Source organism: Anser brachyrhynchus (assembly GCF_964034855.1).
Source record: "Anser brachyrhynchus genome assembly, chromosome: 4".
Classification (NCBI taxonomy): Eukaryota; Metazoa; Chordata; class Aves; order Anseriformes; family Anatidae; genus Anser; species Anser brachyrhynchus.
Genome location: NC_137698.1, coordinates 76,677,939 through 76,808,708, shown reverse-complemented (window position 1 = coordinate 76,808,708; position 130,770 = coordinate 76,677,939). Strand labels below are relative to the sequence as shown.

General features: G+C 44.0%; 2 protein-coding genes across 5 annotated transcripts; one reads left to right on the top strand and one right to left on the bottom strand.

Moving 5' to 3' along the window:
• Positions 1 to 24,903: 24,903 nt before the first annotated feature.
• DNAAF9 (dynein axonemal assembly factor 9) lies at positions 24,904 to 99,851 on the top strand. 4 transcript variants are annotated; one of them, XM_080592235.1, is made up of 38 exons: positions 24,904 to 25,384; positions 34,477 to 34,573; positions 35,212 to 35,291; positions 41,373 to 41,492; positions 42,280 to 42,404; positions 46,738 to 46,834; positions 48,133 to 48,239; positions 50,611 to 50,688; positions 52,716 to 52,814; positions 53,435 to 53,490; positions 54,672 to 54,807; positions 56,459 to 56,540; positions 57,467 to 57,503; positions 59,005 to 59,092; positions 59,531 to 59,607; positions 59,877 to 59,921; positions 60,369 to 60,414; positions 60,753 to 60,864; positions 61,971 to 62,041; positions 62,806 to 62,856; positions 63,683 to 63,770; positions 67,539 to 67,642; positions 70,984 to 71,130; positions 74,690 to 74,778; positions 74,993 to 75,091; positions 75,364 to 75,481; positions 77,293 to 77,381; positions 78,681 to 78,839; positions 81,364 to 81,489; positions 83,368 to 83,405; positions 88,724 to 88,859; positions 89,217 to 89,303; positions 90,441 to 90,547; positions 91,244 to 91,318; positions 91,478 to 91,680; positions 93,312 to 93,377; positions 94,009 to 94,102; positions 95,591 to 99,851. In XM_080592235.1, the coding sequence occupies exons 1-38, from the start codon at positions 24,919 to 24,921 to the stop codon at positions 95,701 to 95,703; spliced, it is 4,008 nt and encodes a 1,335-aa protein (XP_080448361.1). In that variant the 5' UTR covers positions 24,904 to 24,918; the 3' UTR covers positions 95,704 to 99,851. The 4 variants fall into 4 exon arrangements, 3 of the variants coding, with proteins under 3 accessions (XP_080448361.1, XP_080448362.1, XP_080448363.1); XM_080592236.1 differs by lacking the exon at positions 34,477 to 34,573 and having other exon boundaries at positions 25,201 to 25,384; XM_080592237.1 differs by lacking the exons at positions 24,904 to 25,384; positions 34,477 to 34,573 and adding an exon at positions 27,595 to 27,809.
• Positions 99,852 to 113,072: 13,221 nt separating this feature from the next.
• Positions 113,073 to 130,541, bottom strand: LOC308193787 (kyphoscoliosis peptidase-like). The gene is made up of 7 exons (XM_080588821.1): positions 130,499 to 130,541; positions 127,264 to 127,940; positions 125,107 to 125,224; positions 124,292 to 124,409; positions 123,657 to 123,848; positions 122,018 to 122,208; positions 113,073 to 117,574 (listed from the first exon to the last, which is right to left on the bottom strand). The coding sequence occupies exons 2-7, from the start codon at positions 127,900 to 127,902 to the stop codon at positions 116,250 to 116,252; spliced, it is 2,583 nt and encodes an 860-aa protein (XP_080444947.1). The 5' UTR covers positions 127,903 to 127,940; positions 130,499 to 130,541; the 3' UTR covers positions 113,073 to 116,249.
• Between the last annotated feature and the right edge of the window lie 229 nt (positions 130,542 to 130,770).

Here is a 130,770-nt window from a genome sequence, read left to right as displayed (position 1 = left end):
TCAGTTCACAACCCGCTTGTTTTGGCCTTTTTGTGGAGCCCCGCGTGTTGGAAAGGTCTTGCCCCTGGTGGCCAGGGGACACAAAGCTGAGGCACAAGTGATGACGGTGCCTGCTCACATCTCTCCGTATTTTCTTCTTGAGGAGCATCTCTGCAAGTATGGGCTGTAATTCTTTGTATCAAGGATGCCACCAAGATTGTCTTTCATCCAAAGGCCCTTTGCCATCCCTGTTTTCTTCCCCACTGCTGCTTTCTCTGCTTCTTTTCCTTCCCGCTCACAACCACATGGATTGCCATCCACATTCCCATCTGCTTCTTTTCCCCACGAACTTTGTACACTTTTATATTCACTGATCAAATGTTTGGGGAAGGAGGGAAAGGGGTTTTGTGGGTTGATTTATTTCTTATTAACAGGGATTCTCTCCCATGCTTTTGCTACGCTGACTCAGGCACGTTGGTCCCTGTTCCCCTCCCTTCCCACCGGCGGTGACTCAGGCCGTCTGTGTGGCAGGGTCCTTTTCCGTCCTGATGCTGCCTCTGTGTGTGTGCGAGCATCCACACAACTAATTTGCAGAACTGCAATGCAGGTAGGATTGAAATTGTTCAAAAAAAAAAAAAAATCGAGACTGTAGAATTGTTTTTTCTTTCCAGCTATTTCTAATTGGAAAGAAATAAAGAGGGGCTGCTACAACAACAGTCCTAGGAGTATGCCCATGGGGAGAAGCCTTGCTGGTTGCTCATTAACCCATTTTGGGACACCAGATTTTTTGCACTGTCACGGATGACAGTGAGGACACGGATGTCTGCTGAGCCCATACAGGGCCATCTCTTCAGCAACATGTTAGGGACATGGTGGGATGCATCGCTTCTGGATGAAGCTGAGGACTCCACAGCTTGACGGCACTGAGAGGTCCCTGCATCATTTCCAAAGGCTGGAGATAAGAAACCCAATTTTCCAGCCCCCTTCCCAGCCCGCTGTTACATCTCAGATGAAATGCTGGGTATTGTTCCTCCTCAGCAAGATGCCCGTGGTGTTTCGCTCCAGCCCGATGTGTAAATTGGCTGTAATCACCAGTGGGTTACGGGGGGGGGACACGATTCCCACACGAAGAGATGCCACACTTCCAAATCAGGTTCTTCCTCTGAATCAGAGAAAACATTGCAACCTCTCCTGGAGAGCATCACTGAAAATCCCCCGAACCTTCTGGTCAATCAAAATGTTCCTCTTCTATTTTGACTCTTTTTTCTTTTTTCAATCCATAAGACGCCAAAATAAAAAGCCCTTCTGAAATGAAAAATGAAAAGGCTTCACACTTGAATGTTAAAACGTTCTGGTTTGATACCTTTAAAACAATTGTGTGGGTTTTTTATACTTTTTTTAAGCTGGGATTTAATTAAATATTCAGTCTCGGGAAGCTTACCTCTTTGATTTGCCTCTGCAAGTTTTTCAACCTGCTCTGTTAAGAACTGCTAACTGCAGAAAATATGGATCTGAAGGATTTTCTTTGCGTTATGCACATATAGGCTGCGTTTTTATTCCTCAAAATTGAGGGCAAATCCACTGCAGGCAGAGTGGCTCTGCACAGCCCCTCACACAGCCCCATCCTTCCTCCAAAGCCAGCAGGATCGCAGCGAGCTAGGGGAGGTTCAGGTGGGAAATGAGGAGACATTTCTTCTCAGAAAGAGCGGTCAGGTGTAGGGATGGGGTGACAGGGAGGTGTTGGCGTCACCGTCCTGGGGGTGTTCGAGGAAAGGTTGGACGTGGTGCTTGGGGACGTGGTTCAGTGGGTGACAGCGGTGGTAGGGGGGTGGTTGGGCCAGATGAGCTCGGAGGCCTAATGACTCTGTGATTCTGTGCTGCGAGGAGAGGCCGAGAGAGCCAGGGCTGCTCGGCCTGGGGACGAGGAGGGCAGGGGGATCCCGTCCGTGTCCGCCAGGCCCCGCAGGGAGGTGCGGAGAGGCCGGAGCCAGGTTCTGCTCAGCGGTGCCCAGGGCCAGGCCCGGAGCCCGCGGGCCCAGCGCGGAGCCCCGGCGGCTCCCCCTGCCCCTCAGGCAGCACTGCTGGGCCGGGCGGGTGCCGGAGCCCTGGCACAGGCTGCCCAGAGCTTGGGGGGCTCCTCCTGGGGGAGCTTCAGCAGCCGCCGGGACGTGGGGCTGGGCACCCTGCTGGGGGGCCCACATCCTGGGCTGTTTGGTGCTTGTAGGAGATGGAGGAGTCGTGAAATCCGGGCTGCAGCTGCTGCTCGGGCCGAGCATTTCTCTGTGCACGCCCGGCAGGTGACTCATTTCAAATTGCCCAATTTGCCCTTTCAGAGTGAAACATCTCCTGGCTGATTTAAATATAAGGCACAGTTCGGAGACTCAGAAACAGCCTTTGGGGCAGGGGAGGGTTTGGTACCATGCTTATAGATGCTAAAGGTCACTTTCTGGTAATATTTACAGAGGGAACGAAGCAATTAAAATAACCAATCTGCGGCCATTATCTCTCACCAGAGACTGTCCCAGCAGCAAAACCCACTTATTCCATGGGAAGAGCCCCTTGGAAGAGGCTGTCTCCTTGGGCCTCTGAGGCACTGCCTCACTGGAGCCTCTGGTTGCCCTCATGGAGCAGTGGGAACAAAATGCTCTTTTGAACCCTGGCTCTCCAGGGTTGATCTGTTGCCCGTGCATGCTCAGAGGGTGTGGGCATCCCCACGCAGTGCTAGAGGCAAGGAGCTGCCTGGAGCCTTCGCAGAATCACAGAACAAACGAGGTTGGAAGGGACCTCTGGAGGCCATCTGCTCCAAAACCACCACTCAGGCAGGGCCACCTAGAGCAGGGTGCCCAGAACCGTGTCCAGCCTTCATTTCTTCTCAGATGGGGAAGCGATGGAAAAGCTCTCCCTGTACTGAGCTGTTCCTAACCCTCATTCTCATTACTGACACGTGGTGGTCTACGAGTCAGGCAAATTGCGTGACCGGCGGCCTACCGTAGGCACCAGTACCCAGGCTGAAGTGTTGAAAGGGGGAAAATGAGATTGCAAAGGTGCTCCCAGCCTGCTCACATGGGCAGTGAGACACCAGGTGATGCTTGGATGGCTTGGAAACCAAAGGTGAGACCCCAGTGATGGCAGGGTGGTTACATCCCACTTCTTGGAGGAGCTGAGAAGTAGCACAGAGAGAGCTCTGGTTAGCTGCATCAGAAATCCGCAGGAAGAAAACAGATTGGAAGTTGGCTGTCACAGTGAATTTGCCTTATGTTGCACTTATCACGCTGTTGACACTATATAAATAATAACATTTTATGATTTATTTATGAACATGCCTGGAGGTGACCTCCAGCTGTAGACTTGGGAAGCCATAATAATCAGACAGCCGTTTAGATATTGATCTCTCAGAGAAAAAAGAAATCCGTGGAGCTGGCACCAGAGGAAATTAAAAAGACAGGCGGATTTTCTTGGAGACATTACTGCATGGAGAAGAAGGCCAGGGATCTTCCATCACGACAGTCATGGGAAAATCAATTTTGGGGAGGCATCTCGGAAACGGGGTTGGGGAGGTGGTCAGGGGTCTCTGGGTGTTACAGATTAAAGGAAGGAATTGAAGATGTTGCTCTGCATGGACAAAATACATGCAGTAAGTGATAAATTACTTTAGGGACAATATCATAAAGACTGGAAATTTCCAGCCAAGTGGTGCCTAAGAACCGAGACCTACGGGCCTGGGAGAAGTGCTCACAACTTGTGTGCGCCTTTCTGCCTCCCTCCCATGGAGGAACGCGGAGGTCCCAGCTGAGGGCTCACCACCAAACTCTTCTGGGACCAGTCCTTCCATCGCTTTCCTCTGGCACCCTCAGAGAAGAAGGAAAACACAGTAAGTCTCCACCATAAAAAATAAATAAATAAATAAATAAATAAATAAATAAATAAATGAAGATTCAGATCTGGGAACCTGAAGAAAAATCCACCTCGTTTTGCTTGGAATTACGTGAAGATCCCAAACACCTACACGGAAATCTAGAGGCTCCCGATTTCTTTCAGTTTCCCTGTGGCTCTCTGTCAACGTGGTTGCAAATCATGCTAAGCTGGGAAGCTGCCAATGTTTGTTTTCCGACAGAGTCCTGTAGAGTCACCAGACCGTCCTCGTGGGAAACCCTGGGACTTACTGGAGATAAGAGAGGAGCCGCGAGGGCTGTAGGCCTCACCCCTGTCCTTACTGCCCGTGCCCTCCTCACCCAAATCCACCTTGCAAACCAGTCTGCCCTTGGACAACGGCCAGGGATGGCATCTGCTGGGCCACCAGCCAGTGCCTCCTCCAGGCAGACCAGTCTCCCCAGTTCCTCGCGTTGATGAATGCTGACAGCGCAGATCTCCTCTCTGCTGCTCCCGCGGAGGTGGGGAAGCAAGGCTTCCTGCAGATTATTTATAGGGCACGTCGTTATTTATGTGCCACTTATCTTGCTGCTGTCAGCGGCCGCACGGCATTTCGGCATCACCAGTTAATGGCGGTGGCTCCGTGATGGATCTTCCCTTGCATGTTCCTAGCCAGACGGCAGCTTTGTTCGGCCCGTGTGTGAGGGTAAAACAAAATAAAATGGAAAAAAAAAAAAAGAAAAAAAAGATTGAGTTTCATTTCAGAGTTCCTTCACTGGCTTCCTGCATTGTTTTCTTTTTATAATCACAACTAGTGTTTATTCCAGAGCGTGAAATCTCCAGCTCCCCTGATCTCAGTGAGTTATTCTCCACCTAACTGATCTGTCCACGAGAAAATCTCAGCATATATAAATCAAGCCAGATTTCACTCTGGCATCAGTCCCTCCGTACCCAGCAGGTACTGGGGTTTTATTTTCCTTTATGTTTTATGCCCTGTTATTAATGGGAGAATTAAAAAAAAAAAAATGCACTTCAGCTTTTGCAGATGCCAGCTAGTGAAGAGGCATAAAAATAGAAAATGAAAGATTAAGCATGCTTATTTATGTAACATTTTTTCTGTCTGGGGGTTATTTACCAAAACAATAACTCTCTAAAACTATCACCCTAAAAGATACACAGAAGTTTATTTAATCACTAACTTAAACTTCCAGATGTTCTGCTGATGCATGCTTAAAATCTCCACGAGTAACCCGTGTTTTATTTTACTTCTAACCAGAGAGGACAGGATTTCTAGTCCTTAGTGGTATCAGCAGGGCTATTATTTAGGACAATTTATTATTTAATGCTGCTTTAAAATTGCTCTTGTTCCTGCAAAATACACAGAATGACACGTTCCAAAATGCAACATAAAAGGCCACAAATTACCCTGACCGGAGGGTGGATTTGTCTGCATTTTGTGAGAGCGAGGGGAATGACAAATAGCTGGTCCTCAGTAAATCTGCCCAGAACTGCACTCCCACTGCTTGGCCGCAGTGAACGAGAGGCCCCAAATCCAGCAAAGCTGCAGGGAGAGCTTCCAGGGATGGGAAGGAGCAAAGGGAAGAAGAGGTGCCAGGGGAAAAGTTTTCCTTTAAGTTGATAAGAAATAGGAGAGGGGGTGTTGTATGCAAGACCTTGTGAGCCTGAAAAAGCCAATTTTTCCTCTCTGGTTCCCTCCCTCATCCTCTGTTTGGGTTTATTTTTTGCACTGAAGTGCAAAAGGTCCTGGCTGCGCCGCTGCTGTCCCAGTTTACCAGGGCTTGTGGCTTCGTGGGAACTACAAAACAGGTCTCCAAAGCCACCGGAGCACCTCGCAGAGCCGCAGGCGAGGTGAGGTGCGTGGTTCGGGGCGGTGGGCTCCGTCCCCAGAGGGTCCAGGGCTGAGTCCCACCAACTAATCCATCTTTTTCCCTCTCTCCAAGCAACACGCTCTAAAAACTTTTCCAGCCTTCTAGGGAAATTCGATTCATTTCATTTCTTCTCTGGTCCTGCAGGACTTTCGGTAAAGAGGCAGCTCCTCCAAAACTCCCTCGCTGTCTGTTCTCCATCCCCTCTTAGATCAGAGCGCTCAGAGCATCAGTGACTGCCCCTAGCAAGCACTGGAAGGGGAAAAACTCCATCTGGGGCCCCTGTGGATCTTCCTTCCTCCAAAATTATTAGCCCCTGTAGAGCAAACATGTAGAATACCCTGTGTTTTTCACAGGTGACATTACGTAGCCCTTCCCAAAGAGGACTTGTGTGTATGGCTGTGTGTACGTGCACATATTTTCACGACCAAGTGATCTCATTATCTCCCTAGCTAATTAAGAGGCTGTTTGTGGCAGCTTGCATCCAGCCACTGCGCGTTCAGCACTACTTTTATGGATCGATTCTTCCCTCTTTGCTTATGGGGTTGGTGAGCACAGCACAGCTTCAAGCGGGTCAAACTCATGCTCCACATCCCCAGAGAGGCTAATGAAATTCGACTACGGGATATAGGCTGCCCAACATCAGGTACCGGGCACTGCAGCTCCTCCTGGTACAGTGCTGAACAAACAAGGAGGGAAAAGGCTTAGAAAGAAAGGAAAGCCCCTACCCGGGCAGCACATTTCAGGTTCCCGTTGCACACAGCCGGTGAATTCAGCCTGGTCTGCAGCTGGGTGTCACAGCAACCCAAAACCGTCCATGTGAGGATAAGGATCAAGCAGAGTTTTGCAAGCGAGATGCATACACGGCACCAAACTGCAGCCACGTGCTCAGTCCTGGTGTGTTTTGCAGTGGCATTTTAAGGGCCTGAAGTGAGCCAGGTGCTTTCTGCTCACATCAGAGGAGGTCGGGAGCTTTGCTGTAAAGAAACCAAAGCACACCGCCACCTATCATCAAGAATTTGGCACGAGACACTGACATAGATGCTGTTATCTACCTATTTCTAGAAAAAACAGACACCAACGACAGCATTAGTTCCCTGAAGTGGGGGCGACGAGGAGAGCTGCAGAGATGTGCCTGCAGAAGGAACTTCATCTCTTTGCAGCAGGGAGCGATGAAGTTGCCTTAACCTTACAACTTCCCTATTTCCTTCGATTCAAACGGACCGAGGAAAGCCTGTCTGACAGAGGGGGGGGGCACGTGGCCGTGATTTGCTGCCTGTCAAGCATGCTGAGACTCTGGGGTGGCTGATACTAGCGTGGCAGCTATTATAGTTGATGGCTCTGTGCAGTTATTGGACCCCAGAAATGTGGATAAACTACTTCTCATCCGCATGGCTGGCCCCCTTCACCTGCACTCCCATCTCTCCCGGGACTGCTTCTCAAATTGCAAAGCTCTCAGCAGCTTCCAAGTGAGCCATTGTAAGGTATTAAATCTGGCAATGCAACTCTTTTTTCTTCCTCCTCTAGAGACAGGCATCTAGTTCAGGTGAGAGCAGAATCCCTAAAAGACCAGGATTTATTTTGTTGAGTGCTGGGCTCCTGAGAGCCAAGGACTTTGCAGTCATTTGCAATTAGCTGCGGAGGGAAACATTGTCTTTCTTCCCATGGGAGCACAGCAATCCTAGCAGGACCGGGCATCACTTTGTGTAGCACATGCGGCCTCTGACCCTATTTGGGATCGTGATTTATAGGATCATGCACGTCTCCTGATTTACCGAGCAGCTGTCTGGGAGCTCCTTACAGACCCTGCAGTTCAGGGCTGGCTTTTTCCTCCCCTCGCCTTTGCACAGGATTTACTAGGCTGGAGGGAGTTGCCTCTAACAGACAGGGAGACAGAGCCTTAAAATCATATTCAGACATAATTTATACCTGGGTGGGTGGGTGGATGGATGGATGGATGGACGGACGGACAGATGGATGGATCAAGAGCATTAAACACGTGCATGTGAAATAAAGAAGTGTAATTATAACTTGCTGGAGAGAAGTGTACAATTCACTCACTGCCTCCCCTGGATTTTGTGGTTATCCCAAACTCCTGCCTTTAATATAAACGCTCATAAAATGTCAAATGGTGTCTGCATGTGGATATAATTAAAATCCAAGCATGAAAACACAATTATTTGAAACTTGTTTCTTCCAGCTTCCTAGCCTTCTGAGGCCAGGCTGCAGAAAGCCTAGTGAGATCTGATTTAAAATGCTTATTCACTGTATCATGAGCTCTTGGCAGGTTATTATTAATTATAATGACTTTTGTTTTCCTAGAGGAAGCCTGCCTTGGTTTTGGCAGCTATGAGCTCTGCTTACAGCAGCCTGGATGTAGTTGGGGTAGAGATCCCGGCAGCAGAGGACAAGGGAAATGCACGGACAGGTTACAAAGGCCGAGTAGAAAATCTGTCTGAGCCTGCAGGAGGAAAAGGTCATGGGGAATTCCTTCTCTGCCTGTCCAGCAGAGACCAGACCTTTCTTCAGGGTCCAGGTGTTTCCAGCAGATGACACAAGACAAGGCCGGGGTTTCTGCGCAAGCCTCCTGCCAAATTTCAAAGGGTGTGAGGGGTTTGTGGTGCGACAGAATCACAGAATTGTAGGGGTTGGAAGGGACCTCAAGAGATCATCGGGTCCAATCCCCCTGCCAAAGCAGTTCCCTACAGCAGGCTGCCCAGGGAGGCGTCCAGACGGGCCTTGAATATCTCCAGAGAAGGAGACCCCACAGCCTCCCTGGGCAGCCTGTCCCAGTGCTCCGTCACCCTCACCGGGAAGAAGTTCTTTCGCATGTTGGTGCGGAACTTCCTGGGCTCCATTTTGTGGCCATTGCCCCTTGTCCTGTCCCCACAAACCACTGAGAAGAGGTTGGCCAAATCCCTCTGTCTCCCACACCTCAGGTATTCACACACATTGATGAGATCCCCTCTCAGTCTTCTCTTCTCCAGGCTGAACAGACCCAGGTCTCTCAGCCTTTCCTCACTGGAGAGTTGCTCCAGGCCCTGTGTCATCTTTGTGGCCCTCTGCTGGACTCCTTCCAGGAGAAAAAGGCAGGAATCAGAGGTGCCCCAGGACTACATGAGAGGCAAGGTAGCCCAGAAGTGTGTCTCCGTTAGCCACCAGGACAAGGCCAGAAACGCTCACAGGACGGGGTGGGGACGCGGCTCGCAGCAGGGCGAGGTGGGATTGCCCGGCCTCGTGTTGTGCTGAGGCCGGTTTAGGTTTCTACCTGCTCTCACGTGGGATTTAGCTTTCAGATGGCAGCTGTGGGCTAGGACCTTACCCCGAATTCAAGCTGAGGACCCCAGCCGAGATCCCTGTGCAGGTGCTGTGCTCCCTGACAGAGCTGCGGGTAGAGCAGTTAGCACAGACCGGAGGAGATGATCTAGGTGTTCCTGCTCCGGCAGGGGGATTGGGCTGGGTGATCTTTCAAGGTCCCTTCCAATCCCTAATATTCTGCGATTGTGTGAGGTCTGAACCTCAGAAGATCAAGGCAGAGGGTTCCACTTTCACCACACTACCTTAGTGCAAGAGCAAAAATGGGTCGGCACCATGTAGTTGGGCAATGTGGACTTTGGGGGAAGTGGTGAACATCGTGGTTTTTTGTTATGTTTTCATTCCAAACCAGAAACTGCTTGTCCTCTCCTCCGCCTTGGAAATCCAGGAACCTGAAAGCTCAGCAGCTGCTCCTACAGCTGAAAACCCATCCCTCGACAGTGAAACCCGTGTCTGCTCTTACAGCGCGGGTTATCCTGGAGCAAAATGCATCCCCGCCTCCTCCGCGTCCTGCAAGAGCAGCCGTGCTTGAGACTCAAGGACGGGGAAAAGCTTCTTTAATCCTGAGGAAATCATGGGGGATCAATGCCAACAGCGAGTTTCTGAGTCTTTTTCGGCATGCAGTGCTCCGTGGCCTGTCAGACACGTACCTGATTACATTACCTTGTGGATTTATTTCTCCTGTCACGCCAATAGAGATGATGAAGGTGTGTTGTTCTTGTTTTTCCTTTCTTTTTTTCTTTCTTTTTTTTTTTTAGCTTGAATTTTGCAAGCATTAAAGGCTTCACAGTGGTTGAATAACTTGAAATTGGATTTTCATCCCCACAAAGCCCCTGCAGAGGTACAGCTCCGGCGCAGGTGATTTCAGCCTCCAATTAGCCTGGCAGTGAAAGCTCAGCTCCCACCCAGCCACAGCTGGTCACTTGGGGCTAACCCCTTAAAGCATTGGAGTACAAAATTTCCAAGGGAAGCCGTGCATTGACAATTAAATGAATCTGGTATTTATTTCTAACACCTCTGAGCCAGCTCGGTAAGGTGGGGATACGAGCATCTCTACCACGGCTGTGCTTCTGCCTCTTGTAATGATTTATTACTTTGGTAAAAGGTCTGAAATACTTAAAAAATAATTTAAAAAAATATGTAATAGGCCTGGCAACTTAGTTGCGTATTAACTTTTTCTCCTAGGTGCAATACCCAGCATCAGCACCAAGGCAGCCCCCTCCAAGCAGTGGGTTGCTGGGTCTCTGCTCTCCTCCAGCCTGGCTGCACCGCGGCTGTCACCCAGCGCGCTGAAATGAGTAAGGTATAGGTGTCTTTATTCAGCACAGCATCCGTTTAGTCTGCAGATGATCTAAGACATTCATCAAGTTAGCGAAACTCGTGTTCTCCTGTGCTGACAGGCTGAATTACACAGCGGGAGAATTCGGGCAGAATCCTAAAGAGTTTGCGTGTTTCTGGCCCACTTCACTCTGGCTGCGGATTCAGCCACCCTGATGGGATCCCCAGAGCCCTGTCCAGCTCCTGGCTGGACGATGATAATTTTCACGGGGAGGAGAGAGGATATAAATTAGGAAGAAAAAAAAAATGGGATTGGGTTCTCAGGGTTTTTGCAGGGGAGCGAGCGAGCGTTATTCCGATCCTCCTGTTTGCAGCTGGCATCGCTCAAGGGCCACAGTGAGACCCAACGGTAAGTAGAGGAATAACCAACGTATTGTGGCACTGCTGTTCAGTTCATTTTGTGCTTTACCGAGTCGTTAGCTGTTAGGGTTCCTCCCTGCAGAGAGAGATGGGAAGGAGCTTGATCTGCAGAGCAAACCTCGCAGTGCTGCTGGCACCGAGGCAACCGAACTGCAGGACGAAAAGTAACCTCCCGGCTGATGTCTTTGGGATCGCAAATGATTTATTGAGACCTGCCGTGGTGCTGAGCACTGTTTGAAGGAGCAGTCCCACAGACCATGATGAGCAACCCGTTCTCCTCACCAGAAACCCCGCTTGTGGCTTCTCCTCCAGGTCTGTGGCTCTCTGCCTCAGCTGGCAGTGCTCCTGGCTTCTCTGGTGCCTTCAGCCCTTCCTCAAGGGAGAACCCCCTTACATATGCACCTCAGAATAAATGTAGGAGCCAAACTCAGCGTAGTGACCTCCTTTTGAACATCCTAGGCTTCACTGAGGGTTCAGCCCAATCGTGAAAATCAAGCTGAGCTCACAGCGATGCATCTGCCGGCATGTAGGGAGTTCAGCCACTTGGCTCTCCCTTATTTCTTTCCCTCACTGATGACAAACTGCTTCCTACTCAGCAATGCAGCAAGCACCAATTCGTGTCCATCCAGCACCTCTTTTCCAGACACCTGGCTGAAATGCACATCTCTGTTCCTCTCAAGGGTCTGCTCGCTGCTTAGCAGGTCACCTCGACCGTTTCTCAAGAGGATGAGCACCGCGCTGCCACGCTGAATTTTGCTCTGCAAGTTGTTTTCCTGTTGCATCTCTTGGCTTAGTTGCAGCTCTTGGTTCCCATACCCAATTTTAGGACTTGGTCTGTGTGCCATAGGAGCGCACTTGAGAATCTGCCTCTACTTTTTCAGCCCCAAGGTCTGCAAAAGAGGGCATGCTACAACACGGGGACACAGGGGAAGCAATAAAACCTTAGATAAGCTGGCGTTATCACGTGGGGAATATCCCCTCCTACCCCTCAGCAACACGTGCAGATAGCGAATCTTCTTCCCTGATGAAAAGATATAATAAAAGTCTTATTTATTTCCCAGATAGATATTGCTTCATTAACTTCTCGCTACTGGCTGTCGGTTTTATCTCTCTCTGTGCTGTAAAATCAAAAATCAGCTGTGTAGGTAATTCCTACATCCGACACGCTGCCGCATTTCTGCAGGGGCTACGTTGGCTGTGTCAAAACTTTGGAAGTGAGGAATTTTTGAAGCAAATTATCTGGTGGTGCAGGTGGGTTTGTGCTGCTGTCGGTGGGCGTGCCCCATCCACGGCACTCTCTCTCGAGCCCCGTTGTGCCATCCTGGGTTAGATGAGCCCTTTGGGCTTTGTGCTGTGGCTGCATAAATGTTTGGCACGGGGAGCAAGCAGGAAAAATGCTTTCCACCTGTAGCAAGGGGAACTGATCGCTGAGGAGCCCAGGTTCAGCATCCCCTAGAAATGACACCGCTGTGACTCCTTTGCACAGAGTCCTTCTCCTCCGATGTTGTTTGAGAGCTTCTCATCTGTGATTGCTCCCACGACTACGTTTGAGGATGGCATCGCTATTTTTCTTTCCAGCTGGTTCCCAAGCACCTGCTGGTGGGAGGTTTTGGGGCCAGGGCACTCTGTGTGTGCCCGCTGCAGAGACGGGCACTGCCTAAAGGGATCTCCCCCCTCCACTGCAGCCGCTCTTGCACTCCTAGGAATAAATAGCCGACCACAAATTAAAACAGATTACTGACTTTTAAGACACCAAATGACAAAACAGCCACTGTTGTAGGGAAGCCCGAGAAGTGAGCATCGTGTCCGTGCAGAAGCCAGGAGGGTGCTTGTTGCAGTTTCCAGCTCCTGCCTCATGCTATAGGGCTCCCTTTGGGATCCCACGCGCTGCCGCGAGCCAGAATAACTTTAGGGGTCCAGAAGAAAGAAGCTGCTGCCGTCAAACACAGGGCACGTTTTGAGGATATAAAGAGGAAAGACATCCCCAGCTCTGCAGTAGCCGTAGGAGGCGAAGCACCAGGCTATGTTTCGTAGTCAGCTTTGCACCTTTATTGTGCATATGCTGCCTCCTGGTGCCTGCGGAGCGAGGCGCTGAGCAGCTTTCCTCCTGCGCAGGCAGGAGGCACGAAGCCACCGGAGAGCCAAAAATGCCAGCTCCCACCTGGCATGCATCCAGCCCCAGAGGCTTTGTGCTGCTGTTCGGTAGCGAATTCGGGCCAGGCTCCGCTGTCGCTGCTTGCAGCAGGCAGGACCAAACCCACCGATGCACGAACAGAGAGGTTTTTGGAAAGCCAGCTCCCGGGAGGCAAAACCTTCCCCGCGCAAGTCCCATTTTCCTATATGAACAAAGTTTTCTCAGATGCGTGAACGTTTTGGAGGTGTTATTTAAGCTAATAATAAGATATATTTAAGTTAACCAAAATGTGATATGTTTAAGTTAATAACCATGAAGCCTTTTGTAGCCCAAGCTCCCCCCAGAAGCATCTGGGGTGAAAACCCAGCACCAGGAGGGGTTTTGCATGGGCAGCTGGCACTCGGGGCTCTTCCTCGTGAATCATTGCCCGCCCTTCCTCTTGCTTTGCCTAAATCTTCTTCAGCTCAAGAAATGACCAGTCACTCACGTCAAAACTCCCGATATTCACAGGCCACATCCTCCAGCTGTGTGATTTTGTGCCTGATGCCGGTGGCTGCGTGGCAGCTGAGCGGCTCCTGCCTCTGTGGACAGGCACGGACTCGTCAGGTTGTGTTGTAGAGAAATTAACAGAGCTGAAGGGAAACTTCATGCAGAATAGGAAATGTAAATTCACAGAAAGAGAAATGGTGCCTCCTATTAAATGGAGAAACAGCCAGCCCAGGGCAATCTGCTCCTGCAAAGCATCTGCTGGGGCTGCTCCCACGTGCCCCATCGTGCCACCAGGTTGTCCTCACCTCTAGGCAGCCCCCATGGCCAGGAGATGGTTCTCGGTATTTTCTCTTGGGACTTCCTAAGAGAAGGTTTGTTTCTTCCTAAGAAAAAGCTGTTTGTGGCTGATTGCAGGACGATTTACAATGCAATCACGATGCTAGCAATGTGCCCTTGGATTGCTCTAAATCATCTGCGTCAAGAGCTTTACAAAGGCTGCCACGCCATCCTTGCGCTGTATGAAGATAAGCGAGGGGTGGTGATTTCATGGTTTTTGCCTTAAAATAAGATGTTAGCAGTGAAATCCCAGCTCCTCAGCCCTGCTCTGCCGCCTGAGCTTGGCCCTGTCGTGGTGAAAGCAATGAGATCCTCCAAGGTGAAACCATGCGTGTTACAGTCCTGACTCATCTCCTAAACCCATGACAGCAAAGTTAGCTTGATCACCGACTGCAAAGGCTGATAGAGCAAAGGCAGAGCTCCAGGCCTGAAAACTCAAAGGGTTTTAAAAGTCAGCGTGTGCTTTTACAAGTCAGCGTGTGCTTTTATCCCAAGCAAACTCACTTGCTGTAGCCAACTCATCCTAAAGCTCCTGTGGAGCTACAGACACCATGCCTGCTCCCTCATGACATTGCAATGACATGGTGGAAGTAAATCCTGCTTGGCCCTGTTTGTCACATTTGGGATGACATTAGAGCCCACGGAGATGACACGGAGCTAAGTGTAAGGGATGTTTTAAAAATGAAAGGAGTTTCAGAGTGAACGTCCTCTTCCCCAAACTAAAGGTACGCTTTGTGGGTTTCCTGCTTCATAGCCAGCTTGGAGCTGTGGGGATTTCATGGAAATCAAACCCAGATCACCAAGGCACCGTCATCATTTTCATGGAAGCGGAAATAATTTGCACCGAATATGAACACAAATTCTTCATGGAGACCAGGCAGAGACAGGTCTTCTGCACGGAGTGTAAGTGATGTGAACGTTCCCCTTCCTCACCCGTCCGGCTGTGCCCAGCCCTCTGGCTGCTTTGCCAACAAAGACGACTATCCCAAATGAGCCTGGTTGTAAAAACACCCCCTGCGACAAAAAAATACGTTTTTTGGCCTTTGGAAGGTTTCTGTGGCTTGCCTTTCAGCGCAGCCCAGGGCTGTGCCTTGCAAGCGCCTGTGCTGATGGAACTAGCGGCACGTTGGGGTTTAATGAGCTGCCCCGAAAGCACTTGGCTTGAAATTAGTGTTGCCAGGAGGCCGTCAGGCAAACCCCGAGCTCCTTTGTTTCGGGGGTAGGCGACAGCTATAAATTGCCATTTCACTCAACAGCTTGCTTCCCATTGCTCCCCTTTAAAGACTGAGCAAGGTGATGAGCGGGATGAAAAGCTCCGGGTGAAGACAGACGAGGGGAATGTCAAGGTCAAAGACGGGCGATTCCTCACGCCCTTCTTCTGCCAATGGAAGAAGACATCCCCCATTGGCAGGACATCGCTTTAATATCCACATTTTAGCTTCCTTTAGGCAATAAATAGTGAGGAGTATCAGTGCGCTGGCTAAGTAGCAGTTGTATTCACACAAACCCACGTGCATTTTGCATTTTTTCTTTGTGGACATTGCGGGTGCTCTCACCGGGGGGCTTCACCCCTCTTTTTTTACCTCTTTTCCTGCTTTTATGCAGCCCCCCTTCTGCATAAAGGGCCCCTCCACTCCTTATCTCCCCCAGCTGGTGGGGGACAGTTCCCACTTGCTGTCCCCGCTCGCATTTTAAGTGTCCTGTTTTGGGCGGGAAGACATCGGGTTTCCTTAATTTTTTCTTCTGTTTAGGAAAAAAAAAAAAAAGCTCTTCCTTTGTCTCCCGGAGAACAAAGAAACGTGAACACGCTGTTTGAACAGGGAGGGCTGAGCCCATCCCCAGGGTAAAGGCACTGCCTTAATAGGGTTACATGCAGCAGAAATTTGGCTCCGGGTGTGTAATCACCGCCTGAATTAATGAAAAAAGGGTTTCTTTGGATCAGGCTGAATAGCGCAGCTGCAGCAATTATCTCGTCACTCATCAGAATGATGAGAAAATTAGTTCCAGATATAAAACCGGACAATGGAGGCGAGACACCTATGGTTTATTTATTTTCCCTGCTAATGACACTGGAGGTTGCCTTTCTGTCCCCATATGGTTCTTGCAGCCCCTGCCGCATGCTTGCAGCTCGCAGCAAAGCCCTCAGGGTTCACGCCAGGCAAGGCGGGGACCTGGGCATTTTTTTTGTGTAAATTCACTCCTTTTTGGGAAATCTGCCATGGCTCTGCCTGGGCTCACCCGGACAGTCCCCCAGCTGGGGACACGGGGGGCAGCACTGTCACCCGGACTGCAGTGTGCATGGATATTTATCCCCCTCTGGGGACCCACAGCAATGTTGTGACTTCCAGCGTAATTACCAGCTTCGCGGTGCTGGTAATAACCAAGATGGGCAACTATATTTTGGAGGGAAGCTCAACACAAAGGGCTCTTGTGAGTGAAGAAGAAGAAAAAAAAATGTACTGTGCAATAAGACCAAGAAATTTTGTTGCCTATTTCACAGGATTACAGACAACCCCCCCCTCCTGCACTGCCCGATGAGGGCTATGGGTGAGAAGCTTTATTTCCAGGCAAATTGGCAGCAAAACTGCCCCACGAGATAGAAAAAAAAAAGATTTTGGTTCAGGAAAGAGAACCATAGAGGACCAAGAGTGAAATGCAGCGCATCGGTTGCTCTTAGACCTCAAATCAGCCCCTCTGAGAATCCGGAGCTTTTTGCACAAGAGCACCAAGACCCTCAGATCCCTGCTGGGCTCTCATTGTACTGTGATGATGGGTTTTGATTCCTGACGCACCTGATGGAGTATCTGTGATGCTGCAAACTGGCGTCGTCCTGCTTGCCAACATCCCTTGATGTACACGCATCATCTTGGCCAGGTTCTGCCCCACGCTCGGCGCAGGGTGACCCCAACAAGCTCTTTGACACCCCAAATATCCTCTACGTGTTTCGCAGGGGCAGCCCCAAACCTCGGACGGCTGGTTAAGGCTTTATTCTGGGTTTTGGGGGGCTTTAGGAGGTGGCCACATGCTGGCATTCTGCAGCTCGGATGCAGGTGCATCATATGGTGGGGAAAAGTTGCTAGGTGAATTTAGTGCTTTCATTTAAATTACCTGCAGGAATGGGAGCTTCTACAGGAGGAAAGATTGCAATAACTGCTGCTGGTTCACCGTACTCTCCCTTTGAAGAAAGCTTGTAGGAAGCTGCATGGAAAAGTATGTGATTTGTTATAAGAGTTTTTTTTTATTTATTATAATTCAGAGGCACACAGAGACGTTGCTTAAATGAAATTTAAATTCCAGTTTTTCTTGTGTGCCCTGCTTCCTTCTGCGAGCAGCTCCCGGGGACCCATTTTGTGCATTGTATTGCCAGCTGACAAGCAGAGCCACATAAATAACCCAGCTGCTGCTAGCGGGTGTCACGCATGACTGCCAGGAAAGGGCTGACAATGCCCCTTTCCCCGAGGAAAGCTGGCGAGGGTGAGCCGAAACGGTGGGAAAACCCTCGGGAAGAGGCTGCCCGGCCGGCTCCGCGCTGCGTTTCTCGGGGAACGGGCAAAGCAGCCGCCAGTCAAAGCCGGTGACCTTGGGTGACAGCAAAAAGCGCATTTGCCCCGTGGGATTTAGCCGCCCCGCCTGCGTCGCTGCTGGGCGATGAGACGGCTGCTGTTTGGGGTGAAATAGGAGAAAACATTGTCTTGCGTGCAAAGAACCAGTGGCACCACAGCCCAGCGATGTGGTATTATTGCTATTGGAGACAACAAATAAATGAATGCCTATGGGATTCCCACCGGGATATTGCGCTGCTGCAGCCAGCGCTTTGCAGGCACCCGCTGAGAAATTCGGTTCCTGCTCCCATTGCTGTCACCCTGGCTGGGCCAGCCCTCGGGTAGATGGCAGGCAGTAAATCACAGTCCTTTAGAGGAGCCTGGTGACGGTTTAGCGCAATGTATTTGCACTCAGCAATCCTTTTGGTGGACGTAAGTGAAGCCTGAGACAAAGAGCCCACATAGGAGAGTTGAAGCCCAGTCCTCAAGCCCTGCACGCTGGATCTCAGCGCTCCTCCCCAGCTCAGCAGTCTGCAGACCCCCAGTTTCTCACTCTTTTCTCCCCGTAGCCTTCCTCCTGAACCCTTTCTGCAAAGATGCTGGTGGCCGGCAGCCTCTCCCCGAGCCCCAGCTGCTCTCAGAGCCACACAAACCCCGGGAGCAGCACGGAGCAGCTGCTCTCCCCGGGGTCATTTGGGAAGGAAGCGGATGCGAGCTGCTGGAAGAGGCTGGGGGTGATGCAAGACCTGGAGCAGCTTGAGTCATGAAGTCAGCTCCAGCCCAACCCCTCCAACGCTCGGTGCTCAGTACACACGGTCCTGCAGCACAGAGCAGCCAAAAAGAAGATTTGGGGGCCAAACGGCAGATTTCAGGCCATTATTACCTAAGACCCACAGCACATCCGACAGGGAGTCCCAGCAGCTGGCTGTGTGCAGCACCGATGCCTTGTCTTCCCCGCAGGCTCGTCACGGCTGGGTCTTCCTTCCAGACGCTTTCCCCTGAGACTGTTTAGCTCATGAAACGCAATAAAGGTTGCTCACCGGGGTTCAAGCTGAGCTTCTCTGAAGCTTGCCTGCCAGCTCTGATTTCTGGTGATTTCCCAGCTTTTAAGCAGCAGACTGGAGGGTTTCACTTTCCAGCTGTAACTGTCCTAGAGGTAGGGAGAGAGGAGTTTATTAGTAAACCAAGATTTATGGCTGGTTGAGCCCGTGTGCTGCGTATTTCGCAAGAATAACTGGGAACAGGGAAGCTTTCCTTCCCAAGGCTGGATTTTAGGCTCTGCTTGATGTTTCACTAATGAGTGGTTTCATTCTTCTTGCTCCCAGACACAAAAACGCCCTGCGCCGAAGGGCAGCGCATTGACCAAATTACTCCCTGCGCATCCCCTTCCAAACCTCCGTAATCACAAGTTTGATTTGCAAAGGCTCCTTTTCCTGGCCGTTTCGCAGCTGACCCGGTTAAAGCGAGCCGTAAAACGAGCCGTGTTCCCCCGATTTGTCTTGGTGGCAGCGGGACGCGGCGGCTCGCGAGCCCCGAATGCCGACATGCAGGGACGCTCGCCCCGTAGATCACCGGGATCCGTGGGGGACATCAAACCGATGAATACGTGGTGTGGAGGGGACAATGAGCTCGGCCCCATACATCACGGAACAAAAACCCAGGCGCTGAGCCCGGCGCGGGGCCTCGGCTGCCGGCTTTGTCCCACCCACGGGACCCCCGCCGGTTCCCATGGCCCCACCATGAAGGGGGGCTACGAGCTCAGCCCTCCGCCCTGCGGACCGAGGCAGGATGGAAGAGGAAGACAGACTGCTGCTGGCCTTCGTCATCACCTGTGTTTTCACGGATGATGTCCCACGAGAATGAGTTTCATTTATCAAACAGGGTGAAGGCGATCACCGCTCGGCGTTTGTCCATCAGACCCCTGGCTTCCCGCGGAGCAAGCCGAATGGGAAAAAATAGCTTTCCAAACGATGTCGGTGCTGTTTCCTTCCCCTCGTCCTGGCTCCTGGCTAGCAGAGAGCTCGGGGCTGCTTCACTGAAAGCTGGGAAACTGCAGGGGGACGTGGTCAGGAGCTGCATCTTGCCATACAAGAGGTCTGGAAGGAGGTGGCAAGGCAGTGGTGACTCTGCGGGATGGAAGTTAGCAGCAGCAGGGTTTGCAGGTATAAAATCCTTCTTTGGGGAAGGTGAGGAAATGGTTAAGAGGAGTCAGATCCACTTTCCCACTGTCTGTGGTCCGCTCCTCCCCTGTAGGAGAGGGTCAGCGCCGGACCGAGCGTGGTGGTGGGCAGGAAGCCGCGGGAGATGTTGGCCTCAGCAGCACGAATACATCACTTAGATGAAATGTTGGCAAAAGGAGAAGAAAAGCTTAGGTGGATTTTCCCTTCCTGACATCCCCGGCCCTGTCAGCTCGCAGCCTCTCTGAGCCAGAAAGCGTTACAAGAAACAGAGTCCGAGAGGGGGAAATTCCAGATAAAGAGATCTGGCTGTCTTCTGGGGAAAGTGCAGGGCAAGGGAGGGAGGGCGATGGACCCAGAGAGAGGGAAACAGCTCTGGGAGTGTGTTTAGTAGAGATGTGCGCCAACACAGCACAGCTCTCTCGGATCTTTGCAGAGCCCCTAGCAAATTTCCAGTGTGATGCAACGGGGTTCGAGGGAATATAAGCATGCTGGCACATCGGCTTTCTTTAGGCACCTTTTGTGGGCTTTGCAGGAGCCCAGAGCCCTCCAGGACCACCGGCTGAGGAGCTCTGCTGTGCACGGGGAGGCTCAGAGATGCTCCACGCCTACGCATCCAGCCTTTGAAGACGCTGCATTGCCTGAAGTCGCAGCCTCTCCGGGCCTGATGGTTGAGACAGGTAGAGACTTGAGAGCAAGCTGGAGAGCTGTATAACCTGGTGCTGCCGCCTTAAATCATGTTTTAAGAAGCGTATCTCCAGGCAGGGTTCAGAGGAGACTCCTGGAAGGGCGAAGCAGAGGGAGGGGAGGGATTTGAGCCCTGGAGGGAGCGAGGTGGGAGAGGTGGGAGGCTGGTCCTGGAGATAACAAGATGCAGGGGAGGCCACACAGCAGGCGCAGCAGGTCCTGGCTTCCTCGGTGCATCTGAGGCTGAAATGAGTATGTCAAAGGGGGGGGAAAAAGAGATGGACATAGGGCTGGTTGCCTCCAGGAGCTGGTGGCCACCCAGCAGGAGGACGGCTGTAGTGCTGAGGGTGGATAAGCAGAGGCTGGTGTCAAGCACTTGGAAAGGAGCAGGTCCAGGGAAACGTTTGAGGTTTGGGGTTGTAGGACCCAGGGAGGTTGTACTGTCTCCGTCCTTGGGGGTTTTCAAGATGACATTCAACAAAACCCTGAGCAGCCTCATGGCTGACCCTGCTTGGAGCAGGAGGTTGGAGCAGAGACCTCCTGAGGTTCCTTCCAACCTGAATTTCCTTACAATCCTATGATCCTAAGACATACCCCGACGGTTCTGCACTTGCAGAGCCTTTCCAGAGCATCCAGGAGTTACAGAGGAGAAGCCAGCACATCATTCCAGACAATCATTTCCTGGTTTTTATCAGACAAATTGCACACTGGTAAATCTGACATTCCCAAGCAGCTTTAGAAAATGCTACCTTTAACCTCCAGGGTCACGCTGTGAGCGAACAGGTGAGAACTGAATTTGATTTCACAGAGCCAGACAGAATAACACCAGGGAACAGAAGCTGGGTGGATTTAAAAAAATCACATTTCTTTTCCATCAAGAAGTGTCACAGTGTAACACCTGGAGATGTCTCAGACCACGCTGGGATTAAGGAGCCGTGACGCTGAACTATTCTCAGGGACTATTCTCAGGGACTGTGGTTCCCCCATCCGGCAGCAAATGCCTCCCTGCTCCTACCACCGCTGAAGAAGTCAATGACAATTTCAGCAGTTACCACCAACAGCCCCAAATTCTGATTTCCATACCTGCATGGGGTAAGCTACAGCAAACTGCATCTCATAAATCTCTCCATAGTCACCCTCACACCTCTCTTTGCTGAACTCTTCACTTAGAAAGAGCAGGGCTATAAGAAGAAGAAACATCTGGTGGCAGTGCTGGTTTTGTGATACATTTCCTGTGCTCGCGGGATCTCGGTGTGTCATGTCTCCATCATCTCCTGTGCTCAGCTTGCTGAGAATGAACTTGCCTTTTTATTTTCCTTGACTCGGGGGTTGCCTTTTGCAATGAGAATAAAACAATAACTTAAGGGTAGAGGAAATCTTAGTATCTGCCTCCCCCAAATAACACCTGAGAAGAACTAAGATCTTTTAGCCTGGAGAACTTGGATAAATGGAGTAGGAAGTATTTATCGCCATCATCGGTTATTATTCATTTTTCCCTCCCAAGGTAAAAAGTGGGAAACTTTTGTTACAGTCTTGCTTTATCCCCAGCTGGTGCTATTCATAAATGTTTCATCAGGAGCTCTGTAGGCAGCACGTCTGTTCTTGGTACGAACACATCCGCTGCTCTGAGGACCCTGCCTGGAGGGTGGACTCTGCCGAAACATTTATGGGATCCCATAAACTCTACAGGATCCCATAAATCTGAACGGAAGGGAGGAAAAACAATTCTTACAAAACACAGTGGGCGACTACCTTGTTTGTTTACCACAGGAGTATGGCACGCTTCTTTTTTTTCTCTCTAAGAAGTCTGAATTATTTCCTTAAAAATGCTGTCACAGTGGGAGAGCGGCTCATTGTATTCCTGATGCTACACATGGATAAAAAATAAAATAAAATTGAAAGCCCTGAGAGATGTACCCTTGGCTCATAGAAAGCTGGAAGCTGACTGTGAGGTCTGTGTAAGCCATAAAGCTTTTCTGTTTGCTATTCGTAACAGTTGTGCTGCCCGTGCCACCGTTACCAGCAGCATCTCAGCTGTGCCTGGCACCACAGCAAGAACCAGAGCCAGAGCTGTGACCTCCAGTTTTATTTCTGTAGCTGCCTCTGCCCGGTCAAACACAAGGGGTGGAGAGACATCTCCTAATCAGTAAGTTGAGGACATCTCCTAATCAGTAAGTTGAGGACATCTCCTAATCAGTAAGTTCCAGCATCCTGGAAAGTCCTCCAGGATGGCCCATGGCTGGCATGGACAAGGACATCAAAGCCTTCCAACAGCCACCAGCCTCCAAACCAACAAAATGAGCAGCCAACGCTTTTTGGTGGGAGTTGTTTGGCACGGGACATCTCAGTAGCACGGGATGTATGCGCTTATTTTTGAATCAGATGCAGTCATCGGCCTGGGGGTGAAAAGTTTTGGTGTTCCCTACACGGAGGTTCTCCAGGTGCACGTCTCGGGGCTAACAACAGTTATTTTCAGCCTCTGTGTTTCCAGCATTGTTTTCCCCATCGGTGCTGCAGGGATCTACTAAAAATAAAAAGGTATTCATGGGAGAGGGTGCAAAGGCAGCTGTTTCCATAGGCAGGTGCCAATGTTGAACTAGCCAAGCTGAAAGCACAGTGAGAGAGAGCACTATCAGGTCAAGCAGAGCCTTTACCCAGGTTTTGTTGTTTAATATTGGACAAGATTTAGGCCAGGAGAACCCACTAAGGAACACCACCAGCAGGTTCCCCCTTTTCCATAGCACTCCGCTTTCCTCTTCCTTTCTTTGGCAATTGTGATGGATTTCATTCAGTGTTTGCAGCCTTCAAAACATGCAACAATAGTGGGACAGTGAGGCTCAGGAAGCGGGGGAGCAGGAGTAGCTGACGTAGTGTCCGCTCCAGCCATGCTGCCAGGCACCCCTTCCCCTTCCACTTCACTCCTCCAGGAAGCCTGACCTCTTTTGGGTGTTTTCCAGGCTGTTAATCTGCTTTAGCATCACAGGGGAAGGCAAGGCTGTGGATAGCAACCCAGGGCAATGCACCAGTGGTTTAAAATGCCTTCCCTTGTTGGCTTGAAGAAGGGACTTCAAGGCAAAACTGCAGCAAGCCCTGTCCCAGGAGGATGCCCTTCACCTCTCCTCTCCTCTCTCTCCATGGCCTTGTGTATTTGGGGCTGAGGAGCTCTGCATGGTCCTGGGCAGGTGGGTGAACACCCCCATGAGGCAGGACTATGGCCATCAGGGTCTTGCTTACGTGGCAAGGAGAAGATGGAGCCAACACAACACCCATGTACTGGATGAGGATGGGGCTTTCTGCAGGGAAAGGACATCAGGGACATGCTGCTAGGAGTCGTTCCCTTCCCTGCACGAGTGCTGGATGAGGAGGGAGCCTGGCTCTGGGTTTAAGGCTAGTGGTTGTAGCCTTGTAACAGAATCACAGAATCACAGAATAATTAAGGCTGGAAAAGCCCTTCAAGATCATCTGGTCCAACCATCCCCTTACCACCACTGTCACCCACTGAACCATGTCCCCGAGCACCACGTCCAACCTCTCCTTGAACACCCCCAGGACGGTGACTCCACCGCCTCCCTGTCACCCCGTCCCTACACCTGACAACTCTTTCTGAGAAGAAATGTCTCCTCATTTCCCACCTGAACCTCCCCTGGCACAACCTGAGGCCATTCCCTCTCGTCCTATCACTAGTTTCCTATGAGAAGAGGCCGACCCCCAGCTCCCCACACCTTCCCTTCAGGCAGTTGCAGAGAGCAATGAGGTCTCCCCTGAGCCTCCTCCATACCAAACACCCCCAGTTCCCTCAGCCGCTCCTCACAGGACTTGTGTCCCAGGCCCTTCACCAGCTTCGTAGCCCTTCTCTGGACATGCTTCAGGGCTTTGGTGAGCAGCTGGTGCTGCTCGTAGCACACCAGCAAGCTCATCTTGAAGTACATCCACAGGCTAAAAAATCAAGAAGAGCTCAGGATGGACACGGGATGTACACCGTCATTGTACGAGATGGGGCAGGGCGGCATGACACCTGGCTGTGGGACATTTGTATGTGGTGATATCGGGTCACGGCCCGGTGTATTTATCTGATCTCTGCCCCGTGGCAGAGGGTAAAGTCTGATTTCGGTTTCAAGGGCAGCACAGCCCTGGAACAAGCTCCAACCTGAAGAGAGAGGTTGGTGAAGTCCACAGCCCCGGCAAAATATATAGCCGCATTGAAATACAATGTAGAGAGAGGGTGTGGGACGAAGGGCTGGGTGGTGGAGGAAGAGGAGGATGCACTCTCTGTGTTTTTTAAATTTTTTTTAAACAAAAATCATGCCCAAGGGACTAGTGGAACAACTCAGTGATCCTTGTGGGTCCCGTCCACCTCAGAATGTTCTATAAGCCTGGGACTGCACGATCCTCATGGCATCAAGTTGTGTCAGGGGAGGTTTAGGTGGGAAATGAGGAGACATTTCTGTCAGAAAGGGCGGTCAGGTGTAGGGACGGGGTGACAGGGAGGTGGTGGAGTCACCGTCCTGGGGGTGCTCAAGGGAGGGTTGGACGTGGTGCTCGGGGACGTGGTTCAGTGGGTGACAGCGGTGGTAGGGGGGTGGTTGGACCAGATGAGCTCGGAGGCTTTTCCAACCTTAATGATTTTGTGATTCTATGATTCTGGGGTTCTTTTATTTTATGATTCTGTGACCCCACAGCTCAAAATGGGGCACGTTTGGGGTGGGGGGGGACCCAACCCCACAGCCCTCAGGGGGCTCGGGCGAGCCCATACCACAGCGGTCGGCGGGGGGCGAGAGGGGCTGTGCCGGGGGCTGGACGCGCCCATGACAGGAGGCGGGGGGTGGGCTGGGCGCTGCGCCGGGGGACAGGCGTTGGACGAGCCTATTCTCGTTGTGCGGGGGGGACAACAAACCACATCCCTCACTCTCTTTACACCCATCTATTGCCGGAGGGAGGAAACCTTTAGAACCTTCTCAAAAATACTTAAACTGAACGTCGGGCTGCGTTCTGTCCGCCGCCGAGGCGAGGAGCTCGGGCGGCGGTGCGGCCCATCCTCCGTTCCCCCCCCCCCCGTCCCTTCAGAGGTGGCGCGGGCGGGGCGGGGCGGGGCGGGGCTGCGGGCCGCGGTTGCTGGGGGCGCCGAGGTGCCGCGGCTCCCCTCAGCGGCTCCCCTCAGCAGCCCCCCGCCGTCGCCATGGCGCTGTGCGGCCGCTCCGCGCTGCTCCGGCCGGGCCCGGCCCCTCGCCCCTCGCCTCGCCGCGCCCCCGCCGCCGCCGAAGCCTTCGTCAGGTAACGGGAGAGGGGGGTGGGAAGGGGCCGAGGTGGGTGTTGGGGGGTTGAGGGGGCTGGGGGGGGGGGGCGTTGGGGGGGGCTGTGGGGGCTGTGAGGGGGCTTGGGGCTCTGAGGGGACGCTGTGGGGGCGATATGGGGGCTCTAAGGGGTTCGGGGGGGGTCTATGGAGGCTCTTAGGGGACGCTGTGGAGGCGATATGGGGGTTCTGAGGGGTGAGCGGGCTCCACTGGGGCTCTGAGGGGACGTTATGGGGGCCCTGAGGGGACTGGGGGTGATATGGGGGCTCTGAGGGAGCGCTAAGGGGGGCCTGAGGGGGCAGGGGGGGCGTTTGGGAGCTCTGAGGGGGCCAGGGGCGATATAGGGGCGTTTTGAGGGCTCTGAGGGGGAGCTGTGGGGGCTCTGGAATGGCTGGGGGCTCTGAGGGAGCGCTGAGGGGGCCAGGGGTATTGCAGGAGTGCTGAGGGTGCCCCTGGGGAGGGTTTTGTGGGGTAAGGGTGTGGGGGCGTCGAGGGGTTCCCTTGGGGAAGGGATGGGGTGTTTCGGGAGCTGCGGGCACTGAAGGTGGTGATTGAGTAGAAAAAGGAGGTGTAAGGGACTTGGGGGGGGTCTCGGGGCAGGGTGTGGGGCTCAGGGGGTTTGGAGGCACCGAGGGAGGCTGCAGGAGGGGTGGCAGGGGTGTCCAGGAGCGGTTTGGGAGAGGCAGGGAGGCCAAATTAGGGGTACCTGGGGCAGAGATGAGGGAGAATCAGTCCTGGAATCGTTAAGGTTGGAAAAGCCCTCCAAGATCATCTGGTCCAACTGTCCCCGTACCACCACTGTCACCCACCGAACCACGTCCCCAAGCACCACGTCCAACCTCTCCTTGAACACCCCCAGGGATGGTGACGCCACCACCTCCCTGGGCACCCCGTCCCTACACCTGATCGCTCTTTCTGAGAAGAAATGTCTCCTCATTTCCAGCCTGAAATTAGGTTGTATTTATGGAAACAAAGGAGATCAGCGCGGTTTGTTTGTGTGGGCAGCTGCTGGGGGGCTCGTGCAGAGCTGCCTGGGGGCACAAAGGCGCTGAGTTTCAGGAACAGGGAGGGCAGGGCTGGAAGGAGATGGGACATGGGGCCGTGTTAGGGGATAATGGTGGCTCCCCGGGAGCTCAGGTGTCAGCTCAGGTATCTTTAGGTTGCTAGCTCTGGTCTCTTTTTCAAGGCTTAAGGTGTGTGCATTGAGCTACGGTCTGTTATCTGAAGTGTTTTGAGTATCCCAGAGAACAACCCATGGAAATAACGACTGCAAGCAGCAAGCATTTTGTAGTACAATACGTGGAAGTACTCACCAGTGAAAAATCAGATAATAGAATAACCGGGACGTTGCATATGAATTGCAAAATTGCTGCAAACAAACAGTTGGCCAAGCTATTTGGTATTAAAATGGCTGTATATTTGCCACAAGCTTTCTTTTTTGTTCGAGAAGGGAATAAGAGCATTTTTACTTGTCAGACAATGTGCCTGTAAAATGAGAAATTCTGCACTGAGAGAGAAATGGAGGTCGTTGTGTTTGCCTGGAATACACGAACATGGCTGTTCGCGATGGTTGTGTTCCTTCTCAGCCAGCCGTTAGGAACTGAATTGATCACAAGAGGGAAGGCAAAAAGAAGGGATCTTTTTCAAATACTTGTTTCCCACTGAATAAATTAACCATATTTTTGCTTATAAGGAGCTTGCAGTTTGTTCATAGCTGGAGAGGATCTCACAATTCATTAGTAAGAAAATACCAAGAAGGTAAAACAAAACAAAACAAAAAAAACAAAAACCAAGCTGAAAGAGAAAATGGTTTCCACTCAAGCCCCCTTTCTTTATGAGTGATTTCTGTAATTTGAGATCCTGTTTCAGAGTTGTCATGAGAACGTTCAGGCTGTGAACATCTGCAAGCTTTCGAGCTCCGCTGGGAGATCCAGACAGCATCTGTAATTTGGCGTGTTTGTAGGAGGCATGTCATCCGTTTGGTTTTTTTTCCTCTTCAACGTTCGTTCTTGTGCAGTTTTTTTTTCAGTCCAGATGGAGGAGGGAGGCCAGTGTTTGCAATAAATTTCCCAAGCAGTCAGCAGATACAAGGCAGTTAATAAAAATAACTTAAAACAAAACAATCCGTTACCCTTCCCTCCCCCCCGCCCCCAAGTCCCAAACAGGAATGGAAAAATTCTTAAGACTATATAAAGAATAGAGAAACGGCCAGAGATAATTCTTGGAGTTCTTCCACATGCTTCAGAGATTTGGTCTGCTGTGTGGTGTGCTGGAAGCTGGCGTTGCCACAGGGACCCGAAGCGCTGTAACGACAAAAGGAAGAAAGCAAGTTTTGTAAATGAAGAGCAAAAGTCCCTTGACTAAGAGATGAGCATTGGCCAAAAAAGGGTGCTCCTTTTTAGAAGGTGATGTCATGCTTCATGTGTCTGTGTTTAGTAGGGACCATGTGTTTTACTTGAGTATACGTGCTTTTTTTGATCAAAATTCCTGTTAAGCATCAGCATCTGAAACCAAGGTGAGCTCGTTCCGTTCGGTGCGGATTTGGACCCACCCAGTTCTGCGTTACCCTCATGTAAAATAGCGTAGGCAAATCCTCGTTCTTATTTACCCACATTTCTAACAGGCACACAGGAAGAACTCATCTGCATTTTATGTGGGGAAATGCAAAGCGAGTACTTGGGTTTGTTTGACATTGTCTCTGCCTCTATGCCTGACGTTATTATCCTCTGCACCGTTCTGTTTTTAATCACCGAGTGGTTAAGTGTGTGGCTTTTTTTCCTACAGCTTCAGAGATCTGTCGGTGGGGTGTTCGGGAACATGGTGCTGCAGAGACAAAAGAGCTGTTGTGGTTTCCCAACCCATTCTAGCTGGGGACATACGTATCTGTGTTGCAGGATTAACAGTTTGTATCCGCGTGTTCCTTGGGTAATTATGCCGAGGGTCAGGATTTTGTAATGGTAGTTTCACCTAATTTTTTTAAAAGGAATGCTCTGTATTTTAGCTATGCAAAGAGGGACCTAAGTTAGCTTGTTGAAGGGAGAGAAACAAACCCTGTTCCCTGCATTTGGGTAATTTTCTACCATGGTAGGGAGGTAAGAGACGTTAGGGTCTGTCAGCTGCCAGTTTGGGGCCAGAGTTCAGTGGGATGTGGAAGTGGAAAGGCAGGGTGTCGCTTTGTTAGGTGATAGGTTTTCTGAGGTGAGTGGTTGGCATCCTCACTGACGTGCTGCAGTTTCAGAAGGTGAAACTACGGAGCCGGTGTACACACGTCAGGCTGTAAAATAATGCATCATGGCCACAAATCTGGCTGGCATCTGCGTGTGCACAGCTGATGGGCAACCGTTAGAGTGCACCCGTGGAAGAACTTCACTTGGCTTCCAGCCCGTTAGCTGGTGGTGGGACTTCCAGTTGTCCTGAAACCACGCTGGCGTGTATCTACGTGACACATTAAATTAAAGTAGGTCTTGTCTGCGAGCTGCTCACAGCAAACAAGTGTGCTGAAGGGCTGCGCTGGATCCAAGTGTGGTTATGGAAATACCGGCGTGAATATTGATGTGCAGCTTTATTAAATAGTGCTGCTGTTCGGGTGTGCTGGGGTGTGAGAGGTCCCAAACAAGCCTGGAGTTTGGAAACAGCACCGGGTAGTCCCAAAACCCAGTAAGAGTCTCTTCTGTGCTCCGAGATCCCTGGATTGTGGTAATGAATATTACTCTCCAGTTAAACTGAAGAAGCAAGGAATTTGGTCCTGCAAAATGCACACCGAGTTGAAGTTTCTTCCTCTGCATCCAGTCTTAATGTTAGTTACTGAATGTTGCTAAACACTGAGTGTTTCTGAAGACACGAGGTCTCCTGTTCATAGGCAAGTTGCCTGTGTTCTTTGTAGAGAAATTGTGAAAATAGCTGCAAAATTATTGTATGTGAGGTAGGTGTACACAATTGTCTGAGTGCCATGCAGTAAAACAGAATTATTTTGGTGAATTAAGGAAGTAAAAAAAAAGGGGGGGGGGGGGGGGGGGGCAAAAAACCCCTCACCAACCAACCAAGAACAAGCATTTTCAGGCTTGATATTAAATTTCAAATAAACTGCTTTTGAAATTCATGAATTTGAGAGCCTTTAACTCAGTCTGGCTTCTGGTTTCTGTTTTCATAAATACCTTAAGATGTTGATTATGTTGGAGTGTGGGAAATCCAGTGCTCTGCTGTATGCAGACAACAACAAGGGTTCTGGTAGAAATTGTGAGGTCAACAAAAAGCCTGCGAAGAATAAACTTTTTTTTTTTTGAGGGGTAGAGTGGAAACAGATGGTGGTAGCAGCCAGTTAACAAGGAGTGGGATCTGTGGAGGGGAAAAAAAAGCGTGAGCCGTTCTTTATCTTTCCAATTTCTTATTTTTATTTTTATTTTTAAATCAAGTACTTAAGGCAGACACAGCCTTTAACGTTAGGTAGACAGCACGAATCCCTCCAAGTCATTCCCCGAAGACGAGCCTTGATAATGTGAAGATTTGCACGATCTTGCCAGGGGTGTCTCCGACGTTGCTTCCCCTTGTCGGCTGCTGTCTGGTAAAGCTCTACCACGTGCGGGTTTTTAAGACTGCCTAGCCTTTGTGGGGGAGGAGTGTAACATCTGCCAATATGGAGCAAAACATGCTCAGCTCAGCGCTCCCTAGGGCAGCGGAGTTGCATCCATCATCCGAGCTGCACGGTGACCACAGCTGCGCCATCCCAGGCGTTGGGCGAGCCAGCCTGGGGGAATCGGGGTAGGAATCAATGGGGGATCGGTGCTGGTCCTGATCCTGCTCGAAGCACTGCTCGATTGCGACGAGAAAACGAAAGAATTGAGCTCGCAATGAGGGGTGCAGTAGAAGAAATACGTTGTGGAAATATAAATTTAAGTTAAAAAGCCGGGTGGCGTTATTTTCGAAATATATTTGTTTTTCTCTGACTGTGAAAGGCACAGTTGTTAATTCTCCGTTTGCTGCCAGGCACGGCGTGTGGCGCTCTGCCTGTTACCGAGCTGTGACAGGCTAGGCTGTTATAAAGCAAGGTACTTTGCATAATTAGTAGAAGACGTGTGAACAGATGAGCGCTAATTCTTAGAAGTTAATGACTGTTAATTTTCTTCCCTTTTTTTTCTCATCTACTCCAAGACTAGCGGAAGATCAAGAATTGAATCAAGAACCTCAACGGAGCGTTTCTTAATTGGCCTAAATGCGCGTTATTACCAGATGCTACCCCAAAACGTGGCTTTGCTTTTTGACCCTCCTTCCTTGACAATCAGATTAGCTTGTAATGGCTGAAAGGATTATATATATGTGCATTTTTTTATCCATGGTCTAGAGTTTGTGACTTGACATACGGCTTCAAGGTTGTTGGTGAGATACAAAGGCAATGAGAAGGCTGAGACAGTCCCTTGGAGCAGTGGGGGTGCTTATAGTGGTGTAAACCCATGTAGAAACTGGAGAGATCCTCACTTCATCTGCTTCAACTCCATACCTGCTTGTAAAGCAGCCCGGCTGGCTGTGCTAGTCTCGCTGGGCTGTTTGCTGCAGACTAGTTCAGGTAGCTCACAGCTCAGGTCTTGTCCGAGGCTCACAGAAGCCCAGGACTTTAGGGTTTCCTTACAAGGGCTTCACATAACTGTGGTTTCGAACCCCTGTAACGCTTGTTTTCAGCATCAAGCTACTGCAAAATGAAGCTGTGGTTACGTACATGCAGGGATCCAGAGCCTCATCTTCCAGGAGAGCATCTTGAAGCCCGGAGGGTTGTGCTGCTCTGCAGAGACCCTTCATTGCATCTGTTTGAAATTGTGGTCCTGGGCTGAGGTGGAAAGGAGTAAAATTCAGTACCCTTGCTAGGGCACCCGCTTTGGAGGTGGGAAAAGTCACAGATTTTTGTTCCCAGGACCGTTTTTTTGTTTTTGTCAGATGACTGTTTAATGTGAAACGCAAGAAAATGCCATTTTTTCCTCTGACTTGTTACGCAGTCTAGCCTGTATTGTTTAAAAGCATGTAGTAAGAGTTCTAATTATTCTCTTCAGTATTTCTGAATAACGTCTTTATTCAGAGACTGAACTCTTTGGTTTTTAATGTCAGCCTCTGAATGTAATGATTTATATACACATGAAATGACGTTGAAAATATCTCTGAAGGAGCTTTTTCAAAGATTTCTTTCACAGAAACCACCTCTTTAACCGAGGCAAGGAAAAATGTTCTGCTGAAGGCTGTCCAATATTAGAGACTGAAATAAACATGTTTACGGTCATACCTTTCATTATGAAATAACACATAATTTGACCTATGCTTTTTGCTTTCATGTCAGGACTATCTCCTGAATGAGACGTAAACCTGACAAACTTTGCTTGGCAGGAATTAGCAGCTTTATCTGAGAGCTTTATGTATTTTAAGGGGTTCCCTGAAGTTAATCTCTGTGGAAGATGCTGAACGTAACTATAAGAGTAAAGTATTTAACCTTTTATCAGACCATGAGGTAGGAAAAATACCTAAGGAAGGAAAAAAGACCCAGAACAAACACGGAAGTGCATTTTACTCCCCCCTCCATCCTCCTCCCCCCCCCCTTTTTTTTTACCCCCTGAAATTTACTTGAATGGATAAGAAAATGCTTTTACCAAGCTCAAAAAGACAAAAACTCTCTATTTTGCTCTTCTCTGCTCATTGCACGGGCCCATATTTCTGGTTTGTCTTTACACATGATGAGCGTATTTGATCAGGTCTCCCTTTCATCAGGGATGTTAGTGTGAAATTGAGATTTGAACATCTTGGAGAGGAGTAACTTGTATCTTATAATAACGCTTTGGAATGAATGAATCTTCCCCAAGGAGTTTCCACGCTCGCTCTTTGTTCAAGTTTAGCTCTAACCACTCCTTTCCTTTAGAAGTGATCCAGGGCGGGGGGGAGACGGCAAAATCAAGGTATGTGCTCGTGCTGTGTTTGTAATGCGTAAGAGCTTTAAAAAATAATTTTCAATCAAGACAAATCTGCCTTTGGAGAATTGGTTAAATTTGCCTTCAGAGGAAATTTGAACGCTGGTAGCGGAGATGGTTTTGAGTCCTTTCTCTGCGAGGAGTCTATAGAAAATCTGCCTCTTGTGCCTTTCGTTTGGAAGCATTCATATTTTTTCTGATGACAGTTTCTTTTCCTACTCTGAGCAAGAGCAGGAAGATGCGTCCTTTGATATGGTAAGTTGTTTAATAAAAGGCAGTCTGCAAGCTGCTGATTGTGTAACTGCAGATGTCCTTGGGCATGCTTTTTCAGTCCTTCCAGTCTGTCCTTCAAATGGTCTTGGGAAGCGTGGGCTTCTCCTCGGCAGCCCTTCCCAGATACGTTGAGCAGCAGTTTTGTTTTCCCGTGTGCTTTGTCTGCACGTGAAGCTGCTTCCACGTTGCAACGTTTGAGGGCTGCTCTAGCAATTTTACTTGGCCTGCAGCTGGTCCTTAAATATCTGCAGGCTTGGCTACATGCTAACAAATGATATAAGTTCAATTTGTTTGTGGAGTCCAGGGGATTTTTCTACTTCTGCTCTTGTGACATGGAAAGTACATACAGCACCCTTTTTTTTTTTTTTGGCTTGCCATTGGGGATTGTTTCACCCCTAGCTAGTCTGGGGTCCTGTTTAACAATGGAGTGAAAGCTTCCCAAATAAGATACAAAACTCTTAGGTTGGGACATGAAGTTTTAGGTTAGATTTTAATGAATAATTAGGAGCCACTAGTCTGTGCAGCATGAAGTTCAGTGTTTCGTTCACAGAGCTCATAACATCACCTACATGGGCATCAACATCTGATATTAGTAGCGGCCGACTAGATGTCATTTTGCTGTCATCAGTGCCTAATTTCTTTCTGTATCTCAGACTGGATCAAAATGCCAGTTCATACATACACCGGACTATGATACGATGCAGCATTTAATATGAATTGGGAAGTTTCAGGCAAAAAGAGAAATTGAGGGGTTCACAGCTCAGGCAACTCAAGAGGGGAAGAAATAAATCTCAAATGTACATTTGCACATGTGGATCTTAATTTTTTTTCCTTCCCTCCTTCCTACGGAGGTATCTTCATGTTGTCTGACCTTCACTGTTAGTGTGGATGTTCAGATTGCACTTAGATGAGCTGTAATGCAAATCTTTAAGTCTATTCCGTCTTTCAGAGAAAATAGAGCATGATAATTGTGGGATCACTGCAAAGAGCTATCCACCTTTTACTTGGTTTAAGTAGCTATGAAAATAGGAGTACTTGATGTGGCTTTCTTGTTTATTTCAGCAGATCATAAATTTAGCTCTGTTTGAGGGTTTCTGTAAGAGAGAGTTGTTTCCTAGAGCTGAGCAGCTCAGTTGTATAAACAAGAAAACATTCAGTATTATCAGCAGTGAAAATTCTTGCCTTTTATCTGCTTTAAAACAAGCTCACAAAAGGTTGGCTAGAAGTGCAAACTGTGTTGCTCTCTGTGTGGCTGAGATCCTTGCGTAGCTTAAAAACGTGTATTGGCCAAGATCAAATTGATACGATAATTCATTTCGGTTATAAAAATCTTGGCAAGACTCGGTAATGTTTTAAATGTAGATAGCCTGCTTTAGGCTTATAATTTTCTTCAACTGTTTATTCTAGAAAATAGTCACAGCTGTAATATAGAAGTCATGAGAAAGATACGGTGCAGGTTACCTTATGGAAATGCTCTAGATATCTCTCTGGATATAGAGGGGAATAAAGTTCCCTTTTTATCGCTTGCATGAAGTGTTATTCACTCTAGACTTGGTTTGGTCTGTGGTTTGCTTCCTGACTGGAAACCCAGTAGCGTCAATTAAGTTTGTTAATCGTTTTTGAAGAGAAAAATCTTTCTTAAACTGAGATTCTTTGGGAGTTGAGCTTTCGTTATGCAAAATGAGAGCGTTGGCTCCATATTTTCCCATTATGGACTAAGCAAAACACTAGAGAGAGAAAAGCCGGCTCCAAGGGAGAGCTGTAGCACCTGAAGCCTGCACTATAGCAGAAAATCCCCTGGTTGGTGGTTGTCTAACCTCAGTGCTCGCTAAAACTGCTTCTTTATTTCTGTCTGAAGGTTGCCTTCGTTCTGTAAGTGCTTGTAATAAGGACGGGGTGTCCCCCTTCAGTCGTCATGATGCTAATAAGCAACAGCATCGTTGGGATACCGACAGGTAGCTTGGCACCGTTCCTTTACTGCCCAAGGGCGTGAATAGGGCTCTGCAGGTTTGGGTGGAGAGGCAGCTCTGGTCCTTCCCCTCCTTTCCTACACGAATATTGGGCTTTTTGCTTTGGTTTTGTGGGGGATCTGGGGCATCTCTACTGTGTAGTTACACAGGTTAGAAGTTGCCTGGTGGTGCTGGGGCGGTGAAACTCCCTCTTGTCTTTTGCAAACTCCTCCTGGGCTGTCAAAGCTTTTGCAGTCCCTTCCCATCACTTTTCTACCTGGGTGTCACCTGCCCTGCGGCGCTTTGCGCTGTGTTCCCCTGGTAGGGGCTGCCATGGGGAGAGGTGAAGGAAAGGAGCAGAAATTCCTGTTAGAGATCAGAGATGAATGAGGCACTTGGTTAGAAGGAATTCTTACGGGTTCTGGTGTTCTCTCAGGGCTACTTGTGCATATTTTAGTGGATAAAAATAAATAGTCTGGGGCTGGTTTGATAAGAGATTTAAAAGTATTTCAGAGAAAAGATACCTAAGCTGAACCGTCTCCAAATAGTTTTTATAACAAAGGAAAAGGGAGGTAAACCTTGCCCTGCCAAATTTGAGTATTTTAAAACATTGACTTTAAAGACCGATTCTCTTTCTTTTGCAGCTGCAGCCGCCTTCGAAACATTCAGAGTATCCTGACACAGAGCAGCAAATCTCAGCCTGATGGAATCCTTTGCATTTTAGGTTTGTGTTACTTTTTTTTTTCCTCCCACTCTTCTCACTGTATTGATGAAGATGCCATGAGTTTCAGAAAGATGAATATTATCTCCTCCTTCCTGTCCCATCCCTGTTTGCCAGCTCTCTGATTGCTGCACCCTTTTCTCTCTCAATATTTCTCAGGCCTAAGTTCAGGCAGACTTAGTGCAGTAACAACAATGATATTAATGTTCTTCCAAGCCTTAAGAAAATTGAGTGGCTGGAGGAAAGATGAAATCTGTCTTAATGTCCAGATTTAAGGAAAGATTGGAAGAATTTAACCCATCCATATTTAGAGTAAACAGTCAGCTGTCCGGGCGGTGTTTGTGCTCTAGCTGGCGCTTGGCATAGGAGCTGAAAGCATACGTGTTGCAGCTGGTTTCCCCACGGAGGCAGGGATGTGGAAGAAACTAGAAGGAGCTGGATAAGACCCTAGGAGTGCCAGGGTTCGTAATCATGATCTGCAGGGCTGTGGGGAGGGGTGGTTGAGAGCAGGCTCAGCTTGTAAGATACGAGGAGGGGGAGAAGGGGGAATCAGGAGCCAGGCAGAGTTAATAAAACTGGGTTTTAGCAGGAGGGTGGTCTTCCCTCAGGAGAAGTAATTCAAAATGCACTTAAAGAGTTGCTTGAGAAACCTGGGAAGCAGTTGCGAGTTAAATGGTGGTGTTTAAACAGTATGTGGTTTCCGTGCTTTATTTCTTCTGGGGGTAGGGGAAAAGAGAATACAAAACAAAGCTGCGTGTGGAGGTATGCTACAGGAAAGTAACATTTTTTTTCCTGATACTTTTATCATTTCTGTATGTAGCATTGACTTTTGTTTCTTAATATATAATTAATATTGGTACATTAAAGAAGTCAGGAACGATGATTGAAATTCCCTGCAGGATTGGACTAGGGTAACTGTGCAAATAATGTGTAACAGTCAAGGATGGAAAAATCGAGTGTAGCCCTAAAAAAGTTGTGTAGTAATGGGTTTGTAATAAGAAACAATACAACAGATAGTTTCCTGGCATAGCCTGTTTTTGATTTCTTTTTTTTGAATGGTACAGCAAGAAAACTTGAAGAAGCTTTCTTAGTGGACCACAAAAATCTTAAAAGGTGCATAACCTAGTTCTCTTTTGATGTCGACTATGTAACAACCTTCCTAACCCACATTATTCACAGTCATAGTTGAAGAAATCTTTGGTTAAGTAGTAACTTCACAGGTAGGTGATCTATTAGGTAGCTCTGTCAACCTCGCATCAAAACTTAATGATACAAGATAAATCACTTGGTTTGCCTTTTAATGCCAGTCAAGTTCCGTAAGATACCCCAAGTTGTGCCATCTCTTAATTCTGGCCGTTGACGCTGCACTACTCCAGGACTCTTAATTCTGAAGCTGCAGTAAGTCTCAAGCAAAAAAGTCACTCAAAACATTGTACAGCTTTGGGGAAAACATCAGAGGCAAAAGGAATTCCTTTGTGTAAGCCTTGTGTGATGTGGAATGTTTAAGACCATGCATAAGGCTGCCTCTTAATGCGCGTTTCTGTTATGGAAATATAGGAAGCGTGTTTTGTCATTAGACTTGTGCTTTGCAGTAATCTTTCTGCATGCACAGTGGGGCTGTTGTTGTCTGAGCTGACCTGTCTAATGTAGCCGGCAGAATTTCTCGCATAACTTCTGGTTAAGCAGGAATGTCTCTGTTATGAATACATTAAATCTGTCTTCAAATTCACACTTGGAGTGACAAAAATATCATCTTACATCTTGATTCCTCTTGACTTCTATATAAAGCAGTTAATCTTTTATACTTTTTTTTTTTACAATCACTGCATTTTATATTTCACCTGGCTCTTTTTAATGACTTGGGGCTAGTGTATTTCCCTCCCCCCAGCTTGCCTTTTACCCACTGCACGGTGAGATGAAACAGTATAAAATTCACAGCTTCGCTTCAAGTGGTGCAGCATTTCTACCGGAATTGGGAAAATTCTAAAGAGGTGCAGAACCAACCAGCTATTGACACAAGACACATTTAAATGCAGATCTAGCTAATTTTAAAGAATCCTGGGTCTTGTATTTTAAAATGGTTGAGCAGTGGCATTTCTGCATTCTTTGCTGGTGACAAAAGGCATCGCAGCTGACAGGAAAATGGCATCTGGAGGTCAGGAGAGAAGAGACGCGTGTCAGATGCGTCTTAAAGAAGCTGTGGTGTCTCAGCTGGAGTGCATTGCTGTTAAAGCTAAGAAAATATATTGAACTACCTAAATTATACTGTCAACTACTCTTTTATAATGCTGCTGTTTCTCACAATTTACTTTGGGCAGATTTTTAGCTCACGGTTAAGTTGACGTGATTCCTGAGGATGTGTATTTAGTAGGCTCTCTCTGTAAATCTGACTGTAGGTTGTAGCTCTTCTGACTTTAGATCAAACTTTGTGTCGCGGTTCAGCATAGCTAAGGTAAATTTTTCCAGACCTTGACATTTACCTTTTATACTCCCTGAAGAGGATAGGAGCACTTTAGAGCCTGTGCCAGTAGATCTTCAAGTTACCTTGTTTTTTCTCATGTATGACGATGACTTTAGGATCTTTTAAAATTACATCTGCACTACATAGAGCTCATGCACTTAGGATGTGGGGGAAACCTCACCAGAATTTAGTACGTTGAACTGGTTTTTCATCCCATCTCCTCTCTAAATGAAGACTATTTTAATAATTCAAGTGCCACTTCTCTTGAATGGCAGCTGTACAACCGTGTGATGGTTTTGGGCAGCTGTCAAATAGGTGACCAGTCCATTTGCTCCAGCCTCACCTTCCTGCTACCCCCCTGTGTCTTGAGAGCTCACGTGGGTGTTCGAGGTGCTAGGGAACAGGTATTGCTTTTGGTGCACAGAGATCTGTCAGGAATGCATGGCTGGGACCAAGAAAGAGTGACTTGTCTTTTCCTGTAGATTGCTTATGTCAGTTTATCAACTGAGAAGTTGCAAACGAGGTGGCTGAGCTGAATCCCTTTTTGTTGCAGAAAAGGGATGCAGCTCAGAAAGGGATTTCAGTTGCAGAAAAGGGATTCTTGCCCTGTCCTTGGCCTCGTGGGCAGCAGCGAGCTGCTGGGCTGCCTCACTGCCTGGCTACACCCTCGTGAGGAGCTGAGACAGCCTGGGATTACTCAGTTTGTGGCTCTCCTGAGCCAGGCGTGGGGGTTTCCGAATTACCAGCCTTCCCCATTGTTCTCCTGAGGGCTCCTGACAGGCTTTCTGGAGGTATCCGATCTTTGCCTGTGTTTCATTTCCTGTTTGTTTTCCACTAACTGGATCTGTGCCTTTAACTGCAGATGCTTCGGTAGAATAGTGTAAAAGCCCCAGTGTGAAAAATCCTGTCTGTAGTGGATAGTAAAAAATAGTAAAAAGGAGTATTCTGCATAGTCGGTGGTTTTATGGTTCACAAATTACTTCCCTGCTGTCCTGTCGGTGTGCTGCAGGCAGCAAGTTCTCCTGTGATCTCTGGTATAAGAATGAAGCTGATCAGCTGCCCCCCCTTGATAACATCTTCCTTTTGTCTTCCCTTCTTCTCTTCCTGTCACTGAAAAAGCAGGGTTTTGCTTTTTAGCTTTGAAGATTTCTGAAGACCTGGTGCACCTGGATGCTTCTCTCACTATTCTAGGGATGGCTACCTCTTAATTTTTCTATAAGGACTGTTTTATCTTCCGATTTCCCGTGCTTATTATTTCTCTCTCCTTTTCTCCTGGTTCTCTGTTACTCGTAGCCTGTCCCCTAGGCTCACCACCTTGACTCTTCAGGGTTTAGAGACCTCTGTAATGAGCCTGATTGGATGAAAGTGGCTGTGACATTTTGCACTTTCCCCTTTGTTTTGCCCATAGTTGAGTGTGTCTCGTTAGATTAACATCTGATAAGTGCTGTTTGCTTGTGAAACATTAGCAATACCTCTTGCAGAACTGATCTAACAGCTTGCTGCCGCTGAAAGGGACCATCGGAACTCCTTTGTGCTCCATTGATTGCTCATCAGATTGTCTTCAAAAGTTGCTTCAGTCAGGCACGTAAGCAGTAAACCAGTTTATCTTCAGGACACCGTGTGCTAATTTTGTAATGTTACAGTGGATTTCAGGCTGACCGGTTATGTTTAGAGTTCCCAAGAGCAAAGGGGTGGTTACTTGCTGGAAGGAGGGTCTTTCCACCCTTGGTTCTAACTCAAGTCCTGCCTTGAGATGGGAGCTTTGGTACCACGATCAGTTTGTTGAGCCCCATTGAATTCTACATTACATCTGCTTTTGTGGGAATGGAAATTTAAATTTAAAGAGAACCGGAGAATGGTCTGCCTCACCTTGCTCTTTTGCTTGCTGTCCGTCTTTAAGTTCCCAGATCCAGGGCAGTCTGGTTGTACAGATTATTGGCACAGCAATGACAGAGCATTGCAGCAGAGAGGAAAAACGAGCAGCTGGGGCTGAGAATTATTTGGCTGAGCTGTACTGATGCTGTGACCGGAGTTAGAGATGAACTGCTAAGGCTCCCCTTTATCAGGGACACCTAACATCCAAAGTCCTGGCATCACAGAACGGTTTGGGTTGGAAGAGACAGAAAAGATCATCCAGTTCCACCCCCCTGCTGTGAGCAGGGACACCTCCCCCTGGCATTGCGGCTCACTTTCAGAAAAGCATGTTCCAGTGCTGCGTATAGGAATGGGAGGTCAGTGCTAGAAGCTAGATAGCAGAGGAATGAGGATTTCAAGATCCTGGCAGAGTTTTGAGGGCTGAGAAAGCCAGGGCTAGTGTGGTGTAGTTTCCCCCTTTCCCAGCACAGTTCAATGAACTCCATGTTATAGCACGCTATAAGAAGCTACGAGCAGGGAGCAGAATCAGTTTCATAGCTTCAGCACAACTTGAAGTGATTCAATTCATCTCTTCTGTGTGCTTAAACCAAATATGTGATACTTGGGAATATATGTCAGCTATCCAAAGAACTATTACTAGGCAAAGGAGAGGTTTTTTTTAAGATGTGGGATTCAGTAACTGGAGGCAGACACTGCATCTGGTTAACACCTTAAAGCCTAAAGCATAGCTCTAAAAAAAAAAAAAAGTGTAGTTAGGAGAACCTAGTGTTTGTTCCATTTTCTGATGTGCTCAGGTGACTTGAGAGTAGTTTGATTTGCGATGCAAGTCCCAAAGCCCAGACATCCAGGCTGGGTTATTATGTTATCATCGTACTGATCTCGTTTGGATGGCAATGATACGTTGGCAGTCATCCAACTGTATCCTAATACAGCTTGGTGGGAAAACGTGACCTTAGTGTTTATGAGAGATTTTGTGGCATTCGAGACCCGTGATCTCTACCATGTATGGATGCTGAGGATGCTGTCTCTCGAATAGCTTTACCTGTGGAGAAAACTTGATTTATTTCAGTAGAATTAGGTCTGTTTTCCAGAGATGAAGGCCTTCCCTAAATCTGTGGCTTGTTTCTTTTCTCTTGTATTTGTTTGTTCTTAACTCTTCATGTTACAGATCTTCAGTCCTTTTTATTTTCCCAATAACCACAAAACCTTTTTTTTAATGAAAGCTGTTTGTATACCATATGTGATGTTCGAATGTCTTTTGACTTGTTAGAAGTCTGCAGTGGCTTTCTGGTGACTCAGGGATTACACTGTAATACTTGCGAGATAATGTTTAATCATGTATTCTAATGCAGGAGATTTAGGTCACAGGATTAGTTTGTTAGGAAGCTTCTATCAAGAACATATTCATTGGAATGAACACTGCATCCAGACAGACGTCGAGTTTCAATTACTAGATAAAATTGAAACTCTATTGCTTCATAACACTGCAGAAAACTAGACTATTTTTTATGCGGGACCTGTAGATTTAGGTCAAAAGAAGAATGTCAGCATGTAGCAATGAACTTGCAAAAGCTCCCTTGTTCCTCCCCTACTTTCCCACTGTGTTCAGCTCAGAAGTGCCCACTGTCTGTGTGAAGGTATTCAGGTAATATTCCTGTTTAAATAGTTTTCTTAGCTGGGAAGAACACAAACTTTACAGGTGCAGTGTCTTCAGACACAACTTTTCATGTATGACTTTGCTTTTGCAGGAATAGACAGCCGATACAACGAAGGTTGCAGGGAACTGGCAAACTATCTGCTTTTCGGCTTGTATAGTCAGAGTAACAATGACTTCGAGAGAACTGGTTTTCCTGAAGAAGTGCTTGATGGTAAGTAGTATACTCAGCATTTTCACCAATTCTTCCGTCCCTCTGGAGAGAGGCTGGGCCAGGAAAGGTGATAGACAACGGGGAAAAAAGTAAAAGCCAGAAAATTTCTAATCACGTATATAGACCTGAAAAACTGTTCTAAAAACACTACTGAAGAACCCTTGTTCAAATTTCCTCCCACCCCCCTTCAGGACTTCCTCCAAATGATCTAAACATAGAGAAATAACCCTAACCATTATCAGAGCCCTAGATCAGTCATGGTGTGTTTGTACATTTATCATCAATTATTATCTGATCAAACCAGTGGAGTTCTTAAAGACTAAAGCTATTTTTTTCCTTTACTTTAACATATTCCCTTATTTTCATGCAACTTTGAATGTCCTACATGTTGTAGGGCTAGTTTTCAGTTGGAGCAACCTGATGTAATATCAGGCAAGAGCAGCTGTAGTTTACAGTTCTCTAAGTGCTCTGTGAGTCCTCATCACTGACACTCTTGGCTTGTCAAAGGACAGGCTGACGCAAGTTCTGTGCAAGACTTCAGAATAAACCCGCGGTTGTTCTGGACAGTAAAAAGTACTATTGTACTTGGAGCAGCGTAAAGCTGCCAACTGTTCCATTAAAAAAAAAGTGGGGAATGATTGTTTATTCAAATAGTTAAATAATTTCTTTTAATGAGGCACATTATAGGAAAAGTGTTTTCTGGTCAGTTCCTGTGCTCTTTTTGTGTTCGTATAATTCTATATATGGAGTCTTGATGCTAGAATAATACTTGTTCTGCTTGTTGCAGATATAATCATATTAATAAAACCTGATAGTGTCCATCTGTACTGTAACCCTGTGAATTATAATCATCTTTTGCCATATGTGGCATTTTGGAGGAACTTGCATTTTCACTGTCTAACTGAAAATGAGGTAAGTGGAAAATCAGTGCAGATAAGAACTGCATTTCTGTAATATCTTTCTGATGAACTCATATTCAAAGTGGACATTTGTTTTTTATGTTCCTTCTGGAATCTTTATTTCATATTCAGTAGGGAGTGATCCCCATCTACATATGGGTATTAATTGCTTTGCCTAATGTGTGTGAGAAGAATATTTTTAATACTTTGCAATTGCTGGAGCATTAAAACAAATTGCTTCCCTCCCCCACTAACTTATAATTGTTTTGATATGACTCAGTGATCTTTTAGTGAGGAAAAACGTGGGTTGTAAAAAAATACAGAATCTGAATCAAGTCAAATACTGAGATTCTGAATCAAAGCACTGAGATTTCCAGCGATTGTCTTGTTTGCTGTCAAAGCAGTGTTTTAATGCTTTGTATGCCAATAGTTTCAGAACATTGGAAAAAGTTGGCTTAGCAAGCCATTTAAAATGAATAAACTATTATGTATTTTTATTTTAACTTTCAACTATTCCTTTCAAGAGCTATTAATTTCAGTAAGGAAAAAAGCTGGGTTATGTCACTCACTTTGATCAGAACATGGTTACTGGATAAGAGTTTCATCTTGTAGTTCAAAAGTCAAGGTATTCGTAGAAAAAGCTATCTTTATTGTAGTAAAGAGAAGGCAAGAGAAGTAAGAAATGAAAATAATTGTTTGCCATTCCAATTCTCTGTAATGAATAACATAAATGAGGATGCTGGTGGACAATTAGTTGCTTAGCTGCCAAGAAGTGTGCCACTTCGGCATGCAGTATTACAAAGCAGCGTGCTGTTGTCTCCATGTGCTACTCTGCAGGCAGTTCTGGTGTTTAGGTGCAGAATAAGAACCTTTTTATTCCAATTGAGACTGGAAATTATCTTTATTTAGACCCATTAAGGCAAGCTTTTTTCCCCGTTAGGAAACTGTGTAGTTCCCTCTCTAAATTAGAGTGATACTGAAATCTGAGGGAAGTGGGGCAGGAGCCGTGATGTAAATGGGTGAAACTAGTGCAAGAAGAAATGGAGAGGGAAGGGAGAGAACCATTTTGTTCCCTTGAGCTTCCAGTGATGGGGGTTTTGATCGATAGTGTTTTTGTGTGGCTGTTTTGTAGTGAGATTTATATCACACAGTTATGAAATAATTTAGAAGGGACCTCCAGAGAACACCTTGTCCAGCCTCTTGCTTAAGGCAGGGTGAGCAGTGAGATCGGATCCGGTGACTTGAGGGTTTTTATGGCTGGGTGTTGAAAACCTCCAAGGACGATGACTGCAGAACTTCTTTTGGCTACCTGACCCACCACTTGACTGTCCTAATGGTGAAAAATGGTGAAAAAGCATTTCCTTTTATCCAGTCTGAATTTTTTTGTTTCACATCATGCCCTTTGTCACGCATCCTGCTGCTGCACACCACTGCGAAGAGCCTGGCTTTGCCATCTCAGTAACAATTCTGCAGGTGTTGAAAGGCAGCTATGGGGTGAAGCCACAGCATCTGAACAGTGCCAGGACCTCGGCCTTTCCTCCCTTGTAGGACAAGTGCTCCAACCCCATGATCATCTCGGTGGCCCTCCAGTGAACTCAGTCCTCTTTGTCAGTGTCTTACTTGATTGTGAGTCCCAAACTGCATGCGGTATTCTAGATATGGTCCCCTGAGTGCTGCACAGAGGATAATTACGTTTTGTTTGGATGTAAACAGCTGAACTATAGGTTAAAACGTGCCATAGCAAAATCTAAAGCCTCATAAGGCTTCTCTGTTGCTAAAAACCACACGGAAAGGGCAAAGCAGCATGCCTGAAGGTGGTCAAACAGGCATTTTGGCATGAAGAATGGAGCAGTTTTTACCACACCTTTGCTAGCACAACTGTAATCTAAGCTACTGAATTTTAAGCTGTATCTGCTTATGGGCTTTTGTATGATTTGTTATGGTAAGTAGTTACCTTAATCACACAGTGCTGGCTTGAAATAATGGTGTAAGTAGAAAGGTAACCATACAGAAATGAATGGAAGAGTTTGAGACTTCTAATGCTGAAAATAAAGGTGCATTTCACTGCATCGCTCAGCTCATTCACATAAAGCAGAGCTTCCAGTCACATTTCTCTTGTGTAAGATTGCCAATTTCCTAGATTACTTCTGAATTAAAATAGAATTAAAAAAAAAAAGTTGCTGTGTCAGCCTTTAGGTGCATCCTGTTTACAGGAAGATTGTCTGTAGTGGCTTTTAAGCAGGCTTTTTTTTTTTTTTTAGTGGTAGAAATAACTTTTGCTTGTTTTTCAAAAAGTGAAACAAAGTGCTTTGGAAATAAAGCAAGCAGTGCCATACCTGGCTCAGTAGCTCTTGATGAGGCTGGCAAAACCTGTTGCCTCTCCTCGCATTCTTCCTTCCTGTTTGCCTTTAACAGGGGCATGGGCTTTTCAGTGAATATCCTAGTTAGTGGAGGAAAAAAAACACATTAGTGAAGAATGCTCATTTTCAAAGTGGACAAGTAAGATAAAACAGTGAAATTTAATGCATATCGTATAAGCTTTCTAGGTGTCATTACTGCACCAGTTACGAAAAGGGCTGTACGCATATCTGCAGTTACGGGTAGTGAACAAGCCTCTAGCATGCTGTCTAAACCCAAGTTCTCCTTCTGATGGCATTTTCAGTTATGAGAAACTGGCAGCTGTTTAGTGCTTGGCTTTGAACTAAGGCTTTGATCTGGTTTCCTGGGATTCAAAACAGAGCGCATCATGGAGGAACTTGGTATGCTTCTTAAAATCAGGCTCGTCTCAAAAGAACTTGTTCTTAAAAGAAATTTCTTGTGTGCTGCCTGACACTCAGAAGAGCTGTACATAAAAAGTTCATAATCGTGTAATTTACCTGTATGTTAAGTTCAGAGCAGTGTAAAATAAATAAAAAGTCAACAAATCACTGCTGCATTCTGATGTGTGCTTGCAGCCCAGAAGCCAACCATATCAGGGGCTGCACCAAAAGCAGCCTGGCATCGGGGTGAGGGAGGGGATTGTCCCCCTCTACTCCGCTCTCATGAGGCCCCACCTGGAGCCCTGAATTCAGCTTTGGGTTCCCCAGCACAAGAAGGACATGAAACTGTTAGAACAAGTCCAGAGGAGAGCCACAGAGATGATCGATAGGCTGGAGCACCTCTGCTATGAAGACAGGCTGAGGGAGTTGGGGTTGTTCAGCCTGGAGAAGAGAAGGCTCTGGGGGAGACCTCACAGCAGTCTACCAGTACCTAAAGGGGCTGCAGGAGAGCTGGGGAGGGACTCCTTGTCAGGGGGTGCAGTGATAGGACAAGGGGTGATGGCTTTAAACTAACGGAGGGCAGATTTACATTAGATATAAAGAAGAAGTTCTCTCCTTTGAGGTTGGTGAGGCACTGGGACAGGTTTCCCAGGGAAGCTGTGGGTGCCCCATCCCTGGACATGTTCAAGGGCAGGTTGGATGGGGCTCTGAGCAAGCTGGTCTAATAGGTCTGACCCTGCCCATGGCAGGGGGATTGGAACTAGATGATCTTTAAGGTCCCTTCCAACCCAAGCCATTCTATGATTCTGATCTTGCTCTAAAAAATAAGTGTCTCTTGAAATACCCAAAGGTGCTAAGCCTGCTGCAGAGTTGCTGCTACGCTGTGTAAAAATGTTTTTTGTGTGATATACCTCTTCAATCTAATTTTCAACCTCCTCTGAACTGTAAGTATGGCATTTGCACTTTGTTCCTGCTCTAGTGCTAGAAATATGGTATGGAGTGAAAAAAATGACTTCAGTCTGCTCCTCATGTGAAACAAGAAGATGGTGTTGGCTGCTTTTCTTCTGCTTTTCTCCTGTTTTTCCTCCATATACTCCTCCCTCAGATAGCAATTAGTTGTCATTGCTTGTTTGTGACCTGAGGCATATCTGGTCAGTCTGCTGTCCGGGTTTAGTGTTGTTAACCTGGTAATACTTTTTTCCTCAATGGCAAGTTTTTTTTTTGTGGCACATCAGTTCGCATTCTCAAAATACTTTCCTTTGTTTAAAATTTATCCAGAATCTAGCAGGTTATGTTGAAAGACTTGATTAAAACTGGAAATAAAGTATGCATTTATGCTTTCGTATGACCTTACTAAAACCTTGCTTTAAAGGCTGATTTTTAAAAAAGTCTCTGTTGGCTTGAATGTATCCATGCTTTGATGTAATTTCCAAAACACAGATGCTAAAGTGGTTCTTTGGTCTCTGTAGGTAATAATATTTTAGTGAGTTACATGAAGTTATGTTTGCCATAGATTTAAAGCTATACAGTACATGTTTTCTTTAATATAAAACTAACAGTCGAATAATTTTAAATTATTTCTTTCAGTATGAAGATGAAGAAGCTGCAGAGGAGTTCAAAATTTCCAGCTTCGTAGACATGGTTCGAGATTGTAGTCGCATTGGTATTCCATACAGCTGCCAAGGTAGGTTAGTTTGTGTTATGCTTAGTGCAAGTATTCTGCAGCATGCAAGCCATTCAGTTCAGGGAGTGAAGTTTTCCTTGCCTTTGGTAAGAAATAAGGATTAATATGTCATTAGTTTCCTTCTAGGCTTTTTTTTTTTTTTAGAGGTTGAGTTTCTTTCTGAAAAACATAAACCCTTAGACTTCATCTGAAGAGTGAATGTTCACAGCGTGAGGAAAAGAAGTAATTTGCATTCAGAGGAGTATGTACTGCTGCCACAGAAGTTCTCTGTTCAGATGGGAGCTTCAGATAAATGCTCCTTTATGTAAGGAAACAATAAAGATTTCGTTATGCAAGTTTCCTTTTTTAGCACTGAAAAAACTGGACTGCACGGCTTCCTGTTATGATCTGTAGGCAGACATGCAGTCTGAGCAATGTAATCTTACGTTGTTTAGTCAAGTGTACTTCCCAGCATCCCGAACAGCAAATATTGCAAAAGCAGTGCAATACATGCTGCTTCACTTTGTAGCATGTTTTTTTTCATCCTTAGTAAAGTAGGTGAGAGATAAACTGTGTTATAATAAAAAATAGGCTTTTTTGAACTGTTTAGGTTCAAACCAAACTACTTCAGTTAGCTTTGCTTTCTCTATAATAGTACTGCATTTCCATTCCATGTGTGTTTTCATAGTTAAAACAGCCGCGTCTGGAAACCGTTTTTCAGTTCCTCATTGCTTCCCTTGAGGAAAAAGGTGATGTACTCTCACTGCCTGGAAAATCCTTAATGTGTCAGGGCAGGGGGGAAGAGTGGAGTCCCTTTGTTAGGAAGTCCCTACAGAAGGTGTTTAGCTTAAGGATGATGATCGTGCTTCAATTTAGATGGATTCCAGCTTCACTGATTAGTAGTGTTATACCAGGCTAAATAGTTTTTCCTCTCCACCAACCTAAAATTCTGATTAAAATGGGGACAATGATGTCTTTAACTTAGGGATAGATAATTGGAGATTCTGGAGTAAGCAATGCTTCTTGTGTTTTAGCTTGACTTTTAATGGACACAGTTTTGCTAATGTCCTTGGAAAGACATTTGCACGAAAAAGTAATATTTTCTTTTTCCCTGGGGAAAAAGGGTACAAAATTTGGGGTGTAGAGAGTATTTTTCAGAAGCTTTTCTTCACCAAAAACCACTTTTCAGTTACAGGTTTGACATTGTATAGGCAAATATGATAGTTGAGAGCCTTTGTTAGAATCTCAGAACAGCTCTAGCATCTTAGAGGAAATTGGTAAACTGATGGTATTAGAGAATGTTTAAATTTTTTTTGCAGGTCATCTACAGATATTTGATATGTTCATTGTTGAAAAGTGGCCAATAGTGCAGGCTTTTGCACTGGAAGGAATTGGGGGTGACGGCTTCTTTACAATGAAATACGAAGTGAGTATTTACTTTTCATATTCTTGAGTCTTCCTTTTTGAAGCAGCAGTAAGTTCGTGGAATAATTTAAGCCACAAAGTACCTTATGGGATCATCTAGTCCTGCCTCACTACTTATAGTAGGGTCAATTTCTAAGTTGGATCAATTTTCTTGGGATTTTATCAGTCTGCATTTTGAGCATCCAAGGACAGAGACACTGTGACCTCACTGAAAGGCTGCTAGGAGCTACGCAGTGCTCTGCCCTGGATAAGTGATGACTGTTTGGTTCCACCCCAAGCCTCCTGCTGTGATTTACAACTTTGATGTTCTACAGCATCATCTACTACTAGCAGACAAAGCTTCTTCAGCTCTGCTAGTTGGGAGTTGTTCTTCAGGAGTAGTGTAACAGAAGCGGGTTAGTAACAAATGCTGCATTTCCTAGGTCATTGGTTCTGACACAGGAAATGAATCTACTTTTCTCACCAGCATTGTATATTCTTGGGTCATCATAGCCTCTTGAATAGGGCATTGGATAAGATTTTGGATCATGCTTCTAGTTTAAATAATGATTTGCTGTTCCACTCTGAGTAACTTGTGTCACTTGATTTGCTTATTAAAGATACACTAACAGCATCTTCAGAGGAAAGCTTCATATTGAAGTACTTGTACGTAGCTTCGTTTATTTCATTTTCTTGGACCTCTGCCAAAGAAATGCAGATGTTCTATCTTTTTGTCACTCCTTTTTGTTTTTTTACAGTCAGTGTTCTTTGTCTGATAATTGAAGCTGGCGGGGGACACAAAGAATTAATAGTACCATTGTTAGTCTCATCACGTTATACTGTACGTGCTTGCGCAAATGTCTTGTGTTAGTTCCTGTGTGCCTTTTCCACCAATATCTACCTTGATGCTTTTCCTTCGTTCTCTTGCTAGTAGCATAACCACCTTGTGTGAACCTGTCAGAATTGTTAAATGTCAAGTGCAGATAGGTGAGCATCTTTGTGCGGGTCTGACTGGGGAGCGGTTGCCCTTCCTGATGTCAGAAACAAGTCAATAAAAAATTGACTGTGGGAACTCGCAGGGAGTTGTTTGGATCTTCAGTTGCACTCACCCAATTTACTTCATGAATCTGCAGAAGCTTTGGGAAGATGTATGTAGAGTGTGGTGTTGGCTTTGTGAAGGCAGAGCCTTTCCAATCTGATTGTGAGAGTTGATACTGTCCTTATGGCACTCTCGAAGCCTTAAAAGGAGCAATGCAAATCCTCACTATCGGAAGAGCAAGCATGTTAACTCGCCTTTCAGCCACGTTCCAGCATGGCTTCTTCTTCCTCCTTAGAACTGTAAGGGGATTTCAAGTGGGAAGTGGAATTCTTAACATTTTACCTAACTGTGCATGGCAGTCTGCTAAGCAGCTGCTGTATGTCATAGACAAGGAGGAAAAAACAATCTATGGGAGGAAAGAGATTTTTGAAATTTAATAATTTTTCCACTATTAAAATGTGTTCTTGATCCGTTTTTAGCTCCTCAAACTTAGCTTCCCCCTGCTGTGCATTCAATGCTGCAAAATCTAAAAATCTGAAATCCAGTGATAACGTGTTAATCCTTCATTCAGTGTTTTAAGGATACTTGTTTTCTTACATGACAGAACTCTAGCAGCTAAGAAATGTTTCCTGTGTTCTGCAGTAGAATAAACATATAATTTATTCAAGGTGCCGTAATTCAGAAAATTTACTGTACCGATAATTGAATGGAAGTTAATGTCTGGGATATCATTATTGCCATAGCTTATGGTATATGTAATTGGAATAGCTATGTAAAGCAGTGGTTTAAGAAAATTACAGTCTGTTGCATTTTGAGTTAAGGGAGTGTGGGGGAACACAGTAAATATAGACGTTATTCGCATACAGGTGTCCCTCTAGGAATGTATTTTGGAATAGTGTTTTTGTACACATCATCTTAAAGCTTGGAAGAAGGTAATGCTAATTGCGAAGTTAAACTAGCTTTGCCTAAACTTCAATTTTGCATAGAGTGAGAATGGACTATTGTCTAGGACTAGTAACTTTGGAATCTACTTCTTGTCTGTCCCAGGAAACTGATCTTTCCCTTCCAGCTAATATTATTCTTCACTGTTAATTCAGTTTCCAAAAATATTTTGTGAAATTGTTTAAAAGGTGCAAGCAAAACTTTTCATGTACTTGAGGACATGAGCATCCAGAATATTGGCATCATTTCTGGTCAATTCTTTCGTAAACCGTAGTGGAAAAACATTTCTGATTTCAGAGTTGAGGAGGACTTTGGGCAGTATTCTGCAAGTCTGTTTCAGTGCAGCTTAAACCTGTATGTGTGGTGTTTATCCTGGCATTTTTCACAGAAGTCCATTTAAAATATTTTGCAGCTAATGGATGTCAGCGTTGATTTGTGGAAAACATACAGCAAGATGGATCCAGTTTCCTTGGAGGACTTGGTATTTGAGGTAATGCAGGTGTAATTTTCTGATTCAGTGACTGTTAGTCTGGATGCAGAGCTAAGTTGTTGTGTGCCTTTAGTCTTATTTTTTGATTTTATTTTTAATAGTGCTTACAATCTACTGGATCCGCATAGTGATTGCAGGGTCTGTAAAATAGCGCATCTTGGATTCCTTAAAGTTCTTAAAACGCCTGAAGTTCCTACAAAAGATTCCCTAAGTCTTGTGATGTTATTCAGGTCACAGGGCTATGTACAAAGTTGTATGTTTGTGTGTGTTAATCCTCCATTTGTAGTGAGGGGGGGAAAAATCCATCCCTACAGCCATTCTTCACGAAAAAAACGTTTTCACGGTTGCTTTGTAACTGCTTTAAGTGGGTAACAGTGACACACAGTGGCTACCCTGAAGCTTTGTGAAGTACAAACAATAGGTTAGGTGATTCCTTATTTTAAAGAGTTGATCTGATCTCAATGCTAGAAAAGGGAGACGTATATGAGTATTAGCATATATAATTTGTCTTTATGTGAGTTCTCAAAACTGAATTTCTACCTTCTCTGATTTACCCGTTGTACTTGCTCAGGTAGTCAAAATAAGACGTTATTTCTACCAGAACCGGTTACAGACCAAGTTTTGCATTTGTGGCTATACCTTCCCTAAATGTAGACTGAAGTTAATCAGTTAATGTTTTTTGCCAAGCTAGAAACTGAAGAATTAATGAACAACCAAGTCTCCTGAATACCTGAGCTACATTTACAGAAGATATAGCCAGAAGACTGAAGTTAATGAATAGGCTTTTCAAACAACTCTGGTTTCATAGAAATTGGCTATTTTAAAAATGACTGACTTTCTCAGCAAGGATGAAATTGGGTGGCCTTAGAGTATTTACAGTTGATAAATACTTTTTTTAGTTAACAGCTTTGATTTTAACTCTTCTTGAGATTTAAAAGAAAGTTCTGTACAATATCGACGTGTTCCGAATAAGCTGACAAAAACATTTTAGTTCTTGGTTTCTATGAAAAGCTTATTTGAGGCTGAAATAATTCTGCAATAATACTACTCCCTGGATAGAAACCTTAATTTTAAGCTTCCAGTAAAGCCTTGACTTTTATTTTAGAAGGCTTGTAAGAGTTTATCAACTTCCACTGTGTAAACTTTGTGCATTGTTACATTAATGAAGTGGTGAAGTCAAATACTGTAAAATATTTGTACCTCTGCTGAAATCATATTTCTGGTTTTGCTTGTTACACACCTGGAATATTACACTTTCTAAAATCAGGGTGTCTCTTACCTTTCTTGTTAGTGTATGACAAATAATTGAGTTATCTTGAGCATTTTTAAAATTGTATAGTTTTGTAAGGTTCCTGCTTTACCAGCATGATGCACTCTTCTCTTTAATGGTTCTCTGAATTTTTTATGTAATTTTCATCTGAATGCAGTTCTTATCTTGGAGTCATCTTCATTTTCATTCTTTTGCTTTAGTGAGGAGCTACTGATACTTCCTTTTCTGTATACCGCTTTTTTCTTCCAGATGCAGATAAATAAATTTTCTTGTATTGTTGCCATTTGCTGATCATAAGTTTACCAAACTCCCTGCCCTGTTCTTCATCTTCTGTCTGTAAGCTCACTTAAGGTCAGATAAAAATCTACTTCAGAACATCTAGAGATAAAAATCTAAATCTATTAATTTATATATTTTGAAAGTCATATGGCTGACATGAGGTCTGAGTTACGGGTACTCAAAGTAGTGTACTTCTTAAATCAAGGAAGATCTCTCTCTCCTGCCTCTTCATCCCCCCCCCCAAGAATCCCCAAAGTCCACACCCAAAGAAGTGCCCCCAAACCCAACAGGAAGTCCTTAACTTTTAGAGAAGGCTTACTTTTTTGTTCTTACTGTTTACTGGTCAGGCTGTATTCTATACTGCATTGCAAAAAGCAATTTCTTGTTGTAATGTAATTTGGGTTCATTCATCTGTGACTTTCTTCTTCAGTGTAACACTTGCCGTAATAACTAATGTTGACTATTTTTTTTCTTCTAGGATTTAATGACTTTTGAGCATCAGTGGACCAACTTTTTTGCTAATTTTGATACTGAAATTCCCTTCATTCTGGAACTGTCAGAATCTCAGGCAGGGGAGGTATGCCTGCTTCGGTAATTCTTTGAAATGCCAGTGTCATCCATGCAGAAGTAATAATAAGCGTTGAGCATTGTTGATTTTTTTCCTGTCTACCCCATGTCGATTTTTTTCTTCTCTACCCCATGTCACCTTACCTGTTTGAGGAGTCAAAACCTACGGTTTGTTGATAAGTTGCCCACCCCTGTGGTGTGATGGTGTAGGACTGTGTAATGTAATTCACAATTGAGTGTTTATTTGCTGATTCCTGAGCTTAGTTTTAGGTCTGCACAACATATCCCTATTTGCAGGTGGACCAAACTTAATTTCAGTGGTAGCTCCTGTGTATGTGCACTCACGAGTTGAGGTCACACGTGTCAGATCTCAAACATAACTGGTGATATACAGGATGGATAAAAATACAGCAGTGTGTTTTCTTCTAGTGCTTTTTGGAAGTAGCTGTTTATTTTTAAGCATATATGAGACTTAACGGTATTTGGGTTTGTTTATGGAGATTAGAAGTAGTTTTTGAGGGTTGAGGATTTTTCTCCGAGAAGCGTAATTCAAGTTTGTTTTTAATAATAGTGAGGGTAAATCACATGTTCTGTTCATTTGCTTATTAATCGTGATTTTTTTCCCCACAGCCTTTCAGAAGTTATTTCAGTCATGGAATGATCTCAAGCCATATAACAGATAACAGGTATTACTCATTATTCCCTGTGAAATGGTGGTTTCTTTAGTATGTTGATGAGTTATTTCTATGTCTCTGCCATAAGAATGCTTATAATGCTTCCTTTTGGGACCACCCCATTATATTACAACTTATCTTTGCATATTTAAAAAAAAAAAAAAAAAACACACAGAAGCACCTTTGTGAGGGATACTCGAAATTTTCATGGATTTTAATTCTATAGGTATTACATACACAATGTCCGTGTATTTGAAAGTATCCACATTGTGTTTTCTAATGTGATCAATTTCTTCATGGCCAGATATCAAAATATTGCACAGGATAGTTTTGTATGAAAATTTGGATCTTCTGTTTATGATAATCAAATCAATTAAAATATGAAGGTTGAAGGAGTCAGTATGCTTTTCTGAGTCACAAAGAACAAGAGCAATTTTTTTTATTTAAAGCAAGGCAGTTAAAAACCAAATCTCAGCCTACACAAGTTATGAAATCCAGGTCAGCTTAATTTTATTTCAGCCCAGAATCTGAACTGAGAGAGGAGGGCTGTTTGTCATATGTTGCAAAACCAAGCATTCTGCTGTTTCGAGCTAAATAAAGGTTGCTTAGCTCCTCGGTGTCTCTGCAGATTCTTCTTTATTTGGATCTAAAGGACACTGAACTCCAACTCCACTGTTTATTGTTTCCAGCATCCTATGTTTTTTTGCATTTAAATAATGAAAAGAAAAGCCTTGACCTTAGCAGTGGAGTCTTGGGCCCGAAGCCAGAGCTAAAGCCAAAATAGGTTTGTTGAATTCCAATATACTTATTTCAAGGTTTGCCATGATGGTAAACTATAAATGATTCAGTTTTTCAAGGCAATTTTCTTTTTTGAGGGGGGAAAAAAAAAATCTAATAGCCAAGTTTAAAATGCAGTCTGCTACTTAATGTTTGAGAAACAGCCTTGAGGTATGCTATTGTATATGATAGAAAATTATAGTCTTGTTAATTCAAGTCCTTTTTTCTTTGGAACTTGGTCTTTTCAATAGGAAGCTTTCTGTGGCTTTGATCTGTGCAGCTGTAACAATTTTTTGTCCTGCTCTTCTAGTAAGAAATTGAATAGTTGATCTATCATACTTGAAAGCCTTTTTCATTTGTTGTTATTCAAGTTTTCTTGCAGTGTTTTGGTGGTGACAGCTTCTTTTTTTCCGTAGTCCCAGCCGGCAGCCTTTTGTTCTGTTTGGTAGCCACTCTACTAGAGAAAACTTGAACTCCGGTAACTTCAATTTTCCATCGGAAGGACATCTTGTTCGAAATACTGGCCTTGGTGGAAGCACTGCTAAACATATGGTGAGGTTTTAAAGTAATTATCCAGCACTTCTAAGCAGCGTATATTTTTGTTTTCTTTGTATATTTTTTGTGCCCTTAAAACACATTTCCCATTAGTTAAATACCCAATTCCTAATGTATAAAAACATAAGTTACCTTAACAATCAATCAGTTTAAGGAGCAAATTTTTTTTCTCTTTCCAAGTGAAAATATACTGGTTATTTAATCATAGGCTGCTGAAAGCTGCTCTTTAAAGACTGCTTGTTTTTTTAACACTTGAGGTGCTGCAAATGTTTGGGTGGGGGAGAGGAAATGCCACTTGGGACACTTATCCTAGCCATAAAGAGAAAAGCTTTGTAATGGTAGCTTATGATCTGACACACAGGTTTTGGTTGAATCAGAGTTGTTAAGCTGCTTCTTTAAAAGAAACAGTAAGACGCTTCTCTCTTTTTAAATAATGGCTTTGTAGGTAGACCCAGGATCCATACGTGCATCCGAATTTCAGTGTTTGCTTCAGCAACCGAACAGTTGCTTGAAAATTTTGACCTTTGAAAATCTTTCTGGTGTTCTTTGTTCTGGTGAACTTTGAAAATCTCTGTGGTGTTCAACGAATGTTACGATCAAGTTGTAAGATTAACTTGTTTCCGTTTTCAAGTAAAAGCTTAGTTTTAAAACATATCATGAGGTCGATGGCTTGTTGCACTGCTGCGCAGGGGACGTAACTGGGGAAGCGACCCCAGGGAACTCAGATCCTCTGCCTGGCTGGGCTGGGTGCATCAAGAAGGTAACTCGCAGCGGAGGAGGAGAGGTAGCGTGCAGCTTGCGTTGTGTAGTGCTCCCTGCTGGCTGATCTCCATGGGCCCTGGGAGTGTCTGTCAGTCGTGCGAGTCCCAGGTCTGTGCTGTTGAGGAGATGGATGTGGCTGAGTACAGGTCATCGTGGAGTGAACGTATGATTGAGGGACTGATTTTATGATCTTGTTGTGACATTTCATGCGTAGCTGCCTGATGGATGGATGGATACGGGTACTCTTGACGCATTACATGAGTCGGAGGCTCGAGAAAGGATTGTATTGGCATTCCAGTGAAATCTCATTCACCGTTTGCTGTCCTAACCTTATTTCTGTGAAGACATCTCCGATTTTATTTTTTCTTCCCATGTTAACATTCCAGTTGAGTTCGTGTGATATCTTTGAGAATGCAAGTGGAGTTTTTTTTCTGATGCAGTACCTGCTCCATCTGTTGTCTTCAATTCTGACATTGTTCTTAAAAAGGTGGTTGGTTTATTTACAGGTACAGGTGATACTGTTTTAATAGGGTATCATGAAAACAGTAAATAAGGCCAAGTGCGAGCATAGTTATTGGAACGTGACCCACTTCCTTTTTCATGAGAAGAGCAGTTGGCATAGGAAATTGAAAATGCATTCTTAACACTTATGGAAGTCAGAGCTCATCTCCTTTCCAAAGCCTTTGAACCGTTCAGGTCAAGTCAAAAATGAAATATACCTTTGAAAACGTAAGTTGTTTTTTAAATCAGCCAAGTCTGTGTTATACACCTTGTGTAGTATGTCAGTTGTTAGAGTACTTACGGGGAACTTAGTTTATTGTTAAATATTGCACTGATTTTTTTTTTTACTAAGATCTTTCTGTATCTCATTAATACTGACCACTAGGTAGTGCAATGTGTATCTCCAAAGGGACCTCTGGCTTGTTCCAGGACCTATTTTTTTGGAACCACTCACGTTCCTTTCCTGGGTAAGTATATTAAGCATGACAAGCAGTAATGTAAGGGAATTCTTCTCTTTAATCACTGCAAGTCTTAAATAATCCAGCCATGAGATGGCTTTGATTCCTTTATGAGCATTAGGCTGCACAGTGTTCTTTGGTGGTAGATTCTGTGTAATTCTGCAGTGGGTGCATGACATCTTAGCAGAACATTGTTCTGCTGTACATCTTACAGTACTGTGCAATACTGTACACTACTGTGCTGTGGTTTTTGTTGTTTTGGGTGGTTTTTGTGATTGTGTCTTTGTTTTATATTTGTTTTTTGGGGGGTGGGGGTAAACAAGCCAAAGTTTTTTTAAAAGGATAGAGAAGTCTTTGACTCATCCTCAGCCATCTTGCTTGGGTCGAATACAAAGTGTTTTAACAGTTACCTTCCCTATTAAAAACAAACCAAAGGAAAGCTTTAAGAATAAATTGCTCAAATAACCATTCTAAATAGCTTGGGGTCTATGGCTTGGTCTGCGGATAAAGTCAGTCTCCTTAGGGTTACCATACATCTTCAAACTGTACCCAGCTCAAATAGTGTCAGAAGAGAAAGTGGTCAGAGGCATGCCAGACAGAAGGAATTGTAGCATCTGTCTACTGTAGTTATGCTTTTTCCTGGGTATCCAGTAATAGCAGCTTTGGGAGACAGGACAGTGTGTGAGGGATCTTTGTTCTGACTCAGAGAAGCTGCGCTTATGGGATACAGGTATTAATTTTGGCAATTACGTACTGGCTGTAGTGATATGAGTTGATCTGTGCTTTGCTCTTTTATAAAACTTATAAACAAGGTGAAGTTACATAAAATATTGGGTAAATATTGTCTAAGACATGCAGCAGAACTGTTATGCCAAATAAGTTCTGTGTAAACACTTCCAGAAGTGTTTAAAGGAAACCTGTTTTTTTCTTTACAGGAAATGACAGTGAGATGCACAAGAAACCTGAACAAGTGTAAGTTGTCAACTTAGGGTCATAGAGTGGTTTGGGTTGGAAGGGACTTCAGAGCCCCCCCAGCCCCCTGCCCAGGCTGCCCCCAGCCCCATCCAGCCTGGCTTTGGGCACTGCCAGGGATGGGCAGCCACAGTCCACAGAAATAGTTCATAAGCAATACTCAGTCCAAATCCAGCTATATTTAGGAAGTAGAGTTGCAATCTGGAATACAGAATGGCTGGAGCACATAAACTGGCTGTGTGACTTCAGGTATCCCTGGGGTAAAGTTTGACTTTTTTTTAACAAATACCATTTGCTGTCTTGTTAACATTAAAATTTTAAAATGGGTAGACAAGTAAGAGGACTGTAACATCTCAGTTAAATCACAGCCCGTTGTGAGATGATTTCTTGTAAATATATGTGGGAATTTGAGTGAAAACAGGAACTGTTATAGAGTTAGGAAGAATTATACACGCTTATGATGAGCATGTACTGAAAACCTAAATGAAAGGCATGTATTAGTACATGCAATTATATGGATTAAACCTCACCAAATAAATAAGAAGGCTAATTTTTAAACTACTTACTGCTCGCAGGAATGAAGTTAGAACAAAGCCTCTGTAGAGCTTGTTTGAATTGGCTGGTGTCTGTCCAGGCAACTGTTAGTGCATTTTGAGATTCCTCCATATTGGGCCATGCTTGGGAGCTTCAGATGCTTTTTTCCATCATTCAGGAATGCTTTGCATAGGCTTAAATGCTGTATTTCTGTCTGTCTTTCCCCCTGCATCCATCCCTCAAAATTCAGCTGTTGCAGAAGAGTTAAAGTTTGGGGAAGAAGGAACGTTGGTCTATTTATCTTTCTGTTCTAGTTTAGTCGCGGGACAAGATGTCTTAGTTGGGCACAGGTTTTTTGTTTTCAATAGCTCTGGAGCTGTGAATGTGTCAGGAGCTGTAAATCACTTCTGGCTTCTCATCATCTTTGTTTAGTTGAGTAGTAGTCTTTCACTTCCCATTTATGAAGAGAATGGGACTAAGCTATGATGTAGATGTGATGACTGCTAGAGATGTACTGCTGTACAGATGTAGAGGTGGTGACTGCTTTGTTCTGGGTTTTTTTGATTGACATTCTCTAGTACAAGACTGTCTCAAAGTTGGTTCTGGGCTGGTTTTCTTTTTTTCAGAACGTGGGGCTACCATTCCATTTTTGTTTGAATATCTAGGGGGTGATCCTTGTCACAGCTCCAATGAAAGTCAACAATAAAACGTCTATTTTCCTTTACTGGTGAGAACAGGGCTACATTTCTGTCAAGAGATTTTTGTCAAGATATTCTGTAGTTTGAGCAATAGCAATTTTTTTTTTTTTTAAACTATGATGTTAAGCATAAAGCTACACCTACACACATTTGAACAAGAACCCCTTCTATATGAGGGAGTTAGTTCTGTGTTAACTGCTCCTTTTAAACAGTGGAGGAAACCAAACTCTTATCTGTCTAGTAAATGTTGTGTTTGTGTTTCTCTTCAGTATGCTGTTGTCGCAAATATATACTGCTGTTGTAGAGGCTGTGCTTGCTGGCATTGAGTGCTATGCTAAAACTTCCACTGAATCCAAGGTAAATGAAGCACTGATTCTGTACATTCTCACTGTTGATTTGCTGCCATATAAAGTTATATGTAAACACCCTTTACCTCAAATGCCCACCCCCAAAAAACACCTTTCACAAAACATTTCAGGCAACTGCATAACATTAACAAGGTTAATGCTGTTGGCTTCCAACCAGTATCTCTGAATTCTGTTTAAAAAAAAATGAAATTTCAGAGTATATCTGTTCTTATCCTTTTACAGTTGTTCTTCATCTTTCACGAATTTTCCTTATCTTACATTAAGGAACGCTAGAAAAAACTTGTCTTTGTGAAAGACAAATTTTAGCCGGGTACATCGGTGTATATTGTTTGGTGTATGGTCTCTGTGTATTTTATGGGTGCTGTTACAGTTGCTGGGATTTTGAAGTATGGGAAAAGATGTTTCATTCTTGATTTCCTTTTTTCAGGCAAAGGAGGGAGCAGAGCAGATGTTTATGTCTATGTTAGATACCCTACATTTAGCACAACTTAAAACGGCGTTAAGGTAACTACTTTCAAATAAATATTGATTTATTGTGTCTTTTTGGGAAAAAATGCACAAAATGTTAACTTCAAAGTTAACTTGCATGATTGTCAAATTCCAAGACTTCATAATGTGTTCAAAAAGCTCTTACAATCACGATAATTTCATTTTTCCTGTTTATGTAATCACTTCAACAGTTATTTTGTTTTAAATGTGTTATTGCTGCTTTTTAAAAATGTGTAATAGAAGTATATAACATGTTTTTCACCAGTACGTTTTCTTTTCTACAGCTCTAAAATTGCTTTTCAAATTCAGGCTGTGAACAATCATGGAAGGTTTGTATCGCTTCCTGTTATTAATTAGTGTTCTATTACATTAATGAATATATTGTCTTGGAGACTGAGAAAACATTTGATTATTTTGTACAAGATGCTCTAAATATTTTTATATTTGAGTCAGTTTAATGGATTCCTATTTGTAATCATGTGGAATCTTGAAAACATTCTAAAAAAAGGAAAAGCAAAACAACTGGGTAAACCATTTTTATTAACTCTGTTAATGAGTAGAAGCAGCACAAACCCATTAAGAGTTTCCATTTAAAACAGTTTTTTTAACTTGGTTGACATCACAAGCTTGTGCTTTTTTAATCCCCATGTTGTCTAATTGACTGAAATGGACTACACAAATCAGAGCTTGCTTTAAATCGAAATAGATTTTTGTCTGTTAAAAAGTCAGTCAAAATGGTCTAATCTTTAAATATTTAATTATCATTATTGTTCCAGAATTACTCCATTAGATAATGAGGATAGCCTGAGTCTGATTAAAACGGTAAGTAAGCTGTTCAATATTCTGATTATGTATTTTATTAGAAAGTAGAGCTTGAGTGGCTGTTCTTATGGGGCATGCTGAGCATTTTGTCTATGTGACTAGAAACGTAACAGCAGTGATTATTTCAGACACTGAAACTGAGATAAGATTGAGTTTTAATGTGAAGTCAGTGGAATTTGGAGTAAAATGTTAAAATACAGTTAAGGTCTCAGGCTTTCCAATTCAATATAAAAGCATTGTGTTTTAGGAAGTTTAAAACACACTGTTTGTTGTTTCACTTGAAATATTTCAAATTCTGCTTTCTCTTCCTTTCCTGTCCAACTGTTTGATTGTTGTAGGCGTCTATGATGGTGTTTGACATTCCAGACTTGCTCACAGGAAGAGGATGCTTGGGATCTGTTGTCTTTTCAGAGTCCTTCCTAACATCACAGATACATATAAAAGAAAAAGGTAACTATTTTGAGTTCTAGAACCACCATATCGTTCTCTGAACTTTTTTGTGGTTGAATAGCAAATGGATTTCTGGTGGTTGTTATTACTATTGCCGTTATATTTTTAAGCCTTTTTGTTAAATATTTACATGTTTTAGCCTGTAGTGATCTACATGTTTTTGCCTGTAGTAAAGAGTATCTTAAGTGACAAGACAGCTTCTTTAAGCTAACTTGAAAGGACTTTGGATTTTATAGCTGTCTTGTCGTAAGATAGGGCCGAGGTGTCAAGAGTTCAAGTATACTAGCAGCCTACCCAAATTTTCTTTGGTCTTGGTGAATAATTTATATTGTAGCTCTCTTTCATCGCTTTATAACACTAGTTTCATATGATATGCTTTAATTTCAGTTGCTTTTTGTTTGGAAGAGATCGAATAAAACTAAAATGATACGACTTTTAGAAAGCTTGTTTTTAGAACAGGCTTTTATTTAAAATACAGAGTATTGAATGATATCTTTAAACAAGCGAATAGTTTTCAGATTGTTTACGTGTGACAAGGAAGTGTAGTTGTTAGGGCTGTCTGGACAATATTTTTGAATTCTTGTATGCAGACAAGCTGCGAGATTTTTAACCATGGGAGTTGGAACGCTTTTGGTGAGGAAGAGAGCAAAGGAAGACGCTAATCACGCATTCAACTGTGCTAGTATTATTTGTATTAAAACTTTGTAGCCCCTCCTCAAAACCAGAAGTTTTAGGCTACCATTTGGGGTAAGTTGCAGGCAAGAATTGGAAAAAAGGGAAATGGTTAGCTTAGGCCATACTGCAAGCCAGAAATAAGCAAGAAATAGCCATGAAGCTAGATGTGATAAGTAGGTGCAAGAGGCATACTGAGAACAAAATAAAAGCAGGGCTTCTTTGTTGTTTAGCAGTTCTGGGTACATTACAGCACAGGGAGACTAGAAGCTAGTCTGCTGGGAGAGCTTCGCTTAAGAAATAATGAATCCTTAAAATAATGAGCAATCTTTTCATATTTCCTAGAGAAACTTTCAGTCATTAAAGTAACATTAAATGGTCTGAAGTACATGGATGGTATTATACTTCTTTGCTTTCCATTTACTTCCCTGCAGATGGCAGTATTAATTCAGAAACCAGCCACATAATATTGACTGCAGCTATCCCAAGATACGCATCTTGGCTGGTTAGTACACAAAAGTTTGTTCAATTTTATTCTATAAATGCAGATTCACAACTGGAAACTTGTTATAAATGTATGGATTTATGAAGAAAAAGTACAGAATCCAGTCATTAAAACAGAATTCTGTAATACTGTATTTTTTTTTAAATTTGGACAAGGAGTGTATAAATAAGAAGAAACAGGCTGATGGTTCCATTCATGAAAAGTTTTAATCATTTCCTTTTCACCACCACTTCAATTTTTAACTGTGTGAAGTCACATTTGGTTTTTATAGTTTTTATTTCTGGAAAGTACACACTATAACTTTTGAAAATTCTGTTTGTTGTGGGGTCACTTCAGTGTCTGCCCCAACAAAGGTCTGTTTGCAGACCTGTAAGGTAGTAAACTGTGAGTTATAATTTCAATGAATGTTCAGAAGATGGACAGCATTATGCCAGTTGGCAGTCAATACTTTTGAAGTACTTTAATAATAGTGTTTTTTTAAAAAAAAGTTACACTCCTTTGTGTCTAATACAATACAGTTTTAGTCTACAAAAACAATTTAATGGGGAGTATCTCCTTGAATATATTTCAAAGAATTATTTCAGTCCTGTGGTAACACAGTATTGAAAAGCACAAAGCTGTCTTTGAAGCAGTCTGGTCAGGACTTTTAACTGTCAGTGGTCTATAAGGTTCTTGTTTGCCTTGAACCTTCTTTAAAGATTTCTCTTTGAATTAATTTGCTTTATCTACTAACAGTACAATGGGAAACTTTTTTTCGGCTGCAGGTTGAAGATAGTGATGTGAAACTGTCTGAAAAAGCACAGCTAATATTAAAGGTAAAACTAAACTTTTTAGTTAAATTATAAAGGTTATTTTTTTCAAGAACCAATATCCCCAAAATCTTAGCTGCTAGTAAAACTGGCTTTTAGCATTTTTTTCCTCTTCTGTGAAAGTCTTTATCTGTTCTATCTTGTCTTTTTTAAACTTTGACCTAAAAAAAGAAATGCATTGTATGTAAAAGTTTGAGGTTTTCTTTCATTCCAAGAATGGCAAAACCCAAGAGCAAAAAGTTCTAATAAGGCTTAGATTCCATGGAAGTCTCACTAAGCATTACCCTTGGAGCACATGAGTTCAAAAAAAAAACCACCTCAATGCCACTTTACATGCAACTTTCTTTTAACTTAATTAGCATGCTAAATGTCTACAGGAAAACACTTTAAGCAGTATGAAAAAGAAGAGAATTTGGGATCTGGGAACGTCTTAAACCACATGAGTTTCACATTTGTGGCTTAATTTGCGGTTCCCAGGAATCTTCATTACAAATAGTTTCATTTTCCTGTAGCATACTTTGAGTTCAGTAGGCTGACAATCTAAAAACAAAAAGCTGTGCCTTGTGGTTGCGACAATAACTTGTAACCTAATAGCTGCTGGCAAGACCAACGGGGGGGCGGAGGGGGTGCTTCTAAAAATTGGTCTCCTGACATACGGTGTATTTCACTAGTTCTTCTGTATCTGTGCAGTTTAAGCTCTTTTAAACCGTGTCTGTCAGAACTTTTAAAATCCTTTATTCTTGTAGTAAAACCTTTTCTTGTGAAAATATTCCTGTCTAGATTGCAGTCTATGATGTGGTCTGTGATACTTCTGTTTTTTTATCCTGTTCAGGAAGACAAATCTTTTCTGGGCACTTTACTTACTGGAGGTGATGGAGCATATATTTATTCTAGCAATCCACAGGCCATGCCTGCAGAAGGTGAGATGTGTTCTCAATTGTTTATATAGTTAGTCCAGCTTCTGTGTTTTTGAACATGAGATGCGCAGTTTCTGGGATTCACAGATCTGTACCATCAGTTTAAGCTGCTTTCCTTGTACTTGCCTCTGTAAATCTCTTGCTAAACTCCGTGTTTTACTTCTTTGTCCCCAACCCCTCTGCTTGGAACTCCTAGGTGTAGAAGAAGAATTGCTAGCAGAGCTATAGACTTGCTTTTGACGCACATGCAGCTCCCATCGCATGATTGAGAAAATTAGTCTTTGCGAGCCTGGGAGACAGTTATAGTTATTAAGATATAGTTAAAGTACAAAAGAATGCACAAACTGGCTTTTTCTCCCCTTAATGAGTGTTGTGGTATGTGGGTTTGGCTTTTTCTGTACCTGTGTGAACATCAGGTTAGAAAGACTGGGCGTTAAAGTAGTGACATTATGCTGTGGGCTTCCAACATAAGAAGTGAAGGCCAACATGTAAGTACCTTTTGGGCAGCGTGATACGCTGCCTGTGTGTTGTGATTTGTTTCTAAATTTACTTATAGCCTTGTGTTCTTTGCATCTACCAAAGCCTCTGCCTGGAGCTGACATGCTGTTCCAGTGTTTTTTCCGTTGTCATTTTCACTCAGGAACTTTATTAGTACAGATGCTCACTGTACAACAGAAAGATGCTCATTCTCAGTATTTTTCAGATTCGGTGAAGTTACTGTTTTCTGACACAAAATGACAAGCAATGATTTTGGATAGACCGCTTGTCTTGGTGCATTTTCACTGAAGAACTTTAGTTATGTTACCGGGATATTCGTGCTAAGAACACGACTTAGGAGGACTGTTGGCAGGATTTTCCTTCACACCGAAGCATTGCATTAACGTGCCTTGCTTTGCCTTGAAAAAACTCAGGAGAATAAGTTACTGAATTAAAACATTTCTTAAGGCATATTGCTTCTATATGCCTCAGTCCAGAGAAGGTACTGGTGTCACAGTATTGATGCAGCAGGAGATGACCAGCTGATGTCCGAATGCTTAGTATACGCTGTCAATCTTCAGAGGAAAATACTTTGCGTAACTACAAAAGAAAAAAGCTAAGACTATTGAAGACAAATAATGATGTTCATAGCAATAAAACAGCAAGTTTCACATACTGGAATTTTTTTTCACTCCAATTTAATAGATCTTAAAGGAAAAGTTAACGCGGAACAACATGTTTAGCTATTTTGTTGTTTTGCAACACAGTGCTGTGGGTGCAGGCTCACTCGGTAAATAGTCAGGGAGAAGAAGAGTCAATGGTTTTCTTAGCGTTGTGAAAATTGTCTGTCTCTGCCTCAGTGGAGCAGTGTGTTTTTTCCCTTTTTTGGTAGATTTGCTAAGTTAAACGTTTCCATAGCTCTTGGGATGGAGAGTTATAAGTAGGTGGTATAAGGGCCATGATGTAACACTTCAACGAGTGAGATATTTTCTCAGGTGTCAAGTGAAAATGAACTTGATCTCGTTCCCTTTCATGTGTGCTGCAAGATGGTTTGCTGTGCTCCAATTTGGGCTCTGCTGGGGCTGCAGCCATCTAGCCTGGCAAGGCGAGGTGAAAAAGATGCTGTCACACAGGCACTCCTCCTCTCTGTCATTTGTCTTGCTGTAATAAGCTTTACATCCATGACTAAAGTTCGTGGAATAAAATTGGTCTGTTAAGCCTCTTCCTTAGTATGCTAACATGTCTAATGTTTTCTGGAATTTTATGGGGTGAACTTTACTGAGTCAGTCGCTCGTACCAATTAAATTGCCTCTTTTGTGATTTTTTTGTGACTTGTGAAAAATGTACAAATGGTATATCAAGTTGTTCTTGATATAATTTACTGACTTTAATGTTAAAGGGGGCAATATTGGTTTAGATTAATTACTATTCTTTTTGGCTTCCTTTCCTTTTAGAGAAGAATTAATATATCTAATTTTCCTGCTTTTTTCCCCATTTCTCAGATTTGTCAATGGGACGTTCTGTGAAATTTGGCAGAAATGTATTCCTAATGTTGTGTTTGGCCATTTTTCTTCCTCAGCCGACAAAATACCACCTGTGTTGTGTTGTGCTTTTTGAATTTTGTGAGCCCTTTGTCAGCAATGAAATTCTTGTCTACATAGACTGTGAAACCTCCGCATCTGATTTATTTGTGTGAAACTTTCTAGTTATTTGAACAATGTGGTGGATTATTTGACGCCTAGGTTCTCTCCATTTTACTTTGAATTTGGACCTCAAATTTGTGATTGCTCTGCTTACAACAGTAGTGTCTGTGTGTTATAAGAGTAGTTGTCTTTGCAGCATGGTTTTAGAAAGTTCACTCTAAAACTGTTGCATTTGTAGCTAACAGCATTTTTTTGGTAACTGTTGAAATCACTTAGGTACTCTGATTTCTTACCAAGCTTCTTTTCAGTATTAGGACTTAAACTGTTTTGAAGGTCTTACTGAGTTGCCATTTCAAGAGGAAAATATCTTATTTCTTTGCCTTCATCTTTTATTGTTTCTTCAAAGCATATTTGATTGAGCTGGATGTACAATCAAGTTTAGCCGTATCTTGTAGGTGTTCTGCTGCTGAGCTTTGCTTTTTCTTAGAGCTCAGCTCTGAGTAAAGCTGCTTTATTTTACCTTTCCCTGTCCTTTTTGCTGTCTCACATGCTTGCCTGTATGGGATGTGATCCTGCTTTTAATGCTTGGTCTGGCACTGGTAGCAGAGGTCCAGCTGGCAGCCCCTACTTAGTCTTCTGTTTATGGCTTTCTTAGGACCGTCAGAAACTAGCTTTTTGCTAATGTCACTTCGTAAAGCTTTGGAATATTCTTTCTGTTATACCACTGAGCCTTGCCGCTTCTCATTTTTCCAGCTGCTTTCCCTGGTCATCAGATTTGCTAAGAGCCAAAGAGTCAAGAAAAAAGGAGATAAAATGAACTCTGTGTCTCTCTCAGCTGTAAGTCAGTAGCTTCCAGGGAAATTGCTAGCCCAGAAACAGTTGCCCCTGAGGATCGCAGAGTGGCTGAGGTGGGCCCAGGGACCCCAGATCCCTCTGGTCCAACCCCTGCCTCAGCGGCACCCCCAGAACAGGGTGCCCAGCCCCACGCCCAGGCGGCTCCTGAAGAAAATAGCAACTTGTCAGAAGTGGGATTCGAACCCACGCCTCCAGGGGAGACTGCGACCTGAACGCAGCGCCTTAGACCGCTCGGCCATCCTGACTGTGGTGCTGTGCAGGGGAAGCAGTGAGCAAGGATTTATGGCAGCGCGTACGGGGGATCTGTGTGAACGGGTGGTTCTGGGTGTGTGCAAGGACAGGCAAGTCTGCTGGTAAAGGGCTTTTCTGTTTTCAACTCTGTCTTGGTGAGGGAGTAAAGGCAAACTGTTGTCTGAGATTTTTTTTTGCTGTCTGCATGGTTTGTACTAATATGCTGGCTCTTCGCTGGAAGTCTGACCACCTTCCCCCCCCTTTCCCCCAACCCTAAAAAATGAACCACGGTATTTATGGTAAGTGGGCTTCAGGGGTAAGATTAAAGCAAATGTAATCATGGTCACGATTCCTGCCCTTGATAGTGAGATCCAGTGAAGAGCAGATAACTGTGCTCTGAATGCTGCCTAGAAGCTATTGCAGGTCTTCACTCAAATGCGTTCTGTGTTAAGTATGACAAAATTCTGCAAGAGCATAGATTCTTCCTGAGAAAGAGGCATTCATCCATCATATGATGTTGAAATATTGGTACGCACCTCAGTTACTTTTTTCTTTCACATTCTAGGCAAATTGTACTTCTTCTCAGATGGTATTCTCTTTTCTGACCCCCACCATGGCAGCATTTCCATTTCAAAGGACCATATGAATTCCCTTTGTCTCTATGATGGGGTGAGTGTTCTGTTTGTTCCTACTGTCACAAACTTTTTATCAAATTTCAGAATTACTTGTATGTTAATAATGCAAAATGTTTAATTTCAGTTGAATTTTTATAAGCGTGTGTAAAACTAGTAACTGATGCAAATATCTACTGTTTTTGTGTTGGGTAGCCAAACCAATTATTGATTAGCTAAACTCCAAGGACAGAATTTTGTATTAGTGTTCTTAATAGTCTGTAAAATTGCTTTTTATTGGAACTGCAGAACATAGCTTTCATAAAATGTCTAGCTGTCTTAAGTGATGGGTAGAGAAAAGTTCAAGGCATTGTGAAGTCCTACGGCATATTAGATAGCAAAATGCTGCGTTCTATTCAAAATACATTTAACCTTCAACCAAACGTTCGTGGCTGTGTACTTCTTATCTCTGGGGAGGTCACGAGCAGTGTCTGTCTCCTGTCGTAGAGCACTGTGTAGCTGACAGGGTGAAGGGAGTGACTGGTTCGCCTTTTCCAGGCTGAGAGATGAGACGGGGAGGCATGCTGTTTGTAACTATACATATTCCAAGTAATTTCAGTAAAAGCCAGTGTTAGGAATCACAAAAGTGTATGACTATGATCGGCTTAGTATCTCTTCACTCAGCTTTGTGAAGTTGCCATGCTAATAGTTCGGTTTTCTAGCTCAGTGGGAATAGAGCCAGGATGATGATGGCAACTCAGCTTTTTTCTTTTTTTTTCCTCTTCAAGGCAGGCACACTGGGTTAACTATCACTTTTTCAGGATGGAAAAGACATTATTTTGGTTATTGTTTCCTAAGCGCGCACACAAAAAAAATTATTTCCTTTAGTTTCTATTATGTTCAGGTACAGCATTACACATTTGCTTAGTGACCTCCAGAAAGCATTGTGTAGTTGTAATTTCATCGTATAATGGAGGAAAACAGTAAAATACAATAAAAGTGCTATTCAATTGAGATGAGCGAAGAGAATCTTACCTTAGCTGCCTTTTCTTGTATATCATATTAATTGCCCAGTGGTAGTTTAAGAAGCTATTTTAACGCTGACCTTCCTTCTATTGTTTGATTCAAGACACTCACTTTCGTAAAACTAGCTATTTATGGGACCTGGCTATCATTCTTGAACCGACGCCAGATTTTTGTGTAAAGCTAAACCTTGACAGAGAGCATTTTATTGTTTAACTGACTAGGCATAATACAAGGGTGGAGAGTTTAAATGTTAAGTGACAGGAGAAGAACGCTAATTGTTATGCTTTTGCTGAACGTTATTGCAGCAACAATATTGATGGAAAGTAAATGATAATGCTAGGATTAAAATAAAAAATACAGAGACTTTAAGTGATGCAGAGTACGGTTTCTTAGCAGCTGTCTCATGATGCCTGCTCGATGCTCCTCTTTTTGACTTGAAAATGTATTTCTGCCTCCAACACATGCTGCAAATTTCTCTGTTCTGAGAATCCAGGTGCCTAGCTGCCACCTAAACTCCTGAAGTCCTCGGAGCTCACAGGCATCCAGCGCATAGAGGGTACAGTAGATTGCTCACAAAACTGTGCCATGAATGTCTAAAGCAATAACCATCCCATCGCAATCTTGGTACAACCAAACGTACATCGCCAGGATGTAAGGCAGTACTGGTCTGCATTCTGGCCTAGCACCAGCCATCCTAGGAAGTTAAAAATAAATAAATCCAACAGACTACATTGTCGCCCAGTCTCTAAATTCCCAGGTTTATTTCTTTCTCTTTTGTAGCTGAAATTTTACCTAAGCATCTTTATTGTATAAAGATTAGATGCTGTATGCTTGGTTTTAGAGTCTTATTTAAGACAGGGATTGAAGCTTTTAAGTACCTGAATCCAATATTCATTTTGGTCATTTATTATCAACTGAACAAATATTAAGTAATACTTAGATTTCATAACAGAATTAACATCTTGTAAAACTTGGAAATTAATTCTTTTAACCGTAAGCCCGTGGGGAATATTGATGTTTATTTTCAGCCTTTTTCAGTTTGTGGCATGCTAAACATTTTCCAGGAGGAGGAGGAACATGTTCTGTTGTGCTTTTTCATATGCAGATTGCAGCATGTATGAGTTTTCATACTTCAGTCGTCATTAAATCTTCCAGTTATCCCACAGGACCTGGGGTCTGTGGGCCATGAGCTAAAAGTCATTTTCGCTTAGGAGAAATTGTTCTCTCAAAACATTTATGTTCTTCAGTAACCTCAGTGACTTGAAGATTACTTTCATAATTAATCCCTGAGTCAGTGAAGGGTAGAGGTTCCATTTGCAAATGTTTCTTAATTGATAACGATTCTTATGTAAATGTTCCCCGTTTGGAGCTTTCCTCTAAAATCAGGAAGTAGGGTTCTTTCTCCATGTCCAAGATGGATGTTACTCAAATTCTGATTTGTACACCGAGTAACGGAACCCCTATTTTCCGGGGATGTTTCTCACTGTTGGGTTGTACTCTGTGTCCAGTATTTTGGTGTGAAGAGAGTTGCAGGTTGAAACTTGAGCATGAAACACTTGAGCATCCTGCCAAGTTGTACATTAATGGCTATCTCAAAATCCAGAAAGCCCAGGGCCGTTCTTGTTTTCATAGAAGAAAAATTAGATAATCTCTGTTCAATGCTTCTGAGAGAGACTGGTTTTGAAGGCTTCAGCTTTCTGTTGGTGAAGAAGCAACAGGTTCAGTGGAGTTCGTGTTCCTTGTAGAATCTGAGAGAAACGGGACACTTGAACACGAGAGCAGCCCACATTTTCAGTTCTGGGCCTGACAGATGTACCTGCTGGCAGTGGGGCTTCTTTCGGGTCAGAACCTGAAGAGAGTTGTATAAAAGTTTGCAGTAGCACCACACCATCCTTCTAATCTTTCTACTGACAGATTCAATTTGTTCTTCTAAGGAACTTGTGTCAGGAGATGTACAGGTATAGATAAAGGTGGCTCTGTTACGCGTTAGCAGTTAGTAGAGGAAAGGCCTAAAGTTCTAGGTGTTGGTGGCGGAGGGAAAAGAAGGGGGTAAAGGAGTAGATATTAAAATACGAATGTTTTTTTGTATGTCTTTTGGTTTTTGAGGATTCAAAGCATATGTGAACAATCTCAGGGGTTTTCTTTGAAGTGTACAATATTGCTAATAGCTGCAAAGTAGGAACTGAGAAGTACAGCAGGTGATAATTTGCTGTACCAGCGATATGCAAGCTAATGAACCTTCAGATCTTCATGTGTGCCAAGCCAAGTAGTATAGGCCAGAAAAGAACTGTTATAGTCGTAATATATTAAGCCTTTTTTTTTCCACTTTCAATAACTGTTATTTATAAATTGTCCTGTTTCTTCTTTTTCTAGGATTCAACCAGTATTGTTGCTGCTCTCTTTATAGACTTCAAAAGCTCCTTGCTTACTCATCTACCAATTGAATTCCATACCCGAGATAACTTTTTGATGATTGCACTTTTCCCCAAAACGAAGATTTATAAAGCTTTTTATTCACAGGTAAAGTAAATAAAGATAGCAATTTTTTAGCCCACCCCAAACACTTATTCTTTGTGTTTCAGATGAGAGGCAAGGGTAAATGTTAATGTCCGAGTAAACTAATTATATTTGTGTTTATAAAAAAAAAAAAAGAGTATATTCCTTCTTATGTTAGGTCAGCTTGTCATCTGATAAGTAGGTTCAGAAAAGTTTGAAGTATGACATCTTTCTTGCCTCATTCTTCACGAGCAAAACCTTTTCCTGTATCTCAGTGCACCAGCATGGTTTGGAAAGGAGAAGAAGCAATTAGTACTGAAGGAGCAACAGGTTAGAACACTGAAAACCTCTATGAAGTTGTATGGTATTGACAGAAGATATGGAGAGGTGTCTGTGATTTTGAGGCTGCTTATCTTTCATACAGAACCAAGATGTAGCAGTTAATGACTGTAGCAAGGACTGTTGCAATGAACTTCTTTCATTAGTGGCAGATTACAAGGGGCAGTAACTATACACTGCAACTTTGAACGTTCAGATTGGATGTTAGGAGGGTACTTTTCAGCAAGAGGTTGGGTGGTTCAGCACTGGAGCAGGCCACCCAGAAACTTAGTCTCCACTTTTGAAGATTTTGAAAACTTGGCTGGATAAATCCATTGAGCTGAGCTGATCCGTGCTGCCAGCAGTAGTCCTGCTAGGAGCAGAAGATTGGTCTGGAGACCTCCAGAGGCTCTTTTCCATCCAGAAACTTGGGTTTTCTATGTGACCGATAGCAGTTCCGTGTAGTCCTTCCCAGGAGCATGATTGCTTCTGATCTTAGGAACTTGCATGTGTGAGAAACTTTGTGTGTATTTGTAGTGATTGTGTAGTTTATGTTTAATAGTCACCATGTGCTTTCGTTTTGTATTCTGAAGTCAGCGATTGCTCTAAAAGCTTGTTTTCTAGTAGTTGCATTTTAAATGTAGTACTGGTGTATAATTGGCTGCAGCAATTGTATGCAGTGGCAGAGGTTCCATTGTGTTTTTTCGTGGTTAGACACATTTGGATCGTGATCCTTAGGGAAGTTTTGTTTAAGTCTTTAAGTATCCCATATGGCATTGTATTATTCTCTGAGTAGGTTGGCTTCATGCATTGTAATGCAGATGAGCTTTTAATAAACGAAACTTTATAACAATAGCACTTTTGAGGAAATGAGCCTGGAGATTTTAGGACTTTGCAAGGGTTTTAGTGTGTGATTGTAGCCCAGGACTGGAAAAGACCACCTAGCTCAGTGAGTACAGTCCCCACTGGTAGCATTAATGATTCCATAAAATTTCTCCTTTTATCTTAAGTGTTTAGAGTCCTCCCACTGTTCAGCTGTGTGAGCGGTCGTGAATATTTTGCTCTTGAATTTTTAGCCTATTTTATTAGGTCTACTTTTATACCTGCTTTTATTTTGTTTTCCCAATGGAAATGCTTGAGCTGTTCAGAGATTTCAGACCTATTCTTTCTGGCTTATTTGGTCTGACAAAATAAAACCAGATCCTTTTTAGTCTATTATTATAAAATGTTCTCTTTTCCTCTGATCATTATAATAGTTCTTTTTGTTTTTGTTTTTGGCTACAAATATTCAATATTGTGTGCAGTATTGTATATGAGGGTATTTGGGTTTTGTATAGATGCAGTATAAGTTATCTTCAGAAAAAGTTGTTATCCTTCATTTGCCTTTGCTTTGCCCTGCTGCCTTGAATTAACAGTTCTTGGTGTGTTTTTTTTTTTTTGAGAAACACCTTCAGGTCCTTCCCTTCTGATACCCACTGACTGTCCATCTGATTCCAGAAGTTTGAGTGTTCATTTCTACCTTCTTACCTTCTTCATATTTTTCTCTGTTTCTTCCGTTCTTATTTGTTAGACTTTTTCTGTAAAACATCATAGTGCTGTACGACTGTCTCCCAGCTTAGTTTCCCTACAAGGCTGTCAATTCAGTTCTTGCCAAATCCGTTATCGATGGTGTTTTTGGAGCATTCACTAAGCAGCTAAGTTGCAGTTTCTCAACTGGCTGGCACCATACCAGTTGCTTTGCTCATGTTCAAGCAGATGAACTGTGTTGTTTGTCTAGGAGCTACTATCACGTGAATGAAGACTAGCCGTAAGACCAAGTGTTCCTTGCTGTGTAAGCCATGCCAGTCAGGTATTATATTTTGTTAGTGTCTAACTACAGGTATTTATTGTTTTCCTCCAAAATTTTATCTAAATCTCTGCATAACACTGAAGTTGCGTAGACTTAATAGTTGCTTTACAGACCTGTAGCTGCAAAGATTCACTGAAATACGGATAGTGGTTTTAGTCTTCTCCAGTCATATGACAGGATATCTCACTTAGCAGACTCACTAGAACTATGACTTAATTATTTCAAGCCTCCTTGAAATAGGAAATGGCAATTACCCATCCCTCCAGATCTGAGTGTATCAAATTCTTTGTAACTGCAATGTTGGTTGCAAGATCTTGAGCACACAGGAATAGAATCCGGTGTGAAGATCTTGCAAAGACAGGAAAGTGCCTTTCACATCTCCACTGTAATTGAAAGTTGAGGTGACTTTGATTAGGTTTTGGGACATACAGAGAGCAGCTTTTTTCTTTTTTTCCTTGAAGTCATACAAAAAGGACGGTTTCCGGTTTTGTTGATTTCCTTTTCAAGTTCTGGCTCAGTCTGACCTACGTTTTTGCTTTATCCCTAGCACTTTGACTTCTAAGTAATGTTTTTTTCTGTTTACCAGTCCTTCTTTCCATCCCTTGTAGGCATTTGCCTTAGTTTTGAAGTGGCTATTTGTTTGGTTGCATGGTTCATTCTACATGAGCAATGCTGTCTTTGTTAATATCAGAAGTTTATTTTATTTTAATGTTTTTTATCTCAGTACCCTTGCATTTAGGATGCCGATTTGTTAATGGAAAGCAGTCTTGTCCTTCCTCGATTGTTTTGTCTTGCAGAAAATAATTGTGAAAAATGACAATGGCTGTTGCCTTTACTTACTAAAAGAAGGGAAATACTGAACACTTAAATACTGTGTGATTCATCTGAATCTGATTTCTAGGTTCAGAATGCCATTCATATTAATGTGACTTGGCTAGAGCAGTAGGATGTGAGCCAAATGTTGTTCCCCAGAGAAACGAATGCCTCCTTTTTCTCTTGCATAGAAAGAGAATTTTTCTTAAATTTCTAGAAATAAGATTGCTGTAATCTTACCTAATGAAAACTACAACAATGCTTAGAGGAGTTGTACAGCAGGAACTGAATTAATACACTGCTGTTGGACTATAAATACCTCCCATTTCTAGTAAAGAAGTGCTATGACTAAAAGACCCATGTGAAGCCAGACTGTTTAGTAAAGTTATTTCTTCAAGTAGTTCCAATATAGCTGAGGTTTTCAGATCAGATCTGCAGAGAATTCTTCTGTATTTTGAATATTTTCAGCAAAACTAATGTTGTGAAATATTTTAATGGCTGGATAAGATAAATGCATTTTTAAGTGAATAAAAGTAATTCTTAAATTAAAAAAAAAAAAAATCCAAAATAATGACACTTACAAGTAGGTCTGGTTTGTTACAGGTTTTCTCTTCATGGCAAAACCAGAGAAACTCAGGATTCTGTTTAAGAGTTGTCCAAGAAGAATTTCTGTCAGTGGCACAGAAGAGACTGTAAGTTCATGCTGCTTAAGTGTGATTCCATGTTAACTGTGTGCTACCATCAGATTCAGTTTTTGATAACGTTTCAAAAAGGAATCTCTGCATTCTTAGTGCGACACTCACTGTTTTTTTGTGCTAGTTATGTAGACATCTGGCTTAAAGAAAGAAAACTTCTAGGCTTTTTGTTTCAACTAACCAATTGATTTTTTTTTTTGCTTCTTTTCAGACATTCCAGTGGTCAGAAGCTATTTAATTATTTGTCTTTTCCTTCTGGGGAAAGATGCAGTGAACTGAAAATATCTGCTGCCCTCCCAGAATTAGAGAGGTGAGAAATTATTTTTATTTCCAAGGGATTAGGGTTGACAGAAATGGTACAAAAATATTTTCTTGTATGTAATCATCATCTAAAAACTGCTTATTAAATAAGTCTGTCTTCACAGTAGGTATTTTTTTTCTATGAGATGAATTATTTCCTCACTAGGAAGCCTCCGTTTGACCTTTTAACAATTTTATTTTAGTAATATCCCAGCTATTTATATGAATGAAGTCTTTTGGTCTTTTATTTACAAAAAAAACCCAAATTTTATTTTTTGAAAGGTTTGTGCAGCATTTTACTGTCAGCAGCGTCAGTCGCGAGCCTATAATGAGAGCACATCTTCCTATTTTATTGCAACAGTCAGAAATCATTCCTGAGAGCAAAGCAGAAAGTGATAAGGTAAGAAAGCAGTGCAACAATACTTTCTATCCCTAGCACAGAGTGTTTACCAAATATTCTGGCTGTTACTGGTTCCACTGCAGGTAATGCAATACTGACGTGCATCATGGTGTGCGTTTAGCTGTGCCTACTGCTCCAGTTCATACTGAATGTGTTTCAAGTCTGTTTCTTAGAATAAATTGCTCTGTCTTGTTTTCCTGTTTACGTTACTTAATTTTGTGTTTAAACAATCTTTTGGAAGTGCCAGTGACCCTTCAGTCTGGTGAAACAGGGACAGAAAACGAACAGTAGATCTTCACAACTGAGCAGTTTTCTCTAATGTCCAGAGAGTTTACCCTGAAGTAGTAGTTTGTTTTTATGAATTGCTGAATAATTTAACTGACTTGTTCTCTGCAACATAAGACCTTTAAATAGCATAGAGGTAGTACATGATATTTAACATTTGCTGATATTATCTGTAGAACACTCTGTTCTTTATAGGGGCAACAACAATCATCAAACTTAAGGGGTGCTTTAGATAGCATTTTCAGAGAAATAATTTCCTTGTAACTTTCCAGCATTTGAAAGCTGTTGTAAGCAAGGAAAGCAAAGCAGCAGAAATACGGCCTTTCTCTTCAAATATTGCAATGTGGTAGCAGTCTTATTTCCTGGGGTCTCTTCAGAGACCATACTGACACTTAAGTATTAATAAGTAAACTCTTAGTGTTTTTAAATCTGATTTTAAGGTTCATTTAAATGTCTTAAAAAAATCTATAATGTTATACCAATTTCTATAAAACATGCAAACTTTGATTTTTTTTGAGTTACTTCTCTATCTGTATTATTATGCCTACTCATTGTCTGTTAGCATCCAAAAGTGATTTTGAGGATAGGATACAAATAACCTGCAGATGGCTATCTTCAGCTATACTTCAGTTAGAAAATGGAAGAGGTAATTTGTCCCTTTATATTAGGATGATACACAGTGTGCGGGGTGGTTACCAATGTGACATAATTTCCTTAATCAAGTTCAGCACAGCACAGAATTGTTTTTAGCCGTGTTTCCAGAGGTCATATGCTTACCTCCGTACCGTATTCCAGCATGTAATATAGAACTACATGTGCTTTGGCTTCTCACTGTTTCTTTGCTCTGATCCCTCTTTCAACACCACAAAGAATGCACATAATGGCAACAGGGGTGCTTTATGCAGAAAAGCTGTTGGCATGTTGGAGCTGTTACTGTGCAGCCTCTTCCCACCCCTCCTCAAAACTGCCTGCACCTTTGCTTAGATCTGTGCTAAATTTTGGATATAACACACTGGGCTCAGCATCAGAAACTTGGAACTGCTCCTTGTGTTCAACAGTTAAGACTGTCCAAAATAAGGCATCACTTCCTTGAAACCACTTTGCTCAAATACTGTTGTATGTCTTTGGATGTACCCTTTTCACCACAGGAAATGGAACCTCTTGGTCTGTTGCAGTGTTTTGTCTCATGTTAAGACTTACACTTCAGACTAGGTTCTACTGTAAAGGCTTTGATAATGCTATCTGCTCTATTTGTTAATTATCCTTTAATTAATATTTAAGGTATGACAAACAAGGTGATACATCATTTTATAAAGATGTAATAACTTAGGGATCGTGCAGATGTTTTTACAGTTGTCTTGTTCACTTTCTTGTTGTTTCTGTGGGTTAGTGTCACTTAATTTTCTGTTCAGACTTCAAGTTTTATGGAGATAGAGAGCCTTATGTATGGTGCTAGAACCTTTTTATGGTGCTCGCTTATTTCTTCTAGTCTTTTAAGTTGTCCCCTTCTGTTTCTTGTGTTTTAGGTTGTTATCACCATTATAACAGGTCTTCCAGGATGTCGCAGCAGCGATCTGTGTGCTTTTCTTGTAACTTTTAACAAGGAGCATGGAAGGTTCGTATAGTTCTGGTTTTACAGTCCAAAGCAGTGGTCTTACTTACAATCGAAGAACTACTCAACATGAACGAATTTAAAAAAAAAAAAAATTTATGTATCCTGGTTTCTGATTTGTAATCAGATATATTATAAGGGTACATTCAGTGAATATTATGAGGCACTTTAGATAGTTCTACGTAGCACAGCGTAGGGTCTATTTTCTATGGGGAGGCATTGAATGAGCACATTTCTGTTATTTCAGGTATCTCAGTTAACTGTGTTACGCCAGGCAGATTTGATTTTAGATACTAGACATTTAGAGAAGGAAAAAAAAAAGATTTCTTCTTGATATTCCATATTAAGAATACCAGAGGTATCATTACAGAGCTATGACAAGTGTGGAACTACCACTGATGCTACAGATAGTTGAGAATAATCTTAGAAGGGCCAAATGAATCTTGTCTTAAGCATGGGAAAGGTCTTGTCAAAATTTGAAGGAAACAGTTGAACAGCTTCCATTTATTAACTTGTGTGGTAGCGAGTCTAAAATGCATTTTTCTTCTTGGGGAAAACACTATACTAATGGTCCTTACTACAACATTTTAAAATCTGATCTAGTTTCTATTCTACAGTTGCAGGAGATATATTCAGGACAGGTATTGCATGGCAATAAGATAAATCCGCTGTAAGAATTTACCATAGTGTGTGTCGATACAGCTCTTTGTTCTGGAAAATCAAAATTCTTATCCTTTTAAATCTTACAGCCGAACACCATAGAGTTTAATCTTATTAAGGTTCTGGACTGTTCTGTTGTATTACTTTTAACTTGATGTCTTGGTATTAGCGAGTTGATCTGGAATATCTTAGTGGCTCTCTTCAAGGCAAACATAAGGTGGTTTTTGAATGAGATGTAGTATTACAGGACATTACATTTTCCCACAAATGTCATAATTACTTTTATTTTTGCAGTGAAATACTTTCATGCCCAGTCTTAAATTACATGAATCTAAGTTTTGTTTACTGCATCACCAACAAAGATCAGAATTGCTCATATGATGTGCTGCTTTGAAGAAGCTGTTGAACATTGTCTTATTTAAAAAAAAAAAAAGAGGCAATGAAAAACCACAAACCCTTTTGGCAGTAGTCTGAGGAATGTGCTTATGCTGAAAGCCAAGTAAATTTCTCTCTCGCACGTGGTATGAGAAATGCGGAGTCTTGGGGCTTGTCATTGTTGGGTTTGGTCATTGGTTCAAAACAAGAAGTAAATAGTGTTCTATTACATAATATTTCTAACTTTTTCCTTGTTTTCTGTTGTAGGTGGATAGTTTATCGGCAAACTATGGATAGTCCTGAATGTTTCAGTGCAGCACACTTCCAGCGTTATCTCTCCAGTGTCCTGGAGGCTCAGCAAAACCACAGTGTCCGTCAGTCCACTTATGCTAGAAAGAACAAGCGGCTCTTAGTGGTCTTGCAAGGGTAAATGTTAGAACTTTGAACTGTCGAATAGAACAGGGGATTTTCTGTTCCCTTCGTGTTTCCGAGGCATTTTTAAACTTCTTGTACCTCTGAAGCGGTCAAGTTTCTGTGCTAAAGTGAGATTCTTTGTGAATTCTATTTTATGTATGCACTAAATTCAACTTTCCTGCTACCTGTTAATTTTATTGCTTGCTACTCTGTTAAAAAAAGTGTCCAAGGAATTTGGCCTGCCTCCTCCGTTTAGGAGGTTGCTTTTGAGAGGCCAAAATCACAATCAGTTTCCTTGCCCTTTCCAGCTGTAACTTAGACTGCTGTCTATAGAATTTTATTGGAACATCTATTTACCCTCTATACACACTTCCCCAGACATCATAGATAGAGAGGTAATTGTCCTTCAAAGCCTGGTTCGTATTCTTGAGCATCTTCTTCATTTTCATATTCTCCTATCTCCTGCAGACTTGCACTTCAGTGGTAAAGTAAGAGTCCTGGTTGTCTGTCTTTTAAAGCTGTAGGTTTAGCTGGGGACAGTAGAGCAGAGACAGCGTGAGATTATGTTGCTAGTTGCCCTCCAGAGCTGCAGGTGAATATTCCTGAATATGACCTTCTTTAGCATTCTTGTAATAAATAGAGGGAAGGTTGCATGTTGTTGTCCCTGATGGTACACGAATGAATTATTGCCACTTTTTCACAACAGACCTACTTTTAGCATCTAACAAAGCAATAAAATGTACAGTAAATATACAACTCAATGCACAATAGTCTTGGTTAACTTCATTGGTCCCTTCCAACCCAAGCTGTCCTGTAATTCTGTGATGATTCATATTTTACCTTTCATGTATAATCTTCTTTGAAAGGTTGGAAAAATACTGAATTTATTTAATGAAAGATGGGGGTGGAACACCTTCCTATTTTTTTCCAGAGGAATATCTGTTGTGTTTAACATATTAGATGACTGAGGACACTTTGACTTTTAATTTCTGTAGCTTCAGAATAGAATGCAAGTGTGATATGGTATGGCATAGACTGTAGCTATATCTCTGAAGTTCTTACAGCCCTTAAACTTCTGAAAGATCAGCAAATGCTAGGCAATTATTTATTAATAAATTTTTATTTTTCAGAAGTAAATGGCCCATTCAGTTTGCAATGTTTTTTCTCCAAATAGAAACTTAAAAGCCTAAGCTAAACAGAATGTGCATTCTACAGTAAGCGTGAGAGTAGATCTTTGTGGTTTTTCCCCATGTATTTAGCATCTTCGTGTGTTTGTCTTTCTCTTTGCATTTCCGGTAGTCCTTGCTTTAATTCTTTGAAAGTTTTAGCTACAAAAAAAAGACATGAATTTTCAGTTCTACTTGATAAAAAGATACGAAGAATGTTGCATGCATGTGATTTAACATACATTTTTGTGCAGTTTTTGCACGGTGCCCTCAGTCTTTGTGCTTCAGAAGAACGGCTCCCTAAACATTATTACCTCTCTAGCTACTAACTTAAAGCAAGCTGTCAAAAATACGCCATTCACTTGACACAACAGGAGATATTTAAGTAAGACAGATTAAAACATTTTTGATAAATGCCAGTTGTCTTCTCAAATGAAGGTTAAGAGTGAGGCATATTTGCCCGCTCTGTTTCTGTATGAGTCGTTAGCAGGTACTGCAACTAGCTTGAGCGAAGTACTACCCTAACCTGACTGGAAGGGTTTTAGTTCCCAGGCTACCAACCATTCATCTGTTTCGCAAAGGACATGTACATGGCATTTTCTTCATTATAGTCTCTTCTCCTAGTGATAAACAGCGTTATTTTTTTCCACTTAAGAGTGAGATACTTTTCATGAAGTCAGTAGCTATAGTGTCCAGTGATGTGCAAAATAACTGACACTCTGGTAGCAGCACTAGCTTCAAGAATAGTTAATTATAGCTCTTCCATTTTTTTCTGAGCAGTTGAGTGGTGTTTAGACAACTTTAACGAGTATAATTCTTATGTTATAATCCATTAACTTGATAATTCTCAATATAGTTTGGATAGAGATTGTCACTTGGTGAGAAATAAGCTCCAGTTCACCTAAATTTTCTCTTCTAAAGCAGTGCAATGCAGCAACGTCTAGAGCAATGATTAAAAAAATGGACTTGTTAATTAGAATAGCACACTTAAATTAGGAATGCTGATAAAAACGAATGTTATTTTTTAATTCTTTACTTGAGTCAAACAATGTTGAATGTTTTACAGAAAGCATAGGGTGCATCTATTTCCGTTCTACTTTTTTGTGCCTCCAGAAAGCCAAGCTTTACAGGTGTTCAGTGTGAAGTTTATACTGGTTTTCTCTGAAGCAGGCATTAGTGTATTTCTAGTGTTACTCACTTTACTCAGTTTGCTTAATCGTTTCAATTGCAAAGTTTTGAAATGCTCTATAACTATCTTTGTAGGCTTCTTTAGAACTATAACCTTGCAAGTAACTGACTTTTTTTTCTTACTACATGTTGAAAAGTGTTACTGTTTCTCTGAAGCTGTTTTTCATTTTATTTTCTTACAGATACACTGATGTGATTGATGTTGTACAGGCTTTACAAACTCATCCTGACCCAGATGTAAAGTCCTCTTTCATCATTGGAGCAGTTAATACTTGTGTAGAGCCACTGAGTTGCTATATAGAGCACAGGTATACTTGAAAATATTTTTAGTAGTCTGAAAATAGAGTATATATTTGAGATGATTCTGTGATCACTTTTACAATAACTTTGGCTATATGATGGCTAAATGCCGTTGAACTATCTTAAATCTCACCAAATTGCTAGGTAGTCTGTCTTGGATGAGCTTTTCAAGTGTTGTTTGGTTTATAATGAAATTTGGTTTCCAATGGGTATATAATTAATTATATATAGTATTAATAAAAGTTTATTTTGTAGAAGAATAAAGCATTAGCCTACTGCTTAAATTACGTATACTCAGGGTAGGTGTTTTGTGAAATCTGGACAGTTGTCCTGTTGGAAGTTTCTTTAGTCATTCTTAGTATTTTGTAAGTGTGGCTAGGTATTGGGACGTGCATCTCGATTTGGATTATTGATTATATCACTACTTTGTGGTGTTAAACAAAGACTTTCCATATTTAAAGTATGGAATTTACGGGAAGCTGTCCCAAATCAAAGACAAAGCACGGAAGCAAAAGCATTGCAAGTATTAAAATCTGATATCCTGGGTTACTGCAAAGGCACGTTGGGGAGGAAATGATAGCAAAGCCAGGTCACTAACATTTTAAAGTAGTATGGTATAGTTGTTGTTTCCTAGCATACATTTGTGTTCCATGCTTCAACAAACGTGGAAGGGAACTCATTTAATTTCACAGACCTATCATTAAACTGAAATAAGCAGCGAGGCAAAATAATATATATTAGATAAAAATAAGTCAAAGCAGTTAGAATCTTCAGTTCTTAGTGTTATTGCTATTTTTGTTTAAAAACTCTGTGCATCAGAGTTTAGCGGTGAACCGTCCAATCATTTTATAGAAGTGAATTCCTTAAACTTACTAGCTGTTTTTGGCACATGAACCAATAACTTGTGCTTTGTACTAGTCAGTAATAGATGCTCCCTTACCGCTGCTTTTGGTCTCTGTAGCCAAGATTGTAAATAAATAATACAGACGACAGAAAATATTGGTGAATTGATGCTGAAGTGCTGTTTAAACTCCTTTCCGTAACTATAGTAAAGACAAATTCCTCCCCTAGGTGCATGTTTTTTTTTCCCCAAACTTCATGTGTAACTGGTCATGGCGCTGAGTAGTATTTATAGCAGCGGTAGCCTGCAATCCTTTGACTAACATTGTTTGTCTACTGAATTGCAGTAGCAATTGAAGGAAGAGGCTTAGCTGATGCTGTAGATTATTTCTGTCTCACTTTGAAGTTTCTTCTGATAAGAGCTTACAAAGTAGCCATGTACAGCCAATGACAAATCTTTCAGTTGGGAAACTTTGGCGGTTTCACTGAGTGTTGAGTGATTTTGATGTTTGTCTTGTAACTTTTTCAGTCAAGAAAAGCAAAACCCTTTCCCATCCCAGAAAGTTTATTACTGTGGAGATCTAGCTTTTTCATGTGCTAGGGTGAAGCTCTTCCTAGTACTGAACAGCAGGGCAGGACAAGGGATAGGTAGCTGAATGTGAACAGATAAGATGTTGTCTTTTGTATGCAGCTTTTTATATGTGTCTGATAAAGCTCATAAAAAATGATTGTTGCTTGTCTGACACAATAGGACATGCAAAGTGATACATTCAGAAAGCATTTTGTACGTACTGTCTTTCCATAAAGAATTCTGACTGTATTCAGAAGGAATAGAAACCCTAGAAAACTAAATTTTGGGGAAGAACTCTTCAAAATCATAACCTCTGGAGATGTTCCTGTTGTATGGATTCAGGAAAGGAAGCATGAAAATGAGTTGGAAAGTAAGACTCTAGCTGTCAGCTTCCAAATGAATGGAAACATTTTAATTGAAGGGACATGTATAAATAATACCAATTATTAATATATAATTTTTTCTTATATTTTAGACTTCTTTTTCCCAAGTTCTTGGACCAGTGCTCACAAGGTATGTGTCATTTTTCTTGATTGTATGCTATACAGAACAAGTAGCTGAGCCATATGGCCAAATAAATAGGCTGTAAATATGTGTAGTCAAAGGTCATGGTAAACTTTTGGAGGTAAGAATCATCTGTGCAGAACAGACAATTTCTCTCTGCCTGTATTATCAAAAAACATGGGTGCATGGAGAAGATGTAAGAATCTATAGCTTGATGCATTCTGGTTGTCATCACCTGGAGGATGGGTTTCAGACAGCTGGGAATTAAGCTGTTTACCTTAAGCTGCTCTAACTTGTGCCGTGTTGCTAATCGAGTTGCCAGATGGATTGCATTTGATAGGAGAGCTATGTTTCCTCACTCCTCCCTTCCTTTCTTTGGGGAAATATGAGTAAATGGAGCTCTCCTTCCATTTCTCCTATTTTAGAAAGGAAAAGATGAGCTAGTTAGCTTGTTTCCCATATCCAATTCTTCCTGCAGCGTGGAGGATCCTTGCAGGTTTCATATGACAGAGCTCTTTTGCGAGTGCTCTTGTCTGCTGGTTCTGAGCTTTGTATTCATTTTTATGTTCTGACTCTAAAATGAATCATTTACTGTATTGTCTTCCTTGTCAGAGTAGAGCAGCTGTTGGTGGGTTACCATTTTTCCTGACCTACCATCAATTAAGTAATTCAAGTTTCAGTAGCAAAAGTACCTTTACAGTTTTTAACAGTTGTACAGCGGATTCACGATATTAAAACAGTAAGTGTGTGTGTGTGTGTAAGAACATCTCTCTTCAGTCAGTTAATCCTTATTTTAGGAAGACCATGAGCTCAACCTGAAGTTGGATAGACCAATGATGCCGGAGATTTCTGTATGTCACTGTCAAACTGCGGTGTTATTGTGGTGTGACTTTCTGATCTTACACTCGTGTCTTCCCAAGTGAACTGCAGGACTGTAAATTTTTGTTTTTGTTAAACACTGTTGACAAAGTAGGATGCTGCACTCTCTTCTTATGGCTATTTAGAGTCTACTGCTCTGTTTTGCTGCCTGAATTATTATTTGTGTATGAAGAGTGCCCAAAAGAATGAAGCCCCTGAAACTGAAGTCATAAACAGGCTGGAAAGTTTGTAGGTGCTGTTATATAAATCAGTGTTTTGTTCTCATTTGGAAAAAAAATGGTGAACTGACCAGTAGGTAACTGGCATGATTGTAGCCAAATTCGTCTTTGAAAGGAGCAGGAGAATGTTAAGAATGTACCAAAATACCAATAGTTTATTGCCTTTTGCTTTTATAGCAATTTTAAAAGTGTGTGTATGCAGACATGACAGGGTAAGAACTTGTCGTGGTTCGAAGAATAGCTAGAAAATGCATAGGACAAGGATAGCTGCTCTTCCTGTGGTCCAAGTGCTGAAGGAAGAAAAAACATTGGGGGTTAGAAGAATGTTCTGGCAGCAAATTATTTCTGCGTGTTGCAAGGTTTTGTAATCTAGTTCCCAGATACAGATTGTGACATCAGATAGCCCAGAGGTCTGTTCATGTACAGCAAATGGGTTCATGTAAAGCAAATGGGTTCACGTGAATAGAGGCTGTTTTTGTGTAAAAAGTTTTAGGAGCAAAACTACGCTTTGAACTGAGAGGTGGTACGCTTCGAAACTTTCCAGGCAAGTGTAGAATTGTATCACATGCATGGTGGAAGAAACGTAAATTGGCTTGTAATGTACAAAGCTTTTTTATTCTCCACCACCTTGTCCAAAAAAAATGAAGGCTTTTAGAGGATGTAGAAACCCAAATGCTTTTGGGCAGTTTAGCACCAAGTGTCCTATGTGCCTGTCATTGCAGAGCAGTTGGGAAAAGCTGGAGGGAATGACAGATCCAGCTTTATACAGCCCAGGGAATCCACTTCTGCCTATTGGAGAACGGAAGCAGTAGCAATATTTACTGAGACATCCACTTTGAGGGAGATTTGTCCCTTTTTTGTCTCGTGCACCCCAATATTGTGTTACTGCAGCGTCTGTGGGCCAACATTTTGTACTGGGCGTTGTGTAAGTGTGAAGACAAGATGTCCATGGGTATAGGTGCTTATGGATTAGTAAGAGCTTTGGGTGTCTACCTTTTACCTTGTCCTCATAATTATCTTGCAGATTTTTGGAAGTGAGGTTAACTTTTTGCTGCAGTTTTCTGGGTGTTTTCTGTTGTGTGGCTTTCTCTGTCCTTACAGGGACCAATTCATGTTCTCAACATGACATCACTTTACATGAGTGACATGCTCTGCTTGGAAAGCCACAAGACTAACAGAAATGGATGAGAATCCCAGAGAACTGATAAAGCCTTGAGCAGAGTCATTTGTCACCAGCATTAGCAGTTTTTTTCTCTGCCTTGCGTGCTTGTTCAAACTTTTCCAAAAGATACTGCTACCATCTGTGTGCTGTAGTTTACTTTTGTCTTTTGCAAATATGCCTCTTGCACAGAACTCTGAGATAACACCTCGCTAGTCTAGGGGCACGTTGGCATGTCGTGTTATATCTGAAGTTGTCTTACAGATCAAGACATCACTGTTGTTAAATATACCCATTGTATATTGGTAAGTGAAAGGGACATGTTATTTTCGTATGGTTTGAATCTGTCCCTGCTTCTTTGTTGTTTCTCTCTAACCTGCTATTCCCCAGGCTGCAAAGATTTTTCTTTAGATGGGTGTACAGATAGAGAATTAAGCAAAACTAGGTCATCTTAAAAAAGCACCAGATACAGAGATAGCAGTGACAATTCAAACAGAAAAGTCCAAATTATTAGCTACTAAAGCTGTGTAGGCATCTTCCAGCTCTCAAACAGCTTTTTCGTCTGGATTACACCACCTGTCTGTCAATTCTGTTCTGTGGACTGTAGCCAGCTAACACAGGGCCAATTGCTGTGGGATGCTGGCACCTACAAAACTTTTGCATAGGTGTGTGCTGAGCCGAAGCCTGCAGGTTCCACGGGCTTTTGTTCCTTGCAAGGTTGCGTGGGAGTTCACAGCGAGAATGACAGCTAGCGCCTGAAAGCTGTTCCCTTAGACAAGCGCAAAGGAAGCGGGGAGTGATGGAGAAACAGTATGGGCGAGAAGGATGAGACAAGATGCTTTGGTTTCTGATTTGCTAGGTATCTTTATCCCTTGAGCCTTTTTCTTCTCAACTTCAGGCTCTGCCAGCTTAGCCCTTGACAATTACCTGTTCTCTCCAAGGCACGGCAATTCTAACTAACGTATTCTACATAGCATTTGTATTATACAGCCTAGTTATTGTTCCGTGCTAACTTTGCAGAAATTATAACAACAATTTTGATTAAACTTGACTTTTGAATCAATATTAAGTTTGGGGATATTAATAGAAAAAAAAAAACACTACATTTAGCATACCCGCAGTGTGGTGGTTGTTGATTAGTGTATTCATACTTTCCATCCTAATTGTATGATCTACATAATAATTTCAAGAATTCATGCGACTTTGAAATTCCTAAACATGCTTGTTGTTCTTGAAAGAGGAGACTGGGGGAGAGAACAACTGCGTATTGCATAAATATAGGTGTTTCTGAAACTGGACTGGAAACTTCTGTGGGGGATTAAGAAGCAAAAATACCAATGAGATGGGAATTTGCTCCCATCTTGAAAGGGTCAGTGATGCAAGTAACAGAGAGTGGGAGCATATGGTATAAAGGAACCCAGAACGCTTGGCAAAGACACTTCCATGTAAGGAAGCCTCTGCCTTTAGTATTTAGTGCACTCTAAATACTTCCGTAAGGATCAGGAATAACTTCAGGCAGCAGATGATGCTGTAAAGTTCATTATATATTCCTCTTTAAATAGTGGTGGGGTTGGGCTGGACTGTCCTGGCTCAGTCACTCATGGATAGCCTAGAGTATACTGTTGTCTCGCACCGTACTTGCAGATGCAGGATCTGAAACAAGCTGCACATCTTGAGCAGAGAAGCAGCGTTCCTCCTGCGTTCTGGACAGCACTGATGTCCTAGGGAGACCTGAAAAAGCAGCACTTCTTCTTGCTGAGGAACTGGCCTGTAATTCCTTCTGCTGTAGCCCCATCTTGATAAAACTGGGAAGTGGAGATCCTCTAATGCTCAAATTAGCCAGATGATAAATCCGGTGCCTCACCTGGCAATTTTTCCTTAAAGATCTCCAGTGCCCAAGGCTTGATGGCTGTGATGGCTGCTGCATTACTGCTGATTGCCTTCAGAGTCATCTGCAGTAGCAGCAGCTGGTTCTCATTTAATGTGAAACTTGTCTTACACCAAGGAAGACAGCAGGTATAATGGGAAGACATCTTCAAGCCTGGGAAAATTTTTCTTTGAGAAGAGGAACTGCTTCCTCTGAAATCAGTGGCACTAGGTGCAGTGAGCAGTACTGTTAAGTCTGAAGAAGGAATTGCTTCTGGTGACGCAGCAGAGTCTCCTTGGGGGCTGGGACTCAAGACAAATATATATCCCATCATTTTTTGTAACTTTTTTTTTGTTGGCCTGTGGATTCAGATTTGCTGTCTGAAAACCATTTCAGGGCTTGTCTTTGATTTTTCTTTATTTTTGAAACCCAACCCTTGTCTTGTATTTTGAAAGTAACTGCTGTTAGTGTACAAAATACTGATTTTTCATATTTTCTTAAACAAGACGTTTAACCAGTCTTTCTACACATTAGTATTTAAAGCCTCTTGGAAAATTCAGTGTTTTTTTATTAAACTGTCCCTTCTCAAACTGCTTCTAGCATGAATTGATTCTTTTGATTAGTTGATTCTTTTGATTGATTAATTCTAAATTACTTCTGTTACACCATCAGTCTAATAAAAAAGAAAAATATCTTGACCTGGCGTAGCTGTGTTCTGGCAAAGCAGGCCTTCCTCGTTAGTCAAGTCATCTTCAGTGACTTGTGTTGTACTGGTAGGATCATGTTGGTTTTTTTGTAAGATTGTTTTCACTGAAACGTAAGAACCCCCAGAGTACAGCAGCCTGCCTCTTCCCCCTTGAGTCATATCAGTGTCTGAAAACGGTTGCCTCCTTCAGGAGCTACTATCCCTGCGTGTCTACAGGTTGTGATAAAATGGGCTTCTGAGCTGGCCGCTGTCTAGGTGCTGCTGCAAAATAGTTAACGGTTCTGTGTGGTTGTTCTTCGTTGTTCGTATCTGAAGTTAGATGGGCTTCTGGGATTTGCTGGGCAGGAAAGAGAAGAAAAGCTCCCTGCTTTTTTTTTTCCTTAATACCTTTAATGCAATGAGGTAGAGGCAAAATAAGAATAGCTGTTAAATCACTTAATTATTTGTTATTGTTGCATACCTGACGTCTGTAAACTATCCTCTGTTTTTCTTACACAGGACTGGTGAGTAATGTGATTTTCACAAGTCACGCTACAGAGCAGAAGCATCCGCTCCTTATGCAACTGCAGAGCCTGATCCGAGCGGCAAATCCTGCTGTTTCGTTCATCTTGGCAGAAAATGGAGTTGTGACTAGGTAATGTTCATCACCATCCTGTATTTGTCACTTTTGGTGGATGGGGCACATGCATTTGGAAATCGTTACCAGAGCAAAACAAGAGAATATCATATACACAGGAGATGCAGGTTTTTCTTAATTGCTTCTCATGTAAAAGGCATCTTACCTTTACATTTTTGGTCATATGTAGGCACTAGGATATGTAAGTTTTTGTTTGAAGAATGTGATTACTGGTACTGTCGTGCTGAGAGGATGCAGGGGAATACTCTAATTTTACTGTAGCTAACACATTCTGTTTTATTTAAGCAGCTTACAGATAGTGGCCATTTAACTGAGGTCATAAATTAAAAATCTTCATTTTTTATCTCTCTGTAGGAATGAGGATATTGAATTAATTCTCTCAGAAGGCAGTTTCTCAAATCCTCAGATGATGAGAGCTCGATATTTAATGTATCCTGGCTGGCAAGTATCTAGACTGAGAAATATTAAAACTATTTTTCTAATTAACTTGAAGATTAAAAAGTCTTACTAACTTAATTTAGATTTTTTTTTTCCAGACTACTCATTTGGAACAGGCAATAGCTTTGTAAATCATTTTTGAAAGAGAGCTGATGAGTATTCGTAGTAGATACACAACTGCTTTCCTTTTAAGGGGAAAAGGATCCTTTCTGGACACCATTTAAATCAATGGCAAGATTGCTGTTGCTTTTCAGAAGAATAGAAAAGAACCCTCTGGGAATAAGCTGGGAAGGATTGGGATGGGTGAGGTCAATAACGATGAGAGTAATTTCATTCTGACAGCTATTCAGCCTTACTGGAATGAACTTGCTATGTCAGTCTAGCTATTAGCAGAACAATTATTCATAAAAAAAAAAATCAGCAGCCTTATTGACAGTCTTGGCAGAGGCTAAGGGCCTGATAATAAGTGGTACCAAGCTTTTCCTTTAATACTGGGTGATATTTTTCATTGCTCAGGGTGCTTTGCACGTCTTGTTGCAGTTATCTGTGCTGTACCTATTTGGCAGAAAATGTAAACCTGACAGCCATTATAACTCCTGGCTGACTGTTTTCTAGTTAGATTTATAGTGTTGGAAGCATGATTTATCTGCAGCGCCCTGCCAGTCCTGTATGCATGTGTAGTTTTTGGTTGGAATTTTTACTCTAAATTGGGTTATGAGTAAGGCTCCTAAAATAAATTGGCACAAAGCTTGGAGTGTCAGGGCTGTTGGCAAATTGCATGGTGCTGAAGGAAAAGAGGAAAAAAAAAAAACAAAACAGTATTTAAAACTTTTGGACAGCAGTTACTGCATTTGATAGTATGTAAGTATAGTAAGTAGATAATATATAGGAAAAAAAAGCGTAGCAACAGGAAGAACATCAAAATGAATCCCAAGCTCTTTGAACAACCTCAGACTTTAATATTGCACTTTCATGAATTTCTTCGTAGAGGGGAAAAAAAAAGCTTAGTGTTTTTCTTCCTGTGAGGAAAGCTTACCTGTAGTGAAATAATGGATGTTCTTTTTAAGAAGTCTGTTAGATGAAAAGCACAAGTGTGTGTGTTTTCTTTGTTGAAAGTGTGTGTTTGTTTTTTGCCTTAAGGTATGAAGGCAAATATGGAGCTGGGTCTGTGTTTCCTCCAATGGTTCAGATCTGTGTATGGTTTAATCGTCCTCTAGAAAAAACACGATTTGTGACCAAATGTAAAGGTACAAATGAACTTTGACTGACTTGATTTAAATCCAGGTATAAAAGGCTGAGGAACAGAAGGGAAGGAAGACACTGACGTAGCACAGTTCTTTAATTACCGTTGAAGTAAACATTTAATTGAAAATTCAGCTTTCCTTCCTTAAAGTACAGTAAATGACCTTTAGAATCTCCTCTGGAAAACTGACCTATGACTGTGTTCAGATGAAAATCTAATTTCATTTATAGTTTCTACAAGCTGAGACAGTTATCTTCATATGTTTGCTTTTTTGTTTAATTCTGTTTAGTAGTGTTGAAACACAGTTTGTAAGTGAGCATCAGCTTCTACTCTGCATGCCAAACAATTCCTTTTAATTACTAGAAAATAGGCTCAACTGTGTGTCAGGCTGCTAGAGTAGATATATAATCATGCCTTTCCTTCTTTCCATAGCAAAACAATGTTAAGGAGCACCATTTTACTTTCCACACACAGTGTAAGCGTTCAGTATGCCAAACACGTTATTTCCCACCTAACCCCTAGAGAAGAAATGAGAGCGTATAGAAATGTTTTGTAGTGGGAGCTACGGGGGACACTGCAGCTTTTTCCCCCAAAGCACTAGGATGTGGATTAGAGACCTGTAGCGTAGGTCTGATGAGAAGCTACACCAAGGAAAAGAAAAATAAGTGAGATAATGTTGTCTGTCTTCCATTTCAAACAGCAATTAAGTCATTGCTCAAGCCAAGTCCTTTTTCTGGAAACATTTATCACATCATGGGCAAAGTTAAGTTTTCAGGTAAGAGGAAAATGCTTCTGCAGTTCCTTGTGCTTGTATTGTGTGTGCTATTTGAAAACTTAATTTTTATGTACTATAGTCTGTCTACACCGTTGTGTTGGTGTTAAATTAGATTAGCAATTATCAAGACATTCTTTTCTTCTGTCTTCTCCTTGTTAGATTCTGATAAGATGATTGAAGTCTGTCACAACACATCATCTAACTCACTAAGCCTTGTGCCTGTTCAGGAGGGGCCAACTCCTCCTGATGCAAGAAACGATAGCAGAGATTGCAGCAGTCAACAGGAGTGCTTCCTTGTGTTCATTGGCTGCTCTCTGAAGGAAGAGGATATAAAAGATTGGCTCAGAGAAACTGCAAAACAGGTTCGTGGACATGTTTGCTTCTATTTAGTGTAATCTGTTTGGCATTTCCTGACAACAAGAGGAGAAATAGGAGTATCCTGATGAAACATTTTTTTGTTAATCTCCTTTCTCTTCTACCAAGGTATTAGCGTTCCAGAGTGTAAATGTATTTCAGAGAGGATTAACAGCTTGCGAATGTGTATTGTTTTAATACCTGCTGCAGCATATTCATGGATTGATCTGCTTTTGAATACTGGGGTAAATGGAATATGTCCAGAATAAACACAAAATGATTAAGCTGAGACATGATTGCCCGAAGCTAAAATGTAGTATGAAATAAATCTTGAAGTACCTGAATGCTGTAATGCTGAAAACTTGTTTTGAATCACTAAATTAAACCTCCTTGAGAGTAACCAACTGAAATGGAGGGTATAGCTTTTTCATTTTTTCATGCTTAATTTGTCAAGTGTACAGCTGCGTAAGACTTCATGTATTCCTGCATGGTTAGCATACGTATGCAGCAGAGGTAGGGAACAGAGGATGCCCATGAGTAGTCTAGAAGGCACGTCCTGCAGCTGTTGTCTTGCTAACTTAACACAAAGACTGGCACAGCCTGACCAGAAGTGTGGGATGAGCTGGTTTTCTTGTACTCATCCAAATAATACCAGCAGTTTTGCCAGGTTCTTGGGGTTGTGATTCAGAAATATACTTGGACAGGAACTGTTGAACCATACAAATTGTTTATTTTAGCACTTCAGTTGGATTCTGAGCCTGTGGTTCCAACTCTGCCCTTTTATGATGTCCATTTTGGAATATTAGTTAATTAGAGATACTTATAATTACTTTTTTATGGCTTAGGATTTGCATAGTGTCTCTAGAAATTTGTGTAGGAAGGGAAATAATTTTTGTGCAGGTGATTTTTGGAGCTGTTTGTAAGGATCTTCAAGTTCTCACCTCTGTGTTAAGTTGTGCAAGTTGTGTTACTGCAAGGAAGTATGCATTTGCCATGATGACATTACTTGCTGTGTATATATCATATGGGTAATATAGGTAGACAAATGCTTTTTGCATCTAAGAAAGCACTATATGGAATACTATTTTAATTTTATGAAAGCTTGCAACTTGAAAGTAAAGGCATATCTCAAATGTGAAGTGTTTCTTCTTTGACCAGGTCAGGACTACAAGTAGTCTTCCTTAAGTCTCTCTAGTCATGGCTAATTGAGAGTTTCATACTTCATGTAAGAAATGAAGTATAAAACCTTTCAGACTAAAAACTAGATTATTTTTCTGTCCTAGTGCCATTTTTTTTGCACTAGAGTTGTATTTAAATTGCATTGTTTAAAATACTTCTAGAATTTGTCATCTCTAGTGGTGCCTTATGTAAGATGATTTGGTTTGTGCTTATGTTTTCAGCACATATTTGTGAGTGCCTTTGTGTAATGCAATAAGTCTGAATAGAAATTAATGTTTAAAATATATGCTTCTAAAAGATTTACTACTTTGCTGGGCTTGAGCATGGTAGCATGTGATCGTAATTTCACTGCCTTTTTCCACATTTCCAAGGAAGAACTTTTCTGTGTTTAACACAACTAAACTGTAATGTCACATCGTCACTCAGTAGGTATATAACTGGGGTCTAATTCTTTCTACAGAAACCTCAGAGGAAAGCCCTGAAGACCAGAGGAATGCTAACCCTTCAGGAAATAAAAAACATTCACGTAAGTAGAACCAATTAATAGCAAGTCCTTTTGGCTAATTTTCTTAAATATCCATTTGTATGATAGAGCGCCTCCCATATCTGCCATGACAAGTGTGCTGAGCACTAAATTATAACACTTACTGTCTCTTTATATACTCAAACCACAGCCAAGGCTGTCCAGGAGGAATTTACAACATAAATCTTGGTATTGTGTAGGCATTTATCTCGGGATGTTAAGTGAGCCTTGAAAAGCGGATGTGTAGGATGTTGGCCATGCATACTCCTGTGGTTGGTTTAATGGTCGGCTTTCCCCATCTTTTTCTCCTTGCTCTGTACCGTGCAGGTTGTCAAATACAAACTAGGATCCCAATTGCTTACTCCTGCCCCAATAACTGACTCTGGGTTTTAAGAGTTGGGGTACTGAGTTTCTCATGGCCGTGAGTGTTGCAGTACATAACTCCTTTAGTCTATACAGATCTTTGTCATATGTAGATGGATCATACTGTCTTTCTGGAGTGCTCCTTTATAGCCACGTGCCATAACTTCCTGCCTGCTGGAGGTGTTTTTTCCTATTTAAGCTTGTTAGGACTGTGTCTAAGCAATTCTGTTGTAAATGCTTATTGTGTGGTATATATTCTTTCTTAATTTAGGTAAAACGCCATTTGGATCCGCTTCCAGCTGGTTATTTTTACAATGGGACTCAATTCGTGAATTTTTTTGGTGACAAAATGGATTACCATCCGTGTATCCTTTGAAATGCATTTTTTGGTGAAGTATTGGGTAGGCTACAGGCTATGCAGATCTGAAACGTATACTGTCAAAGCAGGTGATACGCTGAAGAGACAGTTTGATTGTTAGGTAGCAATGTGAAGTGAAAACTTTCGTTGCTTGAATCTTTGCGTGGTTACTTACCATTTAAAGCTTACTATTAAAACAATTTTTCAGAGGTATGATCTAAGAAGTGGTGTAGAACCAACAAAACAACCCTAAAATTGCTGTACATGATCTCATGCGAAGAACAATTTATGGACCACAGCTTGTCAAAGAAATATTTTTCAAACCCAGTAGTTATATAATGTTGCTTAATTCTTGGTTATGACTGATAAAATTTCCAAATGGATGTAATTTAGTGTGAATGCATGTGCGTGCACACTGAAATAAAAGCAGTCAGGGTTGGTTTATGTTTTACTACAATATACTTTTTCTGTTGTCTATCTTTGTGGTGCAGCTCAAGTTAAATGATTGCTCCCATTTTGTAACTTAGTATGATAAAAACAACTTATTTGATGCAAAGTAGAAATGTGAACAGTGTCCAGAAGTAGTGGAGGTGCAGTTTTTGTAACTGCTTTTTAAACTTAAAGTAAAACCTTATTTTAAAACTCCTTCAGCTGAGCAAGCAGAATGATTTACTTATCTAATTGTGCTATGTATTTGTTCGTAAATGCTCTGTCCTTACTGGTTGTCTTCTCTGGTTTTCTTTCCAGAGCCATGTTGATTTTATACAAATAATATATGTTACTTAAACCTGAATGTGTTTTTGTTTCTGGCGCAAACTCCAGAGTAATACTAATGGTCCAGTTTACTCCTGTTCTTCTTGTTTCCATACCTTTCTATTGTTTTTGCCTTTGTTTTATCACTGAAATTTTAAATCTGGTTTGATATTCTCAATTTGCTTTTTACTTAACAAAAATTGAAGTGTGTTCTGTTCTGGAATAAGAATAGATTTTCACTGCTCTATGGGACAATGTTGATTTTAAACCAGCAGACCTCTGGCTGCTGGGTAAACTCCTAGTTACGGTACATTGGCAGAAAATAGGGTAACAGTGAACTTCATCTGTGCTCTTCACTAGACCACCAGAATCCTGGTGTTTGGAAGTAAAAGATGTATGTGCAGGCACTTATGGCTGTTTTGTGTTGGGCAAGTAAATTTTTTCAGACTTGCACTTACCAAAATAGCTATAAATATCTGCAAACCTGCTGTAGTTTTATTGTTCTTATATTCTTCCTTATGGGAAGCTCTTTTATTCTCCAGTAATAAAAAGTAGCTGTGGTTAGGTCAGGCTGTGGTAATCTCAGAAGGTAATGCATTGAATTTCTGTTGGATTTCTATGAATCTATGAATTTCTGCTTTCAGTAAGTGTTCCTGAACTGGCAGATCCTTCAGACCTGTTTGCTCTTTTGTAACGAATGCTATTTGCACAAATGTTTTTTTCCTTAGTTTTTCAAAATCAGTAATGGACCAATTCATGAATGATTACTTGGAAGAAGCCAACCGGGAAATAGAGAAGTACAACAGAGAATTAGAAGAACAAGAGTATCATGATCTCTTTGAGCAGAAGACATAAGCACATGTATTCTGTGGATTTCTGAGCTACCTACTGTCAGTAACCAAAAATGCTGTTGTCCTTGCTGGTTAACTAGAAAATTTAAGTGAAATGTCAGTTTTCAGCACTCCTTTTAAAACTAAGAGATCATTCCTGTAAGGTTGGCATTTTTAATATGGTAACTGCTTAGTTGTTTGTATTGTCAGGTTTGCTTCCACTTCACCTTAATTCCAGACTGTAAAAAGTGTCACCTGGAATCTCTGGCTAGCAGTGGAAATTTCTTTAAAAGAAGAAAAGCAGGAAAGGTTTATTTCCTACCAGGTCAAAATGCAAGCATGGGTTTGGTCCATTGTGCAGATGGTCAAACAACTTTAATCTCTTGATGTCCCCTGAAACTTGTTGCACAGGAGCGTAAATGAGCAGTGGTATACTTCAGTGTGTGGGATTGGGGGATGTTCCTAAAGCGAGAAATGGGGGAACGTTCCTAAAAGCTCTGAAGAGAACCTAACGCTACTGCTGTTAGGGTGTTCCCAAAGCGAGAAATGGGGGAACGCTTCAAGAACTCTGAAGAGTACCTGATCCTGCTGCTGTAAGGGTGTTCCTAAAGCGAGAAATGGGGGAATACATAAACCTCTGCTCTTTTTCTGAGGGGACAGCATGTCTCAAACCTCTGCACAGTTTGAATCTGCGATCAAAGTTTTGACTTCTTAAAGAAAAGATGTTTATACATTTCAGGGTGAAATGAGATAGGTGGAGATCTCTCTCTTCCCGGTGGTGTTATAGCAATTCAGGTCATATTTTCTAGAATCTGTAACTTGTGATTCTTTAAAGGATTATCTCTGAAGGATTCTTACTTCAGTAGTAAAAACTAAGCAGAGCAAGAAAAGGGGGAGAGTATGAAAAGCCAGGATTCTTTAGCTAAAGAATTGCTCTTTGTGAAAAAGACTCACTTCCAAAGGTAAAAAATATCAGAAGATGTACTTGAAATAGGAAAGAAGTTGTTTGGGAAACTTTCAGAAAAATTTGCACACAGTAACATCTCACTAAACTGATACACTAGGTTTTAATTACTTGCACCAAAACCTTTACAGTTACTAAATGATACTGTAATAGGAATTTGGGCAACTTGTCCTGTAACGTAATTCAGTGCAATTTTAAGTGAGACTTCATAGATCACTGACTGAAGGATTACGTGGTACCCCAGCAGCTACTTAAACATAATTACTGAAGGCTTATTGAATAAGCAGATTATTGTAGCGTGCTATGTGTTCAGAATTTAGTCAGGTGAAAAAAGTCCAAGAGGGATTTTGATTTCCATATTCATTTGCTTTAGGAATAGTTCAATCTTTTAATACAACTGCTGCCTTTCTTTTTGGTCAGATGTATACAACCCAGTAAGAAATCGAATGATTTGTTACAGTACGCTTTAAGTACATAACGTGTTCAGTCTCTTTTTGTGGGAGGAAAATGAGATTTACATCCTGCCGTGAAACCTAAGGCTACATACAGTTTTACGCCTTATTTAAGAAATATATTTTTTACCTTTGGAATCCGAGATGGCTGAAACTTCAATAAGCCTGTCAAAAACTGAAACGCCTTGTAGGTAGAGTTTCAGTTCGTGTTGCTACTAGCTGGCTTGGTGCCCGTGCTGCGATGGTGATGCAGTACGGATGTGGAATTCCAGGTGCTGCAGACTGGGATATAGGTGTTGATAAGGTTTCGTTAATAGCTTTCCTATTAGATTTAAAAAGCTGTCTGAACTTAATTTTTTGTTTTGCACACCACGAGACTTTATAAACTACTTGTATCCTGTTAAATTTCATTAAAAGCCAGCGATTAGTTTGTGTGTCTAGGCTTTTCGGGGTAACCCTTATTACAGGTATAGAGCATCATGATAAGGCTCGTGAGTTTATCTATGCATGGCTATACTTTAGTCTTAATATACTGTAGTGCCTGGTAGAGAAATGTAGCTAGCAGTGGATTTGGGGGGCAAGCAGGTGTTTACAAGCTAAGTACAGTTGGCTGCATGTAACTATATATTGATATCAGACCAGGATTATTAGAGTGCAGAATTCTGGAGGTAACACTGCAATAAAAGGGGCATTAGGAAATTCTTACCAAGTTCTAGTTCTTAGCCAATAAACTTAATGTAAACCCCGCGTGCTCCTTCCCAGTACAAGTTATCTAATCTGCAAAGCCATATTTCTAGGATAGCGGTATGACTACGTGATGTCAGGAGAAACACCATTTGCAGAGCCGACGGGCACTCCCTTGATGCTTTGTCTCAGCTTGCAAGTCAGTAACGGTGTAGTTAAGTGCAATTGATTGAACGATAGATGAAGATACTGTAGCTTATTTTGCTCTGCTGAACTCTTTTTAAGAACTCCAATTTGTGCAGCTCTTGAAAATAGCTGTTGATGGGGCTAATTCAGCTGGGGCTGGCGTAGCAGCTTGCAATCCCAAACGCAGTGCCTCATGAACAAAAAGGAAATAAGCATATCAAATTGGCGTGCTACTGTGCAAATTGAGGTGTTCTCTAAAAACTGCATCAGAAGAGCTCTGAACAAAGGCCTAGTATACTTATATACTGTACTGCATGCTATATGGTAATAGCTGTGTATTTTGAAGACCTTTCACCATACTGGTACTATTTCAATTAATCTATTTTGGTATTGAAATAATTTGATTACCTCAATTTTTTTTTTAGTTTTTAACTGTGACTTTAAAAGTGAAAAATTACTGAAATAGTGAAACTGTGACAATGGTATCCTTTAAACATAGTAGTGCCTTGCAGACGATGCCATTTATGCACGAAGCATAGCGTAAATGGCCATCGTGGGTTGTATTGCTTGCACCCTCTTTTTTTAAAGGAAAAAAACGGTTTTGGTGAAAGGACTTAAAATTAACCTAGCGAAGAATATTAGCACAAATGGTTAAACTGTTAAAAGAAAACTCTTTGAGGACTAAAACGTATAAATGCGTGATGCTGCTGATAGTTTAATAGCAGTTGCTGATTCTTTTGGAGTTACTTCTAACAGTCAGCAGCACTTTTTTTTTCTTTAGAAGAGCGTAACTTTTGTACTCTGGTCAGAGAGATTTATACTGTGTCAAACCCCATCTGTAGGGCAAGCTGCTTTCCTCGCTGTTTTGAAGTCGAGGTAAGGATTGAGTTAAAGATCTAGTTTTTGAAAATTTTTTAGCTACTGTAATAATAATAAAAAAGCACCATTTCTAAACCACAAATGTTTGGATACAGAAAAAGTGCCATTACACTGTTCCATTATGTTTTACTGTATTTTGACAATTGGTAACAGTAACTTTGTGTCCAGACATTTCTGAGATTGGGAAGAAATGCTGAGAGTCCTCAAGGGGTTTACGTGCTTTGCTGACCCTCATGTTAGCAGGTTGTGGTGTTTTTTTTTTCCCCCTCATGGAGAATGAGTGTGATCAGAAGTTACTGAAGTTATAGGGAGAAAAATGTGATAAACTTAAGAGAGGAACACTTGCAACTTGGACTGCGCTGCAATCTCGGAGTATTTTATGGTAAGCTGTGCAATTTGGTCTTAGTCCGATTTTACACTTTGCAATTAATGACTGATTGCAGGGAGCATTTAAGTTGCATGTAGAAGTTCTCTAATAAGTTTCTTTTATTATTATTTTTTAATTGAAACTTTTCTGAATTTGCACAGATTTAAGCTCTGGAATACTTTGGTATTCTTAAAAGGGAAAAAAACGTAACTAGTATAGTGAATTGTGAACTGTGAGTTGTTAGAACTGCATCGTTGATCTAATTTTAGATTGTTTAAAAATGTACCTCAGAAAGCTAGTGAGAAATTGCTTCACTTTTACACAAGTTAGATACTAATGTAACACTTCTCACTTTACAATGTGCCAAAATTCACTTTTATACTAGTTCTCAATGCTTTAATATTTGCAATTTTAAGTTAAAAACTTGTATTTACAAACACTACTGTAACTTCAGTTAAACTGAATTGTGTGATTGAAGCTTTTTGCCTATTGTATTTATTACACAACTTGATTCAATAAATATAAAATTACCTTTCCATTTATTTTTGTATTGTTTTACATGTTTATACCTGCAGTTTGTGTGACTTTTACACTTGTAACTCAGATGTGATGGAAAGAACCAATAAACAGTCTCCATCTGCTGTCTGTCTTTGACTTCTTTAATAAGCTCATTAAGCTTGAATTTTTAATCATTGAAGTTTCCTTTCAAAGTATATTATTTTTCTGAGCTCGCAAAGTGAAGAGAAATACAGAAGACCAGAAAGGTGACTCGTTCATATTTAAATTAAAATCTAAAGATTTAAAGAAATTATATTTTTCCAAGCTGTTATTTTATCTTTAGACCCTCTTACATGGAATTTTAATGGGGTAAAATTTAAAACCAGTTGTAGGATGAAGGATGTTAATCGGCTTCATTCCTGTCATCTCAGTCCTTCAGCAACTATACTTCACTGTAGTTGTGTATGCATGAATGCAAGAGCTAAATCCTGCTCCCTGTACTCATAAACGAGGGAGCTGTTTCAAGATCACCTGCTGTTGATCTGAAATCAAGCTGCCATTGAGAGGGCAATCCCACCTTACCCTCCTTTTGCTGCTTCAGTCTCTGAGTGGGAGGCTGTGCATTGGTCAGGTCACTTTGCTGATTAAACTGAATCTGCAATGATTTGTCTCAGATTGTCAACACTGCTGCATTTTTATTTTTTAGGATAGTGTTTTGTTTTTTTCATAATCAGTTCTAAAAAAAAATAATAAAATGTTAAATTCAGCCTGTTTTGCTTACTGCAGGCGTGCACAGAAATGGCAGCTTCTGCTGCATGGTCCTTTGACTAAAATCCAGCACTTTACCCTTGCTTTGCAGCTGGCTTTGGGAAGCATGAACTCTTCCACTTGCAAACGCAGTTGGACTGCATCCACTGCTTTTGAACTGCCGAGTCCATTCCTTTGACTTGCGGTGCACGCTGTCAACACAGCAGTGAACAATTTCCCCATCATATATTGATGGTCTGAGAGAAGCAGCGGTTAACAATTCAGTATCAGACTGCAGACCCCACAAGATCGTTCCCATGTTAATTTTAGAGTGTTTGGGCCCTGTTCTTAACTAATGTGGGCATAAGCTTTCATCGCAAGCCTTTGGGCTATGTCTTAATGCTGGCCAAGCAACTAGGAGAGTTTCTACCATGCCTTACAGTGCCGTTGTTCTTAAGACATTCCTCAAATGCGGTGCAGTTGCTGAAGGTCAATGCTTCCTTTATTACTTTTCTCAAGTACCTTAACAGCCCTTTCTCTTGAGCATAAAATGGAACTCTGGGATAAGTGATGAGCTGTTTGTTGACTGGGAATTTCTGGAGATGACTATCCCAATACCGAAGTATTTGGCTTTTTTCCCTAGGAAAAGCACATCCCTTACTAGATCCACTGCAACTGCTGGTGGTGGAGACCGCTGGCTTAACTGTGGTCCCATCCATGAACATACAGAAATAGAAACATTTGAACAAATGTTCAAATAGGGGAAAATCTTTTTTCTCTGTCCCAAGAACCCTTAGCTTAAAACTTTCAGAAAATGGTGGTGACAATTGATAGGATCTGAGTCATGCGATGCCCCAGTGGTGCTTTCCTGGGGAGAAAAGCTGGGGTTTCGCTCTGCTCCTTTTGCCATCAATCTCCTAGACATTTACCAACACAGCTCTGCAACCCAGAGAGATTCAGGGTGTCTGTGAAAGTATTAACTTGTATCACCAAATCTTATAAGAAAACAGCGTTTGGGGAAATTTCCTGGTAATTTAACTTGGGAATCAAAATAATCTGACTTGGGAATCATCTCTTCTGTTTTTGTATTGCAGGATCAGAGGAGATATCCTGACATCTGTGCCTTAGCAAAAATAAAGTGCAATAATAGCTTTGAGAAGGGGAGTACACAAAGCACAATTGTTTTATCTGCTCCCGTTTTTGAAAGCCTTTGCCAACCTCTGGGGAAACTGGCCTTGCAGTTTCCACTTGCTGCCCAACCCCTTTGCCCTTTTGTGAGGACCTAATCTTCAGCTCTCTTCTTCAGGCTGAGATGGTTGAAATGTCTAGTTATTTACAGCCAAAACTTCAGAGGGAGAATATGCAACACATAAAATGTCTTTTTATAAGCCTGTAACTTCTGCTGTCTCCTTTTTGTAGGAATGAAACACAGAGGTCAAAGCCTGTCCCTTCTCTGACCTAATTCCTGTAAGGGGCCATGCAGGTGCATCCTTTTTTTGCCTGGTATAAGTGACTTACTTTTCTCCCCTGCTTCATTCTCTACTTACCCTGGAACAGAATCAAACTTGCAGTCTAAGGTATATTTACTCTTCTCGCACTGCCATTTAGCTTCAAGGATGCGGTTCATATCCCTGTTCCAGTCCCCCTAACCTTAAGGACTGTCTTCTTTCCTTCCCTCCCTGTGAAAGGAGGATCTGTGAGCACTGCTGTGCATCTCCCTGCTCCAACCTCTGCCCCTTCCTTTTCCTCTTCAGGCAGCTCATTCCTTCTCGTGTAATCTGAAGATTAGGCAGCGCAAGCTCCATCTTACCTCCAACAGCCATGGGTGGAAGGGATGCACAGGTGGGTGTCCTAGGAGCCGCCAAATATTGTCTGGCATGGTCCTCCCGAGGTTGGCAGCCTTGTCCCCCTTATCTTTGACTGTTCCCCATCAACCTGATGGGTTCTCCTCCAATAATTCCTTTTCGAGGCAAAGGAAATCTGGAAGATCTCATTTACCTGGACTTGGGCAATACGTTTGTTGTATTTTCAAGTTGAGAAGCTGTTAAATTGGAGGCTAGGGGAGGTTGGTGGCAGAGTCACAAGGTCAGGCAGGAACAGGCTGGGTGGCAGTGGTCAGGGGTGCAAGGAGAACGGGGCTGAGGGAAGTTTGTTTGGTAGAGCACATGGGGAGAAAGTGCTGTGAATCTTTTATGAATGATCCTAATCATGGTGCTTTATATAGTAAATTTACTAAGGAAGAAGAGAGGAGAGTGACATAGAGAGGATGGTCAAGAAATGCTGGAGAATGAAGTGGAAAACCTAAAGGTAACGCTGAAAACCGAGGTATGGATAGAGGGACTTGAGCTCCTGTCAGATGAGCAAGAAAAGCTGAACGTGAGGCTGGTGCAAAGCACCTCTGACAAATACCTGTAGCTCACTGGGATAGCCTGGGCTCTTCTGGTTACCTGTGCTCTGAAAAGAAAAACTCCAGAAATGATCCAGGTGGGTGAAGCAGGAACATTGCATTCCCTTCCTCGTAGGCGTAGGCGAAGAGCAAAACCCTCAGCTAATGTAAAGCTTGAAATGCTTTGGAAGGGTATGGTTAATGGGGTGCCTGCTATATGAATTTCATTGCCTAAAAGAGATGAGCTAGGTTTTCTTAGCCAACTCTACTCATATCCCTCCAGTCGTGGATTTCGCTGCTGCTCTTGGCTCCCTCTCACATTTTGGGGAGTCTGGTAGGATCTGCAGAGGTTTCCAGTTCTGCTTGGCTTTTCATGAGCTCATCCACCTTCCAAGGTGTATGGATTTGGAATTTCATAGCCTACGTGTCTGCGGACAAATAGTGCCTTGTTAGCTTCACAAATTGCTAGCGTAATTAAAGTAATGAATTCACAACAGGAATTGCATGAAAATGGAGCGCTTGTTAATTGAATAGCCCTGGGTTCGGCTCCTATTGTACACTTTCAACAAGGTGCTTGTGGGATCTCTCCTATTGAATTTGCTTAAAATAAACCTTCATGCTAGTTTGATGTCTTGGTAGGAAAGAAAACACCCAGTGGGCAAGGCCTGGAGGATTTCAATAGCTTTTTATTGCTCCAGGACAGACAAAAAAAAAAAAAGAAAAAAGAAGGGGGGGGCATGGAAAGTAAAATCTGAGTGACCCATTCATGGCTAGGAAATCATTAGGCACACAATGTATTGTATAGATCACTGTAAAACCGCCCGACACGAGTAAAACAGGAAATTTATAATAGTTAAAATTGAGCCTTCAGTTAACCCCACCAAAAATCTTCTATTTTTCTGTGTTATCAAAGTTAGTTCAATATTTGCTTTATATACATCCTGTTCCGGACTTTGATTCCTCTATATAGCACACCTTCCTGCCTTCTAATATCTGATTTATTACATAACCATTTTTCTTCTGAAGCTTTTGCTTCGCCTGCTTTAACTCTTTATCTTGTCAGCTCGAGAGCTGCCTCTGTCCTTGCCCCTCCGCTTGCTTCGTGAAGCCCTGGGGAAGGAATAATTGAGGAGCTGGCAAAGAGGGGCGGCAGGGTCTTCTGGAGAGGGAGACAGAATAGTTGGGGTGCCTTAGGGCTGATTTAAGGGGGCAACAAATCAGGAATTGGGTGGGTTTGTCCTGAAACCAAGGGACAGCAAACATGCAGGGTGTGCTCAGCATCGTGCTGCCAATGACTGGCGCCTCATATTGTAATTATAGGAGAGAGAGCAGGTCCGTCAGCCTCCTCTTTCCTAAAACCTGACGTAGGGTACCAAGGCTTTGCACCCCCTCCTTACCCTAGCGCTGGGTTTGGCACCGCTGCCCTCCCGATGCTCTGAGGCTATTTGCAGGCTTCGCCACGCCGCGGGGAAACGGGGAGGAAGCGCTTTGCTCGAGGTCAGAGGGGATGTCACCACCAGACGGGGAAGGTCCCAGAGGCAGGTTTGATGCCGAAAACTATTGAAAGATGTGTTTCCTGTGCAACAATAGGGAATTTTGTCGTATTTCCCCATGGAACCTCTTGAGATAAGGGCCGAAGTTCATCCTGTACCAGCAGACACATCCCTTCTCCCTTTGTTGGCACGGAGAAGAACACAAAGAATTTACAAATTGCGGTGCCTCCCGTATGCCTCACGCTGTCAGAGGTGACCTGCCCCTACTCAGCCTATTCTGTTCCAAATGTACCACCAGCATGACATGCATCTGCCTGACATGCATCCCCACGTGCACCGGTAGCGATTACCGATGCTATTTGATGTTGCCTTGGTGGGAACAGAAGATTTCTGCTTTGTGGTTTTGGAAGAAAATGAAGAATGCTGTTGCTGGAAGTGGATGGTCCTGAGTAAGCCAGAAAGAGGAGGCAGCAGCAAGGAAGCATCTTCACATCCTCCTGTGCCTCCCCACTGCCGATCGAGCCTGGGGCAGCGGTATGAGGGTGGCTGGCTCCACCTTTCTGCTGTTTCTTGATGTGTCCTCAGTGGTGGACATGGCTCACCTCCCTTCCCTCTGCAGAAACAGGTTAGCTGCGTGAGCCTTGAGCCCGTCCTTCAGCCCCAGCTCAAGTTGGCCAGGAGCTCCCTGTGGTCACTGCAGATCTGCATCTTCAGGAGTTGAGGTTAAATAACTCTTTGAATTATGCCAGTTTTTTTTTTTTCTTTTTCCCCCCCAAAATAAATCTGCCAAAAGACTATGTTGTCCCCCTGATCAAAGATTTGCCCCTGGCAGCAAGATGTGGTGATGACACAGCAGGGCTGATAAGAGAAATATCTTCTCAAAGCAATGATTCACAGCTTTCTTCTCTCTGGCTGCAAGAGTAAAGAAATCATTTTAGAGGAAAAGTTCCCTAAAATAGGCAAGGGAAGCAGGAAAGGGACAACTGCACTTGGTTGGTCTGTGCTGCAGACTGAAAGCACTGCTCCAAAGCAATTAAAATACAGATGTTTTTGGGTTGGCTTGGTCCGGAAAGGGTGCCCCTTCCAATAGCTGCTGTCTGTTTGGTTAAGTTCGGGGGGTCCAAACCCTAATAACGAGCTTTCCTGGGAATGTGGTGGCTCACAGAGGGGTCAAAGCAAAGGAACAAGCCAACACCAGTCTGGGGATGGGATGCTGCGGGGAATGTGGGAGAACAAGGTGGGCACAGAAAGAAGTGTGATGTTCTCCGTCCCATCACCCTGTGTGTTGTCTGTCATCACCTTCCTGCTACAATCCTTGCAGGCAGCGTGGGCATTGCTTTGGCTCTTGAGTCCTCTCAGATTCTTCTCCCAACCTAAACGGTCATAAAAGGCTTTAAAGCAGTGTAGAGGGAGAGAAGGAATGCAGAGAAGGATGAAAAAGCATCTTGTTCATCCCTACTGCCCCAATAGGAGGTCTCTGCTGCCCTGTGCATCCTTCAGCCTGTTCCCTGGGGCATCCAGCCGCGGAGATTTCTGCCTGCTAGTTGAGTCTTGCTGGGCCTTTTTGAAACCCAAACAGTCTGATGATTACCAATGTCTCTTATCAATGTCTATAAACCCCCCCCAGGGAGGTGCGGAGAGGCCGGAGCCAGGCTCTGCTCAGCGGTGCCCAGGGCCAGGCCCAGAGGCCGCGGGCCCAGCGCGGAGCCCCGGCGGCTCCCCCTGCCCCTCAGGCAGCACTGCTGGGCCGGGCGGGTGCCGGAGCCCTGGCACAGGCTGCCCAGAGCTTGGGGGGCTCCTCCTGGGGGAGCTTCAGCAGCCGCCGGGACGTGGGGATGGGCACCCTGCTGGGGGGTCCTGCTGGGGCAGGGGGGACCCACAGAACCCTGCCCACCTCAGCCAGTCTGTGGCTCTCAGTCCCCACCATACACAACAGCACAGCTCCTGTCCACTAATAACAATCCCTCCATTTCCACTGCTTGGAAATTACTCATAGAACAGTCCTGGAACAACACCGCCCATATAGGCTGGGGAAGGGTGGTGTGACCCCTCTGAGCCCCTGGCAATGGGACTCTGTGTCGGGTTTTGATGTCCTTGCTGGGGACCTTGAGGAGCACGGTGGACCCGCTTCCCTCCACCTTCAGCATGAACAAGCAAGGTATTGTTTGATTCACTAACGAAGTGGAAATGTGCTCCAGATGTGAGAACGTGGTTGGTAGAGATCTGACAAAAAATGAGAGCAGTATCCCTGGAGCGAGGAGGGGCAGACTGTCCACAACCAGTGAGGTACAACTGATTGCTAGGAGTCATTGGAGTGATGTGAGACATAGGGGACCAATGTTTGAAGGGACTTATCTGGATGTCACGGCCCACACAACCACAGCTACCCAGCTCCTTGCAAAGGTGTTAGTGTGAGGCCAAGTCCAGATCAATGCACCCAGGCTGATGTGGAAGGTGAGGAAAGTCACCTTCCTCATCACCTATACATTCATTCCTTTTGTAGGGATTAGGGCCTAAAGCAGAAAACCCAATGGGTTTGCTGCTATTGAGGAAGAAAGGTGATGGGATTCACTGCCAGCAGCACTGCGGTGTGTGGCGTCAGTCTGGTGGGAGCATCCCTCGGTGGCGCCTTGTTGGGATGGATGGGATCTCCCAAAGCAGTGCTGAAAGGCAGAACGCATCTCCAACAGGAGGGAGGGACACCAAAAACGTGGCACGGCAAGGTGTCTGATATCTAGGAAGGGTTTAGGTCATTGGGAAGCAGGATGAACCAATTTCACATGGTCAGAGTTATGGATTTTCTTTATTCCCACTTCAACAAGACTCAAACTGCAATTTTCCTTCCTTACAAGTCTAGATGGCAGCCCACTACCCAACACCATGGGACACAGTAGCAGAGGAGGGCCACATCAGTGTCGTCCAGAATATGTTAAACTCTGTCCTGAACTTGCCAGTCCCTTTGGGACACACGGAGGAGTTCACATCTCGGAGAGCTTCTGATTCAGCTGGCTTGCAGACAGCGCTGAGTTCACCCATCTGCCGCTTTCTTGGCAGCCGGTGAGGAGAGGAAAATAACGATCGTTTTCAATCAAAGTTTAATGTGTGCAAAAAGCAGCCTGGAGGATTCCTCTGGCAAAGCCTGCCGCGGGGGAAGACAGCCACCAGAGTGGGCCAGAAAGGCATTCTCCCCCTGCCCTGGGTCAACCTCTTTGCTGTGAGCCAACATTTGTGATTATCTGCAGCAAGTCTGCCGTGGCCGGGTTCTTCTTTCTCAGCACAGAAGAGCTCTCATCCCTTTTCTGCCTTCAGTAGTCCTGCCCGAGCTCCCAGCTGGTATTTCAAGCACAGTTCGTGCACTGCTGCACACAGCCTCCAAAGGGCTGCCCCAGCTTGGGTCATGAACCTGCTGGTTGTGGGGTGCACCATCTTCTGCGGGCCCAGCAGCTCCCCCATTGCTTTCCAGGCCAACAATCTACACTTCTATCCTTCTTACAGCATGCTGAGGAGCAAATCTATATTTTCTTTGTGATCTGGATATTTGAGAGGTTTTATATTTATTTACTTTTCTGTTTTTCTGTTCTAGACATGCAGTTCTCCATGCGGTGCTGTCTCTACCCACATTCTCCATCTAATCCTTCTCCCCAGAGTCCCCTTCCACAAAGGATGTGGTTTCTGGAAGTTTCCATGCTTGTAGGTGAACAGGAAGCTCGCTAACCTGAAGGATGCTCTTAGCTTCATAGGGGGAAGGTATTCTTAGTGCATTGCCTTGAGGCAGCCCTTGAAGAGTTAACTAGTACCCATGAAAGATTTTAGCCTGCAGAAAGCTGGTTTCAACTTATCAACCAGAGATTAATATTTTACCTTAATTGAGCTTATTATTATCTTTTTAAGTCTCTGTAAGTTGGAGTCTTTCAATTCATTATATATCGCATGCAACCAGATTTCCTCTTTCATTTCTGATGGAAGACAAGGGACCTGTTTGGAAAGAAAAGCCACTGAGGTTGTGAGAGATGATGGCCAGTGATTCAGCGTACAGCCTGCTGCTGACCTGTGGCCACCTTCACTTCACCACCAGCTTTTGCTGCTGTAGTGTGCCTGGTGTGCCTGACTGGCCTGGTGGCACCAGGGCTGCTAGAGGCTGCCCTGAGCTCCTCCCTGGGCAGCCTGTGCCAGTGCCCGACCACCTCTGGGTGCAGAACCTTTCCCTCACACCCAGCCTGACCCTCCCCTGTCCCAGCTCCATGCCGTTCCCTCGGGTCCTGTCGCTGTCCCCAGAGAGCAGAGCTCAGCGCCTGCCCCTCCGCTCCCCTCGTGAGGGAGCTGCAGGCCGCCATGAGGCCTCCCCTCGGCCTGCTCTGCTCTGGGCCGAACAAACCAAGGGACCCTCCATCTTACCTTTCAAGGCAGTCAAAGAGAAAGCAGTGAGGTTGCCGATGATAAATCTGCATTCAAGAGCAGAAAGTGAAGTCTCCAAGGCAGCTTTCCCCCCTCTGCAGCGCATGTGAAGACTCATCCTTCTTTCCATGGATGTGTTCAGACAGCCATGCCACACAGGGAAAAGCTTTGATCACTTCTGCCGTGTTAGAAGCACGCTCCTAGCCCGAATGTTGTTGTAGAGCTGCCTCCCGTAGGAGGAAAGCAAAATCATGGGGAAAAGATCTTAAGTAAGATTTCCTCTCTGGCGTGGAAGGGAAAATTCAGCTGAAGGAGACTCCACCTTGGCTGTACGTCTGCCGTGGGGCACAGGGTGGCTTTACATTGGCCTGTGAGGATATTTGACAGGCGCTTTGGATATCAGTCACCTGTAGCCTTCCACACACGGCCAGGTCTGGAAGCCTGCTCTGAGCACGGCCTCTGCTCAGAGTGGGGAACCAAGCTGCCTGCCCCTTGTTTCAGGCTGCCATTTATATTCCAGCCATGTGGTGGCTGTCACAGCGAAGATCTCATAGCTCTCCCTCCTGGATGATGTCCACCAGCTCAAGAGAGGACTGTGACAGGCTGCAGCTGTTCCCCAAATGCAGCAGGATCACCCTCAGGGCAGGATGAACCCCCCTTGTGGTGTGTCCCTCCAGGAACCCTCATTCACCCCCCTGAGCTGTGGGTGCTTTCACGGCGTGGCTGGGTGGGCAGGGATGCCCTTCAGCGCTCAGAAAACCTGAAGCACTGCCTGAAAACACACCAGGTTTTTTGAGGATAATACCCCTTTTATCGGATCCCACACTCAAGCTGACCCAATGGAGGATGAAAAGATGGGGACAGCCTTGATTCAGTGTGATAATCCAGGTCAAATCTCTTGAGAAACCCCAAAATGTGTCTGAAGTCACATGGGGCTGCAGATCCCTGCATGGAGCCCTTCCCCGAATTAGCAGAGCATAACCAGGCCAGGAGCAGAGGTTACTCTCTGTTCTCCTCCCAAGGGAAGATAAAAAGAAGGTAGGAGAAAGAAAACAAAGGGCAAAAGCACAGCTGTTTCCTTGCTTCTGTTTTTCTTCTTTGACAGCAGCTATTTTTGGGATCTGAGCTATGTTTTGTTCCCATTTTGAGCTACCTGAAATGTTCAATTCAGACTGTCTTTGGACAAGGCTTCAGGGAAAAAACAAAAAACAAAACAAAACAAAACAAAACAAAACTGATTAAGCACATTTCTAGAAAAGAGGGAAATAAAAACTGAACTTATATGTTATACAGGAGCTAGGACTGTGCTACTAACATGACAGCCATCCTGGCAATCCCATTTTGTGATACCACAGGGGACCAAGTTTTCCAAGGAAAAAACATTGCTGGGGAAGAGAAACCTAACAGCAGCAATACAAAATGTCCTTTCTGCTGTGTTCTGCTGCCTTGTTAGCTCAGTTCTTGGTAAGGGGAAAATAAAAATATCCTTGTGTGTCCTTGGAATTTAAGGCTAGGAAGGGTCTATCAGGGTTATCCAGCCTAATGAGGAGGCTTGTTCACTACTGGCCCTTTGTTGCTGCTTGAGGTCTTCCAGCCCCTTCCCATGAGGTTCATGGGTGCTCACTGAGCAAAGCCAAGAGCTGTTACTGAGTTTGTCCTCGTGCCAAGGAACAAAGATGCACATGTTCTCCTCCAGCCAGCTAGTCAGCTTTGCTCTTAATCCATCAGTGGCCTTGAGGAACCTCTTTAGTATCTCCCTTGTGCAATCTGCAGTTCAGATCAGGAACTCCTCACTGTGTTCTCTTGGGGGTGAAGCCATACCTGTAAATATGTCCAGAAAGGCCAGTTTGTAGAGGAAATGTTCTATCACGAGCCATTAAGCAGAATTATGAAGAATCAAACTTAGCATGAGGCATGGCAGAGACTTCAGATTGCTGGAATCATTGAATCATCTAGTCTAACTGTCCCCCTACCACCCATATTGCCCACCAAACCATGTCCTTAGGTACCACATCTAACCTTTCCTTAAACACCTCCAAGGATGGTGACTCCACCACTTCCCTAGGGAACCTGTTTCAATGCCTTATCACTCTTTCTGAGAATAAATTTTTCCTAATATCCAACCTAAGCCAGAAGAGTAAGACAAGGTGACCATCACTGCAGGGTTGTAGTCTTTCCACCAGCACTGCTTCTGGCTCCTGCCTGATCTTGGTGGACCCTTGGTCTGATCTGAGGGAGCTGTTGCATCAAAAACCCTTTATGACTAAAAGCTAATTAACAATATGGCTGTAACAGCCCAGGTGGCCTGGAAATAGAAGTCCTGGGACGAATCAAGAGGAGTTTCCCGGGGCTGGCTCACCGTTCCCAGAGATGTTGTAAGAGGGCCTGGAGGAAGTCTGGGACAACACAGCTTGTCCTGGGAGATGCTGCCTCCACAGGCACTATACGAAGGCTGCCATCCCCTGCAGCACCTCACCTCAAGGTACCTGATTGTTTTTGTTCCCTGTAGAGGCCACAAAGTCTGTCGAGAGGGACCCATCTTCCTGCGCTCAGGGTTGAGCACAATGGAGCGCTGCTTCATCTGAGGAGCCAACGCACCACCAAAGGGGGAGGGGGAATATTGCTTTCTTTGGGAACAAAAAAAAACCACAGGAGCAAAACCCAAGTAACCTTGGTTACCAGAGTTTTATTTGTTGTAAGCAGAACGGCTGATAGCAGAAGTCCCTTTCTTATGCCTGTACTGAGTACACACTGTACCCAGGGCTGGAGAACAGCAGGGCCAGGGCAATGAAGACTTTGGTACAGCAAGTAAAAGTGTTGTAAATGTGATGTCATGGTTTTAGCATCACTCCAATGCTCTTGGCAAGTCTCTGCTAAGGGGTTCGGCTCTTTGGTACAATGGGAAGTTGTTCCTTCTCTCCTTTGTTCTTGTCTAACTCATGCCCTGTGACAATTTGTTTTTGCAGACCTAGAGATGAAACATCTTTGGCTGCAGTCACGAAAATGCTAACAGGGTGTCCGTGGTTGGATAGCTTTGTAAAATGGGTTTGTAGCTTAAATCCTTAATAATGTGGGATTTGGGAGATATGTTTGCCTGGTGCTTAGCCTACTCAGGAGCTAATCTCTCGGTCCTGTTGTTATAGAAATGCCCTTTGCAGCTTTCCCACCAGCTTTCAGTTCTGGAAGCCCTCTCTCCTGCTGTGTGCAAAAATGCCTGCTCATCACTTCCTCCCTTTTTCTGTGGGAAGGGGGGCTTCGCAACCAGAGTAATTTGTGCGATTTCCTCGGTCTTCAGAGATTGTCCAGATTCATCTTTTCCACTTAGCTCTGTGTTACCAGTGTTGTATTGCCAGTCTGGAGGGGACAGCTCCTCTAGCAGGGGGTTGTTTACCTCCAGTCCCTCTTGTATACCAGCCTGCACAGACTCAGGACACAGCTGAGCTTTCTCTGCAAAATATTTGTAACCCTTCCTCCCTCCCACTCATCCTCCCAGGCAGGTCTCTGGGGATTTGCTGAACAAGGTTGCTCTCACTTACACGTCTCAGGTGGCTGCATGAAAGAGCTTAGTTCTGCTTTGAGAAGCACCCTTCTTACATATGTTTGTCTTGTCTGTACCCATTTTTTTCTTGCATCTTTGCCATGAAATCCCAGTTGTCAGACCAAAGAGGGTAAGTTTGAAATTACCCTTGAAAGTAGATGATGTTTCACCTTGCTGTGTTCTGAAGACACTTGGGCAATGCGAGGACTGTCTTACCAGCCACGTTGTCTGACCTGATGGATCAAAATACAGTAGATCTTGTGCTGTTATCATACTCGTTGTGGGACTTCTCTGATCACTTGAAGCCATTTAATCTGGTCTGGTCTTTCAAAGTCAGTGAATCCTACCCCAGTACACATATCCTGAAATCCCCACAGATGATCCTACCCTCAATACAGAATTTGTAAGAGCAGCACAGGACGAAAGGCCATCCACGCTGGAGATGAGCCAGGCTGGTTCACGATGTGCATGAACATGCAGGGCACACGTGGTGTACGTGTACAGCCATGACCTGCTCCAAGGGTGGAAGAAGCTTCGTTATATTGTCATGCTGACTTGTTGTACCACAGTCTCAGCATGATTTGGTGGTGTGGGAAGCTCGTGGATGCTAATGGACAGAGCTGTACTCTGAGGATACAACTCATCTCAACTACAGCACGCACATAGGAAGGCTTTAGCTCCTACCCTGGTGTCCTGATGTTCATTTGCTGCAGTCTGGCAGCTAAGTACACATCCCCATTCACTTCTGGAAAATCCTACACCCTCACTCCCCACCGAACAAACTCACTGAAGGCCAAACACAGGTTGGAAAGGATGGTCATCTCAGGTTTTAATAACACCAAAGCAAAGAAGCACAACAAGGAGCCAAAGAAAACACAGCCTGTATAGACACTTCAATGATACAGACTCATTGGATAAACTGAATGAGTATTAACATAATTCACCCTAATGACAATCTAAACATGGATATAGCACAGGGAAATGTGTAAAGCCAAAGAGTTTGGACACCGTGTTTGGTTGACATCACATCCAGCTCCATAGAGGAAGACAAAAGCTCACTCCAGGCTCACGGGATCCCAGCATGGCTGAGGGCAGAAAGATCTCTGTAGGTGATCGGCTCCATCCCCCGATCACACAGGGACACCGTGAGCAGGTTGCCCAGAAAATGCTGCTCTGGTTGCTGACTGCTGCCTTACCTTGCTCAGGAAGACCAGTGGTTTTAGTCTGGGGGGGGTCCGGGTTCAGCTCTTCTTGCTCTTACCTGCCCTGACTTTGGTTGTAAAGAAGCCTCTTAGCCAAGAAGGCTCGTAGAGCTGGGTGCAGCCTCCTGGTTTTGGCTGTCCACAGCTCCGTGCATGCCTGGAGGCCTCCTGGTGACTTTTTGAACCAAGTTAGCTCAGAACTAGGTGTGTTTTGTAGCTCCAGGTATGTGTTGTAATCTATCTTTACCTAATTTAATCCTGATGGGCAGAGGGAGTGAGAGGAGGAGAGACATACGGGTTTGTTCTTTCGCTTATCGTTGTGTTTTCATGAGTGATGCTTGCTCCAGGGCTGTTATTTTTGGAGAGGTGGTGCTCGTGTTTATTGTGAAGGCACTTAGAGCTGGGGGTGCAGGCTTTGAGGTATGTAAATCTGAATAAGAATGACATTTAAAATAGGTTGCATGCTATACCCAAGCATGCATAGAGAGGAAATATTTGTAGATTGACTTCAGATCTTTGAAGTGAAAAATTCCCTGTGGGAGTATCATTAAAGTTCTCAGCACCTCCAGGTAATTATATGCTGACATAAATTGTTTGGACCCCAAATCAAGGTAACTCTAATCTGGACCTCATTATGATGGATAAAGAGGAGTTAATCACTGGGCTGGAAGCTGGATTTTCCCTGGGGGCTCATGGTCATGACCTGCCTGCTTAAATCGGGCAAAGATGGGACAGGTTCAGCTCGCAATGTTTGCGCACAAACAGATATATAGAGTGGCTCAACAGGGTTAGAGGGGCACAGCTGAGGAAAGTTAGCAGCAAAGCCGACTGAAAAGGAAAAAGACATGGAAAAGAAGATGTCAATGGGAACTGAGAGTCGTGTCTCTTGTCAGTCATTTTTGTTTGCCAAGCCAAAATTCTGCCACAAAGTTAAAAAAACAAACAAACAAACAAACCAAACCAACCAACCAAACAAAAAACAGACTTAGGGATTGAGCTCTGGAGATTCAAATTTCATGGCCAATGCTATCCGTGGGCAATGCAGCTTGGAGGAGCTCTGGGGAGTTGCCCAGCAGCATCCCCATTGCTCAGGGATCACGACGTGGTCAGGAGACTACTGCTCATGAAATGCGCTTGCAAAGGTACGCAGCTGGTGTGGCAAGTCTGGAGGACAACTCCGAGTGCCAGTGGCTTTTGGGGCTCTGACCCTTGGGGCTGGGCTCTGGGTTGTCTGCTCAACCTCACGGGGAACGGGATTTTTTGTTGTGTTTATTCTGAAGGACACAGGGGGAAGCTGAGGCACATTGCACATCTCCTTCCCTTATCCATCCGAGTGGATGGCCAAATGTGGACTACCAAAATATGGGGCAGAACAGGAGAATCCAGGGATCTGTACTTCTTAATTTTTTTTTTTTTTTTTTTTACTTCACAGGAAGAGTTTAGCCTGTGTCTGCTGCAGGCGATTCCCTTCATTCAGAGCAGTCCTTGTGCTTTGTTCTTCAGGGGACTCTTCCAGCACATCAGCGTGGGTCCAGCAAGTTTTCTGTTAGAGGCAGACCCTGACACGATAGCTGTATTGCCTGATTTCCCCGCCCCGAAAAGTTTCAAATCTGTTAGAATTTTTGCTACAGGTGAAATTTAAATTGCCAAACCTGAAGAAAGCAAACAGTCCCCTCTGCTACCTCTTGTGCAGCATCCAAAAATAACCCACAGCTCCTCTGTATTGCAACCAGAATCCCCATTTTAAGCATCTGTCCACTGCACTAAAATAAACCACAGCTCTTCTTCAGTGCAACCAGAATCCCCATTTCAAGCGTTTCCACTGTGTATCTTCCAGCCCATGGTCTCTAAATTTATCCCAACAGTGGCACCACTTCATGCACCAGATGATGCAATTGCTGTTCTTGCCTTTTACTTCAGATTCTTACAGCGTGTTTTCTTCAAACAAGAAGTGTCATCTGTTCTCCTGGATGCTGCGAGGGCCCTGCCCAGTGTTGCCGTCTCCTGTTTATGGTGCCTTGCAGCATCTGCCAAAGTTTAAGAGCAGTTGTCTGCGCTTTCCACTCTGCGGTTAGAAGCTTTGGCTACAGAGCCACTTCCTTGCCTGTTCCCTCTCTTAATTTCAAGCCCTCAGAGCTCTTAAGTGTGTATCTACTTGTCATCCTTGATAAAGAAGACCTGGAAGATGTTTTAAAGACATGGCTGATAAAATGCAGCATCTCTTTCCTTCCTTTCCCCTCTCCTCTGCCCAAGCACAGGTTTCCTCTGCGAGGAGGTCTTGCTTGCTTTACTATATATTTACATTTTTAAAATCTTGCTACCATCTGATGCTTTTGGCTCCAGCTTGGGCTCTTTTTTGTTGCTGTTGTTGTTATCCTCTCAAGAGAAAGAAACTATGTGGGTTTCCAAGTTCTTGAATAAATGTCAAATGAAACATTCCAAACAATTATTCAAGCTGGTAATAAGCAGTGAGACATCCTTCCTGTAGAGAAGCTGAACAATGGTTTCCTCTGACAGAAGCAAAATATTAGGAGCCTTCCATATGTTGGTACTGATTTAAGCGGCGGCGAGATCTCCGAGTGGGATAGGAGGCCCCAGCAAGTATCTGGATATCCTGCGGGAAGAAAAGCTCTGCGTGTAACACCCAGACTCCCCCTGATGTGCCATAAAGTTCTGGGAGTTTCGTCCACGTCTCCTCAACATCCTTCGGTTTTAAGAGCTTTTGCTTCCTTCCCTGGCTTTTCAAACCCTTCCCGGAGCGCCCAGCGCTTCCCGGCGCGTTACCCCGAACACCCCAGGGAGGCAGGTGGGCCACCTCCCACCTCAAACCCCAGGAGGACCTCCAGGGAGGAGCAGTGCTGGCTGAAGCTGGCCGCCAGCCTGATCTTTGTCCCCGCGGCCCCGCTGAACACGTCCCCTTCCCAGACGGCGCTGGGGGCGAGCTGCAACATCGTCATCTCTTGCCCGAGGACAACAGCTTTGTAGGCTTTTGGCACCTTCACCCTGAACCGGACCCAGCTCTGCTCCTGCAGCACGCCCGCGCGTGGCTCCAGCAGCACGCACCCTCTCCTCCACAGGCTGTAGACCTTGGGGAAAGGAGGCCAGCTGGGCTCGGAGAAGCAGCGTATGATGTAGTCGCAAATATGGGCGAACTCCTCGTTGTCCTTGTTTCTCCCAAAAAGCCCCACTTTGTACACGCCCGGCTCGGGGAGCACGACGCACACGCTGATTTTGGACTTGAGGTGGGTGACCAGCACGTACCTCTCCAGGGGGTACTCGCTGCTGGCGGTGACTTTGTCCTTGCTCAAGCTGGCCGTCACCTCGACGTCGGCGCGCGCATGGAAGGTGATGTTGCACTTCCCCAGCTTGGTGGTGATGATGGGGGCCGAGTGGCTGGGGTTGGAGAGGCCGTGGCTGCTGGAGCTGAGCCCGCTCCCGCAGTGCAGGCTCAGCCCCGAGGGGAAGAGCTCGTTCTGGTTGACGGGCCCCGGGCAGTGAAGGAGGAAATTGGCCGCGTTCCTGAAGGTGGTGGTGCCTCCCACATCTTTCACGAACACGGAGAGTCGGTAGTAGCCCTGGAAAGGACAGAGCACGTGGCAACTGAGTTTCTCCTCCTCAGCTTGAGCGGCCAGGCATTTCTTGCTCAGGGCAGCATCTAAATCTTTATTAACCAGCTCATACGTGGCAAGCAAGGCTCGGGACGTCTGGAGGGTCAAAAGCAAAGTTCCCCGGGGAGCAACGAGCAACTCCCCTTTGTAGCTGCTGTCCTCAATGCCAAAGTCTCTCACCTTTTGGTGGAGGCCCCAGAAATGAAAAGGGTTTTCAGGCAGTGTCTCCCCGTTGCGCGGCTCCAGGCACTGAATCTGATAGGAGCACACCCAGTTGTAAGGGCCCTGAGAGTCGGCGTGGCGTGCAAAGATCATGAGGTCGAACAAGCCCTTGGTCGGGGGAGTCACCTTGATGGTCACGCTGTTCTCAGACACCGTCATCATCCCGTGCGCTGCTCCCACGGCCTCTCCGGTCGCGGTGCCCTGCACTTTGGAGAGCTGATAGGTGAACTCTGTTGGGTGGGTGCTCCCCAGCGTCACTGCTGCCTCCCCATGGGCTGTAGGAAGGTGAACAAAACGCCTTTTACTATCCTTTCATCAACAGCGCAACACATTCATTTCTCAGCACAACATCTTCTGCAGTGTGGACCCAGCGTAGACCTCAACTGTGCAGGTGATGGAGACCTGATTTTCCCTTTCATTTTCCCTCCCTACCTGTGGAAGGACCTCAGTGAGATCCTTCCTCACCTTCTACCTTTTTTTTTTTCCCATCACTGAACAAAATGTTGATGCCAGTAGATCTAGAAAGGAAAAGGATAGGTACAAATAATTGTTCTTTGGATCCTGAGACACCCAAAACTAAGTTAAAGTCCCATACAGAGGTAATTATTCCATGGCTTCTTGAGCTGCAGTCATTCCTCTAAGCTGCAGGTCTTGTACTGTGGTGTCAAACCAGCAAAGCAGCTGGGAGGATCAAAATTTTCCAGCCTGGCTGGTAGGAGATCCCACAACGCTGCCACATTTTAGGAATGAGTTTAATTTTTTCCATAATTATTATTATAATATTTTTCTAAAATTTGGCCTCACAATAAATCACAAATATCCACGAGCTTCTGGTTTGGAGCGTGCCCTAACGGGGCAGGAGGGGAGAGGAGAAAGTGCAGAGAAAAGATACTTTGGCACTGGTACCTGGTGGTGGTACCAGAGTTGGTGGATAAGCTCAGGGGCTCTTTCCCTGGGATTTTTGCTTTCTGGGGAGAACACAAGCAGGTTTCTGCTCAGGGCCACCATGCAGCACTCAATACCTCCCTAGCAGCCAACTTGCTGCTCCAGGCAGGGCACAGGAGATGGCTCTGAGCCACCTTCGTACCCAGAAATGAAGCACGGCCATGGGAGGTCACCATGGAGGAGCAGAGTCACTGCAGTCATGGTGTCACCACTCCCTGCGTGCCACGTCTTGCTGCTCGTAAACCCCTACCCCAGTCAGGGAGAGCACTTTTTGGTGCAACAAACCCTCCCCAGGGCTCTCCGTATGCTCCTGGGCAGAAGGGGTGGTTGGTTGATTCTGCAGTGGGGACAGGGCAAGGTTTTGCAAGCCTTGGTCTTGAAGAAGACAGGACCATCTAACCACCAGGCTGCTTTCAGCACGTGGTGAGCTACCTCAGCCCATGTGCAGCCACAGGTCCTGCGGCAGCCTGGCTATAAAACCCAAGTTTAAAAGTATTTTGTACCCTTTTTCTCTAGGTGTAGATTAAATCATGAGAAAAATGGCCATGGAGAACAAGACTTTGAGTCCTTTTGCCCTTGGAGGATCTCAGCGCGCTTCCCAGCCCCTGCCACTGGCACGCAGACGTACTGAGATGCATGCTCAAACCCACCATCATCAAGGTCTGTGCAAATCAAGCCTGCTCTTCATTACGCAGGGACCCCGAGTGCCCGAGGGGGACTCATCTCCTGTCCAGAGCGTGGCTGCTCTGCGTCGTCCCGTCCTCACCACAACATTTTTGCTGGAGAGAGGCGAGCCGTACCAAGTGCTGGCACCGCGGGAGCCCACGGCTGGTATCGGCACCCTCGCTGTGCACAATGTTCATTTGTTTGGGGTGCTAACACAAAATGACAAAAGCCTCCAGATTCATGCTGAAAAAAAATTGTCTCTTGCTAATTATTAGATTACGAAACATGTTTCATAATCTAATGAATAATGGGGGGGGGGGGACTTTTTTTTTTTCTCGTTCCCTGTTTGAATCTGGATTTTTTCATTGTTTGCCCCAGAGTTCTTTTTTGGTAGGTCGAAACAGAGATGTGAAAAGAATGGGAAGGCTGGGTTTTATTTGTGCCTTGCCTGTTAAAGCTGTGACTTGGCTCACACAGTAAGTGCAAACAATTCTCTCCTGGCAAGTGTTCAGTGGAGACATTACTGATGACAGACTTTATTAACTGCAGGTTTGCTTGTTATTAAATTCTCTCTATGCTAGTTTCCGAAGCTGCTGGCCTGGCCGGCTGCATCGTATTAGGATCTTTAGGAAGAAAGAAAAGAACAGAACATTGTATGCAGTGGAGCCAGCGATGATGAGATAGGGAAGCCAGCAATGCATTTTGCTTTGGGAAGAGGACCCAAGGAGATAATTAATGGCTACATTTAAAACAAACATTTGCTTGTTTTATTGAGTTAATTCAAGCCATGAGATTCCTGGTTTTCAGCAAGGCCAGGTGAAGCTGGGGATAGGTTCCCACGTCAGCGCACTCAATGCTGCAGGAGGTCAATGTATGTTGCATTAATTGTTTGGGGGGAAAAAAAACCCACCATTAAAGTACAGGCATGTTTCTAATTTCTCAAAGCCTTGTCTAAAAGTCTTCTCGTCTCCCACCCTAGCTATTGTATCTACAGCATGCCACCAATGACTGCCTTTCCATACACAAAAGTCTTACAAAGTCCTAATTCCATAGGACTGAATGCCCTCCACCACTGCGGGCACTAACCCTGATGGCCCAGGACACCTTACCAATTAAATATGAGTTTTCAGAAGACGGATGCCAGGTATTTCCTGAAAATCAGGTCCCATTGCAAGGTGTCCCACCTTCAGCTCTCATCAGGTAGTGATTTGTGGGAGGAATCTTGGCTGAAAGCTTGTAAGCATTTTAAGCAGATGGGAGCTGCTCAGATGCAAGAGAGCAGGAATTGATCCACAGTAGCCAAAAAGGAAAAATAGATTTTGCACCAAGGATCTTGAGCATTTTTGCCCTAAGATTGTCTGAGATGTTTAAGATGCTGGCTTCCTCCCGCTGACCTAGATCAATACAATCATAATTTTGCGTCAATGAAAGCAGACATCTGGTTTGGTTCACAATCTGGGTTTGCAATTTGGTGTTTTAAGCACACTCCTCTCTCTATATGGTGTTGGCTGTTGAGGCTAATGGCAGTAGTTAAACTGTTCAAGCTAAGCCCAAGAATACAGTTCTTTCCCTCCGCAAGATGAGAAATTCACTGGGGGGAAAAAAAAAAGTTGGCAATTTTTTTTTTGTCCTAATGGGAAAATCTTCTTTCATCTCAGTTTTGGAGGAAACAAAAGAAAACTGTGCCTGTAGCCCAGGTCACCCAGCGAGTTTTGTGGCTGAGGGAGAGGAGTTCCTCCAGCCAAGGGGTGCAGAGCAGTGACGTGGCTGGGATGTGCCAGGAATTTTGCTCCCCTAACTTCTCTCCCCAGGTACGTTTAGGCTCACGGCAGCCAGTGGCCCGCAGGGACCCAAAGCCCCGAGCTGCTGTTGGGCTCCATTTCTTTGTCTTTTGGCTATCAAAAACTGGGGAAAGGGAGGAAAGAGAATAACGAAATACTTATTTTTTCCTCATTCTTCCCTTTGGGCTTTTGTACCACAGCTAATGATGTTTGGTGGGAGTCCATGTTTTGCAATTTATCACTTTGGCATGCAGATAAAGGGACTGGTGGTGCTATTGATCTCCCGCTTTTCCTTTGAGGCTGCAAACTGTGTGTTATTTGGTTGTGTGCCTTGGGGCCTCCCTGGTGGCTGGGGCCTGAAAGGACTTTCTCAGTCTCCACCCTTGTATTTGCTATATAGGTGCTGTATGGCCTGTGCTATGGATAAAATCCCCTCCTCGGCGTGCTCCAAGGTCCTGCAGTGGAGGAGCACCACGAGGCCCTTGCATAAAAGGCAGCACCGACCTTTCAGCTGTTCCCAATTTCATTCGATTTGCCCAGGCTGCTTGCTGCTCAAAAGGTGAACGACAGCTCATCTTGGCAATACCCTAGCATCCCGGAAATACTGGAGGATTTTCTTTTCTGTGTAAGTAATAAAATCTCTCAGCTGAAAGCTTTCTGGTGGGCCTTGTGCATTCATTTTCTGTAAGTCTGACAAGTGCCCTCAATATGATGTTGCTTTATCTTCTATCTTGCTCTCCTGATAAAATAAACTGCAGGAGAAATCTGTACACACTTAGAACCATGCAAAGGAACAGATGTGTAAAGGGAGTCCAAGTTAAAAAATAATAATAATAGTAAAAAAAATCATTTTATATCTGGCCTGAAAAAGTGTCAGAAAACTACAGTCAAGGAAAAACAACTCCACCCCCCTTCATTTTCAGAACCTGAGACGTGACCATTTCAGGCCATGTTTTGTCTGGGAGTCTCCTTCCCCAGCCTGTGAACACAATGAGGATTGTGTCTCAGGTATCTTGAAACTGTTTTGCTACTGTTGGTGAATTTAGATGGGAAAAACCAGGCACAAAAGGGCTTAAGTGATTTGGCTCAATTAACTATAATTTATGAATCCTAATTCCCAGTTGACTAATCACAGTATCACACAATGGCTGTGATTCCAGAAATTGCTTAAATATGTGCCTCCGCTCTACTGGATGTTAAACATGTGCTTAAAAATAGACAGATGGGCCACTTTTGAATGAGAAATATTATCCTCGATTCAGACTTATTTCTTAAAAGCAAGCGAGCTTGGACATCACTTGGATTTAGCCCTTGCTTTGTATTTACCTGTTCTGAGGAGGGAAGTGTTTGGAGAAAGGAGGGAGAGCTGAAGTCTGAAAAACTCTGAGGTTTTAAATACCCTCTGCTCAAAGTCTCCCCGCGAGACAGGGGGCTGCAGAAGCTGCCATTTGGGATCCTCCGGCCAGTGGGTCTCAATGAAGTGCTCAGGGTCAGTAAGGAAGAAGAAATCGTCATGCCTGCAAAGCAAGAGGAGAGGACACCGTGGAGGGTACAAGAAAACCTTTAGCATATGGGAAGGGAGTTTCCCCCGCCCTATCAGAGCTGCACCAGCTTCAGTAAGGGAGGACGAAGCTCTCACTGAGCATTTCACTCCTGTGCTCACATCCCACTCCAGGAATTTGCTACCAAACCTCTGACCGTGTTGGTTTTGCTTCTTCTGAGAGCTGCAGGCCTTGCTGGGGGCCTGAGCAGAGCCCTTCTGCCCTGCTCTTGTTTTCCTTCCCTTTTCTTTTCTTTCATGGATCTTAGGGGTGGGGAGAGGATCCCTCTCTCTGCAGGTGGGCGGGTCAAATGCAAGGTTTGACTGCCCACAAAAATGGTCCAGCACCTTGTCCGGCTTGCCAATGCTGAGAGGGATCCTCCAGCACTTCTTTCCAGCCTAGATGCACCCATTTTTCCTGGAAAACTACTTTATAGACGGCTCTCCACACCCCAAGTCCTGTGACCTCTTCCAAGAATTTACTCATGATTTTTTAGAAAAACACTTCTTGGTTCCAGTTTGAACGTGCCCAGCCTGACTTTCCGAATATTGCCTTTGCTGAGGGGTCAACCTGCAGCCTTGCACTGGTGTCATCCTGGGAAGCCCTGTTACATCTGTCAGCCCGAAGGTTTTGAGGACATTGACAGCACCGTGCAGGGTAAAGCTCCCTCAGCCTGCCCAGCCCGGAGCAGATGCCCCAGGGGACTCCACAAAGACCAACAAGAAGCTGTTATCTCTGCTTGTTGCCATAGGTGATGGTTCTTCTGCTCTTTTTTTTCCCCGTGCTCAGCTAAAAACAGCCCGTGCTCACTGGTGTTATAAACTGTTTGCAGCAAGATAATTACCTATTAGAAATTCCACAATTATTTCATTACACATTATTAGAGAGAGAGAAAAAGAAATTAAAAATGTCAATCCCATAATATAGTTAATGGAAATTATTAAATTGTACAAATAACTTCCATGAGAGTCATTATTTGCTTAACACGGGCTGAGAAATCTGAAGTAATTATGTGTGGAGCCACATAAGAGTGAAGTTGCTGTGAAAACAAGGGTTTGTTTTGTCACCACGGCTTAAAATAAATCTGGGAGAGGGACAAGGGGGGGGAAGCTGTCACCTGAAAAGTTGCCACCCTGGATCAGGGAGTAAGGAACTTGAATGTAGGTGTTTGTCTATAGAGGGTCTCTTTCTGCATGAGATCCCTGAGAACCTACTGTAGCTAGGGGTGAGCAAATTGGTTCTCTGCACCACCTGCGATTAGCATCTGGGGGTGCATTTGAAATGAGGGCTCAAGGCCTGGCAAATCTGGTCTTTAAGGGGTCTACTGGAAGGTTTGGGATGACCATCTCCAAGGCCAGGTTGAACCTTGCTGGTTTGTGCTGAGGAGTGTGTTTCCAGCGATGGTGCGGGGTGGTGTGTCTCACCTGGGCACGAACAACCTGCTCTCTGGATCCACGGTCCCCGCACCCCAGCAGGCATCCAGGAGGCACCACTGCCCTTCCAGCTCCACCGCGTTCCACATGTGGCCGGTCTTCTGCTGCTGGCACCACCGGCCTCCGTGGGCACCCAGGCCCCGACCGAACCCCGGGACCTCCATGCAGCTCAAACCAGCCTCCCTGCCCAGGGGAGACAACCACACAACAACCACTGCTTTCTGCCTGCTTCTTGCAAACCAATCCAACCTGCATGGTAAATTTCATAGAGTCGTAGAATCACAGAATATCCCAACTTGGAAGGGACTCATAAGGGTCATTGAGTCCAACTCCTGGCTCCAATTTGACCTCCTCACATCCAAGGTCCCACATTTGTGCCAGCTGTTGGCCAAATCCAGCTTTCAGCCAGCCTCCTGCTCACCCAGGCTACTCCCAACCATCAGTGCTCGTATCTTGGATCCTGGTTTCTCCATCAAACCCATCCCTACTCCTCCATCCAAGCAGAAAAGGAGGGAGGGACGCGGTGGGTAAGTGATGCCAGTTGCATGCAATCCCCGTGCCAGCTGTAGGTCTCCCACTCAGACCTTTGAGGGGGCAGGAGGAGAAAGCCCAAAGTGAGTTTTTACCTGCACATTTCCTGGCACAAATGGGCATAACCAGAACACACAGCTTTCCCCGTTTGCAGAACCTGCTCTGGCACGTGGATCTTCTGAGACAGCCCCAGGAAGCCATCCACATCATATTCTAGGAAAGGGAGAATACCACCCAATTTCAGGCCAAAGTATGGGCTTATTATTTCCAAACCGATCCCATTCCTTTTCCTGCCCAACCCTGTTTCTCTGCCTACCCACCCTGGAAGCCATGACAGCTCTTCTCTCCGTAGTTATTCAAGAGCTTGACAATTCCCCATATGAGCAAAGAATTGCTAAAGCCTTGGGGGAATTGGATTCTCAGCGCATGTAAACAGCGGTTGCGCCATTCAAGTGAGGTACAGTGACAATCACATTGTCTCGCACACATGGATGTAGTAGGGTAAAGTAGCACGAAGCGGCTGCATTGTGCTGAGATTCCTGTGTCCCCAGATGACTGCTGCCAGGCATAGCTCAGCTTCCTCGGACTTGCACCACGCACGCATTATCAGGGAGATGCCCTCCGGTGCATTGAACTGAGAGCACCAGAGGTGGGTGGGCTCAGCCCATGTCTCTGGGGGTCTGGTACCCAGCAGGTGTCATTTCTAGGATGGAGGGTCCCAGTTTGCGACCAGCTCCCACCCCAGGCTCTTTCCCAAAGTTGGGAGGGGATTATTTCAATTTGTGATTGCCATAGGAACACAGTAGAGTCTGTTCTGCAGGACACGACGAGCCTAAATCCAGGAGGTGGCATCCAAGGAAAGGGCTCTCAGCTCCATCACGCCACCACAAAACAGTGGGACCAGACTTACCGATGTTATGGCAGAGCCAGAACCATATTGCTCGCACCGTCTCCAGCTTGCTCTGGGATTTGGCAGTGATGAGGGGAACGATGGCCTGGATGGACATCCTGCTGTGCCCAGGTTTCAGCTGCAATGGAGAGGACAGGTGAGCTACAGGCACTCTTGGTGTCACCACCAAGTGTCACCATGGGTGACATGACTGCTGACATGGTGGGCTCGCTGGAAAGAAAACGTACATCACAAAAAACCCAAAGCTGCGTTTCCCACCCCAGAATTTAAAATGCAAAAATATGGTTTGTAGTAGAACGGGGCATTTTCTGCATTTTCCTAGCATTGTTTTACAAAAGCCTAAGGACGGGAGTTGCAAGCTGGAGGAAATGAAGGTGGCATTTCCCATTCCTTTGGTGCAAGGTACAGCGCCACCACTCCAGTGTCCTCTGTCTGGTTCAAGGCGTCCTCTGGCCCAGAGGGTCTTCTCCTGGAGGTGAGTCTCTGCCACATTTCTGGGGACAGCAGGTTTCCAGCCCCACACCGATTAATTTCTCAGTGTATTAACACAGCAGAAGAGCATCCTTGTGGCTCAGATACTCTTCCTGAGACTGCGAAACTTCAGCCAAATCCCTATAACAAAGTGGGTGGAAAGAAGCTTTTTGCCCCTTCCACTAAAGTTTCTTAATTTCTTAAAAGCCTTTCTGCCCCTTTCCTCCCATTCACTCATTGACATTTCTGTGCTCTTCCCTTCTTTGTGCTAGCACAAGCATTTTTAGCAGCAGGCTTTTCTTTCACTGGGTTAAATTTAGTCCAGCTGATTTCTCCAACCTCCTGCCCCTGCTATTTTACTCCTCAGTGACTTTCCTGCCCCAGCCATGTAAGATATTTTCACATAGATGGAAGTTTCTTTCTTTCTATGTGTGGGAAATGTTGCATTTGTAATTGCTAAAGATTTTCCTTGGTATGCTGGCTTTAAAAATCAAGGTGCAGCCGGGAGAGGACCTGTTTCAAAATGACTGTGCTGCTGCTGGTCTTTTGCGTTTCCACCATGAGGTTGTTATGAGTGTGCAGCTGCTGGGCAAAAAAATAATGATAATTATTTCCAAGGAACAAAGAAGTGTTCTGCCATTAGATATCTAGCTACGTGCTTCCCTGTTGGCACATCTTGGTGAAAATTCATCCCAAATCTATTCTCTGTTTCAGCTAGAGATGGTAGAATTAGGTCCTAGTTTGAGAGTTGCAACACTCCCAGGTAATCCTGGCCCTGAATAAGCCCAAGGACCCTGAAGAATTGGGGCAGAGCTTCTTGGCTCACAGGTACCTGCTGGCTCCACAGAGGTATTTGGAGTTGACAGATGGGTCTGTTTTCCCCCAAACCACCCAGGCAGTGACTTGGGTGCATGCAGACAGTCCTCAGGCTGCTTCTAGATGGCCAGAGATGTGATACCCCACTGGTGGGCAGCCAGTGAGCTCTGCTCATGCTCTTGGCTCTCATAATTCCCATCCAAGGAGAAGAGACCAAGTGCACCAGGTTTTAGTGCAGCTAGCACCTTGAATAAACAAGAAACAAGCTGTTCCCATGACTCCCCATTGCCTTGGAAGTATTTTTGGTAGTTTATTACCTTCTTTCTCCCCCCCTCCAACTCCCTCCCCCTCTCTTCTCTTTTTTAATAGACCAGGTAGACTGTGAAATACTGCCGCATCCTCCTTCCCAAGGGATATTAGCCTCAGGCTAGGTAGAAATTACAGGTTTCAGCTTTAACGGAGAGCACAGCTATTCCTTGTGCCTCTTCGCTCTCACTAATGAGTTGATGTGTGAGCTGTGAGTTTGCTGCTTAGACAAATTGTACCAGCCCTGGGGGAGAAATTATTACAGCAACACAGAAGTGGGGTAAGAGGAAGGAATTACATAATTTGGTGCTCTCCTTCTGGGCTCCCACACCCCTGGAAAGGGGGAGCATCACATAACAGACCCCTTGCACCCTTCTAGAAAGGTCTTCAGGATCCTTCTGTCCAAATACAATCCTGCCTGGGGTCCTGCAAAGCCTGTGCCATGATGAAGCCAGCCCTTCTGCCCAGGTTTGGCCACCACCTTGCCACTGCTCTCACCAACCAGAGCTTGTGATAAAAGCTGAAGGTGAGGACACGGACCTGCTGAGGGACACCAGGACCTACCTGCTGGCTCACATGGAGGACGTGGGCATCCACGTGACTGAAAACCTTTGAGTCAGAGAAGAGATCTCTCCTGGTTTTTCTTTGGGGATTTTCTGCTGGCTTCTCTTCTTCCGAGCTGCTAGGCCCTTCCTTGGGAAGGAGAGCTGGAGAGCAGCTTCCCGGGGTCATGGACGACTTCTGCAGCGCCTTGTGGAAGGCGGCCCCTTGGCCGCTGCCATTCACTTTGTTTGCCCAAAACAGGAAAATGTCCCTGGAGGGGGAATCCTTGGGCTCATCCCTTACTTTTTGCGTAGCTGCGATGTTCTTTAGCACCCCATCCTTGCTTCTGTTCCTTTTGGTGTCTCGGCGGGGGAGTTTCTCTGGGGTCTCAGGGCTGATCTCTTCAGGAACGTGTCCCAGGGACAAGTTGCCATTACAGACGTCCGATGTCTGAGCCCCCCTCTGACCAGGCACGGTGTCACCTGCCGGTGGTGGCATCGTGTTTTCTTTGTGGCTCCTGGGATGGGCCCACCTCCCCGGGCCTTGGGTGGGCTGTTTTTCGTGGTGGCTGCCGTTCCTGGAGTGAGGGGAAAGAACCGGCTCATTTGCTTTGGCGGTGTGGGATTTGGATGACTTGCCTCTGTCGTGGCTGGTCTTCATCCCTGCAGTAGGTAACGGGGTGGAAAAACCACCGAGGTCTGGGGATGGAAAGGGAGATGAGTTTTTTTTACAAAATAAGAATATGGTCTGAAACAATTCCTTCAGAGCCTGCCTGTCTGCATGCGTAAATAGAGCAAGTCAGGATTTGGTCAGCAGAATTTAACCAAAAGTACTGTTTTTTCCCTAATTCCAGCAGAAAGGTAGGATAGAAATGCCACAGAGAAGCCCTTGATCTGTTTCCAAGTGCAAATACGTTTGTTTTTTTTTAGATAGATGCAAATTCACTGGTTGACCATCAACAGTTACATCTCTGCACTGGAAGGAAATGGATAAATCAGGGTTATTCCTTTTGCAGATAAATGGCCAGGAGGCATTTGTGTGTGTTGGAAGTGTCGGTGTTTGGGTGTGCGCCTCCGTTTCCCTGCATGAAACTTGGACTGGTCGCATAACATTGCTCCTCGTCTCCAGAGCTAGGAATCAGGGAGAAAAAAGAGTTAATAAAATTAGTGTTTAGGTGCTCCAAAGGGGTCCATTTTTCAGCAAACCTTTCCTTTGGGAGGACCCCCACATTCCACCCCAAATATTTTTGTAAAGCTCAGACTTCTTCTGTTCAGGTTCTGCAGAAAAATATAATGTCATTTTTTGTTTTCCTGCTTTGCATTTGAAATGTAGCTGAGTCTAGTGAGAAGGCTGTGGGGGAAAATAGGCGAAAAAGCGGAAGGAAAGGTGCAATCCAGGACTGATGGGGATGTTGGGTTAAAGCTGCAGGCAGAGCCAGCTCTCGCGTGCCCTCGACATCTGCACAGCGCCCGCTGGTTTTATCTTGGTTTAGCTTCTATTTGCTGTTGTTGTTTTTAATCACGAAATGACTGTTTGTGCCATGCAAACAGCAGAGCCTGCTGTGAGGCACTCGGCGTCGCCCAGAAATGTCACTCCCCGCGTTCAGCCAGCCTCTCCCAGGCAGGCTGGCTTTCAACAGCTGCGCCGGGGCGCTGGCCCCGCTCTTCCAGGAAAGAGGGATGTCACTCGTCCCTCTTGGTGCTGCCCCGATTGTCCCCACTCTGCTTGGGACGAGCCTTGCAGAGCTAGGGCGGCCTCATCCAGAAGGGATGACAGAGGCTGTGACACCCAGGCTTGCCAAAATTAACATGTGAATGCACGCACCGACAGCGTGCAAACGGCACCCATGGGTTAACCCAGTGCCGGGTGCTCAGATAACCAGAGGACACCCCGCTGGGAGAACGTCCCCTAGGTAGGTTTGTCAGTGGGATGCTCCTCTTTGCAGGGATGCCGCAGAGTTTCTGCGCAGCCTGCTGAAGCCGTACGTTCCCTGTTTCCTCCCGGACCACATCTGAGCCCAAGGAGACGAATTGTTGGTGCCCAGCTGTTGACGCGTTGGAGCCGTCCCCGTGCGTGGGAGCTGCGGTCGCTGCTGGGCTGCTCTCCCGTCCCCAGGCGCAGCCACCCGCTGTCACAGGCAGAGAGGCGTTTTTGCCTGCCACTTTCTAAGTGAGCAACAAGAGGCCACTTCTGGGCCCTTCACGGTCGTTACCTGATGTGAACCAGGGCTCGGGGACTCAAAAAAGAGTTACCGAGAGCTTTCCCAGCAGGTCCCGGGAAGCTCAACCTTTCTCTGTTTTCTCCTGCAAAGTGTGTCCCGTCCCAGCGGGACTGGGGGGCTTTGAAGCCCGGTTTTGCCACAGCCCCGCTTTCTCACAACTTCCCACATTGTTTTTGGGAGGAGAATGACACAGACGACTGAAAACGTGGACATCCCCACTTGCTTGGTCTTATTTTGTTAATCCGAACACTTTTGCTTAGGTTGAAACTGAGTATTTTGTTTCCATTCCGTGTCACTCATGTATTTATGGCTTTAAAAGAAATTTAAGCAAGAGCTCCGCTTTAACATCTCTAAACAGTTTTCTCTCCCCGTGCCTTAAACTCGATCCTTCAGACACAACCCTTAGCTAAACCACAACCCTAAATCATTGCTTTTAGTCATAGAAGAGGAGAAGGAAGACTGCGTCTTTCTTATTTTTCCTCCCAGATTTCACCCGTGGTTGCAGAGGATGGGTCACCGAGAGCACTGACCCCAGAGTGCTCTGTGCAACCTCCCCTTGCACCTGCTGATGTCCCGGAGGTGCCACCACGTAAACCCACAAAATGACAGCTCCAGGGGGGAATTTCAGCCCCAAGGGGGGCTGTTTCAGCCCCGAGGGGCTGCTGCAGAGAGAGAAGAGTTGGAGAAGGGCAGGCTGCTGGTGGGGTTTGAATGGGATAAGCGCCCCGTGCCTCTCCGGGGACGGTTGGGCTATCAGCGAGCCATTATCGTGTTCCCAGACTGGCATTTCAGTCTGCCCTGTCCCTGTTTTTGATGTCAGGAAGACGGGAATCACATTTGTAAGCTGCAACGGTGACAGCATAGAGGTCAAATGCTCCTCAACAGGAGCAGAGCCATGTTGGACCCTGGCCACCCCAGGTGGGGACACAGCACTTGGTCCTGCTACGGTGAGGAAATGGATGGCGCCAAGAACATCAATGCAGAAAAGTGGCAAAATGATGGGAAATAAACCCAAAGGGGGTTGTTCCTACTCACCCTGCTCACGCCGCCGCCGTTTTCTCCCTGCTGCTGGCAGAAGGCAGGCAGCTCCTGGTGGGCCCCATCCCTTTTATACATGTACCAGCACAGGGCTGGCTCTTTTTTTTGCACCTTGCTGTTATCAGGAGGGCTAAAAATACTATAAAGGACCGGCGAACATGTTAACATCGCTGCCACCGAGCAAAGCTTCTGTGAGCCTGGCACTCCTGCAGTGTATGTATGGGCTGGGGTGTATTTGCAGGGAGATAGGGGAGAGTGAAAAGGTTTTC

Excerpts from the sequence above, each read along its gene's own strand:
- DNAAF9 (XM_080592235.1), top strand. The coding sequence starts at position 24,919 with ATGACAGGAGGCGGGGGGTGGGCTGGGCGCTGCGCCGGGGGACAGGCG. Across the intron at positions 75,092-75,363 it reads GCCCTCCCAGAATTAGAGAG|GTTTGTGCAGCATTTTACTG; the intron begins GTGAGAAATTAT and ends ATTTTTTGAAAG. Across the intron at positions 83,406-88,723 it reads CTTGGACCAGTGCTCACAAG|GACTGGTGAGTAATGTGATT; the intron begins GTATGTGTCATT and ends TTTCTTACACAG.
- LOC308193787 (XM_080588821.1), bottom strand. The coding sequence starts at position 127,902 with ATGAAGACCAGCCACGACAGAGGCAAGTCATCCAAATCCCACACCGCC. Across the intron at positions 125,225-127,263 it reads TCCTCCATGTGAGCCAGCAG|CTGAAACCTGGGCACAGCAG; the intron begins GTAGGTCCTGGT and ends TCTCCATTGCAG. Across the intron at positions 123,849-124,291 it reads TTGTGCCAGGAAATGTGCAG|GGAGGCTGGTTTGAGCTGCA; the intron begins GTAAAAACTCAC and ends TCCCCTGGGCAG.